Raw genomic sequence first — 144,179 nt, 5'->3', positions numbered from 1 at the left:
TTTTACTCCAAGCTGCTTAACGTTCCCTTTGCAGCCAGGCAGCCAGCTTAGCTGTCTGACTTGGCATCAGTTATCTCATTTGAGGGAACAGGCTCCTGAAAATGAGGTATTTGAGATGTTTATTCGCTACAGTTCTATGTATTTTCACTTGATGTCTTGAAGCTGAATTACTGTTGCTCAGTGGAAACGTGCAGCTCTGAGACCTGAACCTGACAGCTTGTTTGGGTGGTTGCACAGTCAGGGTCTTGGTTCATCAGATAAGGCTAACCTTATTTTCCCAGTGATCAGCTAAGCAAAAACTTCCAATCCACTGTGCTCAAGATACAGTATGTTCAGGATTGCAGTAAGGCATGCTCCATGGACAGGATGGTAATTCGGCACATCCCTGCTTTGTTTCCCTGGTCCGTGAAGGCTTCCTGCAGGGGCTCTCTGTGTTCTCCAATTTCACGAGGGACTGTCATGTTTTGTTCTTTTCTCCATTTTGTGCCTCTTTCTGAGAAGCATCCAGAGCTGGCTTCTGTTCTGCCCTACCCGGAATATATTAGTGACCTGTGGTTCCTGGAGAGTCCCAAAATAAAACCACAGGATTGTTTTTGGCTATTAAATGATCAAAATTATGATTGTTAACTGGTAGCACAACTGCTGTTGGTACTTTTTTTTTTTTTTTTTTTTTTAATTGCTTGATTGTTAATCAAGTTAGAACTCTGCCAGGATTGAATTTGGCCTAATGTTTTCACTAAGCCTCACAACTGACAGCAAAACACCACCAGTCAACACCTTAGTTTAGTCTGGAAAAATACTGCTAATAATGAGGGGAAAGGTGCTTCTGCGCAGCAGACAAAACCTACTTTAAAGTTTTCTGCGTGGACTGACTCACCAAGAGAGAAGAGCCCGTTTTACAGGGCAGAGAAGCGCTAGTTGTAGAGCAATGGCTAACTTGCGTGATTGATCGCATAGCTTGGGGACTCTCTCCTTGCTTGGCTGGGGTGTGTGGGGGCACTTTGGCCAAGAATTCTCACACAGTCAGATCTGAAATTCATTTTCTGCAAATGCTTATGTGTACAACTGGGGAAGCACACTGAATGTTTCTGCCCAGGCACCTCGAGTGCTTGCAGAAACCTACCACAAAGAAAGTGGTGAAGACTGACAGAGAGATGAACTGAACAAGCTTATTACAATATTACAGTATTCGTATTTTCCATTCAATTCTTACTATTGTAGCTGGCACTTGCATGAAAAGCACACAAGCAAGGAATACAGAAACAAAAAGTCACAAGTGATACAAGAGGAATCGGGTACTGATTGCTTCATTAAACAGTTCCCACATGCAAAAAGTTAAGGCTTACAATTTCACATGTCTAGCTACTGTTCTGTAATGTGTTATCCCTCATCAAATTGTGAAGTAATGAGAAAATGATATACTGACAGTTCCTATCATTATCTCATAACTCTCTTGGGCTTTATTGCTGGGCTGTTGCAGATTTACTGTGTCATCTTGGGCAAGTGATTTGAACTTGTGGTGCCTTGGTTTCCCCTGCTGTAAAATGAAGCCAACACCTACTGCACAGTGTAATTTGGCATTGGAAAGAAGCTTACAAAAGCAACTTGAGAGTCTTTGTTGAAACAGCCCACCTATAAAGTTGCAAAATATTATTCTGTGGAATTGTTTGTAAAAGATTGTATGAAAACCCAGTCTCGTTTCTTAGAGTCAGGACATGAGCCCAAGATCCTAGCCAACATCCATTGTTGTATGATGTTGTACATGAGTTACTGCTGAAAACCTGTCTGCTACCACAGTTTCCTGTACAGTCATGTCCATTAACAACTAGTTCATTAGCACAGTTCTCAGATATAGGTAGTATGAAACACATCTTGTACTTTTAATGTCTCTTGGTTCACTTTATATCACAGGAGAAGTAGAGGTGACATTTCCATCTGTCTCTCTGTCCCTCTGTCCATCCATCTGATTAATGTCGTTTTGGTGGGGGAGGGACTTGTTTCTGAACTCATTGGAAACTTTCACTCAAAACACATAAAAATTTTTGGAAAAGTGAAATGTTTCAGTTAGTTTTGAAATAGTTTTTTTTTTTTACTTTGAGAATTACTAAAATAAAACAATATCAAAATTTAGCACTCTGCAAGCAAAAACCTGCATTTTTGAGATATTTTTAAAAGGTTTCTTTGACCTAAATTGAAAGCAGTTTTTCTTACGCATACAGACAACAAACTGAAAAATCAAAAAGGCACACCAATCACTGTGAGGTGTTATGTGGTAAAAATGTACTTATACCTATGCCAAGGGAAAACAGTGCTTTTCAGAGGCTGAAAATAAAAGCTGACTCAAACTAGAACCTGAGATCCAAACACTGAATGCTTTTGAGGGCTTCTGAAATCCAAGCATTGGTACTGCAGACTTTTTAAAAATAAAGCACAACTATGTGAAATGTAAAAGCCAAGATTGTTTTTGACATTTGCCTGTCCATTTCTCACCCTTTTGTCCTTTGTTGCCTAATCCTTTTCTAATAACTATAGCTGATACTCACACAGTTGTTTCCTTCCCAGTGGAGTCTACAGAAGTTTAAAAATGTAGGACCTATTCTGTTGGTAGAAAATTCCCTCTGAACCTCTGTTATACTGGTGACAGAACTAATTCACTCAGCGGTCCTGTCTTCTGCTACATCAGCGGTGGTCAAAGTTTGGAACAGCTCGGAGTGGATGTGATGAAGGGCAAGATGATAGGTTTTGACATGTGCACCTGGAGAAATTACCACCCTGACTTTGAGAAATATCAATAGCAGAAATTATTAATTAGTACCATTTACAAGGTCATTATTTCACAGAATATTGTACTAAACTACTGAAAACACTACTATTTTAATTTGTAAAAAACCTACTATATTACTGAGGTTTTGAGAATTGAAGGGTTGATGCTTTTTCATTAAATGCTCTTTTATCAAATTATTTGGTGATTTTATGGATAGCTTTTTTTATGCTAGACCTTATCTGCAGCTTTTCATGTGTTTCAGTTTTAAATGGAGGATATGGGCTATCTTTCTTTCTTGTTATTTTTTTAAAAGTATAATTTAGTCATGATAAGGGAGTGAACATCTCAGGAAAGTTCTCTCACAGGGACGTAAAAGTAACACCCCATGCATTCTCTCAAGTGGTTTTTGGGGGGTTGAGCAATGGAAAAATGCCTTTGGAGACTTTGTTATAGTTTTGATCATTAAAAAGAGAATGGATATTTGATTCCTGAGTGGAAATGAGAAATGAAGGGACCAGTTCACCCCTCCCCAATGCTGCGACCCTGTAATGCCTGTGAAGCTGTTCAAAGGGGACAGCACACAGTAAAAATGGTTTTTGTGGAGTCTCATACTGCAAGTATGAGGAGTACAGCAGACATCATCGACTGCCTGTGGTCCTTCTGCCTTGCTCCCAACATGGTAATATGCTAAACATGGTGAGGGTGAATGAGGTGGAGATTGCACCAAGACAGTTTGCCTACTCCTTTGGATATAATCCTCCAGCAGTTTTAATTTATGCTTAACATGGGGCACAGCATTAGAGGGAATCATGGTGGTTTAGAATAAGGGAGGTGCCATGATGAGAGTCTGATAGAAAACTGGAACAAATCATGTGAAATTCTTTCAGCTCTTTGAGTTTAATGTGAAGCTATTATGGGTGAAACTGATGGCATTAAAACCCTTTCTACTTTCTTAGTTACAGAGCGGAGTGTTTACAACAAAGATTATAGACCATGGAAAATTGATTTGGGGAGCACTGACCTTGAATCACACTGTATTACTTCACTGAAATCATCATAGGACTATTAGAACTATCTTGAATGTGTGTGTTTTCAGTGCTGCAAAAGATGTAAAGAGGCTTTGCTTATTCCATAGAGAATTGTCAGGATAGATATGCTATACAGATAAATTTCCCCAGCTAATGCAGAACCAGCGTGTACACTGAAGAATGTTTTTGACAGCTTAAATTATGTAACTTGGAAGAACTAAGATACACCAACTGATGGACTCTCCTTTGGTGGTGTAGCATAAATCAGCTTTTACAGGGGGAGCTGTGCTGGGAGGAAGTGGGAGGTTTATTCCCACACACCCACACAGAAATTCCTGCTTTCCTGTAGCTATACTGGCTCCATTTTTAATTGCAGATCAAGACAAAGACTTAGCACTTTCACAATTAGCAGTTGTAAATAGACATGATGTAAGTACTAACTTTACTCACATAGAGTTCTATTTTATGCCTAATTTGCATGTGGAATTGCCTGTGGAATTGCATGTATAGGCTGAGAAGGTAAATGAACATGTGCTTTCTAAAATCCATGCCATAAGGTAAATTTTTCCTTCCCCTTCTTCCTTTGAATGAGAGTCCAAGCCCCTTCACTGTGACTTGAACAGGATGTATATGAGTCCTGCAGAGGTTAGCACCCAGTACTGCAGCTGGAGTGGATTGTTATAATGGCCAGGGATGCTATGCTCTGTATTGACTCTTCTGTCCTACAAAGGAGCTGCTAAAGCTAGAGAGGTTATGCCACTGCTCTGAGGGGGAAATGGGTGAACTCAGTCAGGATTTGAGGCAAATCCTTGCCCATTCTTTGGACATCATTGGCAATGTTGGATATGGCTGTTAAGTCTAATCATTTTTTTGCAGTTGTAGTTATTGTTGCTTTTAGAGATGAATTTGACTGGAGTTTTAGATCTCAACTTTCCCAGTTCGTTGAGGAATTCATAGTAAAGTGCTTTGGTCAGCCCATCACCATGAAGGGTGAAGAGCAGAGAACAAAATGGGACAATATGTTTAAATACAGGAGATGAAATATTGGATTCTTTGTCCATGTGATGCTCCACGACAAGAGAAATACTGTTGTTTAGTATGAAAGATAGCACTGATGAAGGATAACAGAATGATGCTGCATGGCAAGAGACTAATGTGGTCTTTGGGGAGTCTCCAAATACTTAGTACCATGGAAACAGAAATAGATGCATCAGGAGACTGTATGAGAGCTAGCAATGAGGGGTTTCAGAAAGACAATTAGGTGAAAGTCCAAACATTTGGAAAATTAAAGAAAGGAAAGAGACCTTCTTGAAGAATGAGGTCATTCCTGAGGAAACCTGATCAGAAGATACAAGAAGGCTACCTTATGTTCTGCCAAGAGCAGGTCTATTTCCAGACGTAATTGAGGTGGGGCTGCGCAACTGCTGGAATACAAGCGCATTTTGTGAATACTGCTCCTGTAGCCTTTCTGCTTCCTTGTAAATCTGCCCCTGGCAAGGAGGTGCAGTCTTTGGCTCCAGCTTAACAGCTGGGAACATGTGCGCAAGAACTGTAGTCACTACACAATTTCACTGAAGTCACTGGTGCTTGTAGATATAGGAACTTGCTTACCTACTTTTGATTGCAGTACCTGGGCCTGAGCTGGCAAATGTTTTTTTCTGTATCACTACTCTTGAAATCTGTTATTTCTCAATCTTTTGAAGATGTAAGGGCTTAGCTAGCAATATACATTTCTTGCTCGACAGGAGCATATAAAAATTTAATCGAAACCTCTTTGATCAAACTGATTGCTTGATCAGATTGTTTCCTGGGGAACTGATTTGGTGTAATAATCATAGTAAACGGAACTAACTCTTGCTTTACTTAAACAAGATTGTTCTGCCAGCAGATCTGCTCATTGGTGAGACACTTTGCTCAGTGTTCAAGGGCTGAGCTGCTGGAAGTTAGCTGGTGTGTAACCAGGTGTTGATTGGATATTGTAACCTCAAGTACATTTTTGATGAAAGAGAGAAGAAATGAAGATCAATGTATTTTTGGTCTTGTCTTTTGAGTAATCATGGCTTTCTCCTGCAACTTTTAGAAAACTAACCTCTGAAATGGAATATGTGAGGCCATAGATTCAGCAGAGACAAACAGTGAGTATGGGAGGCAGTGGAAGGTTAGAGCAGACAACCTGTGTTCTGTTTGCAGCTCAGATAGAGATTTTATGTCCATTCAAGAAATGTACATGCAACTTCCTGTGCCTCATACAATGGGGATAATAGTATTTCCTTTATTGAAAAATAGTGATCTGTAATCCTTGGATTGTATGCTATCACAGTTAAAAATATCGTGCATACACATTAACCTGTATAGCTCAGGTCCTCCCTTGTGATAAGGCATATACACTGCGCTGTATTTTGGATGGGCCAAGTCATCTGATACTCATTCAGCAAGGTATGGTTAGACATCCCCAGCCCAATTTCCTCTTGGTCAGAAGGGTAGGAAACCAGACAAGCAGGGGTTAAAGTAATGATGACCTTTGCAGCTGGACTCCAGCTGCTGGTCCCTGCTGCCAGTTGTATGAAGAAGGAAAAGGGGTGGGGAGAATTGCTGCAAGTTTGAAGGTGAGAAGCATTCTGTGTTGCAAAAATAGAAGGTCTCTGTACCCATTTGCCTCCTGAGAAGTACTTCATTTTCCTCCTTGCTCCTCAGGGAAGGAAGTACCCTTTCTAAACTCCAAGTTATCCTGGAAAAGACAGAGGCCATCCTCTATGATGAAAGTAAGCAGAGCAAGAACAGGGAGCCCACCCTGAGCAGAAGTGTCTGAACGTCCTTGTTGAGGACCCTGTGCCTGACATATCCCGGAATCAGCTCTAACTTCACAGTGCAAGCTAAAATGGGTGATCTTTATTCCATTTAAACTGCTATTTGCTTAAATGGAAGCTTTCGTTCTGTGGAGGATTGTGAGACTTCATCTGTAAATCTATTTTTGCAGATATATTTCTACAGAGGGTACAGAGAAAAGCTTAATTGATTAGTGTAAAGTCTAGGAATCATAGACTAAAAAATGCTCCTGAAATAATATCATTACCCATTTTTTCTGTCAAACCTTGTTTCCTTAGAGATTCAGAGGGCTGACAACCTCTTTTTAATGTGACATTTAGTTTTCACATCTCTACCCAAAGATCTGAGAACAGATTATATGTTCATTATAATTATGAGTCAGCCTTTACTGATGGTGACTCAAATATGCAACTCTGGCACCTGTTTCGTGTCTGTCTGGGTTTCGGATAGTGCTGATAGTGGCACGCAGAGCAAAGGTAAACATGAATGTGTTCCTTCCCAGAAGCTATTTGCTCAATGCATTGGATGATAATAAAAAACAAAAGCTGTTATAAAAAGGTGCTTACAAAATTGCAGCTGCAATAATGGAGCTTTGTGGGGGGGTATCTCATATCACTTGCTTCATAGAGGGAGCGGTCTTCACACTGTATGCCAGTGACTCTAAGATTATCACTTCCTTTGGCGTCACATTTTGGCCGTTTTACATATGTTCAGGGGGAAGGAGGAAGAAGAATTAAGTAAGCTAATTGTATTAACACTAGTGAGGCACCTTATGGATGAAAAGTGCTGTTTATGGGATCAATATTATTGTCATCAAGGGAAAAAATTACTGAAGTGAGCAAACTGTTCTGTATCTTCCCTAGCCATGCATGTGCAGCCATGTGAAGAGAGTGAAAATCAAGAAGCCACTCTACACTTGTAAATAAGGAGGTAAAAAGTGTTAAATCTATGTATAGAATACCATTTTTAATTTACCCAAATTATCTGCAAATGTAGGATGCACACTTGCAAATAACACCCTCAAAACTAGAATATGTAGATCAACCATCCCATGTATATTGTTGCCCAAAGTAACTAAATAGTGTGTGAAATCTCAGTCAGAAGCCAGCACTGTGTGAAATAGGCCTGCATACGTACATCTGTATGAAGTATGGTTACTGATGTACATATTTATGTGAAAAATAAGTTTAAGTGTAGGGAAATGCTCCTCACTGAATATTGCACTTGGTCCTGTCAGGTTAGAAAAGGCATGTTACCCCTTCTCAGAAAAAGCTGTAAAACGTAAGACCTGGCAATAGAGGATTACTATTTCCAAAAGAGTTAAAATTTCAGGAGATAAAGATTGAAACCAGTTCTTTCATAGGTGAGAGATCAGGAATGGTTGAAAGAAGGCCCAGGATGGGAGAAGTGTGAGATGTGAATCTGAGCCAATCCCCAGGGAAACCCCAAACAAAGATAAAGCTACAAAGGTTGTGCAGCTCTACGACCTGCAAATGCTGTCTGAGGGCAGGGGTGTGCATAGGGATGGAGTCCTAGCCACGCGGGTTAAGAATGGATCTACAGCTTAACAGCTTATGGGGGGAGGAAGGGAGGAGGAGGATTTAAGGATTTGATCTTGAGATAAACAGTTTTACTTTGTCTTTTCTGTCACCTCTGTCTTTATAAAACTTTACAACACATAGTATATTTTGGATTTTGTACACAAATGCTCTTATTTGCACTTACCTTACTATGACTTATATTAAATGCAATTCCAAAGCAAAGGTCTAACATCAAGACATACCCTACACGCATGAGTTGCAGTCTTAAAATCAGGATACTAGAATACTGTCACTGTGCCCAACAACTCAAAACCTTTCTGCAGGATATCCAAAAGCTCTCCAGTATATCTGTGGTGATCTACATGGGCCTGTTTATGTCCTATAATCATGTGTCCACACAGATGTGTTTTCTGGTGGCTAGCATTAATCGTGATAGATAAGGGATTTTATGATTGTAGTAGAATTGAGTAGGACTTGTGTTTGTTTGCTAGTTAGTATGAGTCAGTGTCTACTCCTGATAAGTCCAGTCAAAGTTGTAGTGTTTTGGTAACATGGGGGAAATACACAGTGGTTTTGTTTCTCCTGTTTATTTTGGGTGTAGACATATGGTCTATATACCATATGCATAAGCATAAAATACAATTTCAAGAAGAAGCATCCTCCTGGCAGGCAGAGCACAGTCACAGCAGAAACCTTTGGAAGAGAAAGGCATGCCTCTGCTTCTCCTAGGATGTATTTGCTTTGCTTCTTCAAGGGGCAGAAGATATCATCTTGTATTCCAATGTATTATTTAAGAATATTTTAATTTGGGAGAAATAACCCCCTGCATCAGTACAGGCTGGAGGCTGACTGGCTGGCAATTAGCTTTGCAGAAAAGGACCTGGAGGTCCTGGTGAACAAAAAGTTGACCACAGGTCAGCAGTTCACTTTTACAGCAAAGAAGGCCATGGGCTGCATTAGGAAGAGTATTGCCAGCAGGTTGAGGGAGGTGATCCTGCCCCTCTACTCAGCACTGGTGAGCACATCTGGAGTGCTGGATCCATGTCTAGGCTCCCCAGAACAGAGGAGGCATGCAGTGAGTCCAGCAAAAGGCTGCAAAGGTGATAAAGGGACTGGAGCATCTCTCATGTGGGGAGATGCTGAGAGAGTTGGGCTGAGACGCCTCGGGGGATCTTATCAATCTCTATAAATACTTGATGTGAGGGTGTAAAGACGACGGACACAGGCTTTTCTCAATGGTGCCCAATGACAGGACAAGAGGCAATGGAAAGAAACTGAAATACAGGAAATTCTACTTAAACATAAGGAAAAGCTTTTTTACTGTAAGAGTAATTGAACATTGGAACAGGTTGCCTAGAGAGGTCATGGAGTCTCCATTCTTGGAGATATTCAAAATCCAGCTAGACATGGTCTTGAGCAATCCACTGTAGGTGACCCTGCTTGAGTCAGAACAGTTGGACCAGATGATCTCTAGAGGTCTTCCAAGCTCAACCATTCTATGATTATGTGATTTTAGTCCAGGAAAAACTGATGCAGGACTGTGAAATGAAAACCATTTACAAGAAATTAGCTTATTTTAAAACCAGCTAGACAAATTATGATGGACCATGCAGGAATATGCACAAAGGCCATAAAGCATGTCGAAAAAATTATAAAATTGCATAGACAGAGAGGCATTGATAGTGGCAGGGGAAAGCCACAGTGAATCCAAAGTATTGCTAATTGTATGTGGCCTTACAGATGCTGTTGGGTCAGATTTATCCTTCGTTGGTCAGCCATGATGTGGGATACACAAAAGCATCTGCAGTTAACCTGGCTGGTTGTGGCAAAAGGAACTGGAATCAAAGCAGGCAATTTGGGGGTCTTAAGCTATTCTAAACCAGGAGAGAGAAAAGCAGATGCCCACCAAGAAGCCTTAAGAAAGCAGGTTCGAGAGGCAAGTGGAACTGTGGGAATGGGGACAAGGAGCCAGACAGGCCGAGTAGGACACATTGCAACAGAGGCAAATTAGCATCCAGCTTTGCAGGAGCAGCTCACCTGTTGCATCATCTGTATATAGGGAAGTGCATTACAAGGAAGGCTTCTGTCACGTTAATATCTCATGTCTTTCAAAAGGCTCCAAGTGATGGCATTACTCTACTGGTGAAAAGGGACAGGTCTAGCTATTTCCAGCCCTCTAAGTCCATAATGGGTATTACTTACAGAAGCTCCTTTTGTGAAAGGGACATTTCACCAGACAATCTAGGGCTTCAAGAAGCAAAAAGGTATGAGTATCATGGAAGGATATGTTAAATTTGTAACTATGCTAAGAAAATAATTGGTAATGAGAGAGCCATAAGAAACAATGCATTTTGCCTGAACAGGGGACAGGAAGGAAAGAAGACTAAGGTCAACCTACTTTTCTGAGAACAGATCCAGAGAGAAAAAGCCCTTGTCATTTCCCCCCCCCTCTGTGTCTAGCTCACAAGCCATAGAAACTTCCTAATAAACACAGTCAGACTTTCAGTCCAAGAGCACATCCTATTTCTTCAGACTATTTACAGAAGGGAAAGTGTTAGGCTGCAAAGACCTACTAGCTTTCATATTTCTCCCTACATTTACCTCCTATTTATTAACCCCATATATATTTCCCTAATTTATGTTTGAGGGAGACATTCAAACTTAATTCTCTCATTTCTGTTCTCTACCTTTCCTCCCCTTACCCTCCACCCAGCCACCAAATTATTGATCTTTAATTTATTCAGAGAGCATTTTCATCATTTCCCGTTGACTGGCCAGGTTCAGTCACTTTCTGGTCTTGACATCTGAAAAAACGCTACCCCCAAAAGACTTAGGCTACTCTTCTCCTTTCTTAGTAATGTGCTGACCTCAGTCTGAGGTGTGTCCTCCCTGAACCTGTAGATGTGTGAACTGATAACTGTACTTCATGCAACAAAAATCTGAGATCCATGCACCCAGACCCTGTTTGAAACTGCATCTCTGGCAGTCAGTCACCCTTGCTGACAGAGGAAGTAGGGTGAAGGAGCCCCACCTTCCTGTTTGAGAGAGACCTCTAGAAATAAACAATTGGTGTTTCTGCTGCATGGGCTGTTGGAGTGTTTTAAAAGCCTTTCCATGGACAGAAGGGTTTCAGAAGCAGTGGTGTGTTTTGCCCAGAAACAAAAATGAGAGGACAGAAAGTTCCTCATATTTTGGAGACCCCAGCAACTAATTAACAATAATGATGTGCTCCAGGTCATGTTCTTGACCACAGCTTAGCCCTCTGGGCAAGACCTAGGAAATCCAAGGGCACACAAGGCAGCTCATTGAGCTGCAGTATGCATACGTGGAAAACTGCCACTGAAGCCATCATTTTTTGTACTAAAATCATTTCAGCTTACTGAGAAAAACTTAATTCTTCCCATATACACATCAAGAAACAACTTGATCTCACCCACGAATATGCAAACAAGTGGATAAGTTATGCCAAGTATTTCTCCTTCTGACTGCCAAGTAAGAAAGGAAGATTGTTGCTGTGACTTCTATTTTTAAATACTTGGGAGGTGCTCCAATACTACAGCTAGGGGGACCGTATAATACCTAGACTCAATCTGAAAGAACTCCAACAGCAGTGCAAACACAAGCTGAAATAGCTGAGTGGAGAAATTCTTCATCTAAATGATGGTAGCAGAACCATACCTTTGGCTTTAAGTGAGTGCAACCTCCTCGAGCTTAGCTACCTTGCTGGTTGCAGGCAGGCTGAAAATATCCTAACCGCTTTCCCACAACTTTGTTGTGTATGAAACCCAGCCCATTAAAACACAGCCCAAACCTTGCCCAGTTGTCCCCCTCCTTACTCTGTTCTATTTTGGGCTGTGGCTAGGTGTCATGTCTTTGGAAAGATGCTGGAAGAAAAGCCCTGTTGTTCTGGGTGGGAGGTGTGTTACATGACATGCTGCACGAAGGATGTGTGCTGGGAAGGGTGGATGTGCAGAAATCATTAGTAGGGTGTGTACAGCGCAGAGTGGGAAACCCAGCCATGGGGCGAAGGAGCTGGGAAGGGGAGGGCAATGGTGGAAGAGAGCAGGAGAAGCATGTGTGGAGGGACAGGGACCAAGACTTCTCCCTTACAGCTGTTGATTTGGCCCTGCTGTGACATGAAATAGTACCTTCAATAGACCTTAGTAATCTGATGCAAATATTTGGTGGGTTTACTGATATTAAACAAAGGGACTTTTATAAGCTAACTTGTAATTGGAGCTGATTCAAGGATAATAAATGATTCAGTGATAATAATTGAAGTTAGTGGCAGTGACTGGGCTTACAAAAGTCACTGCTGGATGTAAAACACCTCAAAACAAAGTCAATGTCATCCTTTGGGGTGCTTAAGAGGATGGGAGTTGCACTTAACCACTGACTTGATCTCCCTATTAGAGCTAGGTCTTCAGGGCTGAATGAGCTGAACTGAATGCAGACCCCGTGGTAAGTCTTTCAAACCACCTCTCTGTTTCCTTAAAATTTTGCATGGCTTGGATCAACTTGGTATTTAATTCAATAGCTTCTTTAAAATGGTCTTGTACGGCTAGTTCTGTTGCAGAAGGCTCCTCAGGTCTGGCCCAGTTAGTGTCCTAAAAAGCTTCCTGGTCTGTGTTGAGAGCGGGTGGTGTGAACCAGCTTTATACCAAACCTGGATATACCTAACATCAAGAAACCTCCAATTACTCTTTTAGGACAACTTTTTGCCTTGCTGGTATAACACAAAGAGATTAGCACTAGAAGCCAGAGCTGAATTTGTCCCACTCTGTTAAAGTGAATATAAGTCACAGAAAGAAGGTTGTGCAGCAGAAGCAAACAGAGGGTGTAAGTTAAAGACCAGAAATGAATCTTCCTGTTTGCTTTGCCCGCTCCACACCTTCTCTGACCCCTGAACTTAGCTATACCTGTGGCTTAGCTCCTAGTCTCTCTGGAACCACTAATTTAAATCCTGGCAGGGTTGACTCAACCCCTCTGTAATTTTGAGGTTGAATGAAACTGTAAAACCAAAGATCTTGTGGCAAAGTGTTTGCTCCAGTATCTTTGGCCAAAATTGTCCTAATGCTTTTTGTACGTGGCATGCTGAGCTGATTGTTGCCCTCTCATTGGCTCTTGATTTTTCTAATGTATTGATTGCATTAACTACTTGAGTGCTTCGGTATTACTGAATTAGTCACATGTTTTGAAGGAGATAGTGTATATGTTTACTACAGTCATCTTCAACGAGTGCTAATTGATGCAATTCTGTTGCCGTTTCTGGAATTATGATGATTTGTATGAGCTGCTCATTAAACATTAGCATCAAAATTCACAACAGTGCCTTGATTTCAGCATTTAAAGATTATTAGCTAAAATGGATTATTTTCTCTTGAATATGAAACAGGCCTGTGGGAAATTTGAAAAGGATAAATCTGAAATATTTTTCATTATCTGTCCAGTTGAAAGCAGGTTGTTTTTTTGTTTTGTTTTGTTTTTCTGTAAAGAAAAAATATAGGTGTCAAAATGTGACCCAACCCATGCTTTTTAAAACTCTCTCTTTAACTTTCTAAACTTAAAGACAACCTTATGTGTTTTTCTTTTTTAAAATAAAATATTGCTAAAAATATTCTCCTGACCTGAAAGCTTTGACTGCCAAGATTCAAGCCTTCAAGCATGCTTTTATAGCCAAGTTACAAATCCATGAAAAATAGATTTATCGTCTAAGTATGAATTAACTTGAAGATCTCTAAGCCAAGATCCACATAATTCCTTTATGTTTCAGGATGAAATTTCTGTTGTCTCCCCTCTTCCCTCCCAACTGTTATAAATGCTGTCTATAAAAGCTAGGTATAGAGACAAATACTTTTCAAAAATAACTCAGGTTGTTAAAAGATAAAGCTCTCTAACATAAAAACACTCAAAGGAACATATAATTCATTTCTTTTCTCCAAAGGTCTTCCATGCTCTAAATGAAATAATGACAAGTAGCTCATGATATTGCCAAATACGGTTGTGACTAAGTGGACTTCTGAGCAATTGCAGCAGAAGCAGTATTCAGCTTGTAGCTCAGGAGTCCATTTAATTACTGTTATGCAAATAAAATTCCAGCCCCATAGGACAAAGATTTCACTTTCTAGGTCTGTGGGACTCCTGGTGGGAACACCAACATCACTTTTCTGATTTTCTCCTCAGGTGGGTCCTGGCTGTATACCATAGTCTGAGACCTCTTGAATTTTGTTGGTTTTCCTGCACATAAAGCTATCCTTGCAGGAAGTACCTTGTATGCTCTGTGTAAATCTAGCTTACGTATGACTTTGACTTCAAAATCCACCAAAGTCATAAAAAAATCAGCTTTTTGCATGGATAGATAGCTCACACAGTTCTTGGACTGCCCCAGCCCCCCTGCACCCACTGCCCAGAGCCTACTGCAACAGTTGCATTCAAGTCTGTTGCTGAAGTCCCCAAAGTCCAAGTGGGATCCACCAGCAATAAGCGCAGAGTTTAGAAGTGGCTATCATAGTTCTAATTGTAAAAAGAGGAGAAAGATAAAGTTAATTGGTAGGGTGGTAGGGTTAGGTAGTCCTTTTTGCATATATGACCCCTCACTAGATCCTAGTCCTTGCTGGGAAAGGCTGGGAGGGAGTATGCCCTGGGCAATTACAATCCCAGCATCCCATCTTGTCTCAGAGCCCTCCTGCATTCGCAGACCAGTGCTCTAATCCATCAGTTAGGTTTTGACACACCTAACAGCTCCTGTCACACTGAGGTCAGTCCTCCTAGTCCTCCTCCTCTACCACTGCAGACCCCTTAAGTCCTTCTGGTTCCTGGTTCCTCATCCTCCCTGCCAGAATCCTCCTTCTTCCACAGCTCTTCTCCCATCAGCACACTCCACTCCTTCCAAAGCCCAACCCCCTTCCCAGGAATTCACCCCAGAAGTCCCCACCTCTCCCTGCCAATGCACTGCTGCTATACACTTGGATCCTCCAGTTCTGTCTGCTGAAGCACTGCTGCCTCTCATACTGGCTCTTGTTGCCTGCTACCTGCTGCTGTTATACTACTGCCTGCCAGGCTCAGCCCTAAATGCCAAAACCATCCATGGTCCTGCTCTTGTGGGAATTTCACAAAACTTGGCTCAGCTTGCAGTTTGTACAGGTCTGCCCAGACAGAGCTCTGAGAGAAGAAAACAACATCTCAGAGAAAAACTGGATCTGTGGTAGCTCTCCTCAACAGCCTTGTTTGTTTGTTGGGAACAGCTTTTTGGAGCAGTGAAAGCTGTATTTGTCAATTTTTTTCCACCACAATGGCTGCGGCCTAAAACTGTTTATATTTTAAGTATTTCCATAGCAACATCTTGCCAGCATTATTTTTGCTAAAAAGCTGTATTTTATCTGTAGTATTACAGTAAAGTCTATAAAATATCACTCATGGAAGGCATTTTAAAATGCTTGTGAAAAAAGAGAAATCAGGGAAGATCACATTTTATACAGCTGGATAATGGTTGGTAGCACAAAGGAGATAACAGACAAAATAGATTTTTAATGTAAAACTGCTCAAGGATTGAGTAAGCAATTCAAGAGTGAAATTAGAGTGGGAATAACTATCTCCCCAAAGGAGATAGTGCAGATCATTATTCCAAGCTATTTTTCTATGTAGATATGTCCATGTGGTCTTAGAACAGGCTACTTTGGAAATGGATCAACTTAAACCACAAAAAGGCACTTTTAGTACAGAATAAGAGTGTCCACGTGGGCAATTAAGCCACAATAACTAAATTCACGCCCTGGCCTGTGTCACAATAGCTTCCCCAAAAAGCAATGCCCAATTTTTGCAAGCTAACTGCAGTTGGGGACAGAGACCGGAAGGACTCCCAGGATGGAGAGGTTGTTAGTGGTAGTTGCAGGCTAAAAGAGCTTGAAGTGACGGAAGAGGAAATGACTCAGGCTAAGAGAGGAAAATCATCTGATGGCACTGTTTATTAAAGGAGGTGGAGGAAAAAAACTCATAACATCATCAGGTCAGTGCAAAATCTTTTCAAAGTATCAACTTGCTAGTATGAATTACATATCAGTAAATCAGAGGTTCCTGTATTTGGAGCATAGATAGACAACAGCCGCAATCTTTTTTCCCCAGCCTTCCCTCCCTTTTCCTCCTCTTCCACCCACTCTTTTCCTTGTCTGCAAACTTTGGAGGTTCTGAGAAACCGAAACATGGATCTTGCCTCCCCCCCCATTAGAGTTTGCAGAAGGAAATATCTGCAAACAAGATGTTATAAAACCCATACTTAGCCATGTGCATCCTTCCTGTATAGTGATTCCTCAGTTGTGGAGTCAGTCTTCAAGTTATGCATTCTCTGTGTGTGTAGAATATAAAATTTGGAAATAAAAGGATAAACAACACAATTGTTATTACTTGTACCAATTTGTAAATGCACAACAATGGCATAACCATTTACATTAGCCTGAGACAATAAACTGAAAGAAGAAACACCTTTAAATGAACAAAGTCAGTTTTATGTCATTTGTAGACTCCCTTCATACTAAGAGATTTCAAAGCCACTGATGTACATTATGCACTGAGCAATTTTTCAATCACTTTTGATGAACGTAGTTGTGTCTGAAACAGAGCGCATTTTGACAGACTGTACATGTTTATGTTGTACAAACTTTGTAAAACACAGCAATTCAGAACCTGCAGCAAAAGTTTTCTTTTTCTTTTTCTCATCGAAACTAAATAGGCAGAGTGAATTTATTAGATGAAATTTAGACAGGATTTGGAGATTACCATTGCATCTTCTATGCTAAATAAAGGCTAGGAATAGGCTGGAAGGAGGATTTAGGTAAAAGGTATGGTGATTTTATGCAGGAGCCAGCTTCCTGCATAAAGGGGTGGAGGACGAATAAGGAGTTATTTATCGTTACCTATGGGGTAGGGCACCCAACTTTGTTGAACATGAGTTTGAAAATTATCCTACATGCATTAGACTTTGTAACACTGGCTTCTTTCCTCTACTTCTTTCTGAGCTACTTATTTGCCATAAATATGGAATGTTTAATTTATCCAAAGTTTTCTCTGCCTTTCATGCTTTCATGTTTTCATCACAAGTTTACTAGTGAAGGAGTATGTTTTGAAAAAGTGTATTTGCAAAAGACAATAGCATCTCTTAAGGGGTGAGGAGGGAGTCCTGACATGACTTCATTAAATGCCACACAAAGTATTTCAAAAATTTGTGAAAACTAGTTCTTGAAATGCTGCTAAAGAAAAGATACATTCCTATCCTGCCCCCACATTGCTACAATTCTGCTTTGCTATGTTTAAACTTTGTAGCTTATGCATTGTGTAGGATGTGAGTACCTCAGCTTAAAATTTGAAAAATCAATTAATAAAATTCCTTTTCTCTTTTATAGAACAGCTTGCTTGAATGAAAATACATGCCTGTTATTCTCTATAAAAATATCTCATTTCCACAATCTAATCCTCTACTTTCATTATAGCCAGATCTTCTCTGAAGATCTGCTTCTGCCATAGCACAATAGTTAGTTAGACACACGTGTTTCAGGAGACTCGCAGCAATTAAAAAAGAGTTGTTATTCATTTCATTACAAAGTGAAGCCTTGATTCTTGTTTCACTACAGCTGTGTATGCTGCTGTGCACATATACTATCAACTGCAAGACTAAATAAAATTTATTTCTATTACTATAGGTGGAACACATCTAGATGTATGTGCACGTGTCTGTATATAGACACATCCGATCTGAAATTACGGGAAAAACAGCACTGACTTTGCTAGGCTTTATGTTAAGATCTGTCTCTGCAATAATGATTCTTTCTCCCTAATGTGTTGCTGGGCAGGAACTATGTTTGTCCTTGTTTGAACAGTCTTGCACAATCAGGCTTTTGAATAAGATTTTACTTTCTGATTACTGCAAGTTAATGTATGTGATTGATACAAGTTTATTACTCACCTAGCCAGTCTTTATCTTGTTTCTCTTTAAAACAAAGAAACAGTGGAACAGAATAGGCTCAAACTCAGCTGAATTGTATTTCTGTAATAGCTACAAAGGCATATAAAGCTACAAAGTTCAGATGCTAACATGGATTTATATTTTCCAAAAGTAAAGTTAATTTTAACCCAATTGGGTTTTCTTCAAAATAAAATTAAAAACAAAACAAAACAAACAAGCAAAACCCCCAGACCCAGAAAATCATTGGCTTAAGCATCATAGAAAAATGAAACTCCATACTGATTTCTCTTCCATAGCTCAGGGAAACTTAGATTTGTACTTCTTCTAAGGACTTATCTTGGTCAAAAGGAAAGCCTTGATAAGACTGTAAGAGTGATGTAACATGACACCGGTTCCACAAAAGCAGGAGCTGGAGAAATATCAGGGTGACATGCAGACTAAAGAAGAAAAAAAATCAAAAGATTTGTGAAGGCAAGTCAGAAATTACTCTTTCATTTAGGACTCTATGTGGCAAGGGGGAATTTTCATCTCAAAGAGCGCTATTGAGAAAAATAGCAAGCTAAGCTCATTCCCTGCTGCCTTCTGTCAGTCTGACTATAGGCTCTCAAAAACTTTGAAATCATAAGATCTTCTAGCTTTAAGATGATACAGCAAGAATGAAATGGAAGAGTAGAAGGCAAAAAAGGATGAAAGTTGCATAGCATGTTTTAGCTGTTAAGGAAGTGTGAATTAAGTGACCTAAATTAATAGGGGTGTTTTTTGGTTTGTTTTTATAATAGGAAATACGAGAGAAAAAGCAAGTGAGAGGAGAGAAAATTTTACTGCCTTCATTATTGCCCATCCCCCAGAAATCTCTTTGTTCTATTTTTCACAACCACAAGCCCTAAATAAACATCAGCATCCTCACTAATTATGTATGTCAAGGTGCTCTGAGAACTGCCTGAAGGCCAAATATATTCCATGGTGTCCTGAAGCCTCTGTTCCACCGTCCCTCCCTCCCCATAATTGTAGGGTGAGGGCAGGGGTAACAGTCTTCAGGGGCTTATTTTTGGCGAATTACACCATTTGTACAATGACACGTTGCAGTCCTATATCATCTTCCATTCACAGATCTCAAGCAGATATGTAAGTTTTACCAGCAGAGATGCTTTAAAGGGGTTTCAGTGGAATTCTTCAAGTCAGTAAGTGATATTCCTTGCATATGAGGAATTGTTCTTTACAAAAAGCAGAACTATGCTGATGTATGTCTTTGTCTTCTTGATAGATAGAAAATAAATCTGTCAGCTCATATGCTTCCACTGATCTATTGCTCTTTGCCTTTCACATCAACAGGCTTTCACTCTCCCCCCCTGCTCCATCCACACTCCCTGACGAAGCAGGTTGCTCTTCTCTCTTAGAGTTGTTGCTTGCATTGGTAGCAGTGGTGGCAGGTGAACCTCCGTGACAAATGCTGGGCAAAGAACAGAAGAAATACGTGTCCTACAGAGATGTATCAGCCTCAGCAGCTTTATCTCTTCATACTGCAAAGCTTAAATCACTATGCAGCATGAAGACAGATTTAGTAGCCCTAGCAGGTGACTCTTTTATAGGCATGTAAAAACTCAAAGCCAGGCTATGGGCTGGCTGCAGAAAGGACTGGCTGAGCTTTGTTCTGTGCTATGCCAGGGGTCAGGCTGGCTTCCATCTGCAAATGCGGAGTCCATGCCACAGTGGTCGTATTGCTCGTGCCTATCGCCAGCTTATTGGATTACTGATTACAGAGGGCCGCTTACCCACACACAAGACCTACTGGGACCAGATAGCATAAATGAATCATGATTGTCCCTTTCAGGCTGGCCAGGGAATGTGAATAACCACTCCCTTTCCACAATGGCTCACGTGTATACAGTCCCCCAGAAATGTCTTGCCCTTTTAAACAGATGTGGAAACTTAAAGGCTGTATGGAGCCTGAGACACCCGTAATGCCAGCACACTTAGGAGCATTCGTCCTGTGTGTCTTCTTAGTTCTTATGAACAGGGCCTTCAAACCCACAGAACCTGCAATACAGCTGTAAAAGCTCATCCAAATAGAGCAGGGTGGTTCTAACAAGAAAAAGAAAACATCTAAGGGCTTAATTAACTCTTTGGCCATATCCTCTGTAAAACTGCACAATCTCTGTTCCCTAAACACTAGTTAAGTAACCAGAGACTGTCTTCCAATTAGGCCAAGCAAAGCATAAGCTCACACAGTGAAGTTCATGTTAGAAATACATACGCTACGTCTACACAGACACTTTAGCCTGGCCATCAGCTCTCCAAATCGTTTTAACAGTACTTACATCCAAATGGAAAAAAAGCTCCAAACTGCATGTTAAATGACATTCCCAAGCGTGCCTGTGGGGCTTTTCTAGCTCACCAAATGTGAGACTCAGCAGGCCCGTGTCCTCCCTTTGGACACAGTAAGACTCAAATCTAGCATGAGCACTGCTGGTGCTCGGTTCCTGCAGACCAGCAAAAACATGCTGCTGCCCATGGGAGCAAAGGCTCCCTGCTCCTGGCAAAGTCTCAGCCTTCCCAAGAAGCAAGGTGCAGACTTGAACTACCTTCCTCGTGTCAGATACTGTCCCCTGGTTCCCACCGCACAGGGACTCACTCCTGTGCATGCTCTTGTCTGCACGGGTGGCGATACCTCCCAGATGCTGCTGTACTCAGAACTCAGTGGGAACTGTGTGAGTCAGGAGCCCTGGCTCTTACTGAAGTAAGATCTTGCCTCCATGAGTAGCAGGAACTGAGCAGCAGGAACGCCTGCCATCTGGACAGACTTAAGACACGGCCAGAAGTATGGTTTGGCCACAGCTCCATCATGCTCAATCTCAGGCCAAATCAGTGTGAGAATGCAGTGATTTAGGAATTGATGGCACACCAAGCCCAGAGTGACACACACTGCTTCCTTGACTTTTCATCCTTCCACCTATGTAGAGAAGCTCCACTGACAAGTAACTGTTCTGGCTATGCACATTCTCTCTGAGCTACATGATTTAAGTGCTGTTCACAAGTAGTTACTTAGATGACTTTTCAAAGTCAGAATATGAATCAGCAATTCAAAGGACAAATTTGGGATGGAGATGGGCCTTTTGGCAGGAGGACAATGGAAAGAACTGTTACATTAACATCTGACAGGCAAACTGTGTGTTTGTAAAGCTGATTCCCCCAACCTAAGTCTTATAAAAACTTTGAGAATGTTTGTGTCCCTTAGCACATCTCCTCGGAAACTAACTTGACCTATTTACTGCACTTCCTCCACAAAATGTATGTTTATAAAGGGCAGATTTTTCAGGAAAGTCTGAACAAAATCTGACAAGTAATAAAAGCAACTGATTAGGAAAATTTCATTTCCCCCACTCACTCTGATATTAACAAAATTCTGACATACAATATTATTATTATTAGGGTCTAGTTCTGATCTCACTTATGGTAGGGTCATTGCCAAGTAGCCTCTTTGACTTCAGAATCCTTACTTTAGTTTATACAATCAGATTCTGATGTAAAATGTTGCATAAAAAATCTAGCATACTAATCCCTATCTTCAGTTTCTTGTTTATAAAGTTCTTGACTGCAGTGAGATAGCAAAATGTAATTTAATGGATGTGTAATGTTATGGATCACAATGCCTTTTCAGTAGCTTTTTTTTCTCCTCTGTTCTTTATCTGTACTTATGCAATATTTTGGAAGACACATTCCTCCAAATGTGGCCTGGCCATGAAGACCTCTTTAGGGATAATATCTTTTTAGAATTACTGTACCATGTCAGTTTAAAAAACTTACAGTGCAGAACTTCTATAGGAATTGAGAAAAGGGGAAGACTGTCTTGTCTGTTCTCCTGATCAACCAAATCTCTATCTTCATGGTAGAGTTTGCTTAATATAAACTCTGCTGATTTGTCTAGTCTAATTTTAAATGATTTGTACAATAACACTTCAGTATCAGATAAAAAAGCAGTAATTTCCAGGGATAAATATTTGGAAATGTCTTTTCCATTTTTAACAGCAATTAGAAAAAAGGAGGATTTTATAAACTAATTAATTACTTGATCATGTCCTTCTTGCTTTATTTGGGAAGCAGTTCCTAGAAGCTTGATTTCTCTCACTCATGACCACTTGTGTAACTACAGGACAACATGTCTGAAGTAACTGGCAGCACCTCAGTATAAAATCAGCATATCTGGATGCTGAACCAAGCATAATGAAGCTACCTTTCTAAGAAAAGCCAGCAGCCGTCCTCAGCTAAAATATTTCTGCCTTTCCACCAAGCAGCAGTAGATTGTGATGCCTTGTAGGTCAGGTTTCCTCTCCAGAGCAGGATACAGAGGTGCTGACTTGGGTATTTCCTTAGGGTGATGTGTCTATTTAAAGAGTGTACAGACACTTGCTGATTACCACAAGGGTGGTTATAAACAGCATGCAGTCAATTCCCTTTGCAGAAACACCACAGCCTTGTCCCAAGAAACAGATGCTTTGGTATCCTTTTTTCTCAGGGCTTGCACAAAATCCAGAGGCAGCTCTGGGCACATCCAACACCCCTTTCCTTCCTCAGTCCTTGCCTTTGAGGGAGGAAACCCTTTGCCCAGAGCTCTGACCCTATGGTGTAGAAAAGCAGCTAGATCATTTATATCTGTGCACTTTTATATCTGTGCTCTGTTACACAAAGGAAGCTCAGAAAGGTCTAAATACCCAAAGAAAAGAACTTCAGCCCACAGAGTATCCTTAACAATTTTGTGCACGTGGTTACTGCTTAGGATTTTTTACTTTTCTGTGAAGAATTTTATTATGGGTGTGATACATCATGTGCAAGCCATTAACTCCTTTCACCAGAGTGATATATTTTCTAAAAACAATAGCACTCTTTATAAAAGCACTTAAAAATAGCATTTTAGTGCAAAAGGTTATCCAACGCCTTTCTACTGTGGAGTACGTCAGCAACTCTTTGACAATCTGCAGTGCATGTCAGTGATTTATTTGCAAAATTCCTAGAGAGTAGGGGCAATCTGCATAGAAGTCTTGATGCTTCAAATTCAGTGATGTGTAATAAAAAATTTAACAGCTGATAATGCAAACATATTGAGGAGGCTGAGAAGAATATACTTTCTCTCTGCAAAGCTGGTAAATGTTGGGAACTAAGGACAAGCAAATGTAAATCAGTATTGTAAAGCACAAATTTTATTTGCGTGCAGTCAGGGATGAATTTACTAGGATGGTGGGAAAACAGGAAGAGGTTCATGCTCATTGACACCTCATTGGGGATGGGGGCTGCTACGTGCCTGCACAGCCCCCCTACAGAGCATAGCTGGATCTGATCCTAGGACAAATCCCTGGTTTTACCCTGATGCCGGACACTGACATAACAGGAGTTTGGTAATGCGGACTCTCCCCAGGGGCTCAAATCACCAGCTAATGTGAATCAGCATTGCCGTATTGCCTGCTATTGATTCAGGACATGAACTGTTTCCAACAAGTTTACCCTAGCTGGCAGATTTACACTAGCTGAAAATCTGGCTCCAAGCAGACTGTGAGGGAATTTCCTTGACTTTTCTCCCCCTTCCCTTTAGAAATAAATTACTGCTGCGTGTTTTCCATTTTGCTATAAGCTTTCTATCCAATGACCCAAACACTCCAAAATAAACACGTACGTTTCCTTCCTTGGTACTCTGTGTCAGGATCCATTTAGCTGCCTCTGCAACAGAAAGTGATCCTAAAAATCCCACAGTTGTGATTAAACAGAAATTTCTTTTATTTTTAAAAACATCTCTGAATACACGTTACAACTAAACAATACTTACAGTGTTAATTCACATTCTTGCAAAGATTTCAGGGTGCTACTGGACACTGCCAACTGCTGTTAGACAAATTCCGCTATAGCTTATTCTAATTCAAGTCTGGATTAAAAGTGGCCGTTCTATCAATTCTGAATTTGTAAGTTGATAAATGTACAGGACAACCTTCTAAAATGAAATGGAAAGAAAACTGAATCACACTGCAGGAAAATAGGAACTGTGATATTGACTGTGGTGACCTTTTCTTATAGTGAAATTCTAGCATTGGAGTGTGTGTGTATGTGTGTGAGGGAAACAGGTAACCAGATTGGTGTAGATATATATTACTTCTTTCTATCTTTATTTATTTATTGTTGTTTCAATGATAGTGGTAACATCCAAAGGCCTAAAGAGAGATCAAAGAAATACTCTGCAGGTTGTTGTAAAATGTTTATATTATCATACGGAAGGTATTAGGGCTGGCTGTAGGCATAGACATGGAGCAGCAGACTAGGATGGTGAGGGAAGGGGCAGGAACAGTGCTACCCCACTGTTTCTTTTGCCTGTGCCCACGACAACTCTTGGAAAGCCAGGCTGGCTGCTGCTGTGCTGGGGCTGAGTTTGGGTCATATGGAGCAATGGTGACTAATACGGCTGCAGCTGGCCATACTCAGGAGTAGCAACCACTGTCTCTAACTGGGTATACCAATATCACTCCACTCAAGCTACATTCCCCTATGCTATCTGAGGGTCTGGCCACAGGGTTCATCCTGAAAAGTTTACAGTCTGACTTCAGGCATCTTGAGGAGTGAGTACAACACTCTAAATTGAATCTTGCTTTTCAGTTCACAGAATAATCTGTTCAAAGTAGACATGAGCTCTGTTTTAAGTGCCCCAGGATTGGGAACTTGGATGCATGCTTGCATCTCTCCCTGGATAAAACCTGCCATTCTGATTTAGTGTACGTGTATATGCACCTGGACTGCACAGACTTTGGCACTGGTATATATGAATGCCAACGTTACAGGGCACGGGGAGTCCAGACCCCATCATTTGGGCAGTCCAACCATACAGATCAACGGGCTGTAATTTAGCCTATTTGACAGCAGTGAATTGAAAATCACTATCATGTCATACATGCTGTAGCAAAATATGGAGGCTTGTTGATTGAACAGCCAGCCCCACATTTTGCCCAGAAGAGGTTACATAAAGGTGGGGCCAGTGCACTTCCTGTTGTTTGGTCTTGGCATGTCCCAGCAGAGGTTACTGCAGCCTGATGCTAACCAAGTTTCAACCAGCAAACAGCTGCCTCTGGTAGCCCTGATCTTGAGGCAGGAATTTGCCACACCAGAACTTTCTCTGTGAAAATGGTGATTTCAAGTTACATTTCCTCCCTGTCTTTCTCTTGCTTCCCCAGTAACTTGGGCTCCAAAACTGCCAGCCAATTCCTGCGAGCTGACAGTGAGCCCGGATGCCCTAGCTTTCTGGGCAACTGCCTGAGAGGTCTGTGGACCACTTGGCTCCTGCACTTCCAGCCTTCACCGAAGCTTTCTGCATGGGCTGTCGTGCCCCCCAGGACCTCCTGCTATCTGCCTTTTTGGGTTGTCTAGCTTCCTGAGTGACTAGGTCTCCCAGACTGGTTCGTATCCCTGAAATAGTTGACTCTGAAGGCAGAGCAGTTCATGATCAGGGCTGCCTTGGGATACTGCTTCTAGGTCCCTGGGGGAGTGGGGAGTTGTGGCAATGTATCCTGTCCAAGAAAAATCTGAAATGTTACTGCTGCTGGAATGCTCTTCGTTTCTTTAAAAAATGTAAATTCTTCATTTATTGTCCTGAGCTCTAGCAACACACTTAGTTCACAGGTCTAGGGAAAATAGGCAAAAGATTGTTGGGGTGGAAAAAGGGACCTAGTTTCCAAAGTGCTGACAACATTTTGATATTTTTTTTTCCTAAAGTAAAAAGTCTGCAGCAAAAGAGTAGCTGCCTTGGAAAGAAAAAGTTTCATTCTTTTTCTTTTTATGCAACATTTTAATATTTTTCCATGTGTTTCTGATTATCTGAGGGTGATGTATAGTTTTACCAAACTCCAGAGAAATAAAACTCCTGGTTGCTGGAGATGAGTTATATCTCAAAGGCTTTAATAATACCAAGAGACATGAGTGGAGGCCTGTGATGCTGAAGTGTAGGCAATGCTAATGTGAAAACCTAGGCACAAGCAAGTGATAGAGCTTCCAGTGACCGAGAGCAAGATTGAACTCCAGGGCATGTCAAAAGGCAAAGTTAATTCAGTCTTTCACTTAGGTATTGCTTCCAGCTGTGCTCAACCACACACATAGCTGTCTCACCCACTGCTGTGGTGTTTCTAAGAAGGACTGATCTAGATGAAACCAAAGGTTTTGGTCAAGATAAAGGCCTCTGCTGTGAGACCATAGGAACTGCTCAGGCACTAATTATTCTCCACAGTTCTCCCCATTTGAACAGAGAGATGCAACATTTACTAGGAGAGCACCACTGAGCTGTTGACCCTAGCACAATGCAAAGAGCACGAGCTGTAGCAAAACAGAAGAACTAGCAGTACACACAGATGTCATCTGCCATACAGAGGATTCAGGAATTTGGCTATGGCTTTCATGTAGCAACTCACTCCCCTGTGCCACCCACCTGAATTAACACTGTTATTTTAACTGTAATGTGTCTCTACTTTGGGTCTCCAGCATTGTGACCTCTTTGCTGTTTGCCAGCAGGCTGATGAGCACAATAGGTTCTAGCATGATTCCACCCACTACACACACCTGCAATGCAGTATTGCCATTTTTCCTCAACTACCTGATTTCTCCTAGCAGATACAGTTGAGGGACAATTCACAGGTCAATGTTCAGTGCCTGGCACATGGAGTCACAAGAGTAAAAGGAAGAAAATGCACAGGAGACAGAGGTAAGAGCCACTTGTGAGAAGTGTTGGATGCAAGAGCCACTCTGTGACTGATCTGATCTGGGGCTACATCCATCCATTGCAATTTTCCTTGGTATTTGCCTGAGGGATAGATGTCTGGCACATCTCAGAATTACGTTTTGCTGCAGTGGACTCAGCTGCACTGTGAGTGGGTGGCAGGGAACCCTCAGGCTGCTCTCTCATGTTGCCTGAGGTAGGAGACATCTACTTACTTGAGTCCTTTGTCCTAGCTTTTTGTTTGTTTGTTTGTTTGTACCCTGCAGGCACCAGTGCAATGGGATGGTGAACCTCTGCTGCATCTAAAGCTTGCCTTTTCTCCCTGAAAAATATTCTTCAGTTCCTTGAGAGAACCTGCAGTATTGAATAACAGAATTTAAGTACCTAATTGTTCGATTTAAAGAGGCAATTTGGACACCCTACTGATCTTCCAAACATTTCTGGGCCTAATCTGAATGAATCCCATTAACTTCAATGGGCTTTGGCTGATTTCCTATATACACAAAACTTGAAAAATTATGCTTTAAAAGAAATACTAAACTAGGAACTCTTAACAATTCTTTTTGTATTTTAATTTAGTTGTTGTATGCTGATAATATAATTAGAGAGATGTTATGTTAATTAATGCCAGATGACATTGGTGGGATGGCAAAAGCATCTAGCTTTCTAAAGAATACTTCAGAGCTGAACTGTTCCTCCACCCCATTCTTTTGGTAGAGAAAATTATTCACAATAAAAAGTCAAGAGACAGCTGAATTAAGCCAAATGTCAAACCATTAACGAATACCAGTAATATGCTGTATCCTAGTATGGTACTTTCAAGCCAAATCTACTGTTATTGCAGAAAAATATATTAAATTAACCATGTTTCCTTAGAGTCTACACATAAATAAATAAATAAATAAATAAATAAAATGAGGGGGAGAGAGAGATTTAAATGGCCTTGTGCTAGTCTTCTGCAACCTAGCTGCCATTCAAGCTAAACGAGCAGAACCTTGCTTTGTACTTTATATGGCTGAGCATGCGAAAGTTAATTTTAAGTTTAAGGTCTGTGGATTTCTTGGGGTCCCTCACCTAATTTTACAAGGATTTGCAGAAGGAGACGTGGAAAAGAATGCACTCGTAAGGTGTGAGTCCGTATATGCTATGTGAGTTCATATATTCTAGACTTCAATCTGTACATGTAAAATTACTAAAGAGAGCACCAAAGGAAATTTGATGGGAGACAAAAATTAAAAACACATGAAAAGTAGAGCCTTGATTTTAACATAAAATAACTTTTAAAACTGCATCTATCAATGTACCTGTACATAGAAATGTTTCTGTGTTTAAGTTCACTGCATTCTGCCCAACATGAAGTTCATTACCATCTCTCTCGTGTAGATCCTGCCTTGACTAGAGTTAGTGAATTAAAAGTCTGGGAGGTAAGGCTGTGTTCTGGTGTGTCAGTAGGTACAAATTTGTAAGGGCATTTACACCCCTCCAGACAAGACTTTTAAAAAGAAGTTCTTCTGTAGGTAGTTTTATCAATGATATGGCAGCATAGCTAAGTCTGCAGGACCTTCTTAAAAGTTTTAAAAATTTTCTTGGGAGGAGATAAGGAAAATATAGCAACTGAAGGCTGATATATCCCAAGTGCCAAAGATACTTCATGCTGCCATTTGCTCATGGGTGACATACGGGACCTTATACTAGAGCAAAACACACACTCAATATGAACTCACACAGCCAGGTCAAATGTGTTCAAAAAACTTTGTCATGTAAACAATTTATATCTGCAGGCTTTATGCTGAATCTGGCACAAAATGTCATAATCCTAGCCTAAAAGCATGAAAAAAACATTAATTTGGTAATTATTGTGGCCTCTGGCTAAATGAACTGAACTACAGTTGTGTGCTCATGCCTGGCCAGGACCATATATATGTATGTATATACATGGTGTATACATATACCCATGTATAAATGGCGATTATCTGACAAAGCATACCTCACAACAGGTAGTAATAGTTGCGGACCCTTGGCTATGTGTGTGTGACAGAAAAATTCTCTTTGCTAATATCTTAAATTAATGGCATGCAATCTTTAAACCGTACAAACCCACTTCTCCCCCTGTAGTAATTCTCTGTTGACTTTGCATCTGATTTGCATGGAGTTAAATGCCAGGAAAAGCACCAGGAAAATGAACTCAACTCCTGTCTCGGCTTGTTAACAAACAGTGAGATTTCTCTGTCTGACTATCTTGAGGCTAAAGCTGTGTATCACCTTTCCACCACCACCACCACCCTGGTTTCCTGACAGTCAGGTGGTAAAAGCTCATATATTCTGAAATTTAAAATGCCTTTGACTTTATTGTATGAACTTTAGAACTAGACAAGTCTGAGTAGGTGAGTATGGCTGACGGGATTATACCTGCATTTGGGTGTAGTGCTTGATAGTGTAAGTGAAGCATCTTGTCAGAATAAGAAGCTCTGACTGGTGATTTGTCCTGAGAGCCTTCAAAGATCAGTATCCATGAATGATCCAGATAACCCAGCCTGGAATATTTTAATGCAAATGTGAAGAGGCCTTTGAATTGATGAATATGCTTTAACTTAATAGAATTATTTAGCTCTAGTGCACTGAAGTGCTTTGGGATTTGAGTAAGTGCATCTCTTTTGCCTGTGTTCAGAATTCTCTGCAAATTGGGCTGAGGAAACAATCACTAAAAAGAAGTGAGTAACACACAGGAAACACCAGCAAAGTCTAGGAGGTTTTACATCACTTGTGCTGACTTTTCAACAGCTTTCATATCAATGCAGTGTATATATAGGTTGGTACTTAATATATTTTGATCAGCTCTTTTGTGTCTACTTCTTTTCAAACCACTTTATCCAGAAGGTATTTCTTCTAAGAGAAATTTAGTTAAATGGCAAGTTCATAATAACAGACATCTAGAAAAAAAATCTATGGTCAACAAAAAATCAAGCAGCTTTGTATTCCACCTTTTCTGGAATCCCAACAATTCATTTTCCCCTCTCTTTGCAAAATTATGGTTTTTGTATTTCATTGAGATGAATACAAAATACGGAGATTCAAGCTGTAATCAAGACCTAAAGCTTTCACCAAAAAGGATCTACCCAAGTCTCTCTCTGCATACTTTTCTGATTCCAACTGTGAATGTGTGACAGCTTCTACCCATAAAAAGTTCTGTAGATCAGAGCAAACCATCAAAGCTGTTTGTGGAAGTATGTGGTACTATGTGCAGAACTGGGCAAGCTTTCCTGTTAAACAGGCATTTTCCCATTACGTTATGATGAACCACAACACTTCAAATAGTTTTCCTAGGGGAGCATAACACAAAAGTGAGATCCTGCTATCCTAAAATAGCTGATCAGAGCATTTACCTCAGCTACTGAACATCCACATTCAAATCCTTTCTTTGCCTGTTTCACACCACAGATTGGAATGCGGGTTTCCCACATCCCAGGCTTGTGGTTTTACCACCAGGCTACTTGTTCTTTGAAAGTGGGGCTTTCTTCTAGTTTTGACATCTGCTCATGTGAGATAGCCCACGTTATAAACAATCTGCATCATGCAGTTTTAGCTCTAGCTTGTAAGATGATTTCGTATGTTACAGTTGCATGTATTTTTGTGACTATTTTTTATTAAGGCTTACAAAAAACAATCTAGTAAGAGCATTTAACACAAAAAAAAATGAGGTCACCAACACTCAAATCACTGGGAGAGGGGAAAAGGGGTTCATGACAATATATAGCCTCATATAGTATACGAGAATTCTTATACAAGCTCAGTGACTTCTGTCACTGATTTCAACAACAGAAAAGACTGGCTTCAAGAATACAAGCAAAACAGCTCATTTGATCTTTCCTAGATTCTGTTTGAAGAGGCAACATCTTCACATAGCTGCTCAAAGACATGTTTGTTTTCTACCTGAGTCTTAATACCTGAACATCAGGGAGTAGCACTGAACAGCAGCACAAGGTCTTTGATTAATTGCATGTATAAACATAGGAACGCAGCTTCCAAATTAGATGGCGTTGTCCCAAAGGGTTAAAGCCTTACACGCTCAGATGGATGCTGCCCAGAAGTGCAGAGCCTTGGATGCACACTGAGAATGAAACAAACTGAAAGTTCTGTTGCACACAATTATGGAGAACAAAGCTCCAGCCTTTTAAATTAAAATTCTTGAACACCAGATGTGTACACACAATGTATTTATTTTTGACCTTCCAATTTAAGGGGGAATCCAGAATTGGCCAAATTAATCCCTGGCGTAATCCAGCCGACATCACTGGAGTTACCCTAGGAATGGCTTGAATGTGCTATGTCTTGGACACAATGACATAAATGCTTCAAAAAATTCTTATCACTTTGGATATAACACAAGCTTAGGAATGACCTACGCAGTAGATCTAATTAGATCAATTAGCAGGAATTAAGTTTTTGGCCTTTTAATGAGAAAGTAGGCTTCACTGTACAGTTTTCAACTTGCCTCTAAAAATACGTTTATTAACTGTTGTACAGGGCATTCTAGTAATTAATAAAAGACTTGCATTTAAATTAAAGTTAATACCGAAATTACTAAACCTTCAATAGGCATTCAAGCTTTACAGTAATTCTGTACTTCTGCTTTTGTGACCTTTTCTTGACCCAATAAGGATAAAAACGTTTTCTTGTTTACACAGCAAGCTGCTTACGCTCCACCTTGCCGAACAGAGCCTCCTGATTAGAAACCGGTATAAAGCCTTCCGGGGGCACGTAAGCCCCTTTTCCTACATGCCTTGCGCCCGGAGCCATACGGCAGCCGGTGCCTTCGGGCTGAGGGCCGCGGCAGAACCAGGACCTTGGCCGTCGGGCCGGGCCGCAGCAAGCACAGAAATTACACTTAATTCCCCCGCTACCAATTTAATCCCTGGTGTAACCTAGTCCCCCGCTACCCGATGCCTTCAGCCCCCACGGCCGCGCCGGGCACCGCCGCCCGCGCGAGTAACCGTTGCCTCCCGCGCCAGCGACCGTTGCCACGCCCCACCCGCGCCCGCGCGCGCGCGCCCGCCCGGCCGCCCCGCCCCGCCTGAGTCAGTGGGCGGGGAGCTCCCCCTTCTTCCCCTCCCTCGGCTACCGCAGGGGCGGGGGAGCGCGGAGCGCATCGATCGCGTCCATCCGCCCACTCGGCGCTCGGCTCCCTCGGCAGCTCCAGCCCCAGCCCTCCCCGTCCCCCGCCATTTCAGACCGGGACGGAGAGGGACGCGGAGCGGCCGCCGCGGCGGGGGCGGGCAGGGGCACACCGGCGTGCTCCCGCGGCCCGCGCAGCGCCAGGCAGGTACCACCTTCCCCCCTCCCTGCTCAGCTGCCCCGCTCCCTCCCTCCCTCCCCACACGCCTCGCCCTCCACCGAGGTGGGGCAGGGGGCGGCGGCGGCGGCGGCGGCAGCAGCGGCTTCCCGGAGCCGCGCTCCCCTCCGCGGCTGGTGATGCCCGCCCCGGCGGGACCCCCCTCCTTCCCCCCGCCAGCGCCGCCCCGCCCCGCCGAGGGGGCAGAGCCGGGCGGGGGCCTCCGCGGCGCCTGTCCCGCTGCTGCCACCGCGGGGGCTGCGCCCTGCGCCGCTTCCCCCTCCCGCCGGCATCGCCGCCGCCCCGCGTCCCCCCCCCCCCCTCCCCCAGCCTTCCCCCGCGCCGTCTCCTGCCGCCGCCGCCGCCGTCCTTCCCCGCGGCGCGGGCGGCGGCTCCGCGGCGGGACAGGTGGCCAACGCCCTCCGGGAGCCCCGGCACCGTGCTGAGTCAACCTCCCTCCCCCACTGAAAAAAAAAAAACAAAAAAAAAAACAAAAAAAAACAAACCATAAAAACCTCCGTCTTGCTCCTTCTCCTTCCCCCCCCCCTCCCCCCCCCCCCCCAAATCCTGAAAATCCCGTCACGGCGGCACGGGGAAAGTTTCGGCCGCCCGGCCGCGCCGCCTCGCTCCTGCGGGGAGCCGCGAGGCGGCCCCGCCCGGGCAGGGGGCGGGCGGCAGCGGCCCCGCCGCCCCCGGGGGCCGGGCCGGAAAGGGGGCGGCGGCGGCGGCGGCGGGGGGGCGCCGAGAGGTGAGCCCGCGCGCGCCCCTCCCGTGCCCCCCCCCTGCCCCCAGCACGCGTGTTCCCGTCCGTGGGGCGGCCACGGGAAACGGCCCGGAGGGATGCTCGGTCCTCCTCGGTCTTGACAAAAAAAAAAAAAAAAAAAAAATCAGGGAAGTCCTCCGGAATGCTTGGAACTTCAGCAGGAAACCGAGCGGGAAATGAAACCTGTGTTCTGCAGAAAATGCTCTTCAGCCTCTCTCAGAAATCCGTAAAGCGGGCACTTTAGGTTTTTAAGCAGTTTCTGTAATCGCTGCCTTTCAGCTTCGTGATTGCACCACGCTTACTTAGAATTTAGTTTGAGAAGTAGCATCCCCTCTTATCTTTTGAGTGCGTATGTGTGTGTGTGCTTTTGGGAGGAGGAGAATCGCTTTTCCTGTAATAGTAAGCAAATATGATAGTGAATGAAAATGCGCTAACGGCATCCTCATTTGTCGTAGCTTGACCCTTTCTGCTTAATGTTGGTTTCTTTGTCATCAGGTCTGCTAAAAAATGACAGAATATAAGCTTGTTGTTGTTGGAGCTGGTGGTGTAGGCAAGAGTGCCTTGACGATACAGCTAATTCAAAATCACTTTGTGGATGAATATGACCCTACAATAGAGGTAAACAGCTTCATCTTACACTTTTTTTTTAATGATCAGAAGTTATCAGTAAATAATGGTGATTGATCACCTTTAGACAATTACTGCAGAAATATTGTAGGAAACATCGTACCATTCATTGTGCCAGTATTAGCAAATGAGAGTATTTTCAATTTGGCGATGGGACAACAGCTGCAATAAATACTTAACAATTTTGATCAGTTAAAATGTGATGTTAGTTGCCACGTCTTAATGGGCAGTTTGAATACATGTTTTTATAAATGTTTGTAACAAAGTATTTGTCAAGGTTATTTAAAAATGCCTGTCAAAACTGATTTTGCATGCAACCTAGAAATGTCTTAAATCTTTTTGATCTCAAGGAGAAGCTGTAGTCCTGAAATGTACCTGTTAAGCTTTCTCAGCTTTTATCATTAGGATCTGTTTCGTGTGTTCTGGAATGCTATGGTGAATGAGACAAAATCTGGAGCTTGATTTCCCCCCCCCCTTTCCTTTTTAACATGCCAGTGTGTGTTGCGGAATATCTAGAAAAACTTTACAAGGTAACTATAGTGGATTCTTTGAAATACAGGATACTGTTCCTCAAAACATGAAACTACATTTAAGCTTCAAAAGTTATGTTATTTAAAAGGTTTTTTTTTTATGGCAGGGAAGCTTTGCCTTTTAAATACAAGAAAAATACTAATATAGTCTGAAATCTCCTGTGGATCATTTGATTTAATAATCTCAGACTCTGTATAAAAGGAGAAATGACACTATAATTTACCCAAGATTTTTATGTTCCCAGTACTGAAGCTTTGTAGCTTATGACTTCATTTATATGTTTATACAATGAGACTTCCAAGCTCACTTGAAGGAATCACAGAGGTTTAAATCTAGTCTTAAGTGGTGACTCAGGGAATGGCTATGCAGTTTGTTTTCAGGTAGGCATAAGTAAAAGGAGTCTGTGCTCTGAAATGGTAGGAAGCTGTGTTACTTTAGAGAAGCAGAGACCTGCATTACTATGCCCCAGTGAGAGCTATGTTGGCTTGAGTTTGGGATTACCTTAATGTAGCAGTGTCATCTTGTCTGCTTGCAGAATGGCCAGGTAATCTCGTGTATGCTTGTGGAAAATTGTGTGAACAGAGCCTTAGAGAGAGGGGGGATGTTTGACTTGCACTAGGAGAACAGCTCTTTTATTAATTAAGATATATGAGGTTTTAAAAACAACAATCCAAAACACACTTAAACTCATTGAGAGGAACAGACAGAACATGATTTTCCTTGTCCTTGTAAAAGGAACCTTGGGGGATATTGGCTTTTGTAATATCTGTTCATAATCATCTGTGCAGGTTTCTGTTTGATGAGAAGTGTAAATACACTTTAAAGTGTAAGTACTATAGATGTTCTATGTTACAAGTTGCTGTGTAATGCCAGAATTGTGTAAATGACTTAGGAACGTGTGGATTTAAATACCAGTATTGCTAAATCCCTTAAGGTATTTTGATAATCAACAAGATGATTTTTTTTGAGGAATACCAAATACCTTTTAAGTATGTTCATGTTCATAAAATGAAAATATAGTTCCTTAGGAAAAGAATCTAAAATCCCTGAACTGTGGCTTTTATTTGGTGATGTACAGGATGACTGTAACAATGTGGTGTGATCCAGAATCAATATGTTCTTCTGAAAGAAAGAAACCTTTAGCCTAATAGATTTTACATGTATCAACAGCTTGTTTACTGCAACAATATTATTCTTCTGTAAGCATTATTATTACTTGTGTGAGTACTTGTCTGAGTACTAGTTATAATTTTTTGTCTCATAATTTACGAGACCTTGAGGATGGAGACCATGTCTTCTTATACATGAGATAGCAGTACTGTTGAATAATCATACAGCTAAACTTGCTTGTGAGAGCTGTCTGTCATTCTGAGTGGCAGAGAGATCTCGGAGAAGAGCTTATAATTGGGTTAAAATGTTTCAGACTTTGGCTGGGCAGAATTCCATTTAGTCCAGAAGGGTTGCTTGATTGTATTTTCTGTATAGATAGCTGCATTTCTGGTGGTAGGTACTGATCAAAGAACAACAGCAGTAGTGATTTTTGTGCAGTAGGAGGAAATAAAGCTAAAATTGCTTTGTTTAGTAAATAATAACAAATAAGATGGTTCAATAGTGTCATTACTATTATTTTTTTCACTACTATGTTTTTTATTGTCATATGGCTGTTGCCAAAATCCTAATTTTTCCCCAGTGAAATAATCAAGCTAAATATTTTGGGGTAGATAGGGGAAAGAAGAAAGAGTTCAGTGTTTGTTATGTATAGTGGAGTCCTTAAATAACATAGTTATATCTTGTTAATTACAGGAAAGATTTTTTTTTTTTTTTTTTTTTTTGGAATAAGTTCAACATTTCTGAATTTTTGTGTTGTAAAGACAAGATGCAATTAAAGAAAGCAAAAAATATAGTAGTTACCTGGATCATTCTGTAGAATGACACGTGCTGTAGCACTATTGGTGTTGAATTTTCCTGTGCAATAGGATTAATGATTCAACAGATAGTGTATCCTTTTGGAAAACTTCAAGTCTTGGGGCCCATTTGTGAGAATTTTCTATTTGAAAACTTATATTTTTCATCAGCTGTTATGCTTAAATATAACCAATGTATGTTTGGATGGCTGCTGTCATTTAAAAGTAATGCCTTGTATATGTATGGTGATTTTATATATCATTTGAAATGAATCTCCAAGCACAGATTTATAGCTAAGCAATTTAAGTGGTATATTTTAAGTGAAATGTGTGTAGACTAACCTTTGTAAATCTGATCTAATAACTAGAACAGTTGGATTAGTGCCCTCTACTGGTCAAATGTTTGTTAAATCTTTATTTGCTGTGTCCTGGGGGAATAACATTTACTTTCCCCCCTCCCCCCTCTGTACTTTAGCATATTAAGTACTAACTTATGGGTCATACTTTAAATGTCTTTTGGAAAAAGAACAGCCTTCCTAGTTGGCTGTCAGAAGGTGCTTCCAATAGGATTAGCAAAATCCGTTAAGTGATTTAGGAATACAGGTATTTAAGTCTATATCTTCTTTAATGATCTGTGCACCTGTTAAACTTCCACCAATATTTAGTAGTAGCTTACTCTTAGTAAGTATGATATTTTAATATTATATCACTGGTATAGTGGATCCTTCCACAAATAATAACAAAACTTCTGATTCCTCTCTTTGGATGGGATTTATTAAACAATGATTTTTTTAGATGAATTCCACATGTAGTGTATAGCTGAGATTTGCTGTCACACTTTCTTATCAGTGCTTGTTGTGAACAGGTGGAAGTAGTACTCTTAGCATAATTCCTGCCGATTTTTATGGCTTGTGAAAGGCCAATAAAGGCAAGTTAAGTGATTAATGAAATTAAAGCTTTTTGTTGTAAATTTGCTGGATCTGTATTAAGGGCAGTATTACAAGTTCATATTTGGAATCATGTAACTACTTTGAAATTGATTTCTATTTTGCATTTTGTTTTTACTTAGTAGTCTTACACTGGGTGTTTCTGCATTGCCATATCTTCCTGTGTGCAGCTATTGGATTTTTGTAAATTCATGAGAAGTTGGATTTTCATTGTTAAAGAGGAATCTGGTCTTGTAGGATTCTGCAATTGCATTTTAAGCAAAAGTACTGTTGTGGCATAACTTGATTTGGACTTTTCTTTAGAGTACATACTACATTCCCTGTTGCAGGACTTTATAATTTCTACAGTGTGTAAACACCAAATTATCTTGGGTATGGATGCACTGGTATTCACCAAGTTACTTGGGGTGGAGATCCCAGTAGCCTAAGCTTTACTGTAACGATTCGTGTTTCTTTTTACTGTGACAAATGTGATTTCAGGTTTGACTTTGTTTCTTTGTCATTTTTCTTCTGTGAAATGTTTGTTCTTTCAGTAGCTTGGAAGGAAATCATAATCTTATATTTTCCTTCACAGGCTTTCTTTTCCTTCCACTTCAAATTTTCTCTCTAGTTAGTGACAAAATTTTCTTTCCAGATGTGGGCACAAGGATCACAAGGCCTTCCTTGCACTTGCACCTGTGCTGTGCTTTATGCTGCTATGTCTTTGCTACTGTGAAAGCTAGCACTTCTTGCAAGAGGAATCTTTTTTTAAAAAAAATTCTTTGCACATTACTTGGAGCTTTTGTTCTAAAGTAGCAGGTCAAATTGCAAGAGGAAAAAAATGAACATTTTTTTTCTTTTTAATAAGCCTAGTAAAATATTAGAAGTTATACTAGTGCTTCACTGTGAATGCTGATAAAGATAATCATAGGACAGGGGAGATCTGCTGTTGAATTTATTAAGGAAATTGGAATGAACATGTGCAGTATTCTTTTTTTCCTTAAGGTTAATGTTCTGTCTCATTGCTTAATACATATTGAAGCTTGTGTGTTTCTCAGCTGTATCAATATTTAAACAAAGCTAATATATTTCTGAAGTTAGCTGCTTTTTGCTTGGACACTGAATTTGCACTTTAGCAAGCAAGTATTTCCAAAATTGCATGAGACTGAAATCTTTATATTAAAACTAAATAGTCAATGTTATTTTACTTGATATTAGTAAATGATGTCCAGGTTCGAGATAAATGTGAGATTAGCATTTGTTTGCTTAAAACAACAACAACAACAACAAAAACCCAGATGATTCTACAGAATATCTTCCACTTCTTTTTAGTGCAGGCAAGAGGAAAGAGGAGAGAGACTTCTAAAAATATAAATTCATAAAGTGAAAAGAAGTAGGTGTACAGTGCCTTAAAATGTGTGCATTTTTGAATTCATCTCAAAGTTGGCTAGAATTGCAGCTTTGTTAACTCCCCTGTAGCTTAGGTTTGGTTTTGTATAGTATTAAAAAGATCCTGTTTATATAACAAGAAGAGAAGCAATATTATGTTAATCTCTTGGTATTACCTTTCAGATCCTTTAACCAGATTGAAACATTTCTTTTGAAACATTTAATTTGTTACAAGTACTGCCTACTGATAAAAATAATTCATAGCATTACTCAGCGACATGTTTTTTTTAAGTTTATTGACACAGTTCTAATTGGAATATGTAGATGTTTATGGAAACAATAGTTTTGTACAGAAAAGTAATGTTCTCTGTTCTATTATTGCTCAAACTATGTGCTTACAGATGTCTAACATCAAAAAGAGTTGTAAATATGCATTAAGATTTGGCTGCTTGGGATTTTTTGCAGATCTCAGCTACTTGACTCACTGGCATGAAAACTTTGAATTGATAATATTGAAAAAAAATTTTCCTACATTGCTGAAACCATTAGGGCTTTTATCTGATTTACTCTGCACTTTGTGTTGGTATCTGCCTTGCCTGAAAAGCTTGTCAGTATGTAACTTTGAACTTAAAATACATCAGCTAAGCTTTGGTAACTTACTAATAAAAGTTGTTATATGTACCTACTTAAGCATAGAAAATGGATTTCCTTTTCAAAAGACTGAAGATTTTTTTTACTTCCATTTTAACTATATGGATTTTTTTGGAGGTGTTGACTTACTTGATGATGTTTTCTATTGTATTATTTTGTACATGGCTGTGGCATAATGCTTTCTGAAACATCCATAGAATGAAAATCAAACTTTATTTTTTAAAAATGTTTTGGTAAATTAAGCAAGCTTAAAGCAAGTTAAACCTTTTAAAATGAGGGTTACAGGTTTCTTCAACTATTACATTATCAGAGACAAAGGGAGTCATTTCTGATCTGGATCAGTTTGCACTCTTCCCCTTCTGAGCACATTAAAAAAGTCCCCTTTTTATGCTTTAAAAAAAGTAGTGATATCCATTGACGATTCAGAATCCAAATAAGGGAACATTCTTCCAGGTCTCTTTCCATTTAGAGATTATCATATAAGTGTAAATATGGGCCACTAATGTGTTTTATACTGTTGTTTCCCCATCTGTAAAATTAGATTTTAATACTTGAGTGTTTTGAGTCATGCTCAATTACTAATAAACAACTTTAATATCTTCTGAGTGTTGAAAACCTTACTTGTTTGTGTTTAACCTAGGTATATATATATATTTTTTTTCTTCTCTTAGGATTCCTACAGGAAGCAAGTAGTAATTGATGGAGAAACTTGTCTCTTGGATATTCTTGATACAGCAGGTCAAGAAGAATACAGTGCAATGAGGGATCAATATATGAGAACTGGGGAAGGCTTTCTGTGTGTATTTGCTATAAACAATACAAAGTCTTTCGAAGATATTCACCATTATAGGTGTGTACTCTTTAAAAAGAAAAGTCTGCTAAATCTCAAATTAGGTGGATAGGTTTGTTTCCTTGCTCTTATACCAGATAATGAATTTATCTGTTATGAAATAGCATTTAAAGGGAAGATTGCAGGTTATCAATATTCCAGGTTACTTTTGCAATTGTAGGTCTGTAACTATGAGTAATCTGAAAATCTGCTGCTATTTCATTCTCAAGCTAGGCAGCCAAAGTATCTGTAAGCTCTTCTATTATGAATTAGTTTGAATTTGCATTGAATTTGCTGCCTTAGTAATTGGTATTATGATTGAGTATGAGGCATCAGTAGAAAGATTTATATCTGAGCCTCTTTGGTTTACTCTGGCATTGACCAGTGTTACATGAAAAACATGTTTTCATGTAATGACATCAGGACCTATGGCTGTTTAGCCTTATGAGCGTTGTTGATAGATATACTTACTGCAGAACATCAGTTTCATTTTTTAGATAGAATGTTAAATCTGATGGTGACAGGACCAATCACTTTCATTTTTTTTTGGAGGCTTCTAATAGTATAAGTGCAGTAAATTAGCATTGCATAAGGAATGATTTTAGAATGTCTTAGTTTCATTTTGTTTCATTGTCTTAAAATCTACCATATAAACTATTAATACTGGTTAAGTAAAGTCTGTCTTTTCTTTCTTTAGGGAACAAATAAAAAGAGTTAAAGACTCTGAAGATGTCCCAATGGTGCTAGTAGGAAACAAATGTGATTTGCCTTCCAGAACAGTAGATACAAAACAAGCTCAGGATTTAGCAAGAAGTTACGGAATTCCTTTCATTGAAACATCAGCAAAGACAAGACAGGTAAAGCTCAAAACTTAATTAGATACAAAAATAGAACTCTCACCTGAATGCTCATAATGTTAGATCATTTGAGATATTGACAACTGCTTGATCATATTAATGAATATATTTCTCCAGAGGAGACTTTCTTGTGATGTCTTGTTTTTCTGTCAACTGACTTGACAAGTGATACTTGTATATTAAGGGGTGATTTGCTTCGGTTGCTTAAACTTAAAGAATAACACCTGGGCTGCTGTTACTCTCCAGGGTCTGACAGTTGAATTCTTGACATTTTGATGGGTTTTATATTAATATAAGTATTATATCAAAAGTATTTCTACTAAAAGAAGTGAAATGCTTTCTTTTCTTCAGCACGAGGATTAAGTAGTCAAACAACTAAATAGTTTTGTGTACTTGAAGTCTTTTCCTTAATAACAAAAGGAGGGCTTTTTTTACTTCAGCATTGCGTTAACATTGGTGGGAATTGCTTGATGCTCCTTTTTTAGCTAAGCAATTGACTGTAAGTCTTTTGAAATTACAGAATTAATTGCTTTTAGAAACTGATGCTCTTTCAAGTCTTGAGTGTACACACTGGCTTATTGTATCCCACTGGCATAGGTCAAAGAGGCAAATGCTGGGGCCATTTCAGTGCTTCTGACATGGTTTGTTGACATGAAGATGCACATAGTGGTATATATCTGTGCATTCAGGAAAGGATACAGATAAAGATGAGACTGGTTATGTACTTTTGGAAGAAAATATTCTTTTTGAAAAATGCTCCTTTGTTTGAAAGGGTAAAAATAGATGAGGCCTGAGTGGCTGAATATCTCATACTCTGTGTTTAGTAATTGTTGCATGCAAGTTATAAACAAGGAAGTAGGCTTGCAGAAAAAGGCATATAAAGGCAGAATACTGGAATTTGAGTAATCCCATGTAACTGCTGAGTAAATTCAACTGCATTACTTGGCAGAATTTCTCAGTAAACAGTACATATGTTATTTATGGATATAAGAAATGAATATTTTATTAGTGCAAAATTGCTATATGTACCCAAGTTTCTGACAAGTTTAAACCTGATGAACTGATTAATACAACTTTACCAAAGAATCAAAGAAATTCTAACCTCTAGCAATAAGAGAGAGCCTGTAAACATATGCCAAGTAGGATCAAAAAACTTTCAGAATCACATAACTTCAGGGAGGGAGAATAAATTAGGGCACAGGACTTTTTTGGAGATTGTGGCATGTAAATGAACTGGGTAATTACTGTTCTTGTTTGGAAGGTCCTGTATTTGAATGTATTATTGAGATTTTGGGATAAAAATAGAAGACCGCTAAAATTAGATTTGGAGTTTGAAATACAAATTCTCTATTAACATTTAGATTTTACTCTGTTTAGTCTGTTATAGACAGTGTCTGGCTTTGAGGAAATGTTCCTCCTATATAGCTGCTTTTAATGAAAGTATGTTTATACAACTGCGTATTTTCAAAGATCTTTCTTTTCCTCTTAACCTGCATTTTACTCCTACAAGTAGCCACACCATAACTTGCCTAATACAAAATTGCATGCTGAAAAATCATCGCTCTTTTCTAGTATTATAGTCTTCATTTGCCTCAAGTGATCCTTTTAAGAGAGGTCATAACTCTAGTATAAGCTTCTTCATCTTCTGTCCAGATATGACTCTTTGGGAACTAAGGCAGAGATTTGTACTTGCTTTAGAAGGCAGCGAATTAGTCATATATATATATATGTATATACAGACAGATCAGTTCACATGTTTTTTTTAATCTATAATGTTATATTTCTGGAGGTGCCAATTAAAACATTATAGAGGGGATCTGACTGCTGACTTTTGTTTTTGTTTTCAAAGCTGAGCCTTAATACCCTTTTGCAGATAAGGAGCTATGTGGATTTTAAAAGAAATGAAAATACATACTATAGTCTCTTCTGAGAACGTTGGCTCAGCTTTCAGCCATTAGCAATGTTTTCTGATTCTTTCACAGTACTGTTGAGGTATATATTGGTTTATGAAACTGGTTCATATGATGCTGTTTTATTAAAATACTGTTGAGAAGATGGAAGGGAATTGGATACAGAACCTGATCTTTAATTATAGCAACATCATTTAAATATTGTCATGTGTGTGTAATTTCAGTAACACTGACATATATGAAAATATATGCATTCATACCTACTCCCAAAGTAACTTTTTTTTAACTGGGAGAGTCAAACCATTTTGTAGGCCAGATGTAGCCCATAAACTATACTTATATAGGGCAGAACTCAGTGCTTGGTTTAAAGAAAACTTCCTGGCCCTCTCTGGTTATACAAAGAACTTTCAAGTATGAAAAATGTAGCTGGTGGTCTGCTAAATTCTGGAATCCATAGAGAGCCTGATGTAAATATTCAGAAATAAGAGTTGCCTTCTTCCTGCCTGCACCTGCCATCATACTGGCACATCAGTGCTAAGGCCCTGTTGAAGATGCTTTGGCATACCCTCTGTCTTAGTACTGTATTGCCTTCCCCTTTACTTTTGCTAGAGCTCAGAGAGTAAAAGTTTTTTCTGGGGAAAGAGATAGGTGGAATGAAGAGGCAGTGGGGCTGTCCACCTATTCTTTCTGGATTTCTAAGACTTTTCTTTTTGTTTTGTTTTAAATGGCAGCATTGTGTGCTCATGCAAAAATCTTGTATCAGTTCCAACTAACTTAACTAAAATTTAAGTTTGTTAAAAACTGGTAGATAAGGTCAAAATAGGAAAGGGGAGAACACTGAAATGAAATATAGCAATAATTCATTCTAAAAGTGAGTGTATTTGTTCTTATTCTGATTGGCAATAAGGAAGTAAATTTTAATGCAAAAAAAGTTGTGCCTTAACCCAAGTGCTCATGTGAATTTTGTACCAAATCATTGTGTGCCTAGAGTAACGCATTAGCTTAGTGGACTCTATGGCTTAGGTACAAGGCTATAGGTTATGATTTTTTAAAAATTAGACTGACTGAAATGAATATAATGTAATTTATGAAAAATACTAATAATACTATTTATAACTATATGGCATGTTGCATCACTTTTACTCAGCCTTTCACAATCCATATTCAGAAGGGTGTGAATGTCTTTTATTCTGACAGCTGTTTTCACTTTCCTGTGTCTGATACAATCTTTGTATTCAAATTCTTCCTTATCCACATGAGAATAAAGCTCAGAGTAATATCATTGAGGGGGAAAACTTTACCACCCTCACCTTGCGAAGGCCAGATCTTGTAATTGTTACTGTGCTTCTATTTGTATACAGTTTATACAAGGAGAAGCTCTAGGACTGAAACCCAAATGTGTTTTGACTATAGAATTTTGTTTTAGTTGGGGTGTTCTCTAATGTGTCTCAACTGCCCTGTTAGTGCTGAAATCAAAGGAAGAGCAGATGTGCAGAAATTTTAAGAGTAGTAATGGTTTTCCCAAAGACTTAGGGGTCACTGTTGAGAATAAATACTTAAACACAATTGTAAAGTCTTTAATGAAGAAATTGATCTAACTTGCAAGGATGCCATTAAAGTATTATGCTTATTTCAGCTGTGTATACAATTGGTTTAGGCCCCAAACTTGTGATGAAAATCAGTTGAAATAAGTTGAAAACCATTGCCAGCCTTGATTAAGTAACTGGTGCGCTATTTGTAGGATTCTATTCCTACATCTTGATTAAGATTTAAGAAATGAATGACGTAAATTAAACAGTTTTCCTGAGCCAGCTTGGTATTTTTAGGGCTTTGTGTCAGATCTGTTTAATGATATTGAAAGTATTTCACACTAAGTCGTTTTTATTGCAGGTCATGTGTACAGCTGTGTCTGAAGGTTGCCTAACGCTTTCCATTTTAAAACCTTGTTTTCAATTACAAATAATTTTGACAGATGTTGCAATGTGAGCTGAGGTATTTCATGTCAGTTGTTTGTTGGAAGGTAGAACTTTTCCAAAAAAGGCAAGTTCTTCCCAAGGACAAGGCTAGCTACAGCAAAAAAAATTTGTTTTTATAATATTGAAACAAAACTCTGGCGTCCAACTTGCATGGTGAATGACTCCATAATCATGACAAAAACAATTTTGTTATTTATGTAACATAAAGATAAATACCTGCAGCAAAAAAAAAAGCATACATACACACAGCAGGGGTGAAATTAAGGTAGCACTACAGCTTTAATTCTGGAAGTTCCTGAGTGCTTACTTTGTAACTTTAATTTTGTGTAATATATAAGATGAATTTACTAATATTAGTTTAGTATTTAACCTTCTTAAGGATTAGTGTTCTTTTTACTCATATACACCTGGGTAATTTTGATTTTTGTCTAATAAGTTAGTTCTAGGAGATTGACTGTAATGGTGGACAGAACATTTTCAAGATGTTAAGGCTAACTTTTTAAAATTTCTTTTAAGCACTATTTACAGAAGCAGAACATATGAAAATCCTTGTTTATGCTTTGGTCTATATTGAAATAGCTTTTCTTTGTAAATAGTCATATTTTAAATTAATGCTTCTTCTAGAAGCCAAGAGCACATCGAAAACATTGCCTCAAGGTCAGGTGTTTTTCAGACTTCTAAAGTAGAATAGTAGTTTAGATTTTGAAATTTTTAATAGCTGATGAAGGATGTTTTTACTTTCCAGTTCTGACAACTAAAAGATACGGTTGATCATATTTTAGATAACTGAATTAGGCTCATGTAGGGAAAAAATATTGAAAACTAAAAAGAAATTGGTATTGAAATGACTTATTAATGATATAAGACTATGGTACCTGGCTATTTAAAAATGTTACTTTGTTCTAACAAATTTAGCAAATGTATCTTTTTGTACAGAATTCTTTTCAGAATAATTTCTTTCAACAGGGTTCATAAGTTTTATGTTCTTGGTGGTGGCTGTAGTAGCAACCTCTTTTCCCCCTGTGTCTGTCTCTCTCTTGTTCGCTCTCTCTCTGCATTGCTAAAGCAAATCACAGCTCCTGTTGGTGATGGGGAAGTTGGCAATAAACTTTGAATGAAGAATTGTTATCTAATTACTTATGTGAAAATTCTGTAATCAAATTATGCATTTCTACTGCAGAACAGTAGATTGGCAAATATGTTGATTCTTGTACAGCTTGTGCTTTGGCACATAGCAACTGATCAACGTTTACTCTTTTTCTCTATAGGGGTAAGTTTCCTCGTCATCCAGAAAAACATGAAAGTATGAGCTTTACTTTTTTCCCCCCTTTTTTTAATGGCCTTGTGTACGTTTTGCAAGCCTTCATACCTGAAATGTAAGACTTGTCACCTCACACTACATCCTCAGAAGGCACATTGTATGTTACAGAGAAATATAACACAAGAAATAAAATCTAATTCATTTAATCTTTGAGATCAAATGGCTGTAGTTCAGAGGGAATCCTTTGATAAACAAGGGTGTGTTAAGAATGAGTTTTAAAACATGGTAGCCCATGGCATAAATCAAGCAAAGTGTCCTAGTAACCGAACCAATAAATGTTAGCTATTTTTGTTGTTAGGTTCCTAACATGAAGATGAACTTTAGAGACAATTTACAGAAAATTTGCCCCCCAAAAGCCCAGATTGTACATTTGATAATATTAAAGTTTTATTTATATATTTATTTATTTATACATAGAAGGTTTAAACAGTCATACTGTTTTCCTTGACCTCCAGTCAATTCCGCTTTTATTTCCAAATAATGTTAGTGTTAAATTAACAAACCTGTTTTGGATCTGACTGGGGAGACAAGTAATTAACAGGAAGGCAAAGAAGAAATTTTGCTAATGCCTTCAAAAGCTGCAGCTAACCATGTACCTTGCTCCTGCAAGAGCATCCCCACAGATTTATCTAATTTTTTTCCTGAGTTTATCCATGGATGTAATGAGTTTAAAACAACTTAAAGCTGATGCTGTACCTTTTTTGTCTTATATTCACAAAACATATCTTCTGTCTTCATTTTTTTTTTTTCTTTTAATGCTTAAGGTATAGTCTCTCCAAGTGGCCTAAACATCACAGCTTCAAAAAGGGGAGGAGTGAGATCAGAGAGAGTAAAGAATATAGCTTTGTGTCAGCCCATAAATACTTGACTAGCTCTCCTTAACTGGAGAAAAATTTGAGCTGCAAAACATCACAGACTGTGTTTCTACTTAAGTGGTAGAACTTCACAAACTGTTTTGTGCTCCTTAAGTGTTGTTAAAGGACACTAGCACTTGTTTGAGTCTGGCCCAGAGAGAGTAGTTAAGTGTTTTGTATGTTGATAGGAACTAAGCTCTAAACTGTGATCAATAATGAACTTGTTGCTTTTTCTACATGTAAAAGTAACTTCTATAAATACATTAGAGTAATGCAGTATAATTACTTTTGAAAATTACTCTGAAATATAATACACTGAAGAGAGGTTTCTTAAAAATACTTTACAATGAATTGTCCTAAATGTATTTTTCTTAGAAGCACATATTTCTGTGTTACTTCTTACAACACTACCTGATACAGACTTTTTTATAAGTTTGTTATACAGATTTTGCAAAGGAGGCACACCTTGCTTATTTAAAGAGCGGAACATAGAAAGGCTTACTTTACTTTCCCTGTCCAAGCAATAACAGGATCTCAGTTTGGCTAAGAAATGAAAACAAGTGGCTAATTGTGTATGTTTCTATATACACCCCTAGTTACCAATCTAGTAAGGTGTAGTGCCTGTACAATACATTCATGCCTATAAAAGTCTATGAAAAGATTCAGAAGTGCAGGCTGTATTACTTTCTGCAACGTATGTAATGGAAAAAATTGTTCTTATATTTTATCCAAGTGTTACCTTTCATAGAAGGAAAGGAAAAAAAGAGAACCTGAGTAGCAATATTCATAGAACTTGGTCATCCATAACTTTTTTTGGGTGTGTCTCAGTTGCTTGCATTAAGTATTTATCAAGCAAAAAATGTGCAAGCTCAGCATTATAAATATATAACTGAAAGGAAAAAAAATAATCACTTGAAAAAATTGAGTACTGGAATAAACCTCAAAATTTACCTTAAATACAAAACTGAATTTATGTAAGAAAGAAATTAAATCAGCTGAGAAGGCAGGTCCTGCAGCTTACTCCATGACATCTTTGAGAGTTTTCTTCCAGTTTTTTGAATTGTTCTAACAGACAGGATCTTTGTTTTTTATCTCTGAACTCAGTATAGACACAGCCTCTCTCTTGACTACATGGAGATCCATGTACTTCCCTCAAGTAAAGCTCATAGTTTCAGTGTTTCTTTTTTTCCCCTGCCATGGCTGTCCCAATACATCACAGCTGTTAATGAAAGCAGTTTTTAAGGAGTTGTGTTTTACAATGCAGAGAGTGGAGGATGCTTTTTATACATTGGTGCGAGAGATTCGACAGTACAGAGTGAAAAAAATCAGCAAAGAAGAAAAGACTCCAGGGTGCGTGAAAATTAAAAAATGCCTTGTAATGTAACAGGGTAAGTTTTGTAATGTAATAGTGTAAGTTTCATAATTTAATAGGGTAAGTTTTACAAATCACTTGCCAAATAAAGCTGATTGACAGTGTCTTGCAAATCAGGTATTTTATGGTTAACCAATTACATAATTAAAAATTAAAACCAATCAAATTTCAGTACACTAGTCCTGAATAACTACTACTAGCAAACACCTAAGTTGCATAGTAATACGTATCTGCTTTATTTTATTGTTTTTTTGACAAATAGATTAACAGGAAGTCTACTGCATATAAAGTTCTACATCTGTGAAATGGAGATTAAGAGGAAAAAGTTTAATATAGATATGTTGCACATACTGTTGAAGTGAAGTCCAGCATAACAGTTAATATCTGGGTAACAGCAGGAATATATGATTTCTTAATTCTCAAGTGTTTTCTCATGCCATGTCACCCCCCTCACTCCCCAAAACATTTCATTGCATCATTTCTAGATATACGTTAGGGTTCACTCACTCTTTCACATGCTCAAGCTCCCTTTTTGTCACTGTATCTCCATGAGTGATACAAATCTGGACAAAACGGAAGGGTTTATTTTTTATAAGGCTTTATGAAGAAGAAAAAAGAAATAGTAAAATTACAAAAAATAAGACAGCCAGAGAGTCACAAACAACCTTTTGTATCAATGTATTCCACTGTAAGAATAAAAGAGAGGGAGAGAAGAAATGAAGAAACTGTGACATAGAAGTCACTTCCAGTGCTTTTTGAACAAACCATCAAAATAGCTTCTTAAATATATCATTATCCTATTAATTCTTGACCTCTGACTGCAACAGTGGAGGAAGTGGGTTGTTGCTCTTTATATGCTTGTTGAGGAGGAGGATCTGGGATTTCCCATTGTGTTTTTTTAAAAAAAAAAAAAAGTCTGTTTTTTAAGAGGTTTTTTTCTTGCTCATTTTAGAACATCTTGCGTATCTCACCACAGTGTTCTATCCAGATACTTTCTTTTTTTAAGTCCCAAGTTTTCCTAAAATTAAAACAGCAGCATCTTGACAAGATCCCTTTTGATGAGTGATATGAATTAAATAGGCTTATTCAATTTCCTGTGTCCTCCTGAAAACGCACTTTGCCATTTCTTGCTGTCTTACTAGACCTTACTAATACAGCCATGATGTGAAGTATCTTATTTTTATGTGACAGTTTAAAGTGTTGCTACTCATTTTCTTATTTCTTCCTTGTTAACGGTTTGAGCATGTTCATTGAGCCCTTCTTCCTACGGGAAAGCATTTTCTTTTGCCCTTAGTAAATAACTTTGTATTTCCTAGACTGACTCTGATAGCAGGGAGTGAGGGTAGCGTTCATTTGTATACCTCAAAGCAGGCTGAAGATTTTCTTTCTGTCCTGCTAGGAGTTTAAAGGTTCTGAATTCTGTCTGCCTTTCTTTCCTGTGGACTTGCTTGGGAAAAGGTGAATGGCATGGTGGGAATGACCTTTTCATTTTATTTTTTTGTGGAAACATCTTTTCAGTAGCTCAGCCAAGGTACACACTCTCTCAACCCACTTCCCAGAGAAATACTACTTTCTCTTATTTTTCCCAGATCACGGGAAAGGTTTTTCGTCAACATTAGATAGTATTTCTTTTTCCCTTCTTTTTCTATTCAGAAAACAGTCTTGGATATAAGCCTCTGTCTAGAACTTCAAGAGTGTCTGCTCAGGACAGAAAATACTTGTCTTCAAACAAAAGCAAATTCTGCATAAATACCTTTAAGTTATAAATAGGAGGTTAAGCTGGAGAAAGCATATTCAAAAATTCTTGTCGTGTAGTAGTAGTTTGATAATTATTCAGTGATTCTAGTGGCATGAGAAATCTAGCTTTTAAAAGAATCTGGCTTGTCTTAGTTTTCATTCAGTAAGAAGACATGTATTCTAGGTGAATCTAATGTATAGCAGATGAGCTAAGAGCAGCACCTAAAGATGCAAGTGTGTGATATGTGAAACTTCAGAAATACTCATTATTATTGTTTTTTTCCCTTTCTTGTTGAGGGTAATTGCATTTGATGGTTAAAAGTGTTTTGCTATTTCTTGGAATATTCAGTTTATCTTTTTGCTCCTAATGGGATGCCTTCTTAGTTATGTTAACTTTTCACAAGGTAACTGAAAACTGGCTACCCAGACTACCATTAACTGCTGATGCTTTCCAAGAGGTTAACTCCTTTTGCTGTTATGCTGTAAAGCAGAAAGTACTTAACACACTTTGCTCATTTTGTCACTTCCAAACAGCAAGACAAAATATGAAACTAAAATATATAAATTACTAAGACTCAATGTAGAATCCTTACAGGATCTTTTTCTAGAAAGCATTAAAGTTTTTATGTAAAAAACAAAACAAAACAAAAAAAAAACTTAGTGCCCCAAAGAAAAATTGTAGCCAGGAGGAGGCTGTTCCTTGTTGAATGAACAACATCAGAGTTGTTCTTTTCTTTTTCTTTCTTTATTTTCTTTTCTCTTTTTTTTTTTTTTTTTTTTTTTTTCCATTCACTCTGTGTTCCTTACTTGCCCTTTGGAAAGACAGCTGTCCAGAACAAGGTATGTCCTGTAGGCAGAAACCTGCTCTCAAGCACTGCCTTTCAGATTAAATGCACCTTTACTGAGGTACTAGGCACGTGCAGTGATGAGTTTCCAATCCCAAGTCTCAGTTTAAAGCACATGTTCAGCACATTTGATGTTTTCCAAAAGTTTGTGCACAGTATCTCCATTACTATAGAGAGGAAGGACAGCTGCATGAAGGCCCTTGTTACTGAAAAGTAACTAGAAAGGTTGACTGCCTTTGATCTTACAGCACTGAAGGCCTAGAGGGATCTACTGTAAACAAAGCACCTTTTCCATTCAACTCCACTACCTCTATTCTAATTGCATTTTTAAAATTTAATTCACTTAATGAAAAGTGAAAGATCTCAATTTATTTTGAGCTCTCCAGTCCTAACTTACAAATGTTCTAAACTTAGTTTTGTATGTCATGTTATATTATTCATTACCTAGGTTAGAGAGAAATTATGGCAGAACCAAAACTAGTAAATACATAGTTCCATCGTTTTAAAGGCTTGATCTACAAATGTGAAAATAAAAAAATGAAAGCTAAATCATTCCCTAGTATTTTGCAACATACAGTATATTTATTTTTGTTCCTTAGTAGGTACAATAAAAACTTCAACTATAAATGTGAAGTCCTATTTGTTTAAAGGCCCATCATATTTTCTGAATATTATTTTATACAAGTTATTTCTTCTGTATGTATTTTAAAAACAGTTTAATGAAGGAGGAATGCTCGTTTGAACACTTTAATTGCAATTTTTTAGTGTCACACTTGAAAATGCTGCTGAAAGCCAACGACTGTAATGAAATTTTTCTAATTCATCTTAATAATGGATAATGAGTGAGAAGTACTGAAAGGCAGTTTTGCAAGGAAATGTGAGCAGTCTTGTGGGAGAATATTGCTCAGTTCTGTTTTTTTATATATACCATTTCTGCGTTCTAAGAACAAAATTGCTTCTCTGCATGCTGTGATTGATTCTTAATACTTTCCTCCTAGTTCGCTGAGATGACTACTGCAGTAGGTGCACTTTAAACCATCACTATTTCTAGATAGATCATTTCCCTGTGTAAACATGTTTACTTTATGCATTAATGCTGCAGTTATAGGTAAAATGCATTAGCTCTCTGAAAAATAGTAATAAGTATTTCTAATTCTTAAAAAGACTCATGGTGAATATGACCTTTTTCAGAAACAAGAGTACTCTTCCATAAAGCATGATACATCATTTTTATTTTGAATAGTAATATTTTAAAATGTAAAATAACTTATTTGCAAGTATATTTTGTATATTATGAAACCTTGCAAAAATGTAATATTAATATTGGGAGATAACATAGACTGCCAAAGACTTCAACCGAACATCAATAATTTGTAAACTTGTTTATGCAATTGGAATGTGAAAATTTTTAGTAAGTTAACATTATACTGAGAAAACTACTTACTTTCTATGGAGAGCTATCTAACACCTCGCTGTTATTCAAGCTGTCTGTGTTAAGCCATCACCATTTGGTGATTGACCAAAACAGTAATGAATGAAGTTTGGTGATTGTGGTGGTGGTGGTGGTGTTTTTCTGCTTTTTATAGCGCTCCATTTGTATGCTTCAGTAGGTACAAGTGTAAAAAGAGTGTTGATTTTTATTGCCAGCTTGAAGTCAAACTCTCTAGCTGACAAAAGGTAGGAAGCTGCCTCTTAGTTGTAGAGCTAAATTTCCAGACTCAGTTCTACAGTGGTGCAGTTTGCTAATGTGATGCATTAAAATTACACATCTATTTCTGATATGTATAAAAGACAACATAAGGAGAAAGGCAGTGAAGAGTAAAGGACCTTTTTCATCTCTAGCCAAATGATTATTATTAATTTTTTTAACTGTCCATTCTCAAGCTATTAAATGTAAAGTGCTAGCTGACAACATGCAAACTTGTTTGGTATTTGGAACAACCTGAAAGCTAGGAAATTGTTCCACATAAATGGGTCATTACAAAATATACCTTAATAACATTGTGCTTGATCATGATTCATGTTAGGTTATTAGATACGTTGGCTTTAGATATGTTTTGACTGGAGTCAGTTTTTGTCAGGTACAATTTTCCTCCAAAAGTGAAAACTACTCAGTATGAAGACACATAAGCTTTTGTTCCTGTAGTGCAACTACTGGAACTGTGGAGTTTTAAGTAATTGTAGATTATATATGTCATAGGTAATATAATCATTTGCCTCTGATCATGTAAGTTGACTAGAATGATTTATTAAATACTAATTTATCATTGCAATACAAATTGTTTGGATTGTTCATTTAGAGATCTACAAAACTGGTGTAATTAGTAAATCAGTGTGTCTGAGAAATGAATCTGTAGATTCATCATAACTATCTCTTTGCTTGTGAATTCTTGCTACGTAAATATCTGTATTTTTATAACCGCTATATAGATTAGTATGGCATAAACAAAGCTAACAATGAACTTTGTTCTGAAATCCAGTATTAGCAATACATATACTTGTATTCTAAATATATGGTATCTTTACTTCCCTAGTTTGTGACATGTGCCCCCTTCTAAATGGAGGAGAGGCCACTACAATAGATTTCTTTCCTTCCCACATTATTAATGGAATATGACATACATGGTTATCTGTGATCAACCCAAGAGAAATAAGTCACCTGGAGGCTCCTAATTGCTGAGAAAAAGGGCAGGCAGATAGGTGCCCTTCTTGGAGAACAAGGCACTTGGAGGAGACTCTACAAAGTCAGCAAAGAGCAGTGTTAAATGGTCCTGGCAGGCAGCAAAACAGACTCCTGGTTGAACACAATTCACCTAATCTAGTCAGGAAAAAACAGATTTTCCCCCACTGGGCACATAGGTCTTGTTAGTGTGATCTCAATATGTTCATGTACATTTTTTTTCAGGGTGTTGATGATGCCTTCTATACATTAGTTCGAGAAATCAGAAAACACAAAGAGAAGATGAGCAAAGATGGTAAAAAGAAGAAAAAGAAGACAAAGACAAAGTGTATAATTATGTAAATACAATTTATCCTTATTCTTAAGACGTACTTAAGTAATTTTTGTACATTACACTAAATTATTAGCATTTGTTTTAGCATTACTTTACTTTCTGCTTCATGATCCTGTTAGCTTTACCTGAATGCTTGTTTTAAATGACAGTGGAAACTTCATTCCTCTTAAGTGCCAGTATTTCAGTGTTCGTTCTTGAACTACTAGCAATGCCTGTGAAAAAACAAAACAAAACAAAAACCTGAGAACTCTCTTAGGACTCTTTGGTGCATGCACAGTTGCTAACTTCCTATTTTTCTTACCAGTTGTGAATTTCTGTTCTGTGTGCAAACAAAACAATGAATTGATACTCTCTACATTCAAATATGCCCTTTAATATTTTTAGTTTTTAAATCTGGTTGAGAAAATGGGCTAGTTAGCAAAAGAGATTCAAACTTTGACTTTGTTATTTCAGACTTTCTTTCACTATAGACTGATGATATAGAGAGACCAGAAGCCTTTATAGTCTTCCTGTAGTTTTTGCTTCTAGGCATCTAGTCTTGTAGCATTTCAGATCAACTTTAATGAATGTAAAGATGTAACTTTCACAAAAATGTTCACTGCAATTTGTCACAGTCACTTCTTAAATACTATATTTTTTCTATAAAAAAAGAAAAAATAAAAAAAGACAATAATGCACATCTGGCAATGGAAAAAGTAAAAGTTCTAATTAGGTTGATTTGCTATTGTTAATGCATTGCTTTAAGACTTTCACTAACGTTTTCTGTCTGAAGACCACAGTGAAATCCTGGCTCTCCTGACTCCCCAGTAGCAAACCTTCAAGTAGTTCAGGAGGTACAGGATTTCATTCTTAGTGTCTCTAATAAATACTAGAACGCCTTAACAGATAAGTTAATTCAATTTAATTCAAGTTATTTCTTAGGTTAATCCATACATGGATCCAGAATTTATCATAAGAACTAAATCAGAATATTACTAAACTATATAGCTCAGTAAAATCATTTACCCCCCACCCTCCCCCGAGGGTGGCATTATATATTTCCAGATGCCCATTTTGTGTAAAACAGGAGGAATTTTAAATTCTGGTAGCCTCAAATCACTGAATGAATGAGCTTGAATTTAGCTGCTTCATGCAATTAAATTGGAAATTCACTATGCCATAAAAAGTTGTGGAATTTGCACAAACATTCAGCATAGATCATGGTTTCCAGAGTCAATGTTGTTTGTGTGATGTTTGTGAAATACTAGTTTTGTTGCACAGATTAAATAGTTGGTGAGTGGCATTCCAGTGTCTAGAGTGTCATGAAGCTAGACCAAGATTTCAATGTTGTCTTTCTCTGTATTTTTTTTTTTCTTGTGACTTTTGTTTCCTGATTGGAATTAATGCAGATTTTTTGCAGAAGCTTTCATTTTTGGTACTGCAGTAAACTAGTTACTCTGCACCAAAAAATAAGAGCCAGTAACTCCAGTGTTACCAAATCTTGTTGTCTTATTGTAAATGCTGCAGTATTTGATTGTTTTAGTTAGGGCCTCAGTTCCTGAAGGTACACTTCTTATTAGCACCTAGCTCAGATAGGTGCAAAGTAAAATTTGAAAATGTGACTCCAGTGTACCCTGAGAGATAAAACACAAGAAGTTGAAGTAGCCATAGTTCAGGACACTGGACTGGTAAAGTTTTGGTTTGGAATAGGGAGTAGCAGTAATGCCCTAATCCAAGATATTCCTAAACCCTTACATCTAAATTATGTTCCAAGTCTTACGCAGTAGAATCTTCATATACCAGTGTAACTTAGACTATTTATGTGATGTCAAAGGTGCAACTGCATAAGAAAAGTATTCTTTTGCTTCTATAGAAAAAAAACAGCAGTGACTCTTAGCTGCAAAGCTGGCAGGGGAATCAATAAGTATACTGTCTGGATTGCTGCATGTTCTTTTAATTTCTTCATGGCTGGGAGAATTTAGCAAATGGATGCCTTTTCCTGCTCTCCTCCACCCCCAAAAAGTCCCCACCAAAACACAAATCCTCTTACAGCTTGGATGTGAAAGATATTCTTTAGATTACAAAACACTCTGAAAGATGGTGATAGCAGAACCTAACATTGTATCATAAGGACCAATAAGGAACAGGAACAAATCCTTAACGTCACAAAATATTTTACAACTTCTAAGGTTAAAACATTTTGGAGATAGTTGGTTATTTGCATATTATAGACACTTTCTTGATGTATATGAACAGTGTAGCAAAAGTGGATAGTATACCTCGAACAAACAAAGTAATATTAAGATTTGTGATTTTTGGTAACTGAGTCACACTGCATGTAAAATTAGGGCCAGTATGAAACCTTTTAGGCTAATTTAATTAAACTTTTAGGAAAAAATTTTAATGGTAATGTTTTAATCATCAGATGTGGATGCATATAGCTCTAATATAAAGCTATATATAAAAGCTTTTTCAGTAAATGTGATACCAATCACCAGTCTAATTAGTACAAAATCTATTTAGACTAGTCCTTATTGACTTTCTGAAATTATACATCCTTGCCACTGTTGTGCAGTTTTGTCTTAATATTTGTAGAGATTTGGTGAAGCATGTTGGATTGCAGCTTGCACAAGTCGATTTCATAATTCTTCTGTCTGTCCCTACTTGAAATGCTTTTAAAGAACATACCTGGATGCTATCTTTTCTGATAGTAACTACTAAATGAACATGTGGATCACATACCACATTAAGACATTAAGTTGCCATGTGTCAGGGAATAACACCTTCTTACAGTAGCTTTATGTAACTCTGGTAAACAACTTTGTCATTGTTTTTCTCAAAACTGAAGTTTAATTCTCATGACCAGTTTCACTGCCCTAAAATTTTTGCTAACTTAAAAGTTTTGCAGTATAAAATTTGTTACAATAACAGGATTTCTGTAATGGGTACAGATAATGGATACATAATCTTCCACTCTTATCAGTACAATGAAGCAATACAATTACCTTCGAAGACCATCAAACAGTAAACAAATCGTTTTGTGTGAAGTTTACATAAAGCTACATAGATGGTAAAATCTTTCCTAACATAAGAATTCTTTATTCCACTGTCTTGTGTTTTCATGTTGAAAATACTTCTGCTTTTTCCTCTTGAGTGCCAACTTCTTACTAGAACAATTTCTTAATGTAATATGTTTACCTGGAATGTATTTTAACTATTTTTGTATAGTGTAAACTGAAACATGCACATTTTGTACATTGTGCTTTATTTGATGTGGAACATATGCAGTGTGATCCAGTTTTTCCATCAGTTGGTTGCGTGACCTAGGAATGTTGGTCATACCAGACATTAAGTTAAAATTAAGAAGACCACTGTTTGTTTTTAAAAATTTTAATGTTTTTAGGAGTATGTGCTGTGAGGTGATCTGGAATTTGTCATTTTTTTGTCAAACTGTACTGCTCCTATTTATTGTAATGTAATAAAAAGTTATTGTGAGTTTCTGTTCCTCTTGGTGTTTCTAAGCAGTTTAGTGCCCATCTCTGGAAGGGAGTATTCCATGAATTGTATGTGTTTGGCAATTGTTCTCAATTTATTTCTTGCACTTCTCATTGCTCATACAGCTGTTGTCTTTACCAACTGGTCTTGCCTTCCTCTTAGAGGGTTGCAGTATTTTGATGAAATGCTTTGTAATAGTGACCCACTTCTAGTCTGTGCTATTTGCATTCTGCACACTGCTATGAGTAGAGCTTCATTTCAGGTAAGGTTTTTATTTCACGTTCGCAGGTACCTGCTGCGTGGGCTGTACCACAGTCTTATTCCTGAATTAATGGACTAACAGCTCATATTCATGCCTCAGCAGTCATATTTTCAGTTGTCCCATAACAGACCTGATTTGGTCTTGTCTACAAGCTAAAATAGCCTGAATAGCTATTCTGCATTCATTCTCCATCTGCACAGTAGTTTTCTTCTATAAAGCTGTAAGCTTCCAGAAAATACAAAAGATGCTCTTTAGTACTCAGTGTGTCCTCATAGAAACTACTGTGAAATTGTTACTGCTCTATTAAGTAACTTAAGATTTTCCTGAGGGAAAAAGATTTTTTTTTAAAAAGGCATTCTTAGTTATTAAGAAGGCAGAGATAAGTTTTGTATGCAGAAGTATTCATTTATTCAGAATTGGGTTAAACTGCAACATATTGGAGAGTAGTTAATAAGCTCATGATGTGGATGGACTGTTTTTCAGATCAGTGTGGTGCTAGAAACTAAAGCACATAATTCATCTAAAAGTAGCTTACTATCAAATTTGCCCTTCTTTTTGATATTATTCTGGAATTTACACATGTAAAGTTTTTGCTATTGCCAGCAGTTCTACTGAGTTGATTACTTACGTGTATTTCAAAGGTTCCAGTGTCACTTAATTTCATGGGGAAAAAAATACAGTAAGTGTACAGAATATCGGTTATGGCACAAGTTGATGCTTGTGGAGCCACGGTTGTCAAAGAGTTAGCTGTGGAGTAACAGCCATGGTCGAAGTTCTGCTTGCCCACGAGAAGGATCATGTTTTATATGTCTGCAGCAGTAGTTACGAAACATCAGAAATTGGGAGTAGCGGGAATTGCCTTTAGGGTCTAAGATGTTACTGCTTTATTTCATCTTCTTCCTGATCCTGCGGTGTCTTTTTGATAGAATAGGACAGTGTCTCAGCCAAGATGACTCATATATTAAGCAGATACAGTCAAAATCTTTAAGAACATAATTTTGAGAAAATGCTCATTTATGGCGGAAAACAATCATTAAACCTAAAGACTTTCAAAAATTAGTCTTCTATTTAAGAGAAATGTAGCAACTTGAATTATCATTAAAACATACAGCTCTTCAGGTAAATATAAGAAGTTACTTGTTCAGCATCTACCTTGAAGTGAAACAGAACAGAATCATATTACCACCACTTCCTATAAAAGTGTTTTCATTTATCAGGTTACAGTTCAAGAGGGATGGTAAGAGTTGAGAAAAGTCTGTAATCCATATAATAGAAAACCTAACTCCTAAATCCTTCAAGCAATCCCTTAAGGGATGGTAAAGCCCTAATTTGCAAACTGTAAGTATTTTATATGGGTTGGAAGCACATGCTTTTCATTGCTTTTAAAGTTACAGCTCTTTTATTGGTTTATTCTTACTGATTTGTATCATCAGATGCAGTCAGTAACACCAATTACTTATTGTCATCCTCATAGTAGCGCCGTTTCATAGCTCTGTATTTTCTGAGATAGTACAAAGCCTCCAACTCTTTCATAACAAATTCTCCTCGTGCAATCAGTTGCTTAATTTTTTCAGGATCTTTCACATCTTTATTTTTTAGGAAAGCTGCTTTCAAACGGCTTCTAAAGTAGTCTGCTCCTTTGGGATACTCCCTTCCAAGGTACAGCAGCTTGAAGAAGAAGAAAAAATTTTTTTAGACTGAGTTCATAGCAAAAGGCTCTTATCTAGTTAAGGAAAGTGCTAGTGGCAGTTAAGACACTTACATTTTTGTAAAGATTCAACACTTCACCTCTTAGAGAATTGGCCATTCTCATATGTCATTGAACTCTTTATTCTTGTGTGATTTTTTTACCTAAAGAATAATCATTTTGATATTAGTCTTCTATGGGAGTTGGTAAATCTCAGCCTAATCTTCTATAGTAATTACAGTTTCTAGCCAGACTTCTTTATCTCATTGTTATTGTTTGCTTTCCTTTTTTTTTTTTTTTTTTTTTTTTTTGTTCCTACTTCGTGTTGTTCCCTTTGGCTTTTTTTTTTTTTTTTTTTTTTTAATTTTTGCTTCCAGTTTTTATTCCATCCTGCCCTTTGCCTTCATCTCAAACACAAAATCAGAAACCTCCCAAACCTTCCAACTGCTGCAGTATTTGTTTACCTTCACATTGTTTATCTGCGGCTTTCTTACCTATTTACTGTCTGCTGGCCTGGCATCTTATTTACCTTTGGTCTGTGCTGAAGAAGTAAGATTTATATATATATATTTTATATATATATATATATATATATACACACACGCACACACACATATAAACAAACATACCTATCTAAATTGTATGAATTCCTACAACTTCTGCTTTCATAAGTTTTTTTTTTTTTTTTTTTTGAAATCGTCTACAGGCGTTTATAAATTAAGACTGCTGTCTACTGGAAAAACAGCTGTGAGACTGTCTTAGTAGCAGTAAACAAATGCGTTAAGTATTAAACGATTTTTAAAACTATCGTTTTGAGAAACACGAGCAAGGCGGACGGGGGCGTCACCCCCGGTTCCTGTAAACGGCCCCGCCCGGCCGCGGCCTCGTAACGTTTACTTGGCCGCGGCTCTCCGGGCAGCCCGCTGCCGTCTCCACCTCCTCCACCCCCGCACCCACCCCCACCCCCATCCCCGTGCGGGGCGCCCCCCCCCACCCGGGTCCCGGGAGCGGTACCGGGCGGCGGTGCCAAGGTCAGTACCTCACCAGCTCCGCGACGTGCCGTAAACCCTCCCCGCTAGCGCGCTTTACGGCAATGCCGTAACGGGAAGCACCGCTGTACCCCTCGTGGCCCCGCCCCGAAAGGTCAGCGGCCGGTCACGGAGGTGGCCGGTGGCCGCAGGCGATTGGCGGCCGCGAGCACGTGGTGCGTGTGCAGCGCGGGGAGGGGGGGGCGGGGCTGGTCGCCCGGGCAACGCGGCGCCGCCATGGTGAGAGCGCGACGAGGCACGGGGGGTCGGGCGGCGCTGAGCGTCCTCGCCGCTGCCGCCGGGGAGGCCGCCTCGGCCTCCGCGCTTAGGGCTGCCGAGAGGCCGCGGGGGAAACCGCTGCGGGTCGGACAGGCCCGCGGAGATTGTTTCGGGGGTTGTTGGGGAGGGTGGGGAAGCGTCGACCGTTAACGGCCGCCCGCGGCCGACGGGCCTGCTGAGCGCGGCCTCGTGGCAACGGCTCCTGCCCTCCCCGGCAGCAGGGCGCCGCCTCCGGCTGTGCCCCCGGTCACGCGGGGGCTGCGAGGAGCCCGCGGTCGCATATATGGCGACTGGTGTGTATGTAGCCTCGAGGTTTTGAGCTCTTGGTGAGAGAGGTGAGAGCAGAGGAAATAGTCACATTGATTAGGTGACCAAATGGATAACATTCCGACTAAAATATGCTGCTGAAATGCCAATATATGAAGGGAAAAAAAAAAGATTTAAGGCCTTAAATCAACTAGCTCTAAAAGACAGGTTGCCTTTTCTACAGTCCCCTGATCTAGTTGCTAATGATACAATTTGTCACAGTGACTGTTAAGCCAGAACTTCATCTTGGATTTTACTAAAACATTGTCTCTTGGCAGAGTCATTCTACTGCAACAAACATTTGTTTATTCCCTTGGAAAGGCTGTCTTCTTTCTCCCTGTTCTCCTTTCCATCCCACTTAGAATATTCTAATGTGGATAATCACACTGAAAAGGTGCTATTTTACATGGCAATTGTAGAGATTGCACAGAAAAAGTAATTGTTTGTTAAACCAAATAAGGGAGCAAGTGTCAGATGTTTGACTTTCTAGAACCTGCTCTTATTTCTTGTAATCGTTTTGAGGAGTCCCCTTATTCTGTATTGTACTTCATGTATAGAGTTTCTCCATGAAAGAATCAGTGGTGTTTCTTTGTTATTAAAGTCATTGTATGATATAATTTAATGTTTTTAAGACCAGCACACCATATCAACCATTCAGAAAACATGGAAAGCACATCTTTTAATATTGAAGTTACTGCTGTTACCAATTTTTGGTATTTAATTTTACCTTTATTCACAGAACTGTTATTTTTTTCTAATTATTTGTTTATAATCTATATCTTGCTCTCTTTCCCTTTTTTTTTCCCTGAACTTTTAGGGTCCAAAAAAGAAAAAGAAGGTAGGTAGGTAGCTATATGTTCTAGTTCAGCTACAACAATCTGGAGCTTGTAATGTTCATTTAGATAGCTTGGCAAGACAATTCTGTTATTTTGGGAATTATATGGATAAAATTACACAAAGTTTCATGCAAGAATTACAGAAAGTAGCATTCCTTTTGGACTTAAAATCTACAGAACAATATGTCACAAAGGTGTTGTGACACCTTATTGCATGCATATGTGTTTTTTATAGAGGAAAAAGGCTGTTTTTCTTTTTTTTTTAATATTTCTTCAGAGCTGCTTAGTCAATCAAATTTGAAAGAGGGACAGATGTCACCAAGGCATTAAGTTTGAGTTGCATTTGTGCAGGATTACTGATGAAAAGGTGGCAGAGCTCAGCCACTGTGTGATTTGCTTGGCAATAGAGATCTGGGCAATGAGCCAACATTCTCGCTTTGAGCAACAGACTGGCCACAGGATGTGATGGGGTGGGGCGAAAAAGAACCTAAGTCCATAGACTTCGCTGGTTATACTGTCCATGGATGAGTTGTTCTTAATTCTACTGATAATGGTTTAAACTGTCTATTCCCTCCAAATTATTTAAGTGTATTCCTTGTGGAATTGTGCAGGTTTGTCAGTAATATGTGAAGTCATAAGATGTTGAAAAGAAGTTGACTAACTAGTGATTATAAGTAACTGAAACAAACTGATCTTTCATTTCCACTGGAAGAAAAGTAACCCAAGATATTTAGTTTTTTTCAACTAAAAGGAACTGATCCTTCCCTGAAACTTTTAATGGCAAAATTAAATGTTTTAAGTTCCCTGTAAATCAGAGTGCTTATAACACTATTTACCAAATTATTAGTAATAATCAGGTAGGATGGGAGAGAAGACTTTGTAATACCATCTTGTTCATTTGAAGTGTTTGGACTTAAGTTCTCTTTTGTTTTACCTCTCCCTTTCAGCCATATCGGACCTCTTTCTTTATTGCCTTATTTATACCTTTGCAAGAAGAGTACTGTGTTACTCTGCTGATTTGGTAGCATTTTGTACCCATTTCTCTGACAAAGACGAAGATAGGATTTCTAATAAACATCTTTGATCCTTAGTTCTCACTTACATAGTAATACTATCCAGTTACTCACTTCACGATACTTTGGAGAGTACACATACAGTTTTAGGCATTTTTATCTTACCTGACTCAACCATTGTCTCTCACAAGTGGTCTTTTGGGGAATTAGGCTCCTAACTTCATTTGATTAAATCTTCCAGAACTGTGCCAACATAAAAACCATACACCTCCCCTATGCACATCCCCCTCTCCTTGCAGTCCACCTGGGAATTTTCCTTTTTTGCTGGAGAGGAAAAAGTGATGGGCCATCAGCAAATATTTCCAAATCCCAAGCTGTTCAAGACTGTTGAAGATGATTTGGCCCCAAATGCACAGCTCCAGCTAACAAATTTTTATGTGCATTTTCAGTGAGCAAGCTATGAAAGCTATGAATTACAAGACAAAAATAAGTGTTCTGTTTTGGTTAGTCTGCTATCTGATAATAAATTATGCGTGTTACTTACCTTGTCTTTTATTATATAAATGTGTACCCAGACTGCTTCCCTTCATGCAAAAGAATTGATTAGGAAGATAATTTCTGAGAAACCTAAAGTTAAAATACAGTTAATCTTGAGCAAGTCATAAGCTTTGAAAAGCAGTTAGCACTCACTTGAACAGTTAGCTGCCATGCAGTTAGTTTTCCTTACTGCCATTAAATCCTATTTGTCAGTTGTTTTGTGAACTCAGACGCTTCTGAATAGTGGGTTTGCATATGTCTTAAAATGCATTTCCTAGTATTTTCTCAAATGTTTGAAGTTGGGCCGTCAACTTCTCTAGCGGAACCCCTGGATTGAAGCCCATCACTTTCTACATTTCTGTATTAAAGTGAGAGACTTAATATTTTTCAAATTGTGGGCATGTGGAGGAATATATAGCATAGAATAGTATGTTAATTCTAAGAACATGTATTGAATCATGAAAATGAGAACAAGATTGAGCCTGTGATGTGTATTGCCTTTTCTGAAGGCTTTGTTGACTGTATAGGGAGCCTAAACTCTTAATTCAGGAATGAGATTAGAAGTTCAGAGTTACAGAGTGTAAATATATCCCAAAATGCATTGAAGTAATGCTGATATTTGTTTATTTTAACTTACTACCAACATCAAGGCCAGTGGCAAAAAGAAACTTAGCAAAGCTGAACGACTGAGATTACAGAAAGAAGAAGAAGAAAGGAAGCTGAAAGAGGAAGGTACTGTGTACTTCATTTACAGGGAATGTAATTGCACAGAATTGCTAATTTTACTGGAATGGAAAGAATGCAACCTCCCAAACTACGTATGTGCTTGTATCTACATTCTGTTTCACTTAAGAAATACAAATGATTCATCCCTCTTCTCTTCAGTGGACCAAATTCTGTGTTGCAACAGCGCCACACATCTCACTTTCCTTTAGGAATGTGGGATGAGGATGTTTGGAAGATTTAGAATTTTTCTCTCTCTCATACGTTTACCTTTTAAAATATTCCCAACAGGTAGAAATACAATGCTTTGAACTTTTTCTCTCCCCTCGAGCCTAGTTATTGGTAAACAAGAGAAGTAAACAAGAGAAATCTCCGACAAGGAATTTTTGCAGAGAAGACCAATAGAATATTTTTATTGTCAGTATGCTACTTCATTAGGGGCAGGACCATGGATTTGTGGATTTTAGTACTGTGATTCAAATTAATTGGACTCGTTTGGAAGCTTTCTGGGCAATGAAAGATGTTTGTGGTGTGCGTTACTGCAGTTATTTTGCTATTACAACTAATAACAAAATAATTTGTCTGTTTTTATTAAGCAAAATATGATTACGCTATTGATATGTTTCCCAATCTTCAGAGGAAGCCCGACTGCAGGCTCAGCAAGAGGAAGCAGCAAGACTTGAAAAGGAGAGACTTGAACGAGAACAGAGGGAAAGGCTTGAGGCAAAAGTTAGTTCACACTCAACTTAATAATTATTGAAAGATTCTAATCCTTCTGTTTTAAAACTTGTGATGAGATCTGTAAAACTTTAGTAATTTAGTGTGAGAATGATAAGGAATTGCCTCCTGTCCTCAGTGTTGTTGGGAAGAAAGTGTAGGAAACTTTCCAACATTGCTTAGTTAAAATTAATCATGAAAAATCTATCCAAGCCACTGAAAGCTGCTCTTGTATGAGCTCTCACAAAATGAGAAGGTAGTAAGTTGAATTAATAATTAAATAAGGCACAATCCATGTAAAGAGAAATGGCACTGAAATTTTTTCTAAGCCAATATTTGGCTGAGTATTGCTTTGTTTTAGAAAGACTCACAGAGATGAACATCTTGCCTGTTTTTGATACCTAAGGGGTGTTAGGCGAGATGTATTAATTTTTTGTCTGTGCTTGTATATATGTGTATATTCAAATTTGGATGTTTATAAATATGAGCAGACTGGAATTCAGGACAAAATCTGATAGGTAATACTTAATTTTTTGTGTGTGTGTTTTTTTTCTCCCAGAAAGAGGTAAATGGCAAAAATTTTGCTTTTCTGTAGTTATTATCTCACAAAAGGTCACTCCTGCTTGTGCTTCTTTTTCTTCACATAGTATTTTTCCCCTAGAAAGAAAAGAGGAATTTTAAATCATAGAATTAGAAGGGAAAAATAATGTCTCTCACAGTTTCTTCCAACATATACTTACATTTTTGTTCAGCTCTGAATAGAGGTAGTTCCTTGGTGATTAAATGGAAACTGTTCAAATGAGAGGATAACAATCATATGATGCATTGTTTATCATATGACTCAGCAATTATTGTGATGACTATAATATATTGCTAACTCTTGCAACCTTCTGAATTAAATGTAAAAATAAAAATTTTAGTATTTGGGTTACTTAAATGATAACCCATTCAGATATCTCAAATACTTTTATTTGATATAATTGCAGGAAATAAACCAGAATTTTAATTCCTGTCTTTGATGTATGCATTTTTAATAGGATCAAGAGCGAAGGGAGTCTGAACTTGTCGAACTTTGTTCACTAGAAGAGAAGTTTGTGTCTGCAGAACAATGGAGAACAGATTATAGAGCATATGCAAAGGTAAACTTGTTTGCCAGATCTGCCCAGTTTCATAAGGTTAGATAATGAAGAGACTTTAGGCTATGTCTCTATTACTGGATCCAGGAATGCTTCGTTTCTTGAGTTTAGGTTTGTGTGATGACTGTATTTGAAGTCCTCTCTCAAGGTAGGACTTGAACATGCACATTTTCTTCTATGCGCTATACTTTGACTTCTATGGAAAAGAAACTCAGCCATGTCAGCCAGAAAGGGGCCTAATACGAAGAAGATAGGTACCTAGGCTCGATGATCAAAGTATTAGAACCCTACAGCTTATCCCAGCAGTGAAGTATAATTGTAGTTTCAGGTGTTCTGGTATTTTTCCTTTCTTATTTATTTATTTATTTTAGTTAGTTCTAATTTAAAATATTTCAAGGGAAAAATAAACCTCTATCATGGCTTTAAAATATTTTTATGGAATTTGAACCAACAGGCCACATTTGTTCCAGTGATTCGTGAATATCATTTGAAGAGAGAATGGCCATACTTTTGGAAGGAAACAGCAGAAAGCTGAGTCATATATTAATACTAGAAATTTATGAAAATGCAGCTAAGAGTTAATGTCAGTAATTTATTTTGACATACATGGAGTTTGTATTATCACCCAATAATACTGTACACCTATAAAGTTAAATAATAAGGTATGGAAAAGCACTAGTAGCACATTTTGCTCTTACAATTCTGTCTTGTAGAAACATTGTTCGGTGGCTGTCTGATAATGATATTTGGTTAACTTGGTTCCAAATAAGGTTAAATATACTTGTAGACACAAGTATATTTAGTATGTACTTGTAGACACAAGATTTTTCCCTTTTGTCTTGTATATCACTTAATCGCTTGCAAAGCTACCGCAGGACAAATTTAGTATCATAGGATAAATCATTTTGGAACCGACTTTTGAAATGCATCTAGTTAAAAACTCCTACTCAAATTAACGAGAACTCTAAAGCTGGATTGAGTTGCTCAGTTGGGTTTTAAAATTCTCTAAGGATACAGATACCACAGTATCTGTGGGCAACCTTGTTTGACTGCTTTACCAGTAATTTTCTTTTTTTATATTCAATTGGAATTCCCCTTGTAACAGCTTGTGACCATTGCCCCTTTTTCCTTACGCGTTACCCTTGTGCACCTCTGAGAAAACTTTGCCCCCGCCCTCTCTGTAACCCCTCCGTAAGTAGGGGTAGATTGCAGTTCGCTCCTCCCTTAGCCTTTTCGTCCCCAGGCTGACGAAGCGAGCTCGCTCGGCCTTTCCTCGTACGACGTGCTCCAGTCTCCTAACTGTCTCAGTGGCCTTCCCCTGGACTCTCCCACTCCCCACTCTATCTCGTGTGTTGAGAGGCCCAAAACTGGACACAGTACTCCAGGTGTGGCCTCATGAGGGCTGTGTGGAGGGAATGGTGGTTTCCTTTCACTTGTCCCGTTACGCTTTTGCTTTTGTAGCCCAGTGCTGTTAGCCTTCGCAGCCACAAGGGTGCACTGCAATAACTTCACAATCACAAGTCATGATACATTTGCATTATTTTTAATACCTTTTTTTAGTTGATGACAAGCTCTGACTTTATTACCTTTCTCAACAAGAGACTCTGGCAGTCGTTTTGAAAGAGTACAGTTGGTGTTTAGGGATGTTTCTGAAAAGTATTCCTTAGAATGGGAAAGATAAGAAATTTGGGGTTTGAAAAGTAATGACACAGTATAACCATTATTTTAAAAATCAGTCTTCACTTATAATGCAGATAAATTTATGAAAAATACTAGCATTTACATTAATCTGTTAAGAATGTTTAGGGTGAAGAAAAGGTATATTAGCATGTGATAAGTTTCAGAATTAATTTCTAATTAATTTAAATTCTGATTAACAGATACATATTTTTATGGGATTTACCCTTTTTCTTAAAGAACAAATGCTGTCATTTTTAAGGATATGCTTTCCTAATGAAGAAATTGAATCTCTATTTTAAGCACAAAGATCTAAATAGAAAGAAATTTTGACTGGATGTTTTTGTTACTGAAGATTGATCAATCTTTTTTACAGGAGTTTTCAGTCCACTGAGCACTTAGTTACCTATTGTTACTCCTTTTGAAGTCAGTGGAAATTGTTGTAGAAGTGGCTAGGAATACAGTTACACAAGAGTTACGCTTTAAAAAAGCCCATTTTACTTACACTGTGACATAATCTTCAGTAACATTGTTTTATTAACCTTCACAGTATACAGAGAGGCAAGATTTTGTTATTATCATATTACATGAATGAAAAAATTATAGTTTATAAGCTGATCCAGTGAACCAAAATGAGGCTTGCGCATAGAGTCAGGTGGGTTTAACCTGTAGTTGTCGACTTTATTTACGTTAAATATGTCCAATAATTGATTTGGAAATAAAATGGAAAAAACAATGATTATTCTGTCCTTTTCACATTCTCACTAGAGGTTTCTGCAACAGCTGTTGCTGCTAAGGATGAGGAAATTGCCTGCAGAGGAAAGAGGAACAAACATGTTCGGTTAGAAATCTCTTCAGCAACTGTATTGTCAATGGAAGAATTTTCAGTTTTGCTGTCAGTATCAATTTTGTTGGCATATCTAAATTTGCTGGCAGCTTGGGAACCACCTGCCTCTTCCGCCTGCACCAGTTCCTCATTTCTGTTCTCTGTCATTTATTCTTTCACCCCCTCATTTGTGTCAAATACTGTATTAGGTATTTTTTGAAGACATGCAAGTTCTACCTAGGAGAACAGAAACCACTGATAGACTGAGTAAGAATAAGCAGCAAGTGTTAGGTGGACAGAAGTATCTTAACACATTGGTATGAAAGTAAGGTGGTTTTATCTGGCTTAAGTATCACTAATAAGCCATGTGATGTAACAGTACTGTTTAGATGCAGGTGAATGTTTGTATTGCTGTATTTCTCTTTCAGAATCCTTTCATTTCTTTTATTAATAATGCTTATTTGTACCACATGTCCCTATCTACCTATCTTTTGAACTTTTTCTGTAGTGGGAGCATTACATTGGTTGTGATGGAAATCCTGACCCAACTGTGCTACAGGAAATAAATACTTTCATGAGCTTATGGCGTGAAGATCAAAAGAAAGACATTCAGTTTGTGATGGAGAAGGGAAAAGAAGTGCTAAATGTAAGTGTTAAAATGGCATTCCTCAGTTTAAGGTCACCAAACTTACCATTAATATCCTATTTATTTATTTTTATTATTTTTTTTTGTTTACAGGCAAATGACTGAATTTGGCCATGATGTTCAATGGTCAGTTGTATTTCCTCAATTTTCCCCTTTTGTCTTACAGGTTCATTGTTAGATATAAAGAAGAATACTATTGACTTTAAATATGCAGTGCTTTTAAGGGTATATGTGTACATTGAACATTGCATATGTACATGAACATGACATACGCAATGTTTCCACACTTGGCTTAATGCAAAATCTTGTATTCCAACATCCATCTTCCTTGCTATCTATGTTTTAAAAAGTCTTGACCCTGAGCATAGGGGCTTAGTGAACAGAAGCCTCATAGTGCATCGTCTACATCCCGTAAAGTGCAATGTAAGAGCAGGAATTCCCAAAACGTAATCCAAATCCCAAAACTGCTAATGGTTTGTGAGGCAATTGTAAACAATTTGTAGCTGGTGTGTAAGTATAGGACTTTATTTTCATTTATGATAATCCTATAGTGTTATTCAGAAAGTTAAGTGGTGGCTTGTAGAAACTGGGGCTGAAATTTGCGTGCATAATACAAGTTTTGGTGGGCGGCTGTGGTTCTCGGTGTTAGACTTCCCATCTTGCAGTACTTGCTGGGTGCTCTATTGCAATTTCCATCTTGAGCATACTGCTGTTTCCTGAGCCAGCAGGGAATATGCTATCTCCCCGCAAAACATTTTAGTAGCTAACTTCTCTGTTTCTCTTTTACACTGCAGCCCAACCACAAAGCCTAGTAATTGCTCACTCCCTTTCCTTCTTGCTACCCTTCTCCCTGCTATCATTTCTTTCCCTGCAATGCACACTTATTCCCCCTCCTCCATCTGTCCCCTCCAACCCTGAAGCAGTCACAGCTGCTTCCTGTTCTGTAAATGTATACTACCTTGCCCCGTATGGTCAACAGGGCATTATAATACTTGTCATTGTATAAGATAGACATTTTTGTTTCACTCCTGTCGAAAATGCAAGATGACGTCAAAAAGTATTAAAGATTGTCTGTACTCTCTTAGTCTGAAACACTTGAGCTTTTCCCTCCTGCTCTACAAATGTTTTGGAGAAAACTATTAAGTATTCAGAACTGTGAGATCATGTATCTCAGCAGATTCTAGTTGATGGAGACCTCCTCACTATTGAGGCAGACCATGTTAAAAATGAAATGTAAAAACAGTGATAATGCTGCTTATAATTTTGCTGCTGCTTTGCACACTTTAATGGGCAGTAGCACTGCAAGTCCATGGGCTGAAAGTAAGGGCAGTCTGGCATGTCTGAAAGGGAGGCATAAAATATAATCTAACTCTTCCTCTTTTCAGCATCATCACAGTTCTGCAAGTCTGGGAGAGCATGGAGTAAAGAGATGGCAAACAATTTGTCTTTGCAGTGGTATCTCTCCTTTTCTCTGTAAAACCAGCATTTCTCATACACATTGATCTTCAGACTTCATTTTAAAAATCCTGTTTAATGCTGTTCTGTGAACTGTTTACCGGGGTCTCAGAGAGCACAAATTGTCCATAGCCCTCCATCGTAAACTCTGTTGGCTGACTTCTTAGAATTTTTCTGATGGTTTCTTCACTTTCTGTGAGGGTTAATCTTTATTTAACTTCCCTTTCCCTCGAAGTTATGTCTATGTTTTGTACTTATGGTAGCAGAAAGGTGTTTCAAATATAGGAGTATTTTAATATTTTCCTTAATAATTTGGTGGTCAGCCTGAAGTAGTAGTTTTAAAAGTTTAGTGAACTGTTTCATCTACTGTCATCTTCATTTTGAAAGCCAAGAAGACGTTTTAAAATGCTAATTTCCCAATCATTTTATTGTTATCATTCAGCCACTTTGAAACCATAAACTTTGCCATAAAGAGACTTAAACTCATTTTTTCTTCTCTTACGGATGATAGACACTGACTTCCTATGGCAATTACTCTGTTAAGTAACATGTTGCTGCATTTCTGGTATGTTTTCTGAGATTTTTCATAGTAGCAGTTACAATACATAACAGTAACAAGTGTGATCTGTTTGCTCTCTTATGGCTGATATTAGTTTCTGATGGTTGTCACTGAGTAAAACAGGTCAGTTAATATTTTCACAATATAGTGACAACTCTGGAGCAATAAAAAGCAATCTGTATAGGTAATGTGAGGCAAATTTGTCCATTCTGTGCAACATCTATTAACAGTAATAGGTGTAATTTGTAGATAAGAAGTGAATAATAATAAAAATCTTATCAAGGGAGTTGAACTTGGGTTTAATAGGCAATACACCAATAAATACAATGGTAATGAAAGACTTTTAGTAATAGATAAATGTCAAGAATTTTTGGCCAGTCAGATATTCTTTAATTCTACACAAGCATTTAGATGTTAGATATTATCATTTAATGGAGAGCAATGTTATCACAGAGTTCCAAACTTCACATTAAGGATTGTTCTGAGAATTAAAATGTAACTGCTGCATGTCTCACTGTTAGATTTTTTTAAAAAAGATATTTCATATTTGAGATTATTACTATGGAAAAAATGTTTCAAAAATAAGATTGTAGAAATAGCTTTTCATTAAAACTAATTTTTGACTAAAGCTTTCTTCATATGACCAGCTGGTCCAGTCAGTGGTTTGTGTTCTAAGCTAAAATTCCACAGCCCCTAGGTTAATGAATGAAGGAACTGGACTAGAGGAATAAAGGCAAACTTTCTCCTAGAATTTCCACTGTTTTGAATGATCGACTGTCTAGCTTTGATAATGCTGCCTTAGTACAATTTATAATGCTGTAGAAAGATTTGCTCTAACCAATGTATGTTTAGATACAAAAGAAGCAAATTTGCCTTGGTTTTATAACAGAACACACGGTATATTAGGGATGGCATCAAAACAGAAGTACATTTTGTCATATATATCTTCCAGTTAATTGAGAAGTTGCAGCTTCTTTTATTGGACACACCACCAAATGAGATAACGGAAAAAGAAATAGTTCAGTACCAGGAAACAATTTTGGACTTGCAGAATCTTCTTCATCAAAAGTACAATGGAGCAACAGAACATCTGCTAAAAGTAAGTAAAATTTACAACTTTAAGTTCCAATGTAAGCAATGTATACAAGTCAGCTAGAAGTATTTTGTTACAGTGGTTGTTTTTGTTTATTTTTTATGTTCTCACAGGGATTAGTATTTGAGTTTCCAGATGATGTATACAACAGATTCCAGACTGGTATTTCTTCAATACTTCTGTAAATCTTAGCTTGCATCCCAGTTAAAATTCCCATCATAAAGCATTTAATATCCAATTACTGACAATTTTTGTGAGATCTGAAGAGGTTAGAAGTAAGGGTACCCTTGTGAAATTTCTTCTCTATTTCCCCTCTGTGATTTAATTTAGAAGATACTTGATTATACAGAAAATTGCAAGTGCACAAAGCAAGTTCTAAGGCTACCTTGTGTAAATTTTTTATATGAGTTCATACGATTAATTTCTTAAAAAGTTAAAGTCTTGGCAAAACAATGACGAATATTTAAACAAGAAAATTAAAACATACTTAGGAATAGGTTTTCTGTATTGCATATATAGATAGTGATCTTGCTTCCTGTTTTAAACATCATTTTTAGTGTGTAATCATACAAGTACATATGCTTAGCAAAAGAATATTGCTGGAGGAAACAAAAAAAGAAAGTATAAGAGGATTAGTGAAAAATTTGTATGTTGAAAGTCCCATGAGCCAGCAGTGTGCCCTTGTAACCAAGAAGGCCAATGGTCTCCTGGGGTGCATCAGGAAGAGTGTTGCCAGCAGGTGGAGGGAGGTGATCCTGCCCCTCTACTCAGCCCTGGGGAGGCCTCATCTCGAGTACTGTGTCCAATTCTGGGCTGCCCAGTACAAGAGAGACATGGAGCTACTGGAGAGAGTCCAGCGTAGGGCTACGAAGATGATCAGAGGGCTGGAGTATCTTTCTTATGAGGAACAGCTGTGAGAGTTGGGCTTGTGTAGCCTGGGGAAGAGAAGACTGATGGGGGATCTTTTCAATGTCTATAAGTACCTTAAGAAGGGAAGTGTCAGGGGAATGGCCTGGATTCTTTTCAGTTGTCCCATGCGACCGGACAAGAGGCAATGGGCACAAACTGAGACACAGGCAGTTCCGCCTGAATGTGAGGGGGAATTTCTTCCCTGTGAGAGTGACGGAGCCCTGGACCAGGTTGCTCAGAGAGGTTATGGAGTCTCCTTCTCTGGAGATCTTCAAGGCCCGCCTGGATGCAACCCTGTCTAACATGCTCTAGGTGACCCTGCTTGAGCAGCGGTGTTGGACTAGATGATCTCCGGAGGTCCCTTCCAACCTCAGCCATTCTGTGATTCTGTGAAAAACCTTCTGTAAATTAAGAAGTGTTACACACTCCATTGTCTTTAGTGAGTCTAGATCAAACTTCTAATGCAACTGTCATCTAACAAGTTTTATACTGACAAAATGTAATCTGTGCAGTGACTGTAGCATAGGAGTACTACTTTGCTCAGTAAGCCCTTGATTTTGCTTCTGCTGAGAAGTATTCTTGAAGGCAAATGATTAAGGAAGATAAGCAGTACCATGAAGATGACAGTGAAAGACCCTGTATTTGGCAGTATTTTGACTGACAGAATTGATGCTATCCAAGGAAGGAAAAAGAACATTAAGTTACAACAAATAGATTTGAATTTGTAACTGTCATGTTTTAGCACATAAATGCTACATATCTGACCTTGATCTGGTGTATTTTTATTCCTATATGTGTTTTTGATTTATTTTGGAGTAAATTTAAGTAAATGAAAACAATGTAAATAAGAAAGAAATTTGATTTAATCAGCAGATTCTTTCTTTTTTTGTAGACAGATAGTATGTCTGAAGATTCCAGCAGTGGAAATATGCAGGTGGTCATAAAGGATAAAAATGTTACACTCTGTATTTGGGCAAATCTGAAGAAGAATATAAGGTACAGCATACTAAAACTCTTATTTGAAGTGATGTCTAGCTTTGTCTATCTGGTTAAAGTAATACCAAACATCAGTTTCTGGTAAACTTTTTAATATTGAATATTATTTATTCTACAGGCTCAAACATAGATTTCACAGTGCCTTCTTGCTGAGGAAGGTACTGGTTCTATCAGAGTTTCATTTTAAAGGAGATGGAGTGTTTTATAGATGTATGTGTATGGAGAGATGTGTAACTATAGCTCTATATAGCTATACCTATATAGATATAGCTCTTTAAAATGCTACAGTAGAATGTTGTTATTGACAGAACAACTTTTAAAGTCTAGTTAAAGAGCAAAAGAGTAAAACTTGTACAGAGAATTGAAATTCCTTTGAAAACAAATTTTTTTGCTGATGCATTAAAATAATTTCTAAGCTATTAGAGTTTTTTGCAAGTGCTGAATGGTGCTTTGTGCTTATTCCTCTGTTAAGAAAAAGATTCTACAAGCCTGAGATGCAAATATCTTCAAGATTTGATTTTGAATCTAGAATTATTGATTGAATTGCCCTTTAACTGATTTTTTAGTAAAATTTTGAGCAGATTTTCTATTCCCAAATATGAGGAATAAAGCAGTAAGGGGTCCTCAGTAAAATCCTTTTCTGGTTTTGGTAAGGGAAAATTTCCTTCTCATAAGCTTTGCTATGGTAGCTATAAGGTTGGATTTGAGGACTGTCAGACTGACCTGCAACATGTACCCTTTTGGTGAAGTGTTACAGCCTTTCGGTCAGCTTAGGGAAGTAGCTATAGTTTATACTCCAGAATTTAGAAAACAATTATGCTTTAGTATTAGATTTTTAAAACTGTGACCATCTGAATCATCCAGAAGAATCAGAAAATAAGTATTATGCAAATAATTTTGATTTTGGTTAGGTGGGAATTGCAATGAGCAAGTAAAGAAGGAGGATTAAGTATTTACTCTGACAGATCATAAAATCATAGAATCAGTAAGGTTGGAAGGGACCTCCGGAGATCATCTAGTCCAAACCCCTTGCTCAAGCAGGGTCACCTAGAGCATGTTAGACAGGGTTGCGTCCAGGCGGGCCTTGAAGATCTCCAGAGAAGGAGACTCCACAACCTCTCTGAGCAACCTGGTCCAGGGCTCCGTCACTCTCACAGTGAAGAAATTCCCTCTCACGGTCAGGCGGAACTGCCTGTGCTTCAATTTCTGCCCATTGCCTCTTGTCCTGCCGCATGGGACAACTGAAAGGAGTTTGTCTCCGTCCCCTTGACACCCCTCCCTTCAGGTACTTGTACACGTTGATAAGATCCCCCCTCAGTCTTTTCTTCCCCAGGCTGAAGAGGCCCAGCTCTCGCAGCCGTTCCTCATAGGGCAGATGCTCCAGCCCTCTGATCATCTTCGTAGCCCTACGCTGGACTCTCTCCAGTAGCTCCATGTCTCTCTTGTACTGGGCAGCCCAGAACTGGACACAGTACTCGAGATGAGGCCTCCCCAGGGCTGAGTAGAGGGGCAGGATCACCTCCCTCCACCTGCTGGCAACACTCTTCCTGATGCACCCCGGGAGACCATTGGCCTTCTTGGTTACAAGGGCACATTGCTGGCTCATGGTCAACTTGTCATCCAGCAGCACTCCCAGGTCCTTCTCTGCAGAGCTGCTCTCCAGCAGGTCAGCCCCCAGCCTGTACTGTTACATAGGGTTATTCCTTCCTAGGTGCAGGACCCTGCACTTGCCCTTGTTGAGGTGAGACTGACCGGCCTGTAGTTGCCTGGGTCCTCCTTCCTGCCCTTCTTGAAGATGAGTGACTCTGGCTTTCTTCCAGTCCTCAGGCACCTCTCCAGTTCTCCAGGACCTGTCAAAGATGATGGAGAGCAGGTTGGCTCCCTCAGTACCCATGGGTGCATCCTATCTGGGCCCATGGATTTGTGGATGTCTAGCCTGCCCTGAAGGTCTCTAATCCTTTCCTCCTCGACCAAAGGAAAGTCTTCCCTTCTCTGGACTTTCTCCCTCACGTCCAGGCTGCAGGATTCCTGAGGGCTGCGCTTAGCAATGAAGACTGAAGCAAAGAAGGCATTCAGTAATTCTGCCTTCTCTGCATCCCTTGTCACCAGGGCCCCTACCCCATTCAGTAGCGGGCCCACATTTTCCCTAGTCTTCCTCTTGCTACTGATGTATTTGAAGAAGCCCTTCCTGTTCTCCTTGACATCCCTTGCCAGACTCAATGCCAACTGGGCCTTAGCCTTCCTCGCTGCATCTCTACATACTCTGACTGCTTCTCCCAGGTAGCCTGTCCCCTCTTCTACATTCTGTGTACTTTCTTCTTCTGTTTGAATTTGGCCAGGAGCTCCTTGCTCATCCATGCAGGTCTCCTGCCCCTTTTGCTGCACTTCTTACTCATAGAGATGCACCACTCTTGAGCTTGGAGAAAGTGATGTTTGAATAGTAGCCAGCTCTCCTGAACCCCCCTTCCTTCTAGGGCCTTAACCCATGAGACTCCACCAATTAGGTCCTGAAGTCCAGGGTTGCAATCCTGCTTGTTGCCTTAGTGCTTTCCTGCCAGCTACTGAACTCCACCATCTCATGGTCACTGCAGCCAAGGCTGCCCCCAACCTTCACATCTCTAACCAGTCCCTCTCTGTTGGTAAGGACAGGGTCCAGCAGGACACCTTTCCTTGTAGGCTTCTCCACCATTTGCAACAAGAAGTTATCATCAATGTATTGCAGGAGCCTCCTGGACTGTCTGTGCCTTGCTGTGTAGTCCGTCCAGCAGACGTCAGGGTGGTTGAAGTTCCCCAAGAGAATCAGACCTCCAGCTGTCTATAGAAGGCCTCATCAACTTCCTGTTCAGGTGGCCTGTAGTAGACACTCCCAACAGTGTCCCCCATGTTAGCCTGCCCTTTGATCTTTACCCATAAGCTCTCAACTGACTCCTCTTCCTCCACCCCTAGGCAGAGCTCGATGCATTCCAGTTGCTCTCTCACATAAAGAGCAACTCCACCGCCTCGCCTTCCTGGCCTGTCTCTCCTAAAAAGCACATATCCATCCATGGCAGCATTCCAGTCATGAGAGCTATAAATGAAAGAACCTAACTTCACAAATTAGATACTTGATTTGATACAAGGTTGATCTCTCTTAGCTTGTCTCCTACATTGTCACAGTGATTGGTGGATGTGTAATATATTATCAGAATTACTTTTATGTCTATGTATCTCTTTGGGTTTTGTGTGGGAGATGCTGAGATTCATGTAGTGCAGGTAACTACTCACTTTTTACCTATGTAGAGTTTTGTCCATTGAATATATCTGTTCTACCGTAAGTATGCTATGTAGAACAGCTGACATCTGATTTTTACCTCACTCTCTCCCTAGCTGGGACCATTACATTTTTGTAGCTCTTTATCCCTGTAATGCATTTACAGTTTTTCTGGAGAAGCTTAATGACTGCTGTCAATACAGGACATGAAGGAAGTGTATGGTGACCACTAACTTTTTTTTCTTCAACTCTGTTTCTGAAACTATGCTGCATGGCAAAAGTGAATTTAGGTGATGCTTAATGTGGAAGAGCAATTTGAATACTCATTAAGAATATGGTACACACATAAAAATAAGTCATGCTAATTTTACTGGAGAAGTAATTTATTAAACGATTATTTACAGGTTCAAAAATCATGTGTTTTGTGATGTGCAGCATGGATTTGATCTTCCTAAGTCACTGGCTGTGATCAGTGTTGCTGTTCGCATATTTCACACTCATTACGATCATGTATCTCCACTTTGGCTACAGTGTCAATGTGCACCAAAGTTGAAAACCTTAGATAGCAAAGACATAACTGTGGATTCAGAAGAGAATGTAGAAGAAGCAGAAGAGGAGGAACAGAAGGCCAAAGAAGAGCCGAGTGCACCCACTGAAGAAGTAACGCATTCTGATGAGATAAAGGTAGGGAAAAAAAAACATCGCAGAAGCATCTTCTGTAATGCTATTACTCGAGGCTCTGTTGCAGAGTTAAAAGTTCTAAACGTGTTCTGTGCCTAAGAGTTCTTCAAGCTTTTCAGGTAAGTCCTCATCTTTGTAATGATGTGCCATAAACCTTCACAGAGAGGGGAAAGAGGAATGATCAAAGACTGTCATACAAAGGGTATTAAGGGAAGTTTTGATAAGATACTGTATTTGGCACGAGGATTAGTCATCATTTTGTTAGACTGGGATCTAGCCGTGAGGAACATTGGATGCTGTTGTAAGAAATTTCTATAAATACATGTCAGGGTAAATAAGTTCTGCTTCTAAGAAATTGATAGTCTCATAAAATCATTGCAGGAGTCTGATATTAGAAAAACTTATGGAGTCTAAAATAGGATTTAGTGTGTTCAGAACATCTTCATTTTGATATTTAGTTACTCAGTTTCTGTATGTTGAAGCTTTTGCCAGCAGAGGGCTTTCAAAGTACAGTTTCTGGCTGTATGATTCTCTTATTCTGGCTGCTTTAATGGAATATGTTGGCTTTGGGTATCAGGAGGGTTGTTTGTTTGGATTGTTTTGGTTTGGGTCTTTTACTTTTCATATCTCTGACCTGCAGATAAATGACTCGGGTTCTGTATCTAAAATTTATTCACGAATAACTGTAAACCGTCATGTATTATACCTTCTTAACATGTTTGCAGCGGTGCTCTGTGTCCTCCTCCTTTTCAGCCCCCAACACCTTTGCAGTGAATAAATTCTTGAAGTCCTTTTTTACTTTATTCCTGTTTCCTCTTTTGGGTGACAGAATTTGTCTTTTAGCACTTTTCCCTTAAATTTTTCAGACTTGCTTCAAGCTCAACATTTTGCTCTTCCTCCTTTTGTTTTCCAGGTCTTACTCTTCTTTTCTCCATCAATCTTTGTGATTTTCCTGGTCCCTCTCAGACTCCACTTCTCTCAGCTATTGCAGTCACTTGTTCTGTCTGATTCTGCCTTGAGTTCCCCCACATGTGTGTGTAAACACTTCCTTTCCCCTCAACTTCTGTCCTGTTTCAAGAGCTGCGCATCCTTCCTACTTGCCTGCTGACATACACAGAACACAGGAGGCGCCTTTCCCTAGATTCACGTGCAGGGATCACATGCAGAAATGCCATTCTTCTACTGCTGTGCTTGCAGAGGAGTCTGTTATGACAGAGATCTCTTCATATCTGGGTTGCAAATTTGCCTAGAAATCTAGGGCAATGTTTTGAAAATAATTTCATTGTGACTCTGAATTCAGTCTGGACTTAAGTTTTCTTTGTGTCACTCTTCTAGCTACAAGCATAAACCTACCCTTTGTGCTCACTCACCACTAAAATGGTTTTAAATACTTGTATGGTGCTTTGGAATGGAATTTGCTGTGAAAATGTTACTGTATGTTTATCTCCATGTACTTATCTAGTTCTAAAGCTGATGACTTAGCCAGCTAAATGATTTCTCTGCAGATTTAACCTTGATAGTCCTATACTAAAACCTTAACCCTGTAGTAAGATCTGTGCAAATGTTGTTGCAGGGATGGAACTGTACTGTTTTTCCTTGGGCTTGGCTTTGAAGGAGGTGCTACCCTTTTTAAAAAAGAATTGTGTCTGTCTCTGTCTAGTGAAAATACATCTTTTGCTTTTTATATAGAATGCTAGCTCATTCCAAGAAAATACCAATAGCATAGCTGATATAAGTGAGAAGACAGAAGAGGAAAATGAGAAGAAATCAGAAATCCTTGACATATCACAAGGTATTTGTTTAGTTTTTATGTGCAGCATTGCAAAACGAATTTTAAATGTGTTGTTTTACTTAGAGAAATATTGTTATATGAATGGAACAAAGATTATAAATATACTAGTGTCATGATAACACTTCAGTTTCATCAGCATTTCTATTAGTAATTATTACAAGAGGAGGTAGAGAAAAAGAATAGATAAGAAGATGGATTTTGTCCCTGCAGTCTGAGTGTTTAAGGGTATTTGAGACAGACAATCTTTATAAATCCACCAGTCTATTTGGTGAGAGTGACTTTTCTATAAGGTAATGAATCAAGTGTGCATAATACTGTGTACTCAGGTACTGTAGGTATTACTGAGTTTTCCTTAAATGTGTGCTTAAAGAAAGATACATACTGAAGTACTTTGTTAAAAGAAGCTCTCCTCCCAATAGCCAAAACTGTTTATTTAGCCTGCATAAGTTACAGATTTCTTCAGTATTGAGGTGCCTTTTGATTCATAAGCTTATGAATTTTCTTTTTGCACTGTCTTAAATAAAATGACTGCAAATTATTCAGCATAGATTGGCTGAACTGTACAGCATCACACTTGTTTTAAAAGTACTACTACTACTGAGCACAATCCCAGTAACCAAATCCTCAGACTACTACCTAAACAAGGTAGTTTTCTGGAGTGTATATAAAGGATTTAAGCATTATTCAGTGGCATTTGCTATTTTATTTATTTCTGTAAGACTGAATATCCCTACTCTAGTACTAAGTGTGTACTCAGAAATATAATAGTTATACCTGTATGTCTTCAAGCCTACCTTCATAAGGAAAGTCAGCTTATGAAATCATGCTGTGGCTGGCATGCTGATAGTTTGCAAATCCACTCAACCAAATTTCAAAATGGAGTTTAAAAGTTTCCACAAATTCAGTGAAAACAGGTAGCCACATAGAAGAGAAAAAAGAAGAGCAAAATCGGGAATGCAAGAACAGGGAAAACAACAGGAACTACTGCAGCTTCTCCTCTGAATTTAACTTTGTTGAATCAATGTTAAAAGATTAATTTTACTTGGGAGGGCATATAGGGTTGTTTTTTTCTGGGGGGGTAAAACATTTAATTTTTTTTTAATTGTTATCATCTTAAAAAGCAAGTTCAAGTGCACACTACCACCATGACTGGTAATAAAATGTTTTCTACTTTCTTTAAATCTTCTGCTGTAAATAACTGCAAAAGGAGCTTATGCTGTAGTGTGAATACAGTAGAGTAAAAATTCTGCATAATGCTAATAAATGCAAATAATCTGGTATTAATATAAAATTAACAATACTCATTTTTAAAGAACTTGAAGATAACTTGCATAGATATTTGTAATTTGTTCAGATCATCTCACTTCTTAAAATGTAATTTTTATAACATTTATAGTAGCTGTTATTACATTATTGAACTCTTTTTGGTGCTTGTAAAAATAACTTGCTTTCTTTTTCTGTAACATCTAGTAAAATGTTTTATGTGTTTGCTTATTTATTTGTTTTTAAGAAAACATTTTTAGGTGTTCTGTCCATGGCATTTGTGCCTTCTAAAAATGTTTCAGTTAATTGAGTAAAACTTAAGTGTATACAAGTTGGGGTGTGTGTTTAATATATATAAAATCTCTCTCTTTATAAAAATATACATTTAATATCTATATATTACACATATATAAATAGTATTACAAATTATCTTTGTTATCTGAAAATATTGTTTCACACATTAAACCCCTTTTGCTCTTAAATATTATCTGTCTTTCACCTTCCGCATGTAGCCTGTGTTTGTCTTATGTCTTTTTATTTGCCTCATTATTTCTTTTTATGCCAGTATAGCTTTACTGGCCCTGGCTAGGATATGGTCTTGTGTACTTGTGAAATTATTCTACAATTACTGATAGACTCATTTTTGTCAATATAATGCTGAAGCTGTAAGATGTATTTTGAAAAATTGCAAAGTTAGAGCAGAAATTAATCTTTTGAAAACCTCAGTACCAAAACAAGAAATGTTTTTTTTCACTGTCCATCTATCATTTTTTGCCATTTCTGATTGTTAAAAGGTTTTGGAACACCAATAGGTGGTGCTGAAATACTACAGAATGCGAAGCCCTTCAGGGGCAGGCTTTCTGTGCAAATGCAAAAAATACTAGAGGTACGAAATTTCAGTGTGTCAGTTTAAGCACTGAGTTAACAACGCGTGTTGTTATTTAGTTCAGATTCCAGTGATGCAGGAAGAGACCAGTGAAAAAGAAGAGGAGATAACTGATGAGAATATTGTCGATTTGCGACAGTTTGTACCAGTGGGTGGTGTGTACCATATTGACGTGTTGCAGCTCCCACCTCGGGCCAAAGAAATCAAGAACTGGAGTATGGTGGAGGTAAATGAGTAAGAACGTTACACTGTGTGCAGTCTTCCTCCCAGTCACCCCAAATAATAGCTGTTTGGAGGTGTGTCACAGTAGTGCTACTCAGTGCACACGTGTGCTGATGCCTTAAGCAATGAACTGACATACTTGAGTTTTCAGATCACGCTTTTTCAGCTACATTTGCCAATTTTCAGAGCAGTCAGAGGCAAACAAGTCAGCGTGCACTCAAGAGAGGTCTGTGCTTGATGGGTGCTCATCAGCACTGCCAGCACAGTTATCTTAAACTGGTGTACTGGAAAATGCTCTTGAAGTTGACTGCTGGAGTACTGGCTGAGAGAGAAGGTCTTACTTTTCCTGTGTGAAGGATACACTTGGAGGAGGATAGTAGCACAGTTATTTTCAGTTCAGTTCCTGGCTCTGCAAGATACTTGTGGCCTAAAGCCATCATGCCTTAGTTTTCCCTCTTGTGCAGCATTGTGAGCCTCGTGCAGCATTAACCTACATCACACCTACAAACCAAGAAAGCAGGACTGCAATCAGACTGAGAGGCATGGGGTCATCGTTCCTAGCTGGGCACACAAATCTGCAGTACCAGTTGTACATGACCATTCCTTTTGATGCCGTGTGCACAAACTGGAGCAATAACTTCATTTTCCTCTCAGGTGCTCTTAGATGTTTGGAGACTTGGGATCTATTCATTGGCTTACTGGGGCCACTGCAGGATGTAAAGAGTTCAAAGGCCCATTTTCAGTCACCTGCATTTAGACTCCCACATTGTATATCCCATGAAGGCAGTGTGTATTGCAACAGACCTTGCACCAGTTTCTGTATCAGGATGAGTTTCACTTTAATGTTTGTTTGTTAAAAGCCAAGTAGGATGCACTGAGAGCTTTGGAGGAAAGCGCCAAAGGAATGTAGGGAAGACAAAACATTTGTTGGAAATATGTGATGTTAGCAAACCATTAATACTAGCAGTCTTAAAATGTTAATATGCATTTTAGGAAACTCCACAGCTGACTAGGTTATTGCATCTTCTACTTAAAATGTTTTAGCTGTTCTCTTTCTGTCCTGTCAAAGGTACTTGATGTTGGATTGGAAGCTTATCCATATCCCCCCAAATCAGAAGAGACCGAAGATGCCAGGCATTCACCGATAGGGCTCACGCTTAGGCTTCCTGATGATGTGATATATTTTGAAGACCCTGTAATAGCCCGATGGGATCCTGCAGGTACCAGCTTAGACTATAACGTTATACTAAATTTGAGTAATGGAATTTTAACCCAAGTTTGACTACTTCCAGACTCTAGCTGTAAAGATAGGAGTCAAGTCAAGGCCCAGAAATAGTTTGGGGACCTCAGTGTTATTTGATTTTGTTTGTTTTGTTTCTGCCTTTCATTTTTAATAATGGACTGCTTGGGACTTCTTAAGGTTGATGGAAAAACACTACACTTAAATCAGGCAGCTGTACACTTGTATATCACAAAACAAGTTCTGCTAGACTGAGCCAATATAAAGTCTATTTTGAGCCAAATTAACTGCTATGGGTGCAGGTATTAAGTAAATTAAAATATTGAAAAACAAATATGATTTTTCTAGTTATGTTATATTCATGAAACAGTAGTACATAGGAAATTTGATGTTTGCAATTACAATTGTAAATAAGCTTGCAGACTGTGGGGTAGCAAGTCAGAAATGACTATTATATTAGCATTTGTAGTGCTTTTGAGCTTGAAAAGCTTTCAGTGTCAAAATTAGCCAAATCATGTATTTAAACTGTTTACAGTAGTTATAATATTTAATTGTAAAATGGGGTAAGGGGAAAGTTCCTTAAATGAATGCTTTTAGTTTTTTGCCTGTTATTTTTCATAACTATTTTTTTAACTTAAAGTATCATACTATTTTTTTTCCCCGGCACAAGCAGGAGCTTTAAGAATATATCTTTTTTCCTTTGCTTCCCTTTTATGAAGGCCAGCAGTGGCGAACAGATGGTATCGGCAACATAATGTACAAAACAGAAGAGGGGAAAGTTACTTTTGAGATGGATACTTTTTATACCATAGCACTTTTCCAGGATGCTCATCTCAACATGCCTTATCAGGCATGGGAATTGCGTCCTACTGCTACAGATGAATTATTACTTATAGTTACTACAGCCTTTGCAGAGGTTCAGATACAAGTTAAGGTACTATACATGATTTGTTTATATAAAATTTGTACTTTTTATTTTGCCATAAAGCTATCTTAATGTCCTTTATTAAGGATATGAGATGCTTCTACAGGTGATTTGAATCTCAGTGGCTCTATTGATAATTAGAGAAGATCTCTTCACTTCCAAGCATGTAAGAAACAGTATTGGTGATTTAGTTCTTTTCTGTGTGTGTGTGTGTGTGTGTGTGTGTGTGTGTGTGTGTGTGTGTGTGTGTTTTTCTTCCTTAAAAAAAAAAAAAAAAAAAAAAAAAAAAAAAAAAAAAAAAAAAAGCTTCTGCAGTGTTCTGCAAAACTCTGTACAATTGTAACTCACTATGATTAAAATTCAGTATGGTTGTAAGTGTAGGCTAGCACACCAATGCCATCTCTGAAATCCTACAATGAAGTAGCTTTCCACAAGATAGATGGACAAAAGTTTACAGACCATGCTAGTAGATGATGAATGCAATATCTAGAATAGGAAAGAAGCAAAAAATGTTTGAGGCCTGAAGTGGAAAATAGCTTTCATCAGTTAGTTACGTTCATTGCTTTGTACAACAGGATCATCAGTGTATGTTGTCTTCAGTAACAGTAGAAGAGAAAGATGTACTTTCCCATTTGACAGGAAAATGGATGACTCCAGTTCACCTAAAAGTAGTTTTGAAAAAGGCTGGTATAAATATTTTCCCAGGAGAATATTCTCACAAGTTTGTCTGTGTGAACAAAAAGGTGAGTATAATGTTCCCCCCCCCTTCTCTTCCAGTAGAGGTAGTACTCTATTATTAAGCAAGATCTGTTGTGCAGAATCATATGTTGTGCCAGCCAACAAGTGGTTTCCAGTTAAAGCAAGCTTTCTCCTACAATTTTTGTAATGCAGAAAATTGGAGTGAATACTGCATATTTTCTAACTTATACTTTTGCAATACAGGCTCCCCTAGCTGAAATTAAGGCATATCAACAGATGTCACTGCTTGCATCTGCTTTTGCTTTCAGCTGGAGCAAATGGAATCTGGAATCGGGTGAAGAGCAAGTAGTGCTTAAGGTTAGTTAAATTAGTCTAAATCCACAAAAGAAACTAACTTTAGTCAGTTATAAAAAGAACAGAGTCATTCTCCTCAGAGCCTGACCTACATACTCACTGCAGTAGTTTTAAGATTTAGAGTTGACTGCTTTAGTGTAACATGCTGTGTTCGGTAAAACCTCAGTCTGCCTCTCCACTGCTTATGAACTCCTGTTCCTGTTGTGAGGAACAAGAATTTGAGCTCAAATAGGACACAGATCTCAGTAACAAAGATGCTTGCCAAGTTGCTAACACGTATAATTGACAGGTCAGCAAATGAGGCTTTAGCTAGTGCTGGGGTGACAAACCTAGATGCTGATTTTTCATTAAGTAGCCTGTTTTAGAGGCCTTTTGAATAGCAATTAGATCACCAGCTTTCCTAATTAATGTCTAGAAGTTTCTTCATGGCAACATCAGTGTTTTCATTTGTTCCCCACTGCAAGGAAGGGAATAAACACAACAAGTAAAGGTCACCTGTTTCCATCCATGAACTAAAAAGCATGTGGGTAAAAGTTCTCTTACCTATCACTGATAGTAATTATTAAAAAAGCAATCACTAAAGTAGTTAAAAGAAAAAACACTTCAAATGTGTTCACAGATGCAGAGCATTCCATACTGTTAATTTTGAGAAACTCTCCCATGCTCTAAAGTTAAATGCATACAGCATACAAATATTTAACCTAATATTTAATCTCAGAAGCAAAGACTATAGCCTAAATAATGTCTATTGCACACAGCTACTCTCTCTACAGCAGTCAGGAGTATCAAGAAAGCTGGAGTGACCAAGCTTTGTATGGTCAGAGGCAAACTAGACCAAAGATTTTCATGCTGATGAAGTACTAGTCCATGTGACTTTGGATAGAGTATTCACATTGTTTTAGGAGCCCAAGAGCAGCACCTTATTTTATCTGTTATACTCACAGGAAGACTTACAGAGAAAATAAATTCTAAAAATAGACAATTGCTGTCAGTATCATAGGCTGCATCTTACAGCCCATTTTTTTCTGCAATAGGTAAGTGAGCATCTTAAAGCAGATCCTGTTGAAGATGAAGACTGGTCACTTTACATGTTTAATGGTCAGAGAGCACAGAGGCTTAAAATCACTGAAGCTAGTGAAGCTTTTTCAGAAGAGCTAGAAGATCACTCTGAATTTCATTCCACTCTCTACCATATGCTTAAAGACTTTTCCAGCAATGAAGCAATTGATAAAGTAAAAAAAGCTGGCTTCCTGTTTACTGATACTGTATATCAGCTGCTCCTTGTTACCAGAGTATTAACTTACTCTTAAACACACTCTTAAATACTGCATGTGTTCCTTTAAAACTTTATTATCAAAAGCTTTCAATAAAGTTACACTTCAAGTCTTTGATCCTTTCTTATTCAAGTCATTGAGATGGCCTTAAGCACTGAACTGCAAACATTCTGGTTTTTTTGTTAAAACAAACCCCTCTATTATGTCATCGCTAGACCACTTAGGCATTTCCAACACAGCTAGCAATAACTGAGACTAACTGGATAATTCAAAGCTTGAATGGGATCAAGACTCTTCTAGGCATTTGGAAGATAATTAATTTGTCAAAAAGGAGGATGAAAAATAAGTATTTCTCAATTTCAAGTCATGCTTCAGAAAAAAAAAATCCTTAAATCCTTAAATACACTATCTCAGCTTCTTATACAGTCAGCTTGAACTCAGAAGTGCAGTTTTACATACAAACTCAGAACCTTTGTTATACTGGTGGTGGTCCTTTGTGTTGGAGTCCTGTATATGGCCACAACAGTTGCTGTAGTGAAGTCCAGGAGTCCCCAGTTCCTACAGGTGCTGCATCTGCTGGTCTTTGAAGAGAGAGCCCCGTGAGGAAGCTTGTGAGAGCAGCAAGTAGGACCAGGATGGAAACAGAAACCCAGAGAGTTTTGTTAGCATTGCCAAAGGAAGTCTTGAGATGAGAAGCCCATGATGACACCAAGTTGCACCTACAAAGAGAAGTTAGTCATTGGTTGGTTCAGTTTTTCTTGAAAACTTGGGGGTGGGGGGAGGGGGAGAAGATAAAAGAAAACCCACAAATGCTGTCTTGCAGATCATGAAAGAACTTATCTTGCTTGTAAGAAGCACTGAAGGTGCTGGTCTTAAGTTTCATTGCATCTTTCCTCAACTGAGCATCCGTATCTCAGACCTCCCATGAAATTAGGTACTTCCACCCTTTGTCCAAAAGCAGGAAGAACTGATACTAGTTCTTGCTCTCTCTTCACTGTTTTACATGCTAGATGTAGTTTCATCTTCCCTTTGATCAGAAGGGCTCAAAATACAGGTTTAGAGTTGGATATTCATATAGAATAAACAGTTTCTCTGCAGGGAAAGCATGGCCTACTTCTTTCCGTAATGCAGGAGTTAAGTGTAGGTGCTTCCAAAGGATGCTTCTTTAAGACAGCACTGTTCCTTGACTTGAGAGGCAGAGAAATTAGTTGGAACAGTCTAGAGTTAGTCGTAATGGCTACCTGACCTTCAATTCATGTGCAAAGCTTAACAGCAGCTTTGGCAGACTTTATAGGTCCCTGATCATTTTACAGGACTACATCTTAGTATGACCTAGTAAGTCTAGCTATTATGGGCATCACAGATTAGAGCTATCATTGGACCACTAGGCTCCCCTTTATCTCACTGACTAGTAATTAATGTCTGTTCAGGTCCTCTCTGGCTCCTGAGATTAATCAAGAATGAGTAATTTATTTGGTTGTTAGTATCAACTTTAAAGGTGCAACTTTGCTTCCTCTTCCTGTGTCAACCAGCCACTGTTTTAACTGGTAAAAATGTGTATGGGAAGACTTACGCTGATTCTAGGTTCCATTTTGATGAAGATTTCGCTCTTTCAGAGGTACTCTCTTTCCTTGCTTTCTCTTCTTGTTCTTCAGGAGGTGATTCTGACTCCTTGTTTCTGAAAGTAATTATCAAAAGTTCCAAGACTTTTCCATCAAGCATTAAATTTGACGGAGTACACAATAATGTGACTTCATAGCCCTGATCAAATAGTTCACAATTAGCAGTTGTTAAAAACAAAACAAAAACAAACAACAACAACAAAAAGAAAAACCCAAATCCTACCACTCCCCCCCCCTTGGAAATCTAATTTTTTTGAACTTACTTTGTTTCAAAGTGTTCGTCTTCATACTCTGCCCAGGAGTATGTGCTAATGAATCGCTGTAGCGAAGGACGCTTCTCATTTTGCCTTGCTCCTAGTCGTCCCCTGCCACGTTTTAACAAGTTTACCTTAATTTCATATCAGATACTTGGCAGGAAATAAGAAATTCAGTAATAGCCTACATATTTAGATAGGCTTTGGACAAATACATTTCGGAGTTGTTTACCTGAAATTAGGTTTGCTTAAAAAAAAGATGTCTATCAGTGCCAGTTGTCTTTTTTTTTTTTGGGGGGGGGGGGGGAATTTTAATTGGACTGGAAGACGGTCTGAGTGAGTGAGTGTCACCTCTTTTAAAGAGAAAAACTATAACATTTAGTCACCAAGATTTTACCTACTGAAGAATGTAAAATTAATGAGAAAGGTATGGCCTAAATATTATTATACCTCAAGATACTTCATAAGCTGCTTAATACAGACATAGTTTGAGCTGAAAAAATATTTAATCCTCTTCAAAGACAAAGCTAAGCAACTTTACCAACTGCTTGATCTCCTGTTGAACTTGTCACTCCTTTCATCTCCATCAGTTTCATTTAGCTGGGCCTGAAGGAGGAGTTTAAACACACTTATTACATCTGCATTTTCACATTTAAACCCAGCCAGTTTTGAGAAAGTAGAGTGCCTCACCATTTGGGACCCCTTACTTACCAGTGGCAACCCAGTATCTGCATTCCCAGCACTCCTAGGTAATGTTGCAAGGCTAACTCTTCTCAGGGATGAGGTTGGCTATGCAAATAAGAGGCATTACTGGCTCTATTAGGGAATGACTCACATTCCCTAATCACATAAAATAACTCTGTTTTTATACAAACTATTTAAAAAGTAGCTCTTAGGCCTAATTTCAAGAAGTGACACAAAGAATTAAAGCCATAAACACAGCTCAAACCACACTATTTAAAGCAATATCTTTTCAAAGTAACAATTTTTTTCCCTCCTTCCTAACAATCTGAAGCGAGTCTGGATACACAATTTCCAGAAAATGCCAAAATTAAAGCATGCGTCTGAATTCACTGAACAGTGCTCACAGGAGTTTCTGTAGTCGGTCTGAACTGTTCTCACCTATTTTCAGCTCACTGTGCTGAACTCTTTCTGAAACATCAGAGAGAACCACATATGAACAATATTTCTTAACCACTACATGAAAGCATAACCATTTTGGCTTCTTCATTTTGGATACTTCAGCTATTGTAAGCAGAACCATATGCAGTTCTCTGCTGGGGGTGGTAGTGAAAATATATGCTCATGATTGATGAGATCAGCCTGTATTTATGGGGAAAAAAAAAAAAAAAAAAAAAAAAACACACACACCCATCAAATCAAGCACATACCACAGAGCTCCAGGGCATGACAAGGCAAAAAAAAAAAAAAAAAAAAAAAAGTACAAAATTAAAGAACGCACTTAAAAGTTTATGTTAACCTGTAGGACCATACCTTGAAGTTAAGAGAATTTGGTAGCTTTTTATTTGTAGATTCATCTGTGAAGAGATCAAACATGAGAAATTGAAAGGAATGAAAATTGAAAGCAGTGAGCTTTCCTTGCAATTAAAGGTCTGATTTTTTGCAGTATCTGTTTAAATGGAAAAGTGCAAAGTACTCTGAGTACTCAAAAATTTCAGAGAAAAGCTTATTTCATTAATTGAGTTGATAATATTCATGTGTCAGTATACATCTTCTGCAAAGATTAATTTCTGTTGATATCATTAGGTATATTCTACTATCATCAAGTCAACATTTTGCTGTAGGCTAATCTCTTATGGACAGTTGCAGCTTGTAGCCAAAAAGGAAAGGATAGCATGTGATTCAGAACACTCCTGAGAGGATATTACTGGTGTGTCTGTAAGATTGCTCTTTCTGTTTTTAAAGTGCATGTCTTGTTCTACAGAAGAATCTAATGCTTTTTCTGGCAAAGCCCACTAGCTCACAGCATTAAACAGAGGGTACAGCAGTCAGCTTTTCAGATAAATAGTAAAATTCAGAGTATTTGCACTTAAGGAGCCTGTGATTCCTGTCTTGAAAAGGGGGCAGGAGGCATCTCTAAGAACAATTCAGAGGAATCGAAATTCAGATACCTAGAAATAGCTAGCTAGAAATCTGCAATGTGGGAAAGTGCTTGAATTTGCTGCTCCTAAGGAGTAAGGTTGTCACACATGCTGCACTCTCTAAAAACCAGACCTCTACTGCTGGTTTATGATATTTTTCTTTTTCTCCCCCACCCACAGATTCTTGACAGTTTACATACAAGTCTAATTTCAGAGATTGTTTCTAGTACTATTAGTATTTTACTGATTTTTCCTCTGTTTCTAGGAAAGGAGATAGAGCAGTTGTATAACCCATCCCATGCATGACACCGAGTTTCAGTTAGGCAAGGGTCTATCTGGCAAACCCTAGAAGGGGAGAAGGCTAAGCAGCTCTTCCTAGTTACCTCGTTCTCCAAGAGAACTAAATGATCGTTCATTCTGGAGCAGGACCTGTTTCAGCTCTTCAAGTTCTGCATGTTCTTTTGTGTACATGCGCTTCAAGTTTTCCACGTGTTGAATCATTACTTCCACAGCCTTGCTGACACGGCTCTCCTAGCAGAGTAAGTGCAACACAGCAGTATGAAAAAAAGAAGAGCAACTCTTTGAGGAACTGAATCATGTTTAGATTTTGACAGTTTCTTTCCCCAGACAATTTATCTATCTTACATCATGATGCTATAATAGCCTCATTTTTGTCCACCCCTTCAAAGGCTTTACTGCAACCTCTCTCTCAACACATGCCCAGGTTACAAAGGTCTTTGCCTTTGACCAGTAATTCCCCTTATTCTAGCAGAGATTGCAATTTTCATTTTCCAAGCCTTTGCAAACTCTCATCGTCTCATTCTGTCATCTACAATTTCGGCTGCCACCACACACTTGCCAGTGTTGCCGAGCCATATTTTCACATTACTGTTCTGCGTTACACATCATGTTACAGTTGCGCATCATGAAACATAAAAAGACCTGCCCAAACATTAGTATATTTAGATTATTAGCTTGGGGGGTGGAGGAGAACAAAGCAGACCAGAACAAAGCCCGTAATTCCTTGCCTGTGGAAGGCATTATCATTAATACATTAAAATTGCTGTTACTGCATTGCTTTTTTGTGCTGTCTACTGCGTACATTCCTCTCCTGCAAAGATCTTTCATGAGGACCATATTTTTGTGATGGGGTTTTGAACTATGCTGATGCAATGTAGTCCTATCCTGCTACTAGGAATCCCAGGGGCACTGTGAGAGTAACAGCACAAGCAGTGATCTGAAAAGAAAAAGACAGGACTATACTGTACTGGTCAGTCTGTGTTATGCACTCAGATCCCCAAATCTAATTCTGGAATCAGAGGTCTAGCAACAGGCCCTATTACCGTTTTGCATCTAGAAGCCTTTAACTTGTCTGGAATACGTTTACGTGGAAGTGGTTACCTGATTAATAGCTCCTAACATCTCTGCTCTGCTGGCAACACGGGCTGCATACTGGCTAAGGAACTGCAAGCTTTTCTGCAACTTCTTAATAATCTCCTGAGCTTGGTTATCTTCTTCACACAAAGGAACTAAAGCCTAGACAAAAACATAACAATCTGAGCAAAGAAGGAAAGGTGAACCCAAATGATGCTAAGGCGTTTCTGCCAGGCCTCACACAGTCACAGGATCAGCATCCAATGTCCTCAGTCACTGACTTGATACAGACCTCCAGTGGACAGAGACTTCAGTTTATGTAACATAATAAAAAACAACTGAAGACACAGGTTCTTTCCAGACATCTATGCAATACAAAAATTCGCCACTGCCTAGACATACAATATGTTTGGATGAAGAAGGCTACCCTTAAAATATGTGAGAAGGATTTAGTGTTTGAAGCATGTCATTTAGAAACTTAGTTCAGACTTACTTATGATAAAAAAGAAAACCTAAAACCAAAGTTTTATCAAAAAAACACTGACAACCATTCATTCCATCCACCGTATTAGTCACAGCCAGCACTAACCTCTAGCAGCTTTAAGCCATTTGTAATTTCCTTTTTCAAATTTTCTTCAGCCAAATCTCGGGATCTTTCTTCAAGTCTCACTCTCTTGTCCAAGGTAAACAAGTCACACTTAAAACCTAAAGACAACCTCAGAAATTCAGCCTGTTGTAGGAAAGGAAGAGATTTCAGAATGGACCAAGTGCTACAGAAGTCTATTAAGTAGATTTGTATACTATTAGGAATATATTCCATGAATGCAGTTACAGGAGATATGGAGGAGAAAGCAAATATGGCCTGTATCTCTAGTAGCAGACTTTACACCCCAAAGCCATTATTTTTGCCAGTCCTCCCACCTGTGGTGATGAGGGAACTGTCTGAAGCCAGAACAGGTAATCTCCTGGCAGCATGCAGCATGCCATCTGTGTTCTTAGACAAAATCATTTTAAATCAGCACATTCTGCCTAGGAGGAGGTCATAACTATGCTCCTTCACATTTGAAGGCAAATTTTTCTGTAGTGACAGATATTTCAGTCATTTTTATAGATTTCCATTTCTATCTGTCTTATCCCTTCAGAAATTTCAATTGAATATCGGCAGGTTATCATTTATGCCAACAGGGCTCTGAAAGACGGATTTTAGAAGCCAGTTTACAGAAATCCATTAAGTTCAAGCTATTCAACATCAGTCCTCTCTACAGAGAAAGATATTAATCAGGATTTATTTACAAGATCTTTCTATTGTTCAAAGTGTTTAGCAATACAAGCAGCTGAGACTTACCTCCACCTCTTTCTCATTAGGAGAGTCACTGTAGGAGAAGGAGGAACAGTTATGTAACAGACTGTAGCTTTAAATTATACATTATACATGCAGGTGATCATTGAAAGTTAAACACACTTACGGATCATTTTGCTTTGTTTTATCTCCTTTAATGCCACCTGCACTGGGTGAGCTCCCTGAAAAGAAGAGGAAAAAGAAAAGTTTTGTTTTCTTAGTTTTTGTCTGAAAAAACACTGAACAGTTTGGGGGAAAAAAAAAAAAATAAAGAAATATCTATGAAGCCCTAACTGAAGCCACTTAAGATTTCCTGGGTTAAGCTCTTGCCAGTAAAAAGAATTTATATACCTTGGAGTACATTAGGGCTAAAGCAGCAGTAAGACTGACTGTGTCACTTAAATAAAGCTTCAGAAGTTAATTGTTATTTGGCTTCAACTGCCAGCTAATTAGTTCAGCAACAATTACAGGTTTTAGTTTAAGATCTTAGCCCACAGGTTCAGGTTGTCTGAACTTCCTACATCACTAGCTTTTACTGAACTCCAAAGGCAAGAGGTGCAGTGGCTCCAAGAATGAAGATGTCCAAGTGTAGTTCGGTAAAAATATCTCCCCTGCTTGTTTCATCTCATTATCCCACACTCTAGCTAGCAGGAAGAAAGCTAGAGTGTAAAAACTTTGGGGAGGACAAGCATGCCAGTACTCAGTTTCAGATATCTTAACTCCTCAGCAGCTCCTAAGAAATTCTCCCTCCTATCTGGAGGAGGATGGAGCTGGTTAGATTAGTATCTGTAGGAGTTGGAGAAGCAGATTTTTGCATGATAACATCTCAGCATTCCCTTCCTCTGCTCTTCACCCATTTTGATTTCTGACTGCAACTACAATCTCCCTCGCCCCCAAATAAAACCCACATAAACCACCACACACACACACACTGCAATAATTAATGTGTCCAAATAGCTCTCTAGACCGCTTTACACAGCCCTTGATACAGGTGACAAAGGCATACGCTCCAAGGAATTATGCAAATGTGTTCAGCCAGAGCCTCCTACCTTTCCTACTGGGAACCACAGCTAATGCTTCCTCACTTTGCTCTTTATTGGTTTCTTTTTCCTGGTCCATCTCCTGAAGGCACATCAGAGAGTAGTTATACCAAGGGAACAGACACAGAAAGCACAGGAGGGCCCTCTTCCCTCCTGCAGTGTTGTTCTTTGACACTGCTCTAGTAAAGGAATTAGATGTTTTGGTGTCACCAGCACTCTTACCAGGTCTTGCTTTAAAACATTTTGAGATGTTTTGTGTTCTTCCATCACAGGGTAGAATTCTTGCTGCTTGGTCAGATTCTCAGTTCCTGAGAAGAAACATTCCAGAAACCAAACATAATGATAAAAACAAAACAAAAAAGCCTCCAACCAATACCCAGTGTACTAGCCATTGACCAAGAGGTCTAAAAGAAGTTGCAGCAATTACCAAGAGAGGACGTTAAGGAGGAGAGGCAGCAGCAAAGAACACCATAAAGGTATAAAGGAAGAAGTATGTCACTTATCAAGCCAAAATATTGTATTATCAATAAGAAGCGTTACATATCTAAAGTGAGAATGTTCAGCCTAGCTGTAGTTGCTCTAGTTGAATTGCAAATATAGTATCACTGTAATATTTACAATTCAGTAGCTCAACTACAGCCAGAACTGGATCAATAAATTGATCACTTAGATGAACAAATTTCCACGCTTTTGCTACCAGCAGGGTTTTTTCTTTGTTTAAGAGACAGTTTACAACTAATTGGTTTTTTTGACTTCTAGAAGGACATCAATATATGAAGTAAAAATTTCCATGCACAAACCAACAGGAGAAATGAATGTTTATAATTCTCATTGAATGCCCCCAGCATGAAAAGAGTCAAAAAAAACCAGATGCTACTACAGCTACTGTTACAAAGGAGCTCCAAGTATAACAAAGTTTTGAAAAGCATGTGGTTGCAATGCTTGAAGAGAGGCTTGAAACATGTTCCAACACTTGCATTGTCCATTTAGTACATTAAAAAGAACTACTAGGGTGCTAACAGAGCCAACAAAAGAACTCTTCACGGAGAAGTGGTAATGAACGGATAAGTTCAGTAACTGATGGTGCCAGCTCAAATGCAACACAAACTTTGAAGTATGAAAATTTACAAAAACTTTAAAGCAGAGAAAAAATAACCTCCAGAAAGACAGTTATTTAAAAAGAAAGAGAAAAATATTTCAGAAAAAATGAAAAATCTCCAAGAGTCACATTAATTTTGCCTGTAGCAACAACTCTGGTAGCTATTTTAAAAACCTTCTAGATGTTCTAAAAAGGTATATTTATTTATATAGTCACATGCACATGAATGAAGGTCAAAGAAATGGCAACAAGAGGGGAAAAACAAGGTTTTAGATTAGAAGTACTACTTTTTTTTTCTTTCATCTTTTATATTAATAGTACCCTTTTCCTAGTGCTCCCTTTTGCTGCTGCTGATCTTGCTGCTATTGCAACAGTCCCACCTATATGACCTGGATTCTAAGCACCCCGAGAAGGCGTTGTATGGTACTATTAAAAACCACAAATGTAGATTCATCCATAACTCCATTTTAATACTAATACTAGAAACACTTCTTATTTGGTTGCATACAACAGGGAGCAGGATCTCAGACTTCAAAGCTATTTGGAGCCATTCTGGTCTGTTTTGCATATCTGTTTCCTCCCTGCCAAGGGCACCCACAGCACATATGAAAATTAACTGCAGAGGCAAATTAGTAGAAAGAAAATATATTTAAGTCAGGGGACTGAATTAGACTTCAGGAAGATTAGTACTAAAGAAAGAAACAAAAACAAAGTGATGACAAAAATTTTATATTTAGGTAAAGGTTAAAAAGCTGGTTACGAACAAGCATTCTTGCATATACTGTACTGCATACTCAGATCAGCTTTTTAAAAATAGCTCAAATACACTCCAGTTTAGTTTTGCTTTCAATTTTTCAATGAAAGAGAAGCACCATCAAATCTAGTAAGAATAATTTTCCTGGCTGTGTATGGCCATTGGGAAAGACGTAAGTATTCACAAAAGAGTCCGTCCTCATCTCCCCTCCTGGCCCATCCCAGCTTCTCACGTTCTGAGCATCAATTTTTAAAGAGAAAAGGGAAATGTTATTTAGTCCAATTACCTGTCACCAAACTTCTCAAAACCCATGACAACATTCTTTCTCCTCCCAAAATTGTCTGAAGTTTACTGCTGGCACAATGTTCAACTAGCAAGCATCACAGCTTCACTAAGTTATTTCATGTCTACCTTTGGCAGTGTTGCAGGCCATCAGCCTCCTGCAAGCAGGCAGAGCCTTATCCCAGCTCACGAATTTCAAAGTTTGGGTAGGCCTGGGAGCACTTGCAGGCCCAAGTATTTACAACAGTAGAAATTCAAGAGTTGTTATTGTCTTTCTTATTTAACTTCCTCACTGAAAGATGTGTTGGAAGCCAGTGTTTCCTCATTGTATGAATGCCTATGTGGCTGCAGCAGTCACTGCACCTGATATAGTATCAGCTAGACTCTTACCACTATTTTTCTCCATTGCTACAGAAATTGGCACGTCTTCCTCTTTTGCATGCAAGCACTCAGGTGATTTTTCCTCCATAAGAGGACAGCCTATAACATGAGGCAACAGAAAGAGCACTTACTGGCAAGGAAATGACCCGAGGGTATCTATTTCAAGGCTTTCAGCACAAAGTTCACAGATCTTTGTGCCCCAGTCTAAGGGCTTACCTTCTACTGCTGTGATGCTTTCTGAAAAGGATGCAAGAACAGCTTCTTGGGGTGATGTTGAGTGATCACTGCCAAAACAAAGTTCTTTTTCAGTTACTCACATGAATGACATAATCTAGGTAGAAGCTTTTCAAAACTTCACAAAACCTGACCTGGACAGGATCGGACTGGCTGGTATTAATGGCTCTGCACTGTCCACCTTAAAGAAAAGGGAAGAGAGTTAGTATGAGGGAAAAGGTTGCTTTGTGAGCAGAAAATGTGTATGTCAAGGTTTTAGTAATTCCTTCAACTGTACCTGAATGTTTCAGAGAAAAACTGAAATGGTAATGGACTGCAGATTCATCTGTTAGTCTATAACCACCAGTACACATAAGATGTAGCTTAACATGATACCATCACCTAAGTGATAGCAGAATAGATACCACTTAGGAGTGATAATTGTTTCAGCAGAAATTCTGTATTTTTAAATATGGTATTTCTGAGAAATTTTGGTTCCTAACTTCATGTTCCGTTTCTAACGCACGTCTTCAAAAGACAAAATATGAGTTACCACACCATCTTTCTATCCTAATGCTCTCCATCAAGGTAAATTTGCATTTTTAACCTGTTTTCAAGGTCTTGAACTACACCAGGTGGGGTACAGAGATTCACACAGCTATACTGTGTGAATGACTCATTTTGGTAGTTAAAAACATTACCGTTAATGGCTTTGACTGAACATGATTTGTTCACACAAGAAGCTTGCATTTTATGTTGTAAATTCTAGTGTTCACCTTTGGAGGACACTCATTTTTAGTATTACATATAGCAATCACCTAGCCAGTTCAAAGGGCTTCAGGCCTTCAGGATTTCAATGTTTAAAGGCTTATAAGTAGTTCTGCTTGTGTTTTTACCTGCGACATTACAGTTTTGGACCTGACAAACTCTTCTTCAGTATATTAATATGGTGAGAGGGAAACATTCATTCTTCCTCCTTATCCCCAGATAATTACCGTTTACTTATTTCAGTGACAGATTCTCTCTTTATAACGTCCAGCGATTACTTCTGTACTCACTGGTAGTGAGCATTAATTACAACGTGAAATGGAGGTTTAAAGGCTAAGTTGGTACAGACTTGTTATGAAGAACATCACCCGCAGCTGAAAAGGAGAAGGACGTTGAACCCTGTCTTCAAACAGGGAAAGTCTGGGCCTAACTAACTTTGAGTGCCTTTCAGCATAGCAGGTGTCCAAGACCACTATCCCGGGGAGAAGAGGAAGGGCACAAAACATCACCCCTCCCTCCATCCCCCCCAAAAGCCCCAAATCACATCAGTTTGTTAGTGAGTGATCAGCTACGTTCCGGTACACCGTGTCCTCAGAGAATCTAGAAAAGAGGCATTTATGCAGTGAAAAACAGGCTACTCTACAAAGCAGAAAAGCAGGTAACCAATGCACTGGACACATTGAAGAGCCCTGCCTGTCCACAGCATCAACAAGCACTTTCTCTTTCCTTCTCCCCACCCCATCAGAGGTCAGCTGTACTCACTGAACCTTGCACCAACCAGCCGGATGTTTCCTCTAATGCAAATCCAGGCTATTTTTATTCTTATTTGAATTCTCTGTTAAGCTGGAGGAAGTACAGCATTGCATTTGTTCTGCTCTGCTCAGACCATTAGGACTAAAGGAATATCAAGGAAGGAAAGAAGGAAAGACAAGTAGCATATAGGAATGAAAGCAAACTAGAATAGAAGAAATATGCTTCCCCCCCCCCCCAAGCCTCACACAACCCAAAGCTGAACAAAGCAACAGGTATTATTCTACACACTCTCTCCTTCTGCAGTAATGAAAGCATCAGTAATTTCTGTTTGCAATAAAGGAAAATCTTCAATCCAGTTTTTAAAACTCCATACTAGCTATTACCATTGTGAACTTCCTGCTGAATTGCAGGACGTATGCTTAAAAAGAAAAGCAATCCATGCTCTAGATTTGCTAGCGAAACTTAATTTCAGAGGGTCCATTCTCCTAGTAAAAGGATTGTATCAGTTAAGTTCCCTGCAGCAGAATCCTAATCACTCTTCCCCTCCATCCCTTGGATTAGTGGATCCTTGGATCATTTCACTGTCCTCTGCACAGAGAAATTCTGACAAGAATCTTGTACAACTTCCCCCAAACAAGCATTAATATTTTGAAGATCTGGCATGTGATTTTTAGATTATGGCTTAACTTTCACAGTTCTAAATTAAAACAAACAAAAAAACTAATATTTAGCTGGCTGTCACAAGAACTCCCTTATTTAATAGCCCTATAACTCCTACAGTGAAAATGCTTTGATGAAATAACTAGTTACTTACATGCTGAAGGGCTCAGTCTGATCAAACGCATCTGCGACCATAGTGTGATTAAAAAGCCTAGGGAGACTTTTCCTATTAAACAAGGATATTCAAATTTTGCTGCACATCAGTTTTTAGACTAGATACTGGACACAGTCCGTTTGCCTTCTCTTTAGAAAAAAGCTTTAATATTTTCACTTTCACCTCCACAATATTCACATGAAGGCATTATAGAAGGGGTGAAGAAAAAAAATCAAAAAAGGAAAAGGACATTTCCAAGCCCACCTGAAATTACAGAAAGCTTCAGAATGGTTAAGCATGGACATTTCAAAGAACTTTTCAGAGCAGTCATTTTCCAGAGCACTGGATAAAACAAGAGCCTTTGAGACTGTCCTTTTTAAGGCAACTTAAGCAGCAGTGCAAGCAAACAGTTCCTCATCTGCTCTACCCTTTACTGAGCAGTACTCTGTAACCACATGCAGTCCCCATTACTCTTACTTTTTACCCTCACTGCACTTCCTGCCTTGATTTACCACTAAGACTGGGTGGCCGCTGCAGTTACAGGTGACACATCAGCCAGGGTAGGCCTGAGGCACCTGCTCATCGGCGTTGGAAAGGTTATTTCCAGGTTCACGGAAGCCACTGACCCATAGTCTCCTATCATCTCCAGCAACACCAGTACAGGAGTTTGTAATGCCAGTTCAAAACATGCCTGAGTGGCCAGGTGAGGACGCTGCATTTCTACCGTGAACACTGGTGCTGAGTGCAGAGCAGGACTAAGCAGTGGCTTGGCCAGCTGTTGTCATGTGCCAGCTGACCAACAGCTCATCTCTAGAAGGGATGCCAGTAGACGTGGGATCCAATCCAGCAGTGGACACACCAGGTGAGGGAAGGTCTTTCATACTGCAGAGGTAGGTTTTTTTGTTTTGCTTTGTTCCTCCCCCCCCAGCTGTTACGTAAAAGCCATAAGAGAGAACACACAGAAAGACAGCATTCACACGTAAAACATACTGTGGTTTCTTACAGATGGGTAGAAAGAGCGAAGTCACTCAGATTTCCCCAGCAGAGCTGATTATTACTGCAGAAGCAGCACTGACTCAAACCTTGAAACCATGTTTAAAATATTCTTTAGCTAATAGCTCCTAGCAAGAAGCATGACCCAGACAGACATAAACATCAAGATGCTTGGGTCTGCAACTGCAGTGTTCCTGGAATGTGCCCAAAAGGAAGGGGTTGCCCCATATAAGACAAAGTATCACAGCACCTTGCTGACTGACACCTGCTCCATTCACCCGGAAGCAGTGGCAATTTATAGTTCCTCAAAATCTGGTTCTTTGTAAGGCACTAAACACAAACTCACTCAAAACCACGTCTGGAGCGTTAGACAGCACTCACCTCAGCAAGTGAAGAGTCCATCATTGTAATGGAAACAGGAAGATCTGCACCAGTACAGTTACCAGCAGAGCATATTTTCCACCTGGCAATACATACTTTATTTGCATATTGCCCAAACAACACTGAAATATATTGCCTATTTTCCTTAAGCATGTAACAACTGAATTCACCATTATTTATATAGTCAGACAGCTGGTCTCCCAGAGAAATAGAAGTTCATCACAATCCCTCCTCCCTCAAACAGCAAGAGCCAACACCAATCCTTCTCCCAACCTCCTCCAAGCTGTGCAGCTCTACAGAAGGAAAAAAAAGAAAGAAAAAAAAAAAGTAGCAAAAGCTTCAAGAGCTGCCAAGAATTTACTTCACGCTGCCTGCTTCCGCCTCTTCAGTAATATCCTCATCTTTCTAAGTACTCACCTACAATAATTAGAGATTGAAATGTTTAAGATTGAGAGATTCCTATTTGAAAAGTTTTAAAAAGCAGCCCAATAGGCAGGATTTCAGCATTCCTGTCCTAAACTCTGCAAAAAACTGACCACTTAAATCCAATCAGATTTTGGCTCCTAAATGTAAATTCAATTTTTTGAGTTAAATACTGAAAATGGTCACAAGAATGCCTACCTTATGCCTCAGTCTCCCGCAAGAAATCAGAGCGCCATATTCGGCAGGTGATTGCACTAAGAGTGTCACCAAAAGGTTCTCACATTAATCTTGTGAGATACAGATTCCTTAAGAAACAAAGTGTTATCCAGAAATACCACTAGCTGACGACTCGATTTCCTAAAAGCAATGCCTTAGCGCTGAACTTAGCACATACAGGGGATGCATCTTTCCTCTGGAACATGCTATATCACATGACTTCTGTCCTTCACCCCAAAAGAGGTTATTTTGCCATCTTACTTCCACTCAGTTGATGTCACATCCAGAGTAGACCCATGTCCCAGACTGCAATTCTCAGATGTGCAGCTGCCAGAGCTCCGCTTACAGTGGGGATGCCAGATGGGCACAAGAGACTTATTTGGACATGAGGGTTCCAAGGTCAGAGCATCTGTTAAGAGATACAAGTATGAAGAATGTTGGTCATAGGTGAACTTAGATGAAGTATTTTGAGTTTTTGCCTGCAAGTCTAAAATAATCAAGAAACAAACCATCATAATACTGATTTATAATCAGGCAGCTCTATCATGGTAAGAGCGAGCTTGGTGAGGTGTTCATCTGTTCTAATCTATTTTATAAATAGTCTTTAGCACAGGGCTGAGGATATCATCAGCTTATAGAAACTTCTGTCTGTGGCAACTTTGGTGTTGAAATTGTTCTATATGGCAGAGGAGGGCAGAATAATTTATTAAGGTCATTTTTGTAGCGGTGTTTTGTTGGTGCAAGCCATAAACACCTACTTTATTTGTGGCTGAAATGTAACATTACGGCAAGCTATAACCATCCTCCCAGTCTGTGCATTGAAACAGCCATTCTGAAGTAGCAGAGCATTCTTTTAAAGAGCATGTGCATTTAAGCAACATCATCTTTGATTTTCTCCAGTTTAGTGTAAAATTACATTTGAGAATTTTATAGTTTCTCTGTTCTCAGACACTACCCATGTTGTCCTAGCTTATTGCTGGAGGAAACTATCTACCTACAAATTCTTAAGTTTGTTCTTCATTTCTGTGGTCCTACAAGCCAGATGAATCAATGGTTGTTTTTAGTATAACTGGTAATTTTTAGAGAGATGCAGGAAAGTCTGAACAGCTTATGAAAGCAGGAGATAGATGAACAAATACAATGAGTTCAGTCTTGGGAGCTGTGCTATCTGTTCAAGTTTTTACCAGGATTGACCTCAGCTCAATTAGTGAAGTGGCATGACATCTCTCGCTGTCTTACTGTGCAAGTTTACAGGCTGAATGGCAATAATATAGGCCTGTTAACTCAGACTGGCAAGTGTCTTGTCAGGAAAATAGCTGGATATATGATTTACACCAGAAGTTCTTAATCTTTTGGGGACTGCTGGTTGACTGACAGGGAAGTCTCATGAATCACATGTGAAAATAAAGTCAAAAAAGTTTTTCACACTGTCTGGATTCTCACTTAAGCTTGAGCAGAGGCTCTCTTGATGAAGAGCACCATGTGAAAGCGATTTCTATTACAATTCATTTCAATATCCTGCATTTAGTGCCAATAAGACTGTTCTAGACCATCAAGCAACTCTTACTATATTTCATAAGAGACAGAAAAATAGTCATTACCACCAAGTCTTACCTAATAAAGGTGTAAGGCACCAGCATGAAATATCTGCAGGCAGCAATCTGAGAGATTCAGTGCACAAACTGGGTCCCTCAGTCCACAGTTTTTTAGAATAGTAGAGCTGCTATTTAAAAAAAAGTGGAGAGCAATGATACTTTTCAGTCATGTTTAATACATTAATACCCAGAGACCAACAAGGTTCCTCCTCCAACAGCTGCATCTGCATAACATTAACAGTTATACAAATACATCATCTGTTGTATTTTTCCCAGAAAAAAAACTCATATCCCTTAATAGGCAGAACAGATACAGAAAAAGGTAGAATAATCCAAATCTTAACATGACATTTGTAGCAGACACGTTGGTTCCAGCTAGGTAAGAGGGGGAAAATAGGTGAGACAGGCAGGGCAGGAGACGGGAGTGGGGTATTCTCTCTTCTGGTTACAGTAATCTTACAGTAATCTGGCTACAGCAGTCAGACGGAGGTGGAGATCATTCACCCAGTGTCTGGCCCCTGCCACACAAGCCATGTGTCCCTCAGCAGACATAGTAGGGCAGCTCCAACTTGAGCTCTGCCACATGGCGAGAAGATGCTGCCTGGCTCTCCCCCATCACCCAAGACACACATAATTTATTCGTTGTTTAGCAGTGAAGAGACTTCATCTGAAGATGGCTAGAAGGAACTCCTAAAGCAACACTTACTCAGCTGCATTTGACCATATGTAGTGTGAATAATGAAAAATGGAAGAAAAGTAGGAAGATGTAGCCCTATCTGCAGCCTCTGATCCTTCTCAAAAGGCAATTTATCAAGCTCTTGTGTTTTGTCACAGTGATTAGCTTTGCACTAAGCTTTAAATATACCTCTGCTTGCATGTCAATATATGCATTTCTCAAATAGATTTGTTGAATGTTTAAGACTGGCAGAGTTTCTGGCAAGGAAAGTTATTTGCTCCAGGTCATGACCCTGACATCTCCCCTTCCCCCTCTCTCCTCTCCCCCCCCCCCCCCAATCAAGCAAATAAGCATAAACAGGAATGTCACATTTTAGCAGATTCAGCAGTGGTCAGAGCAAACACACACTTACCTTCCCTTTTACAGGCTCGGTTGATGTGGGCAGCAGCCTATAATCAGATTCTTCATCTACAGTACTCTGTTGCAATAGAGAAACAAATTAAGGAAAGCAGTCATAAATGAAAAGAGCCGAGAGAGAGAGAACACTGTACTACTGGTTATGTACAAAACGGAATTTTATCTTTCTAAGCTACCAAGAGAACTGTGCCAGTTGTTTCCCTTTGCTAATTTTAGCCTTTAGTTCTGCAGACCTTCATGCAAAAGTACAAGTTTTATTCGCATGCATCTGGTGCACAGTTTTGATTCTGCTCCTCTGATGCCCTGTTATGACCTAGGATACACTGCAGGATCTTGCATTTGTCTCTATAAATACCTTGTTGTTCTATGTTAAATCCAGACTGTTCAGTCCCTGAGATAGTAGTATTCCTCAATAAAGGTGTGTGTGTGTGGGGGGAAGTCTTCCAACCATATCTTTCCTCTCCACCTCTTTCCAAAGAGGAAAGAAAAATCTTTTCTAGAAGCAAAATCTTCCAGAGGTTTATAATTTTCAACATATTTCCACAGAAGCACAAAGGTAATAACTATCTTACTGCCTATTCCAATACTTAGATATTAATAAAATTTTATTACAAAGTGTTTCATTGTTATTTTCAACAATGTTGAACAATATTGTTATTTTCAATTTTTCGCAGAAGGGAAGGCTAATTATGAGGGACAAATCAAACACACACATCAGAGAAAACTTCCCTTGCTCCCAAGTTAAGGGATCACAAACAATTATTTACAGTGAAGCCTGACACTGCATCTTTGGCTGTGAGCTCCCGTCTGCTTTTTGCAGAAGACCAAAGGAAGACAACAGTTATGTGCAAATCAGCATGCACAGTCCACTCTGCCTCCACAGTAATATACGTGTCAGAAAAGAAGAAACGAGATGCTACAGAATTGCTTGCAGCTCATCTTGGCTGCAAGTGTCCTTCCACCACAGCACCTCCTGTGCAATGCTATTTTCTTCTCCCACCAGACAAGCTTCATACCTGACGTTGCAATCCAGAGAGTTGCTCTTTAAGCAGTTCTTTCCTCAGTGCATTAACAGTTGCTATGAAGAGACATTCACAAATCTGAAAGGGCTCCTTATAACTTGGTAACAAGCAGCTAGATATTACAGTGTCTTTAAACATCACTACTGCCTATCACAAAAAATTTTTGCCCTGGATTAGTTACCTACAAGAGTTTTTACAGGAAACAGTTTTGAAAGTGTATCTTATTTTGCAAGTTGCACCATACAGGAAACACTGGATACTTTTCCTCCCTGTGGTTACATCTCTCTTATTTTGCTATGAAGGAGAGAAAGCTTCCCTATCTAAGTATCAAGGTACAGCAGTTCCTTATGGAAATGGAGGATTCTATTACAACTTTTTGAAAGAAGAATATTTTTCTCTCCAGTTTGATATCCTGTTATGAAGTTTTAAGGCAGATGAGCTTTATTTTATACTTTGAACCTAGAAGCATTCTTTGTTAAAGTTGGACAACATAAGGGCCTGCCTGTTGTGGCTTCTAGCCTGACACAAGCCTTATTGCAGCATGTGCCTCACACCTAACATTTTTTACTGCTATAGGAAGGGTTGGGAAGAGGACATTTCATTAATGCTGTTACTCAGTGCAAAAGCCAGAACAAAAATCCAACCCTCAATGGCTTATTCAGCTTTCAGTGGATTAAGACTGTAGCAATCACTAGCAAGTCACGATCAGACATCTGAAAGGTAGGATGAGCTGTGCCAGGTGACTTTAGTTGAGCAACACCTTTCTTGGCCATCAGGTTCCCTGATTTCTCAGCTGTTATCATGAGGGTGGGGAGGGGAACCTAGGGGAACAGGATGAAAGAAAACAAACAAAAAAAAAAAAAAAAAAAAAAAAATCCAGACAAACCAGCCCCCAGGCTCTAGTCAGAAAAGACCTGGCTGGTTTTCCCTGGAGAAAAAAAAAGGAAAAAGGAGAAGGAGAGGGGGAGGGAAAAAAAAAAAAAAAAAGGCATTTTGCCTACCAAGAACAGCAGCACACATTGCCTTGAAAAATGCAGCCTTGAGGCCAAATGCTCAGTGGGCATAATCAGTCAAAACAGTTTCCGCTCAACAACAGACACTCCAGACTTTGGAAAAGAAAAAGCCACATATGCTAGAATCAAACAATTGCATTCTTTAATTGTCCAAGCTTTTGGTGATAAGAAACAGGTAAGTAGTATGAAATTTCAATGCTTCCTTGCACTCATGCATACACAGGCATTACAGTGGTACAATGGATTTCTACCAGAGAGATCAGCCTGACACCCCACAGTTATTCAGGAGTACATAGCAAACAAACAGCAAGCAGAAGGCAGGAAGCCCAGGGAAGAAGGGAAACTGGCAGGAGTGAGATGGGCTATTCAGATGCAGGAACAGTCTCTCCAGTGAGGAAGTGCCACCTATGGAGTCATTAATCCTTCCTCCTCCTACTGCGGACAATGTTAGGAGGCTTTACAGGTTTGATCCAGCCTAACTCCCACTCAGCAGGATCCCATCTGATTCAGAGCCCAGATGCCACAGTTGCAGACCTCTTAAAAACTTCTACAGAGCATTTTACCACAGGGTGACTTGAAGGTCAGTCCTGTTCCCCCTTGCCACAGTTAAACAACAAAGGATTTGTCTATTCAAAAGTAAATAAATATATGCTGGCACGTGCCAATAGTTACTCACTTTTCTGCTCTTCCATCTTTTCCTGAAGTAACTGGCAAGTGCTCGTTAAAGCTGTATTCATATCCTTGAGTTTTTGCTGCTCAGAAATGGCTTCCTCTAACCTGAATTTCAAGGATGCAGCTTCTTCACAGACAGAATAAAATGCCTCAACTTGCTCCTTTGCCTAAGCATAAAACAGAATTTAAGAAAAGGAAAAGTCAGCCTGGCTAGCATAAGGAGCCTCTATAGTTCATGTAAGTGAAACCAAAGTGCATCTGTTCTCTCTCAGGAAGTGATAAAGCTCCCTCTGAACTTCTGCATTTTCACATTGGGGTGGACTCTGTATGGGAGCTATTTTTGGCTTTCTTTCTTTTCTTTCTTTTTTCTTTTTTTTCTTTTTTTTCCTAAGCCACCACAAATATGCAATGCTGCCTCTTTCATCAGCAAACTGTTGTCACCACCCCCTCAAATTTTACTTCCTCTGCTGGTTCCATTTTTGCAATGAGGCACTCCATTCTGAACATGCGATTTCCTTTCCCAAGAGCAGCAATGCATTGTGTGTAGCTTTTTGCATCTGCTCGCCCCCCCCAGCCTTAAAAAAAAAAAAAAAGAAAGAAAGAAAAAAAAATAGAAGGAACTAGATGGTCCCTTACCTGTTTGTTGGCATCTTCGAGCTGCTTTTTAGCTTTTTCTAGATCTAAACCAAGAGCTTCTGCCTGGCCAGCAGCTTCTTCGTGCAACTGTTTGACAGTTTCTATCTCACGTTGTCTGCAGGGTGCGAGAGCACAAACCACAACCGTTACTGACATTTTAGAACAGGCATGCCTAGGAGATGGCACACACACCAATTGTTGAGACATGCATGAAGAACCATATTCAGCTGTTACATATCACAGCTCCCCAGAATCCAGCACTAGGAAATATTTTTTTTTCCCTTGCCAATCACAATTTAGCCTGGTAGGCAGGCAAGGCCTTCTCACAGTGGCTCTGCAAGTAGGAAGGGAATGGAAGGTTTCCGTGCTTTCTCTTTGACTGAACAGTGCAAGGGCTGTGCTGGTCCCAGCCAGCTGGGTATCATAGTTGAAAGGTTGCTCTTGCCCTCAAAGGGCAAGAGCTTAGTAGATCAAACTTTAGCAACAGTCAGATGATCATTTTGGCTCGTTATTTTGGAAAGTTAATGATAAGATATCAAGTCAACCAGTCTAGTAAAAATACCCTGTAGCTATTGCTGCAAGTACACAGCTTCACATGGTTAATCTCTCAGCAGCATAGAGAGTATTTTACTTGACAAGCACTTGACAAGCAAGCAGATACCACATACAGAACTCATGCTAAAGATGATTGATAGCTTTCAAGCAATTCCTTGTTTTTACACACGACAGAAACCCTTTCCTTGTTTATTTTCTAACTTAACCTTCATATGAATTCCTTCCTGTCACCACAACAAGCAGTGGCGATCCAGGACAACAGCTTTAAGAAACAAGCTATCAGTATTTTTATCAGCTCTTTTCTGAATAAAGGAAGCAGAGATGGAAGGCTGACAGCAGGCTTATTAGCCACAAAAGCAGAAAAAGATAGGCACAGGAGCAGTATGACTGCTCAGCATCAGCTCTCAGGGATGCCAAGCCCTAGGAAGCTGCTCATATCCTCACCCCAGGTAAAGACATATATGCAGATATAAATATTTGGCAAAGGATGGTAGAAGAATAACGCTATGGATAAGCCTGGCTTGTACAAAAACAGCAAGTTCAGATTAATGGTTCCGCCAGAGCCAGTTTGCCTAGCTCCTTACCTGAATGTCTGAGGAGATAGAGAAGGGAGGGAGGAAAGGCAGAAGTTTAAGTCTGTTTGCTTTTAGTGACATATTTATAAAGTCAAAATGCATAATAGGAATCACATGGTAATAAACCGAAATTTAAAACTATATTTTCATATTTAATGAGATGACCCACTGAAGTCATGCCATTAAGAAGCTAAGATAGTACATTGGCTTGAACTAGCAAACATCTCCAAAAGCAAGGATGCTTGCAGGCCTATATTTTAGAGGTCTCTGGTTTCACATGCAACTAGCAGTTTAACAGTTGCACCTGTCAGATAAGTAGGGAGGGTTTTTTTTGTTGTTGTTTTATTTTTTTTTTCTTTTTAACTGCTTAGTTTGTGGTCTCCCTGGTGTTTCTAAGAGACATCTCCAATATCATACGTTACTACATACACAAATCTTAACTCCCACGCAATGTAGTGTTATACTAAAAGCAGATGTGGGCCCCAAGACAGCAGATAATTTTCTTTGAGAAGCGAAGTCTTCAGAATTCAGTGATCTTTGCTCTTCAAGCCATTAAAAGCAAAGAGCTTTGATGAGGTACCTGGAAGAGAGCTCTTTCCTCAAGAGAAGTTGCTCCGTCTTTGTTCGCCTCAGGTTGCCTGCCATTCTAATAAAATCCTTATCTAGGGATTCTTTGCATTTTTCTAAGAGACGAAGTTTCTGGACCCAAAGCTCTCTTTTTTCTTCTAGCTCTTGCTTGAGAATCTGTGAAGTTTTGAAATTGAATTGCAACATAGTTAGATCACAGAACTAGGCACAGGGCAGAGCAGAGCCAGTTACATGACGAGAATTTCCTAGCTCCATCCTTTAGTATAGCCATCCACACCTGACGCTACCTATAGCAAAACGCTGTAACGAAGGTGGTGGACCCAACAGTATTTTGCAAATCTACTTGCACAGCCTTTGGTTGGGGGAAGGGCAGGAGAGAAAGGGAGGGAGATGAGGAAATGTACTGTTTGATAAGAAAGATCTTACAGAGGAGAAACAAGGTTTTGTTTCACACAGAACAGTATTTTGTTCAATTTAATAGGTTAGTGAAACTACCTAAGCTTTATACCCATACCCTTCTAACTCCTGACCCTGTCTGGATGCAGGGAGAGACAGGCCAGATTCCTGCCAAGCATTGCTACTTTTTAAAGTTAAATGGAGCAATATGTAACAGTTATCATATTCAAAACTTAAGTCTTGTGTACACTGGTTTGATTTGACAAGCAGTTTCCACTTTTTTTTTTTTCTTTTTTTTTTTCCTCCAAAAAAGTGGCTTCCAAATCAGAAGCCATTCCCAGTCTTTCTTTCCAGGGAAAAGCTAGGGAATGTAGACAGTCCTCTTCCTGTTTGTCCCTTGTGAAACAAACATACTTAACAAATGTTTATAGTAAGTAGGTACTAAAAAGACAGCCAAAGACATAGCACACAAAGGATTCTTTACAACTTGCCCCAGAAAGCCTCCAACACAAGTTGCCCAGATATGGTAACAAAAATTTATTTCAGAAGGTGAAATTTCTAATAATGCTCAACTTGCAGGAAGCCCTAAAACTGTCAGTTTAAAATTCTATGATCCTTTTCCTCAAAGTGCGCCTCTAAGTCCATTGGCACTGATGTGAGTTTGGAATTACAGAGGTGATGGTGGGGAAGATGAAAAACCCATGCTTCAGTTGCTTTCCTGCATATCTAGCAGATGAAATGTACCCAAAAGCGACTCCAGCAACAAAGATTTTCAGTTTCCCCCCTACAAAAACAGAGGTAAAAGGGGAAGATCGGAAAAACGAAGTCTTCGGAAACAAAGGACGCAGTGTTACTTAAAAGTGACTTGCAGCACGCAGCACTGAGAAAGAGGAATCCAGTTATCTTTCTCTGATCTTGTTCAACTGAACAAGCAGTTTGGAGAGCTCAGCTTTTAATAAGCACTTAAGAGTGAAAGAGATGGGCAGGTAGGAAAAAGGTTCAAATTTCTAGGATATTTCACTAGTTCAGAGGGGGAAAACCTCTCTCCTACAGATATGGACCACCTTACCAGTTTGCAAGTTCTCACCCAACGCTGTTTGTTAGCTAGGCACAGAGAAGGGCAGCGTGTTAAGTATCACATTACAAAAGGTATCCGAGCAATTCCTTTAGATAGGTTTACTGCAGTGTCATTGGATGTGAACACGTGCAAATGCCTGCATCCTGAAGATCAGTTTCTCAGCTAGAACAAGCAACCCTTGCTGTTAGCAATGGTATAGTTTTGAGAGATAAGCAGTACAGGCTTATCAGGGCACATGCGCATTGTGGCAAATTCATGTCTTCCAACAGGAGAAGAGTGAGAAAGTCATTGCTCTCACCCTTTATATATACACTTAAGTACACACACAAAGACATACTTAAAGTTTACTGCATATAATATAGAATATGGTTTTAAATACACTTAAACATACTAAAACCCAGCAAAAATTGTCCAATGTATATTGCACAGGAATCTGAGGAGGATAAAAAAAGTGTTCAGGCTTCCAGTGACAGAGTAAGGTTTGAGATTTAAGTTTTTTGTAGAAAATGCATTAAAAAAAAAAAAAAGAGAGTGAAAGAAGCTACTCTGATTCAGCTTTTTTAATTTACTGTTCAGCTCTGTACACTGTGTTTTCCATATACCTGTCTTGTTCCAGCTAGGTGAAGACAATACATTAAATCACCTTCTGTCCCCAAGGGTTCCAGTAGCACGTGGCCTTTGATTTTTAAATCATTTTGTTCATCCTTATTAGCCTCTACTAGTTCAGTTGTTTATTGCATTACTGTCTAGGATCCAGAACATGATTTAATTGCCAGCATGAACTCTAACACCCATACCAAAAGTATGTAGCTTCACATGTTTAAAGGGAACAACATCTCAGCATGGACGGTGAATTAACAAGTATCTTTTGGCCATAAAAACTTTGAAGGAGGAAACTTTTAAGACTGAAAGGTTGCGAGCACAAGCCAGCAGTTTCCTAGATTCTATCCAGAGTCATTCTGGGGTGAAGAGGCCAAGAAATTCTTGCACCTTTTCAAGGGGAAGTTTTCATGATTTACACTAAAACAAACAACCCCCCACCCCACCCCAACATAACCAGGCGTTTGCTGCAATACTCCAGTGATTGCCTCTGCCTGCCCAAGAAGAATGAAGAGTCAACTGCAATATTTTTCAAAATAAGAGGAAAAGAAAATTAATACTCTGCTTAAAAAGCAGACAGCTTACAGCAGTGTGTGCTATGGCATCTTCTGCTATTACGCAAATGGGATGAATTTGGGTTTGAGACTATTAAGGTTTCTAAAGACAGTGTTAATTTACAGTGCAGTAGAGTTTTCCATAGTAGTATTCCTAAAAGCAGATTAGTAGGAAGGAACAAGTTAGAGAAAAGTTACCCCCAACAAGACAAGCATTTAAGAAACTGCTGTTGCACAGGAGGGGAGGGACAAGAGCAAGAGGTGAGTCTTGTCCACAGACTGCTGCTGCTACTGCATACAGAAGTTATTCTTGCCACACAGATACTTTGAGCTCAAGTCTTAATTCTCAAGCTTCACAAGAGATATGAGGAATATTAGAAATATTATAAAAGATTAAATTGTAAAATATGTATCTGTAGAAACCTTTCATGAGGAGTGTCCACTAGAAGCAGAATACTGCCTTTCCAAAGAAACCAAACTCTGATGGTTATAAAGCATCCTTCCTCCTCATCACAATGGTGAAACCATCCACTACTTACTCACAGTTTTAAATAATAATAAAAAAAGCTTTATAACTCACACAGCATAGTGTTGCCATCTACTACTTATACTGCTTGCTTCATTTATCCTTTCCTTTGAGCCTAATTTTAACAAAGTGATATTTTGTACAAGATAAGTCAGGAAAAGCACAGCATTCAGGTGAAAAGCTGTCATTTCTCTACTTCCCCTGAACGCACTTACAACAGAAGATACTTATTTCTGTCCTCATAGTCATATCTGACCCCAAGTGGTCTGTTGTGACCTCAAATAGTACATATAGCATGCAACAGTAAGACACACACCTCACATTTTCGGCACAGGCCCATTATTTCACAGAATAGAGTCAGAGAAATAGAATTACTTACTCCAAGCTTTCTCTCCCAAGCCTGCTGTATGTTCACATCAGGATCTTCCACCCATTGTAAAGAAGCCATGACAAGCTCCTCTGGTTCAGTGGCTTCTTCTTGCTGGGGGGGGGGGTGGGGGGTGGGAAAAAAAAAAAAAAAAAAAAAAAACTGTAGCATTTCAAGTACTAGCCTGGTGTAAAGATGCCTGGGTTACACAGAGGGAGTGATAGCATTAAAGTAGGCACCAAGTGACCCTGGTAGAGTATGTATATCCCTGAAAAAAAGATAAGCTATTCTCATTTTTTCAAAATGAGAAAAGCTGATCAAATAATCTTGGAAAAGATTTAATTAAAAGCCTGATGAAAAGAACATAGCCTTATTCACATATGATATGCTACTGACCAGATTTTGTATAATAGCTTTAAATTTTTCTCCTGCGTGTTCAGGTCCTTGAAGTAAGAACAGCACTTCACGGTCCAGTGTTTCATCCAGACATGTCCATTCAGTCTTGGTAAGCTTTGGAAAGAGAAGAGAGTCAGTTAGGTTATTTTGACATCTCTTTACTACAGAACTGCATCAGTGACATTTAGATTTCTTTGAAGAATCCCTGCATTGTATTTACCAGAAGGTCAGAGCTACTGAAAACTTGAAGCTTGTAAAGACTTTTGAAAAGTATCATACCACGAGGATTAAAAAAAGAAACAAATAAACAACAACAAAAAAAACCCCTCCAAAACAACCTCCCCCCTCCAAAAAGGACAAGCCAAGCCGCTAAATGATCTGATATAAGTTTTCATGTCAGAAGCAAGCAAGTAGTAGTCAAAAATCCGCTAACTTTATTCAGAAGCGGTAATACCAAGAGAAGCCCATATTTGCTTTCCAGGTAAAGGTGGAATCTTGCTTCTCGCTAGAGCATTTGAGAATTTGAGAAGTAACAGCTATTATTGCAATACAGACTGCTGTGCAAACTGCAGTAGGAGACTGTGTAGTGCTTTTGAAATAGAGCTGCCTGGCCGTTTTTTTCCCCTGATTTCTGGGCCTGTATTTTCAGTCCTTTAGTAGATTTTTTTTATTCTAAGTACTACCTCTTCTTTGCAAGTATTGTACAAGCACACCAAATACTAAAGCAAGTAGCAGCATGCCAACTTGATTCTTACAAGAAAAGGCACTGCAAAAGGCACTGCAATAAGTTTTCTTTGTCACCAGCTCTGCTGAACATTTTGCATCTGAAGGGAAGACAACAATATAAGGAAAGACAGAACAAGACTCCATGAAGTATTTTAGGAAAGTAGCCATGCAGGAGTAAGATATAAAAAAAACTGAAACCAAAACCACCCTACAAAAGTAGTTGTTTATCAATAGTTCCCTACTGAAATACTGAGAAGTTAGGAGAATAGTAAATCAGAGACCAAAGTTCCATTGCTCAGTGAAGTGTGTCTGAAGTGATCAAAAACACAGGCCCTAAAGGGAGCCAAGCCACCTGCCAGGTGTCTCCTGTGTCACCTGCAGGACACTACAACTACAAACTAACAGGCTCAGTTGCAGCACTAAATTTTGTCAACTTGTGCCTGGGCTTAGCAGTGTCTGTCCTTATCTCTTTTGAGTAGCTATCCAGAGATCACAGGAGAAAAAAAAAAAAAAAAAAAAAAAAAAAAAAGGACATGACTGGAAGAGACCAGAGTTTCCATTACTCCTGCTGAGGTGCAAGGTAATGCTACCTATAGAGAGACACTTATCAGAGTTTCTGAAGAATAGATTAGATGACAGAGACTCAGCCACCCTCTGAGGGAGATTAGTCTAGTGGTTAGTTGCCTCTTTTACTGGATTAGGCTCAAGAAAAAAAGCAACTTCTCCTCCTGCAACTAGAAATAATTGTGTCCACTGCAGGCAGCACAAAAAAAGTAGAACATTACTTCTGTAACAGCCTTTTACATATTTGAGATATTTGAAGATTCTCATCTCTCCTATCTGTCTGTTCTTCTGTCAGCTAAATGACTCCAGCTCTCTCAGCTATATTTTGTAGGTCATATTTTTTAAGATGTTTTATGTGCTTTTCTCTGGACCATGTCCAGCGTGCACAGAACAATATTGTAATCTTCACATTCTACAACTGCCATTCTAGGACAAAAGGATCCAGATCCCAAGGTTATCTAACAGTCTTCAGGGAATGAGCTTTATTCTTCATTTACTGTTGCGAGAGAACTGAGATAATATTCTGTAAGATTTGATTCATACCTCAGAAGATTGAGCAAGTTCCAGCTCACAGTGCAGTGAGTTTGTTCCTTCAGCAATACTGCTGTTAAGTTTATACATCAATGGGAAGCTCAGACCATTTCTAAAAGAAGTTGAAAACAATAAAGAAAAAAAAGCAGAAAAATACATCAGCCTTTTTTTGCCTTTTGATTAATTGTGTTTTCCGGGACTTGCTCAAAATACTCACGAGATCAGCTCCTGCTGCATGTGTTGCATGTTCTCCAGTAGCTTATTTTTTTCTGCTCGCAAAGTCTAAAACATACATCAGACCTTGTTAGAGAGTTAGTTTCTGTGCAGAATAAGCAGAGGATATGCATGTCTTCCTCTCACAGAATCACAAGCTAAATTCAGTCCTATACCTCTATTATTGAGGAACATTCCGCAATGGTTGACTTCAGTTCTTTGATGTCTTGCTCCTTCTGCAAAGGTTATGGAAGAAAAAAAAAAAAAAAAAAGAAAGAAAAAAAAAAAGGAAAAAAAAAGCCCCCCCACATACACACATTTAAAGCGCATAAGCTAATTTATGACGACTAAGATGCTTTGTAGCTACTATACTATACTACTATAGTCAATCCTACACCACAATAGTAAGTTGTGCATTTGAGGTTTGAGCAGCAATTCATTTGCTGGCACTTTGGCAGCTTTGTTTTCGGCTGGTGGGGGGTGAGGGGAGATGGGAAGAAAGGTGCAGAAAATGAGAAGGGGAAAGCACATTTTTAGCATGAAGTGTAACCACATAAGATAAAAATAGTTGCAAATTTGAAGTAATATAGAGTCAATTGTCTCACATATTGACTAAAAGAAAGCACTTGGAAGACGTTTTCTTATGTAACTCCTGGAATTAAGGGGACAGGACAATTCTTCCTAGATGCTGTGTTTTATCTTTCACTCTCTGAGGTTCTGTACCAGCAGTAGCAGATTAAACTAGACAGAAGAACTTCAGTTTTGGCAGAAATTCTGGACTGTATCCTGTCTGGCATGAGTTTTAATGCTAAATGACCCCAAAAATAAATTGCACTGTTTTCCTGAACAACTTTACTTTCATAAGTTTTCATGATTATAGGCACAGAAGATAGGGGCCTGCAGATAGAACATCATCTAACAGAAAGGTTGATAGAGAGCATTTCACACCTCACAGTAAGACTGAGGAACTAGTAGAAGTAATAGCTTTCTTCGCTCTGCAAAATAGCGATCATGTTAAGCCATCACGGTAGAAGTTACTGCACAGACAACCAGGACATTCCTCAGAGAAAATATGAGCCTACAGTAGGAGCTCTTGCTCTCTTCCCTTTTATGACTTCTTCCACCTCTTCCTCTTCAAGAATATTTGAGGTTTTTGAAAAAGGTGAAATACCCAGAAAAATATTAGGCAGTAGTAAGGTCATAGAGCAAAGTTCCAACTTTTCCCTGGCAAAGGTGAATGACCTCTGGTGCTGAAGATTAACAGAATAAAGACAAGTACAAGGAGTTTTGAGTGCTTTCCATCCTTATGCATCTTTTGCAGTTTTGGGCCAAGAAAAGAAGGGTTATCACATTAATTTCCAGTGTCAGTCTTATCCATCAAGATCTATGGAAGTTATTTAAGCTTACGAGTAAACCCTGACCCTAATGCCAACAAGCAAGATCAGTTTTCCAGACCAGTTCATTCAAAATTATGCAAACTAGTTGCTTTCACCTACAAGCACATGCAATGTAGCAGATTGTAAATCAAAATTCCCATCTAGTCAGTAGGCTTGATGACCCTTTCTTTAAAGAGGCCAGAGAAATTTGGAATCATTCAAGGAGGAGAAATTGCAATTTACTCAAAAATATTAATTCCTTTGTACTCTGAGGCTACTTCTGGCAAAATCTGTAAAAAATGTCAGCTACAATATTTATCAGGATTGGATTGAATTACACTGAAGTTTGGTTATCTTGTCACTGTCAAATTCAAGCTGCAGTCACTGTTAGGCTCTCTACAAAAGTGATATATTTCACCAGCTGAGTTAGAGCATCTTCTGCTAAACACAAACTTCATTAGCTCTTGCATTATTCATGAGACTGGAGAATGCAAAAGTCTACAGTTGAAAACAACATCAGAAATGTACCTAGGAAAAGCTTAAGTAATTGCATCTCAGTATTGAGAAAGGTTAGATTTGTGTTTCTGTGCGATTCTGGATCACCATGTCTAGTCAGACACAAATAGTAAGCAACCTAACTGAAGGACATGATGCGTGTGTGGGGAAAACACCAAAAAAACCCTTTTACAGGTATAGTTTTCTATCAGTCTTTTAAGGAACTAATCTTTAGAAGTTTCTATGCATTTTTCTGAACTCTACAGGTTTGTTATAGTTGGTACTTTTTTTTGGGGGGGGGAGGGGTGGGGAGGGGGTGGAAGCAAAATCCTGACACCCTTAATTATGTTGACTCACACCCAGTTCCTCAAGTAGATCTCGCCTACTTTGAAGCCATTTATAGGATCAGGTTCTGTCATGTAAGAACATCAGAAAAAAACCAGCACCACAGTACCAGCTGCATTGCTTTTCAGCGAAGTGTCCCTTATTCAGTAGTGTCAGATAAGACAATAATAAAATAAAGCAACTAACCTGGACCAGGCTTGCCTCTTTATTCATCACAGTGCTTTCATAGATGTGTGCTTGGATCTGAAGAGTGAAGAAATTAAAAAGTCTTCTAGTCATCTGCATGTACAGTGGTAGAAGTCTGTTCCTTTATCTTACTCGGAAGGGAAAAAGGGCATCATGATCCCTTGTTTTGAAAGGTCAGCTTATTTTCTGAATACCTTGCATACATGCTTCAGAGTTAAAATCATGCACCCAGTTAAAAGTGAAAGAAGAGTTTCAGTTCCAACAGCCATATTTGTCTTTTCTATCTAGGCTTATGGTTTCAGCAACAGCAGCCAAAGTGTTATTTTCTAATATATTTCTTGAAGTTGTAGGGAAAATATTTCCTAAAAATGTAATATAGAGGGAAGAATGAAAGTTGGATTGCTTATATTAGCTTGGTTTCTAGGCTCCAGATATCAATTTTCCTAATCAAAGCCATCATGTTGGTTAAGCTACGATCACACTCTTGTTCTTCAGTACAGACTAGTTCAGGGTTGTCTACCTAACAGAGGTGGAATTTCCCCTCTGGTGGACCCAAGTAAATCGCAAGCTGTTTTTTTTTTCCCTCCTAAAATTAAAATGCTTACTTGAAGCTCTGCTGCAGTTTTAGACAACTCCAAAATCTTCTTTTGAAGTCCATCAATGTCCAGGCTGTTCCTAATATTCTGAACAAGATAATAGTGTATTTAGGCACAGATATTGACAGCTTCTTGTAGAAGAAACTAAGAATAATGACAATTCACCCCTAAAGCAGTGCCAGCATTTATGTACAAACAGAAAGTAGGACAAGAAAGTTTTGTTTTTATACTTTTCAAAGCTAAGGTCTGATGCTGTAAAGGTTGGCACTGCCACAGCCTCAGGGCTGTCTCACAAATGCTTTGGACAAGAAGAATTGTATGATAATTTTTATGTGGTGGCATTTATGAATGTGCAGTTTTCTCTAGGTGACCCTGCTTGAGTGGGGGGTTGGACTATATGATCTCCAGAGGCCCCTTCCAACCTCAACCATTCTATTATTCTACAATACACATTTTCATATCCAAGCAACTCCTCAAAGTCAGAGACAGAAAGTAGGAACTTGCAGGATAACATGAGCTCCATCTTAAGGCATATCTCCACTGGAAACAAGCTTTTGGTTGAAAAGTAATATTTTAAGCACGGGATTAACTCAGTAACACCAGCATCTCCAACAGAATTCTAAGGAGTCCATTTTCTATTCAGGTGAACAGAACTTTTCCCATTGAAATGATTTCTCCCTCAGTTTTCATTTCTTCAGTCCACTGGTTGAATTAAGTAAACAAAACAAAGAACAAAACTACTCCCTCCCACACACAATTAGATCTGGAAAACTAAAGGAAAGCTTTTAGATCTGCAGTAGAAGAACTATTTTTTAGAAGTATACAGCTGATCAATAGCAATTCAGATTTGTGAGTTTGTGTTTTTTTTTTTTTTTTTTTTTTTTTTAGAAAGGCTAATCATGAATATGGTAAGCATGCAATAAGCAATGATTACGATACTATATGATAACAGATTCAAGATTCTGTTACATACTAGTTTCATTAGCAGTATTTCCTCCAAGACTCCTAGCTCAGTACTAATGGATTGATCTGAATGGAGAAGCCCCCATCCAGCTATCACATTTCTTTGGAGTTAAAGTTCTATACAGAACTCCTCGTTTGGTTCTTAGAGAAGGGAAATGGAAACCTCAACTAAAAAGACAAAAGTATTAGATGAAGACTGTTTCCATACAGAGTATATAGACAGAGCTATGTTAACTAGAAATATCTGGAGTTTGTCTACTGAGCTTTGAAGGGAGTATGGGGGAAAGCTATTTTGTTTCTGTCCCTCTCATCCCCCTCAATGTCCAATCCTTGCTTGCCAATCAAATGGAAAGGCTGAAGTACAGTGGAACTTCAGATATAAAGTTTCATGACAAGTTGTTCTCATAAAACATTTTGTTAACCTAATTAGCAGCTCAGACTTCAAAAAAAAAAAAAAAAATCACACAAACTTTTCATTTCTTAATTGTGAGCTTTTAGCTAGACAGGGACATGTATTTGCAAAGCAGTGATTTATTTTACCTCTTCCTGAAGAGATGTCATTTTGATCACAAGAGACTGATTTTCTTTTTCCTTGTAAATTAAAAAGAGAGAGAGATCAGTCATCATGTTTGAAAAGCAACAATTCTTAAGACATCTGCACAAATAATACTTCTAACATCTTTTTTTCTATCATGTCAAGTTCAACATTTAAAGCCAAACTAATCCAAAAAGCAAAAGAGTGCAAACACATTCAGGTCCCAGTATGAAGTTGTAGTGGTCCCTTTTTATTGTGTTAGAGAGCACAGCAGAATGAGGAGTGCTGTGACTGGTGCAGCTCATGAACCCTTACTGATACTACACTTGCTAAATTCAAGGTTGACTTTAAAACTTCAAATCTGAGCAAAACTCAAACCACTAGAAGATTGGAGGAATGTATTTAAGATTAAAGTATGCATGGCTAGCAATGTTCATATCTGAGTCAGGGCAGCTTTGGAAAGCCTATATGCCACACTATGCTATTTCTGTCAGACCAAATAATAATAATAAAATAATGATATTCCCACATAGTGTCTCCATAGCTTGGGAAACAGTGAGCAACTTGTAAGCAGAGCTATGAAACTTCCTAGTATTAACTCCTCATCTCCTGCCACCCTCAATCTCCTTCTTTTATGCACAAAACTCCTGTAGTGATTTGTGTAATCAAAGACAAAAAAAAATTGTACATGCACTGGAACAGGTTAGCAAGAAAATCCTGTGTTCTTACTCTCTAGGGAAAAAGGTTTCTCTGTTGTTGTTGTTGTGTTTGTTTTAATATCCATGATCAATAGTGCACAGAGGCATGGAACACCAGTATACAGCTATGACAAGTAGATACAATCAGCGCGAACAAGGCGTGTGGCAACAGCGCAAACCTGTTCTTCTGAGAGCTTGTGTTCAGCTGTCTAGCAACACCTGCTAAAGCTGCAGCCACAACATCAGTGTTGTTATCACACTACTTAACACATGTTACAGTCACATTGGCTTTGCTACCTAGGCATCTAGGGTACAATTCAGATATTTTCATGTAGTAGCTTGCACCTTCTTAGACACTCCAAAGTATGCTGCCTGACTTCCAGCTGTCAGTCCAGAATGAACAGGTTTCCAATAGGTCTTTGTCATATCCACTAGCCCATGTGGATCTCTCCAATAGCCTGGGATATTTCAAAACAAATTTCTTTCTCTGGGCATCTGAACTGAGCCTCCTGTCTTCTTTGCTCTGCAAAGGCCACGTGCAACCTCAGACTCCTAGCAGGACATCACAACTTCAAAATAGATGAGGCTTGATCTCACCAGTGTGAAAGTTGTCATCTTTAAGTTTAATTATATGCAAGATGATTAAAAGTGCCAGTCTACTGTGACTACACTGTAACTGATAATAATTTGAAGAGATTTCTGTGAAAAAACTAATTGCATCACATTAAAAAAAAATATATTTTCAAACTAATTACACTTCAAATTCACTTTACAAACCTCAATATTTACCAGGTACTGCTGTTTTTTTATGGGTTGATTGGTCATATCACTATTATAGCAAAGTGCAAGAAGTTGTACAACTTAAGCTAAGAAGTAAGATCACCTACTAGCTGTTTATTCTGACACAGAATCTCCTGTCTCTTTTCTTCAGAGAAGTTCAGGTTGTTTCTTGCTTCTTCCAGTTCTTCTTCCAGCAACTTGACTTTCAGAACAGAGTGCTGGATACTATGGGGAGGGAAAGGAATCCAGGGAAACCATAACAAGTTACTGTTGGTCATTAGATAGGCTCAAAATACAAGAACAGTATTTTCAGAAGTCTTCAGGGACTCGTTCTTTGGCACAGGGACTCAACAGAAGAGCAATAATCAAGTCCATCATCTTTGTGTGGAAAGAAGAGCTCATGGACTTCATGGAGTCCCTAGCAAAGATAACACCTATCAAATCCTTTCACTTTGTACTTACCTAACAATTATGTGTTTAATGGTTAAATATATCTGGTTGCCCAAACACACACACAGAACTTTACTGTACTTTATTGTTAATAGTTATGGAAGTCATTTCAGTTCAGTTTTCAGAAATCAGCTCTGCGTCATTTTATCGTTATCCTCATCTGATACCCCAAGTCTCTGCATGTTTTCCCAATGCAGCAAGACTTTTGTTACTGCTAGCTCTACACAGAGCTGAGACCACAGGGTCTGACACACATGCACATGTCCCACATTAAGACAGGAGTTTTTCTGCCCAGCTAGCCTCCCCTGAATAGACTAGGAATGGTTTGACAGTTGACAAAACTCCATCACATTTGAATTATTTGGGTCAGATAAGAACTATGAACTCACTGTAAAAATAGTTGTGCACTCATGGCATTGATGAGTACACAACTCATCAAGCTGCAACCATACTAAGCCATATATGCAGACAATTCACTCCAGTTCCTCAAGGGACTAGCAAAATAGCTCTTACATGCTCATTTTCCCACTGCTTGGCAAAGAGTGTTTGACCTAGGACTGGAACCTTTCCAGTGTTTAGCTGTTCTCTTGTTATATTAGGCCTCCCTCTTTGGCTTTAGTTGGATTCAGCTTTACCCTAGGAATTGTTTATGTGCACCCACAGAGCCTTAGGCAGCAAGAACCAGACTTTTGAACCAGTCAAATGACTTCTTTTTTTAAATAACCAAGAGGTACAGAGCAGATGGTCTGGCCACAGCATTAAGTCATGAAACTTGCTGCCCAAAGTACTAGTGAGGCTAGAAAAATAAAGCAAGATTAGCCTGCTCCATAGAAGATAGGTCAGTCCACGACCATTACACAGACCAGGTGCACCAAGGTCTCCCACCTTTTTATTTGTTGATGTAGATCCTCATTATCTACCATTAACTTATTGTTGGCCTCATCCACAGCTTCCAGTGTCAGCTTCAATTTGTTGTTTTCTTCCTGAAGCTTCTGGTTGTTGTACTGCAGGTCTGCGACACAGGTTATCAAATCAGAAGTCTCCCTGTTTCAGTAGCAAAGCCAGAAAAGATAAAAATAGGTGATCACTTCTAACTTAGGCTTTTAAAAATCTTGGTGTCATGTTGCTTTGACAAGAGTGGTAAGCAGATAGCTTACACATGACTGGTAACGCCACGAGGCAAGCATCAAGGTTGAATGACTACAAGACAATACCTTAAGCCTTTGTTAATCTCCTCTTAGGCTATCATCAATACAATAAATTAGCTCCAAAAGTCCTGGATCCCTTCTCTTCCCCCTGAACCACTCCTTACCTACACTCTCAGCTAAAACAACAATTAACCTTTCTGAAATTCTTAGAAATGAGAGGAAAGCTTCAGAAGGAAGATCATTGACTATGTATAAAACATGAAAGTTATCTTTGAAATTTCTGGTGCCCTTAAAGGCTTTGCTATTACCAAATCCAAAATCATAGCCAAGATTATAAAAAGAAATGACCAAACAAAATTAAGAACCAGAAATTCAGGAGACAGTGTCTTCTATTTTCAGATACCTAAGAAACTGGGGGAAGAAGGGCAGGGAGAATACTTAAAGAGGAAAAGAAACCAAGAACAAAACTCCGACCATAGTGAATTAACAAGACAAATCAACACAGAATGACCAAGTAAGGTCATTCTTACCATCAGTAAGGTAAGTTATCAGCATGTTTTTACTGCTGAGCAGACGCTGTGAGGAAGAACTTGATAGCATCAAGAGTTGGTGCACATTGAGGTCAACAACAGAAACCCTGCCAAGATAGTTTTCTGAAATAATTACTCAACAGCAATTCCCAGAATAACAAAAGCTAGAAGTACTAACATCTGAGAAAGCACTACTTGAGTATACTCACATGTCTCCTTTAGATGCATCACCCCCAAAGGCCTCCAAGCTTCCCGATGTAACATTCATTGGGACAGACATCCTCTTTGCTGAAAGAAATTTTTCTGGCTATAGTTTAAGAAAGTGGAGTTTTTGCCTCAATAAAACCAGAACAAAAATAATCTGCACCTTCAGAGATATTTTTATGTACTTTAAATTCCAGATCTTCCACGCTTGCTGTTGGTTCCTCTGTAGCATCATCTCCCCTGAAAGAAAGCAAGCAAGAAGGTTCATAAAACTAGTATGGTATTGGATTACCTACAAACTTTTTGTATTGAAAAGCTCACAGTCAAAAAATATACTGTGATCAAAATGTCTTGATGCCATCTTTGTTGGAAACGTAAGCCACAAGAATGGTTTCTGCTCTCTTGCTTTGATAGAAACTTTTATGAGATAGATTGATAAAAAGCTATTACCATTTTCTCTTACAGTCTTCAATCCACTCTTTCATGATGGCATGATATGTTTCCAGGTCTATAGAGACGTCTCTTTGATCTGGGTCAAGCATGTGGCACAGCTCTTCAAGGCCACTGTCTTCCGATCCCCGACTAGTTGTATGTCTCAGGTAATCAACAATTTTGGAAACAGCTACTTTTCCTAGGATAGATATAGGTGTCTAAGCACCAGATTTTGAAGTCTAGCAGGACACCAAGAAAATAAACTATGAAAAAGCATGCTACTGATCTGCACTATGGCATATTCAATTGCCTTGTAGACAAGCAAATGATCACTGAAGTTCTAGTGTGATTTGGAATAATTTAGAGCTTTTATTTGTTTTTTTGTTTTTATTTTTTTCCCTAATGTGAGAGAGTGAAAGTCTAGTACATTTGTTTTATTGAATTCATTTTTTTTTTAAAAAAAATACCTCATTTGCTATGCTACTACTTTCAGGCCTCTCATCATAAGATGAAGGCAAACCCTTTGACTGACAGTTTCTTATTCTAGACAGTTATACACCTCCTCCCCTCCTTAATAAAAACAGACAAACAAAACAAAAACACTCGCAGATTTAGTCATATTTGATGGGGGAACTTGGAAGAGTAATCTCTTGTTCTGAAGTCTCCTGACTTCAGATTTTTTTAAAACAGGAAAATGCCTAAAAGAAATGAACAATCGTTTCTAACAAGGCTGATAGGAAGAAGCGTGATACTTCTCTACTTTCTCTTCACTAGAATAGAGTGAAGATCAGGTGGAGGAAAGGGGTAGGGAAAAAGAGGCAGGCACCATGCAAAAGAGATACAAAGCTTTACTTAGTATCTGCCACATGTACAGCTGACGAGCTATGGTAGCTACTCAGTCTAAGGATATCACAGATTGCCACCTCTCAAACCATAACACGATCCGAGCCTTGCAAATGCATCAAGAGGAAAAAGAACAATAAAAAGCCACTGGCAAACCTGTATGCTCTATGTCACATGCACAGAAGATAGTAGTCAGTAAGTCTTCTTCACAGATCAAGCTTACTTCATACATATCATCAGCTTTGTACCCCAGGGACTGTTTCCATCCTATGGAGATTAAGTTTGTTACTGTCCAGTAACAGTAAGTTTGTTACTTTATTCATTCAGAGCAACTTTCACACATCACTGCTTCTTACAACAGTATCTTTTGCCTAATAGCACAAGTGGGCATGGTCTACTAACATCTATGTATCATTCAAGCAGTAAGAACACAAAACAGAACTTTTACTGCTAAATATTGCAAGGAACTGTCTGTAGTTGGAACCTCAGAGTTTGGGAACTGGTATATGCATCTACTTCTACACATAGATGGCTGGAAATACTGAACATTCTTCTGCATAAAGTAAACATTATATAAACAGAATTGTGAGAAGCCAGCTCTCTCTTCCCTCCCCCTAAGATAAGTTGGGGAAAAATAATTATAATCAGATTAAATATTTTAGAAAACAATTAAAAAAAAAAAAAAGCATTCAAACACCAGAAAACCCCAAACTCACATACCTTTCTACATTAAAAAAGTAAAAACAACTAAAAAATACCCAAAACACACACTCCTCTTAAAAACAGGAATTGTCAAATTTGAAAATGTGTTTTGACTCAGGTCTTTACTGTCTCACTTTCTAAACTGGCATAAAAATGTTCAGGAAAAGATTGAGGTTCTACACAGCTCTTTTTGCAGTCTGATTAGATTGAAGTGATTCCAAAACATACTGCAATTACTTTTAAGTAGTAAGTAAGTACTTAAGTAGTAAGTAGTAGTACTTACTAGTAGTAAGTACTACTAGTAAGTAGTAGAAGTAAGTATTCAGCCATGTAGGCTGAATATTCTGAAGTTTGTTGTTTGGATTGAGAGGTTATTATTTCCAATATTTTACCTCTTTCATCCAAAGATAGTCTTTTCGGCACAGGAGACTGGATTACAGCACTTTCTGACTTTTTATCAGATATCAAAAAATGTAAGTTTGGACTTGATGTAAGGTATTTCTGTTCATGAGGCACATCTTTATATTCAATACTTGATAAAACACACAACTGGTTCTGGGCACTAGCCTCTCTGGTTCTGAAGAGGGATGGAGAACTGTTCTCAATCTGGCATATTGGCATCCATGGCTTGCTGGTCTTCTCTTCACTTTTAATGATTGAATAGGTAGTATTCACAGAACAGCAGTCAGAAATACGCCTGAAACAAGGTGACAGCATCTGCAAGTCTGGAGAGAAGACACTGTCAATACTGGGACTTATGAAATGTGAAGTAGTATTATTATGGCTTCTGAAAGTTCTTTTCTTTAGTATTTCTTCTAGATTTTTTTTGATATTACACTGTGGACTGTCAAAGTTCCGGGACTGAAATTTTGGTATCTGCAAAGCAGGATTAGAGACTTGGTCCATCATTTGGATAGATTTGATCTTTCTGCAAATACTATCCACTGGATTATGATGCCGTTTGTTAGCTCCATGTTCTGAAGACATTATCAACTTCTTTCTCTTGCAAAGTGCCTGACAGGAACAGAGAGAAGACAAGATTCAGGAAGAGTAGCATAAGTGCATTCTTTGTACTAATTTGTCTGTTCAGTGGACAATTTAGAACTTCAGTATCAAGTTATTTGGAAAAAAAAAAAAAGAAAAAACTGCAGAACTCCTGTACCAGTTGACTAACTTCTTAGATTAAAAGAAGTGCTAAGCAGCATTACCCAGCCCAACTTACCTCAAATTATTAAAAAAAAAAAAAAAAAAAAAAAAAAAAAAAAAAGCTAAAAACTGCACGTGTGTGTATAGGTTATTACTTTCAGTCACATTTGTACCATACACTTCCTTACCTAATCCTATGACTTTATGTCCAACAGCAACAATTGCCCAGATATTTGCCCAAGTTACTTTCTATAGCTCTAGACATTATCAGTTTCTGGTCTCATCCCATGGCCTCCCAGCTACACAAGTCAGTTTAAGAACTGCAGCTTTCCTGATATCATCCTGTGACAGGTTTCAGAAGCTAAGGCTTAAATGAAGCTTGCTTTCAGAGAGTATTAGGCTGTCATTCTTGGCTGCTCTTTGTGGGTACCAAGGAAGAGTAAATACAAGAGTTTTAGCACTTCAGTGAGCCTACAAAAGCTGTCTTTCGTTTTACTAATTAACTCAACTACAGCCATCACTGACTATGTTACCAAATAGGCAGTTTCCCCAAAACACACCCTACAAGGTGCTTTGGTTCCATTTGTATTTTTATTATCTATTCTTAAAGTGATATTTATAATAGATGTTTTGAATAAGGTGTATGAGTGACTAAGTCATGGGAGATGGATTTTGCAAAGAGAAAACCCTAGTCTCAGGCAAGATACCCACCACTATCCTACATATTGCAACCTTTTCCCCCTGAACTGAATAGTCATGAGCTTTCATCTCACACTTTCCTACTACAGACTTCACTCACAGCTCCTAACCCAGAAGAGAGCATCTGGTGGAACATCAGCACTCAGAAACACTATCCACCAAACAATGTATTCCTGTGAATGTGTTTAAATCAGAACACAGTTACATGACAGGCATCAGCAACTTGTTTTTTCCCTATAATTATAAAGATTCAGACATGATGGAAACAAGCAATACAACAACTCATAAATTAGCTATGCATTTAGAACATTAGCTAAATTTATCGGGTGCATAACCTTCTTTTGTATCTATAGCTATGATAAAGTTCCCCAAAACAGATTTGAAGCCATAGTTTGCATTTGATATTAAAGTTACGTACCTACCTTCCAATAGTCTATCACTTTCAGCTCATTAGCTTTATTAAAATAGGGAGCAGGGGAACAGTTAAAAGCACAGTGTGCATTAACTGTTTTTTCCCCAAGTTAGTGGCAGCAACAGTCCTCAGAGCCTGTAAGCTAAAGATTTACCTATACCCAGCATAACTCTCAGAACAGTAATATCACAGACCAACCTTCTGTTAGGAATAAAGGGAGAGGAAAAATAAATAACAGAGTTCCTAAGGCAGTGTTTGTGAGAGGGGGTGAGGTTTGTGAGTGAGGTGGTTGCCTACAGGGGCAGAATACTTGCAGCCATGACCCAGAAGGGATTTCCCCCTGCACAGTACGAAGACCAGCATGCCCCCAGAAGGATATAGACTTCACTGAACTGTGTCTTTTTTAACCAAGAGATTGCACACATCAGGAAGCAAAGCGAACAAACCTCCCCTATGCTCAGAAGTTAGCACCTTGTTTTCCTTTTAGATAGGATAAGTTTTTCTAAAACCAGCAACAACAGCGTGCGTCACTAGCATTTAACACAAAAGTCACTCGCTTGTATAATCTCATAACACAGAGGAAAATCACATGTAATAAATACATGTAATAAATTAACAGATAATAAATACTCTATATAAATAACGTTTTACTTAAATTACCTTAACATGCTTTCTGCATGCCAGAAGCTCAGAGTAGATATCTTTGAGTTTATTTTTTCTGCCATTGCTTTATAAGTAGTAACATTCATCTTGATGAACATAACCTTAGTCACAGGAATAGTTTTGAAAAAAAAATAGTAAAAATACAAATACATTTTTTCTTTAAAAAAAGAAGTAACTGCTGTTCTTATTATGTCTGATTTAAAAGATTTACTCCAGGAAGCAAACACCACAAAGTAGAAGATGTTTCCTACACTAGAGCTTCAGAATGTCTTTGTAAGAGGAAAAAAAAAAAAACACACACTATAGTTAGAATTAAGTATGTTCTTTAAGTACATGTGGTATTTCCAGCATACACAAGCAAACAAACTTTAAACAAAATTGATCCTTTTAGCTATACAATCTTTTTAAATGTTACTTATGATTCCTCATTAAAAACCACACTAAGAACTTATACTTACAACAGCAAAACAGCATACAGAAAAATGCCTTCTATTCCTCTCTTATAGAGACAGCACAGGAAAACTAAAGCTGTTTTAGCTGTTTCTTTGAGGAATGCTAGCAAAATGGATTTCAGGACTCAAATTAGCAGAGGGCTCATTTGCTGGAAAATCAGCTTTACAAGGTACACCTGTTGCTGCCTGCCACTCAGCTCACAGGCTAAAAGGTGCAATAAGATGCAAATCAAGCATCAGTCTCCAACCTTCTAGCCCTTCTTTTCTTTCTTCTGTCTTACAGCTTCTAAATGAATTTACTGGAAATTCAATGCATCCTTCAGAACAGGTGGAATCACAATGTCATGTAACTATTAGGCCACGCTTTTTGTGTTACTTTATTCGGCTTTCAGGAAGTATTTGTATTTTACTGTAGGAACATGATTCAATGATATGGGGGATTTGGTAGGCTGAAATTCCCACCCTACTCTTTTGCTTGGTGTGCAGTTTAGATGTGATTCAGGGCCCATATCTGCTGATCTACATCGTGTTTTTCCTAGAGCTTCACTGGGGGCTGAGAGGGAAAAGCTTTGCTAGACCTGGTTGCAGTGATTTCTAACATACTTCTGGAACATAGCTATCAATTCTGAAATGTCTGTCAGTTCTGATAACCTGGTGCATCAGATGTCCTATTTACAGGTGAATAAATAGCTCTATCTAGAACCAAGCTTTGTTTCAAACAGCAGTATCTGTTGTTTCAGCAGTATAACACAGAAAATGTTCTTATACTAGTAAGATTCCTGTTTTCTGCATGCTAGGACTAAAATACCTGTTATTTAAGGGTAAAGTGTTCTTCGTGTACAGGATACATGGGCAATATATCATTTTCAGTTTGGCAAGCGTGAAGGAAGAAGAATTCCTAAGTCACTTAATTTCTCTTGAAAAATTTCCCTGAGATTACCAGTTTGGCCTTTAACATCATCTTCCTCTATATAAGTTATACATTTTGTACATAAATATGTGTATTTATATATGTGTATTTACACATAAATATTAGGATCTCCCCTCCCCTGCATGCATATGCATGCATAAGGGCAATAACTCAAAGAATCTGTACATTTTACAGACTGTGCTTGCACAAGTTGGGCACGTTATCTCTCAAGTAAATGGAACAGGCTGCTTCAGTCCCTGACACCTAATTGTCCAATTATCACTGAGTTGTTTAGTTTAACTTGCCTTTTTCCTTACCCACAGTTCTGTCCGCTGTTTACAATGAAATGCCGGCATCCAGCTGCTCAGCAACAGTATGTATTTCTTGCTAGCTCCATGGGTGAGACTGTGTGTCAGACGTACTACTCAGCCAAGACGAGATGACTACATGCATAATGTTTAGCGTAGTTTGTAGCCCTCTAGGTAACCTCCTGACAAAGACGAAAATCCTCTTTGCCAAGTTCAGAGGGTAGAAGAAAAGGTCGGGTGACTCTTTGGCCTTTGGTGTTTCTGTCACTACAGAAAGGTAAGCTCTGTGAGGTATGTTCAATAGCATCTGCTTTTCTGAAAAGCTGTACAGCTTCTGCTAACGTGTATTGTAAATACCTCTACTCAGCAGGTCAGCTCTTTTTTCTAGCCCAAAAGTTGGAGAAAACTGTTTTCCAGATCTGCTTTTTAGCTGGACTCTTTTTCCTAGTGTCTACCTCAGACTTTTCCATTATTGGAAAAAAAAAAAAAAAAAAAAAAAAAAAAAAAAAAAAAAAAAGGTGTACCTGTCTATAGTTTCAGAAGCAATATCTCTGTGATGTTTACAATTTTAAAATATTTGTTGATTTCTGTTATTTCCTGATGCTTTTAAACATCCATTACCTCATAATATTTTAAACTTCTACTTAACAGATATATACTTTTTGTCACACATTCATTTCTACTCTTGAAACTTCTCCTCTTCTACCAGTACACTTCTGAGAACACTAGCGCCTGGACCTGAATGTAGCAGTGATAATACTGTAGTCCTCAAGTAAGGCTGTTACCTCTTTTGTGCCAGTACCTAGAAAGATGGCTTTTGTATAGCTTGTCCTGCACCTCATGTAGTTTTTAGCACAGTTCTTTTCATGAAGTTTGTGGAAAAGAAGAAAAATAGTTCTAGTGACTATGCAGCAGCTCTAGGATCAAGCCTGTGGACATTATGGTGCTGAGTGTGCAATGGAATATTTAGATAAGTTTGGGCCACCTTCTAATGACGCACCTGGTTTACGTCACAGACTACCTCTTACCTTCAGAGCTGTACTGTGAAAATACTGCTGCCCAGAGAAATTAGGCTCTATTCTGAAAAAAAATGCTGAAAAACATGTTCGTTCGCGTGACATTTTAGACTTCTTACGTGTCAATCGATGAAAGATAAGATTTGCACAGTAAACAATTGGATGAGGTTTTAAAAGGTGAATATGGAACTTGGACACAAAGTTCCTGCCAGTTTGAGTGGGATGAATGTGGTTAAAGTCCACAGTCAGCTTTGAAAGATCACAGGAACATAAAAACAGGACTGAAAAAAGATGTCCAGAGGTCATCTAGTTAGTTGCTCTGTCCCAGGGCAGGATTATTTTGCCAAGTAGCCCTAAAATGGATTTAGCTAATCTGTTCACTGAGCTTTTCAGTGATGAAGGATCTATAGCCTTAATATAGCGCTGTTCACCCTCAGAAAGCTTGCCTTACTGTCTAACTTAAATTCCCTTACTGCAAGTCAAACCCAATATTCTTTGTTTGCAATTTCCTGTTTTGCAGACTTAGCCACAATAGTTCTCAATTTTTAAGACATTATGATTAGCCTGGATCGCAGTTACTGTGTCATCTGCTGTTCAGATGACAAACAGAAGTGAGATCTATTTCTCAGAGAGTTAACAGAGTAACAGGAAAGCACAAAGGAAATGAGTATAAGCGCAAGAGACAATGGTCATGGTAACAGGAGATTTGTATCCTGACACCATCAGAATACCCTATTTGTTGATACATCTGCTGGCCACCTACACACAGCAGATACACCATTACTCAAGAGCAAGCAATGGGTCACTGGTATCAAACCAGCAGTTTAAAAATAGATAGGCACAATAATCGTAACCTAAATTTTTAGGGAAAGATTGGGGAAAATACACAGTCATGACACACCTCAGCAATGTGTGTTCAACCCTGTTAGGTAAAGCTTCACCACAAAAAAACCTCTTCCACCCATCTCAGCACTGATCTCCAGTCATAGCAACTGGCTTTTATCATTTACACTGTCAGAATAAGCAGTCATTGCCCTTTAGATCATCTTTAAGGATAAGCGTAAGTTATGTTCTTTCTAATAAGGGGTCATGCTGCTACAGAGAGTTTCACTCTACTTCCCTCACTTAGGATATTGATTACATGCCAAACCTACTTCCTCATTTATGTGAATCAGCTGAGAAATGGCAGGACTGACAACGAGTGTTTCATGTAGACCTCATCAACCTGAAGTGCTATAGTCTTTTAGTGTGTTATGATCCATAACCCAATTATAGGCTACTTCATTTTTCAAGGTTACAGGCTTATATATGCCCACATACACATGATCTTTGTGAATGCAGACACCTTCAGTAAATGTTTTTACTACCCAAACTGTTGCCCCTATTGTTGTTTTGCTGTTTGCAAAGAAATTATGTCCCATATAGTACCCTTTAAGTGGCTGGGAAAAATAAGATGGCCACCTTTTATAGCATCAAGGCAAGAACAAGCTATGAAGGGAGAAGAAATGTCATTTAAATTTTAATCGCTAAAGTAGGATTGATAAACCTGGAGCCCATTCCTTGTTTTCCACACAGACTTCTTAGTATATTTGCATGGAGGGGTTTTAGAATATGTATTTTTTAAAACAACTCAGCAACTTAGAATCACCAGTCACAATAAAAGTAAATGGACTTAGGGCCCTAAGTCACAAAGGCACTGAGAATTTAAGGAGAAGACTTTCTTCTTTAGTCTGTGCCTTATTTTCTTACTTTTTGAGTAAGGATTATGAAGTTCCTAATATTAGACCATTGTGGAAATTTGGTTTGGTACTGGATTCACGCGGTGTTGTCTGTGAAGTGCTGGCTGTCTAGGCTCTGTCTGTAGCCAATGAAGAGAGACAGACATCTCTAGAGGGGAAGTCAGTCCTTCCCTCTTACAATAGGATACTGTCTGGCCAGAGGGTGCACTCTTTGAAGTCCTATTTTCCTTGATTGTAGGAGGGATTTCGTTCATAAACATAAGCATCTGGTTACATTTCATGTGCCATAGAGATCCTGTCTGCTCTCCAACTGCTTCTCCACAAAGTCTTGGGTCTCTTGCAGACCCTGTGTCATAACTGATCATCCCACATTTTTGTCTCAGGTGTCTGGAAGGTATTTAAGCAATGTAGCCTTTCTCTCGATACTAGTTGAAACTAGGCACCAAGCTTGTGGACTGTTGAGACACCTGAGGTTTTTGGAGTAAAATAATTTTAACTAATCTAGAGGATGTTGTCCTGGCCCTGCATTTTCCTTGTACTAATGGTCACCTAATCCCACAATTAGCCAGTCCAAGTTTTGATGCATCCTACTCAGCTCCCTGCTGTCCTCTGAGTAGCCTCAGACAAGCACCAGTCTGTACAAAGATGAGAGTGAGACTCTGGCAACACAGCCAGATTTGGAAGACAGAGTGGGACCCCAGCAACATCAGCTTAGAGTAACTAGATGTTATTTGCAAAATGGTCAAAGGAAAAAAAAGAAAAAAAGAAATGCTGAGGTTGTCTTTCTAATAGTGTGGTAAAAATACAAACCTTTCTCCATGCTTTTTCTTCTCCTCCCTTCTCCCCAATTCCAGCAGAAGGGGCTGAGCTGGTTCTTTTCATCATTTAGTTTGTGTTAACTTATCTCATTCCATTTTTGGACTTATGGCAGTGGCAGGAGAGCCAGGGTCTATATTCAGTTCCAAACACGTTCGGGTTGTTTTACCATATGAAGAACCATTGTGAGGACGAAGTATTTTAGAGTGAGTAGTAGTGAAGGTAAAGGGTTAATTTTCACAGACTCCGTTGTGGGTTTTGATTCTCACTCTGTAGTTCATGCAGAAAGAGTGACTCTGAAGTCACCACAAAAAGGAATAGGTGAAGAGCTCTATCTTTAGTAAGGCTCTGCTTGTTCAACATCTGGATGCAACGTGTAACTGCCTCCAAAGGCTAAGGATTAACCACCATGATGTTCTGTCAGAAAATGAGAATGACAGGGGAAGTGTAAACTTCACATTGAAGAAGATGCAAGGAGATTCCCTTCTGGTAGCTAAAAGTGAACTATGGCAGCATCTTTTTAAAGGATAGAGGTTCAATGGCAGCATAACGAGAGCTACATGAGGCCGAAACATAACTCCCCTCTGATTTCCTGCATCCATGCCAGAGCTAATGCCATTTTTTTTGTTGTATACCCAATTTTGCCTGGCATTAGCATATAATCAAGCAATATCCCCCCATCAGCAACTGCATTCTCAGTAATAGTGTGCTTCAAACTGGTCCCTACAGAGACATTATGTCAGATGAAAAGCCTATAATAAACCTTAACACTGCATACTCCTCATGTTTGTCACACTTATGTGCTGAGCTGTATTTCTGTTACACCATAGGCTGATCCTACCTGCGAGGCTGCTGCTGTAAATTTTCTATTAGTCAATCTTTTTTTAATCAGCCAATTTCTAGCTCTCTGTTTGCATTTCTTCCCCTTTTGCTTCCCTCTCCAATTTTACTAAGGATAAAATGAAGGAATAGAGATAAAAACCCTAGATACAGAACCATCAAGGCTAGGTATTGAGAATGACTTGTCCTTTGCCTGTGGACCAAAACCACTATCCATAACTATGATGAATCCAAGAATGACTTAGAAGTAGCTTATGAAAATGGCTTCTCTGATTCCTGCTTCCTGCCTTTTTTTGTCTACTGCTCCACTGCCTGACCTATTTAAGCCCAGGATGTAGGCTTTTACTCCAACCAATCCATGAGACAACAAAGTGTTTCTCACTATTAATATTTTTTTAATTCAGCTTTGTATTTTCACTTGTATGTAAGAAAACTACGGGCAAAAAACTATCAGAGAAGCAAATGAGACTTCATCCTCTACATGTATACTAGAAGTAACCTCAAGCTAGGGACACTGTACAAGTCACCTTCTTCTCCCATGTTGGGATGCTAAATCTGAAGAGTAACTTACTAACTTTTTGAGCTGTCACAGTGGATGGTAAGCTGATATATGTTCAATTATCCTAGGTAAGAACTCATCATCCATATTAATATCTGCTTCTGACTGTAGTTATTGATCATCTGGCAAGAAGATGACGTTGTATTGCAGTCACACTGGGAGAAGCCTCAGGGTTGATGCTGATATATTCAGAAGGTATTCACCTGGTTAATGGTGTGCATATTCAAGTGTGTTCACCCTTCAATCACTTCTCTGATTTCTTGCAAGACTACGAGTTTCCCTCAGGACTCATCAGACCTCCATCTACAGGGCTGACGAGATCCCTTCAGATTCCTCCGCCCTGCCACAGGAGGGGAGGGGATCTTCACTCCGAAGATTTAAAAAGGGATCCCCAAACCACCAGGAGATATTGTAATACTCTATCTCAAGTAAGAAGACTTCAGATTTGCAGCTGAACTAAGTATGAAGGTGAGTGAGACTCTTCTGATGTACTGGAAACATTCTGGTTTGCAATTCATGCTTTTTCACATGAGTGTAATATTTTAGGACCTGTAGAAGAGTTTAATAATTTTAACTTAAAAATAATTAGAGAGAAGTGTAAACTAGTTATTTTCAGTATGCTCAAAACCACTGCATTAGAAAAAAAACAATTAATAGCACAATCTGCTCTCAAAAACAGGATGAAATAAACCACTGTGAATCATAATAGTTAGATACTCTTTGTTGCCCATCACAGTTATTAATGCATGAGTAGCAAGATGGTCCGTGTGAAGGAGGAGAGATGCAATTTGTACATAGAGGATTCATGCTCAAAGCATTCATTTGCATGTGCTGTATCTGTGAACAAACTTCAAGAATCTAACAATCATATCCCGTGACATGCGTGTAATCATGGTTGATGCAAATAGGATACTAAGTTTAAAAACTTTCTTTTCCTGAGGAGATAGTGATCTGCTCTTATGGGTCGCTTGCTTGAAATGGCAAGTCTCTTAAATTTGCTTATTGTCTCGTCTCTATCATTCATGGTTTGATAAAATCAAGATACATGTCATATCCTCTCCTCCCCTAGGTTTGTGTATTATGCTCATTTCTGCAGGATCTAGTGGTGTTGTAAATAGGAGCACAAAAGTGCTTCTCAACCACAGCTCTCACCTATATGGAGCCTTTATTATAATATGAATGAAATGAATAAAATAGGTCTGATTCAAAATTCATCCTCTTATCAGTTGACTGTGAACTGAAGCTGAAGTAGTCACTGAACTAGAGGAATTTTGGTAGCAAGATGGGGAGAAGCGAGGGGCTGGAAATATCTTCACATTTAGATTTGAAGTTGAGAAGATCTACAGAAATAAAAGCTTTTTCATGTATCTTGTGGTTTTTTGTCATGTGCAGGGACTGCGTAAACTGACAGCATCTGTGATGGCCCTGTTCCTTGCAGCATCCTTCATATCTTTCTCCTGGAGTGCTCCTCAGGTAAACAGCTCACTCAGACTGAATGTGAAGCATTCACGAAACCCACAGGTTGGTGCCGTTTAAGTATTTGTACTTGTTAATAATGGCATGCATGGCTAATTTGTCTTTTTTCTTTTTTGGCGAAAAGGCTCATTTCCAAAGGAGAAACTGGACACCTCAAGCTATGCTCTATTTAAAGGGTGCACGTAAGTCCCAAGCTCTTTCAGTTTTGAGGAGATAATGTTCTCTACCACTAGATTATTCCTGACCTGCTGTGCTCCACACAAGTAGAAAATATCTGAGGATGTTATGGTGGTAAATATTCAGAGGCTTGCAGAGACATACAAATTGTTATTTCTTGATTTTGAAATAGTGGCATTGCTGGTATTATTACTATTTTTTAAAGAAACAAAATTGAAGAAAACAACTGTTGGGAGAAGAAAAGCAAAACAAAAAGTACTTAAAATGTATAGAGTTGGAGTGTAAAGTAAAACCTATTGGAAAACAGTTTCCTCACCTGAAATGATCTTAAAAAGGGTTTAAGATACACCAGATATATTTATCATTCCTCATTCTCACCTAAGCTTTATTCAAACACCTTCTCAAGCAAGTAGAATACATGTTCCTGTTGCAAGCATCCTGCATTATACTTGGTATTCAGATCACTTCTTAGAAGAGCTTAGATGTCAGGGTTATGAATATCATGGTGTTAAGGTTGTGCAAATAATTTTTGAATTTGCATTCTTAGTTCAGAGTTAAAGGAGCATTAGATACAAAAATAAGATTTAGATCCAAAGAAAGGACTTGTTTGCTGAGACAAAAATACAAAATTTAACAGAAATAATTTTTAAAATAATTCTATTGTAAATTTTTAGTTCAAATTTAAAACTATCAGGCAGGGAAATATATTAAGAAAGCAAAAAGCTTGAAGAATAGCTTCTTTCAAATGAAAAAAGAGAAAAAATAAATCTTACAATCCTGAGAGAAAGCTCACAATCCTGAGAGAAAAAGGAGACAATAAAAATAATAACAACATGAATTAGATCTAGGGCCCAAACAACCATAAGTGTAACTGGATGGATTTCTAGTGATGTTAATAAAATTATTTCTACTGCTAACAACAAATAATTTATCACTTTTTTTGTATTGTCTGATTCTTCCGACTGAATAATACTCTATTTCTTTTACATCAATCTTATTGATGAACCGGAAGTAGTCTTTTTTTATATAGTTCTTTTTCATTTTTAAATAGACATATTGCTTTAAAAGCTATTCATTTATAGACCAGCAAAAAGATGATAGGAGGGACTTGACTGTACGGTAGTCAAAGAAAGAGGAAGCAAAAGACAGTAAATTTCTCCATATCTACAGCTCCTGTAGCAAGTTAATATGAGAATGAGAAAAGCTGAAACCCCAGTTCTATGGAATAAAGTGTATTCCAGTTCAGGATGGGCTATTGTTGATTTGGAAAGTCCCCAGAAGGATGGAGATACACATCTCATTTTATGTTTGTATAAGAATTACTCTAATTTTGTTTTGTTTTGTTTTTGAAAATACTGATTGTGGGAATTACTACAGGTTTGGAGGCTGTTTTTATCCTTTTCCCACTGTTTTTGTAGAGGGACGTCGATTCATCTCAGATGAGAGCCAGCAAAAGGATCTGTATGATAGAATGCAGCTTGGTAAGTGAACATGCACAGGTACATGTAACACATCAATCTTTCTTAGATTAGGAGAGAAATCTGTGAAAACAGAAAGGTTTTCTTTTTTACTGTATTTATATTCACAGAATTATTTAAACTACCTTATGTTATTCCTTCATTCCAAAAAGTACATGACTATGTATCTGATTTTCCTCTCTTGTGTACCACTGTGACTTCCCTGATGTAAGAGATGATGTTGCATATTGACTTGGATGGAAGTGATTGGATTATCAGTCCCTTTGCATTTCTCTCTCTGCTAGAAAAAATAAAATCAAATTATTAATTTTGCTCAACTGACAAATGACCAAGGTAGACTACATTGATCAGTTCTAGACAATGTTTCTGTAGGAAACGTAACCTTGCAGCAAAATAAGAAATACATGGAAAAATAAAGTAGGAAGAACATTTGCATTAGGCATTTATTGGGCTGGTTCTCAGCAGCAATTGTTACAATGTGAAGGAGACAACAATTTTTCCCCTCTCTTTGGCTCTCTAGTAAAGACAAAAAAGCAAAGAGCAAAATGAAGAATTGCCATCAAACACTAACTGTGTGTCTCTGATTTTGTGATTCTAGAAACACGCAGCCAAAACACAAATCCTTTATCTCTTCCTGAAGCTGCAGCCCTATTTCTTAGTTCCTTACAGAAAGCAAAAGAAGAAGGTAAATGCATGTTTTGTTTTACTCTGAGCTTTCAAAAGAGGTTTTCACTATTTCACTTGCTAACACTTTCATCCAGTTTAAAGATCCAGTTTAAAATCCGACAGTATTCCCTGTATTGTACTGGAGTGTACATTTAGGCAGACTAGAGCATGCTGCTCAAAACTGATGGTAAGTAAGCTTTTATATATTCTGCTTTTCATTTGCTTTTCAGATTTTTATTGATTTAGACTCAAGGGAATGCCTATTTTGAATTGAATTTTCCAAAACAAAACTTTTCTATTGGAGCTCCATTTTCTACAGAATATTATTTATTTATGAGATTTTCGTTTTTATGTTGGGTCTTTTATCCTGGTAGAAGGGCATAAAAAAATCCTAAAAAGTGCCAGCACAGGAACTGTGGGCTTCACATCTGTCTCCTGAGAACTCTGTCTCTGGCACAGCTGACAGGGTATCCAAATAAGATTTAGAGGTAGAGCCATGATGTGTTCTGAAAAAAGTAGTATTTAGTTATGTGTTTCCCAGCTTCTCAGAGATCTCATCAAACCCTTCCATTTCTGTCTCCTTACCATTTGCTTTTTCATGCTCCTGCTACGTATTTCAGCTTCTTGAATCAGAAGCTCAAAATATATGCCTCCCTTCCATAGCCTCTTCCAGGGAGATCCATCTCCTGCATTAAACCTAAAAGACTGGTGTTTCCCCACCTCCTTCATACATGTTGCACTCCCTTGGGCAAGGACCCCTGTCCTATGTTCCCCTTCTCCCTCACCCTGCTATAGCTCACTCTGTAGATGAGTTTCCTTCCAAATCTGTTATCCTGAACACCTCATCTGCTCACTGCATACCTACAGCTCTCCAGAATAGACCCTAAATATATGATGTCCTCCATTCCCTATGTCTTTCTACCCTTTATATCTTCAGTTACAGGATAGTTTTTTGCTTAAGCCCTACTCTGTTTGGAAATGCAGTTGAGAACAGGGAAGTTGTGAACGGTACATCACACACCGCTGTGAAGTGCTGTGCTATACTCTGATCCCTGGATGCTGAGGCAGTTGTGGTAGCTCATGCAAACGCAGAAATTTATCTAACTTATGATGCTTGTCTCTGATTTGAGGATAGGGAGAAACAGAAGCTCAGTACTTTTTGTCTTGGTTGTAAGTTTTTTCAGCCTCTTGGCCACTCTCCTCATGACAGGAAGAAATAGCTGTCTTGATTTAGCAAATGTGAAATAAAATTCAAGTAAAATATGAGGTAGTTTTGTACATTTCACATAGATGAGTAATTAAGGTAAGCCTGTTACTGCCTCTGATGTAACCAACTGTGTGTGGTAACAAGTGCTTTCCCATCACTGGGCTATCACCTGCCCTTAGTTATCTAATGTATACAACTTTCCTGAACTGGAGTGTGAGACATACCTCACAGAATTTACCCGGTATGTGTGCAGATGTGCTGAAACCACACTTTTCCATTTTCTAAAATCTCTGACTGTTCTTCACATAACACTGGGACTCTGTGCTCAGCTCTCTCTTCCTTGTCCAGGCAGTACTCTGCTAACCAAGAAATTCAGTGGCATTTTGACTAAGAAAGAATGGCAGAATTAACAATAAATTTTTTGCTTTGGACAAAATATATAAGAAGTTCTAAAGATAAACCAGTGTCATTTGTGTGTTAACAAAACGAGAAAATCCTCTGAAATTCAATACTCATAAATGTTAGTGGTATTTTCCTGCCTGCTGCTGCTACTCCAAAGAAGGAAATAGCCAGCAATAACTCCTTAAGAAAAAAGGTGACATATCCGAGACAGCTAAGCAAAACAGGGAGCTTGTTTGAAAAACGCTCTGTGGAATAACATTGCCTTCATTGCAGTAGGACATAACAAAACAGTTAAGTATGGATAAGCTGTGTACAATCAGCAGATCACTTTCAGATGATTTTAGAATACTTTTGATTAAAGCAAATGTCCAGATTAAAAAAAAAAAATACTTTTTTTCTTATGCATGAAAAACCTGTCTTGTACGGAAGTATGTCTCTGGACACGGTTTGTGTCTCTGCCCCTCAGCAAGTGCAAAACTTCCTGTACTGAAAATGAGAGAAGGCATGATCATTTCTACAGATGTCTGCACCCTCTACCTAGATAATCATGTAACAGTAGGCTTGTGCCTGAGGTTTATCTCTCTCCTGAAAACTTTGGGTGAATGGACTTTCCTTTATCTACAGCTTATTTTTCCCCGTTGTATCTTGTCTTGCAGTTGAAGAAGAAACCAGTGATCACATTGGATACTTGACACACAAACTATCAGACTGGTGAAATATTTCAAATTGCTTTAGCATTTGTATGCTGACATCATGTTTTGTGTGAATAGAATATTTCATTTCTTCCATCACCACTTAAGTTCCAAAAGAATGATGTGTACATTCATTTCCATACTTTGAAAGCAAACTGATTAAAAGTTATGAGTTCAGCTAAGAAATTATTTGCAAAGTTCCATCTTGTTTAGACTATTTATACATGTGCCACCCAAAATTTAAAATGTGCTGTAGCTGAGTGATTAAAATCATCTTTCCTGACAACTCTTTCATTAAAAGCAATTTTCAAAAGCCACTAGAAAGCCTTTTACCACTTTCCCCTAGCTCTACTTTAAAGCCTCTTTACTTCTGACATAGGTAGACTCTCCACCATCTCATGATTGGCCCTGTATTTTGTTGATAGTCCAAATAAGTCATTGAGATATTAAAAGAATCCTGCTGTTCTTGACAGCAAAGCAGGTGATTTCTTCTGGGGCAATCTGTCACCACAGAGAACAGGCAACAGTGCTTATTCAGACCTCAGTGTTGCCTCAGAGTTACTCACACTCTAAAATGTATACTCTAAACAATCCTACTGAACAACTCCCATCACATAGTGTGTGGATAGCTCTTACCAGGATCAGGGCTTCATTAATGACTGTGGTATACAGTTACTACTGTTGTCAGGAAATACAACAGTATTGTGGTGATGTACTGGTTATGAACTTAGCATCATGCATGACAACAGGAACATAGAATATTTGTTGTATCATTATTGTACTTTTTGTGGGTTTGGTTTTTGAGCTGCAAATTTGGAATTATACATAAATTGGTTAATTATCATTCCATGCTGATAAGGATATATTTAACATTATTTATGGAGTTGCGTAGTATTATTAGAAAGTCCTCTGTACTTCCCATGTAATTAAACAGTAGCCACATGACTCTTGTGTCCAAGTAACTATGTTTTATTTTTTAACCTTTAACCCTAATTGTGTTCTTGATCTTTCAATACTACTTTTCTCTGATCTTTCTCATGACACTGTTAATTAATTATACTAACTCACACTAAGTATAATGTAGCTTCTCCTCAACACAAAGGAACATAGCTGAAGTGACACAGGAATTAATTCCTACTACGAGGTCATAGGAACTTTCAGTTATTGTTTATATCAGTTCATGGATGAACATAACTGGAGAAATAGAAATGTCGTTGTTTGTTTGTTTGTTTTTAAGTGCTAGTATATTCATCAGTAGCAGTATATACTAAGTGGCTTATCACATTCGCTACGGACTTCATCTAAAGATCAAGGGTATCCACTGGAATCTTTTCATTCATTTAATTGCTCTTTGTTTCAAGCCTACTCTGAATGTTTCATGTGAATCTAAGTTGCTTTTCAGCATATTTTTCAGCATAACATAAAACACAAAGTCCCAAGACAGAGGCTTATACATCTTTTGAGTACCATGAAACTCATGTGCCTCTAAATGTCCCAGAGATATAAAAACTATACTAATTGCATTCTCCACTGCTTGATTTCTCAATATATTCATGTAAATCTAAGCTTACTAATTTAAACAATTCTTTAAAAATGTTATGAAACAGAATAAAAGTTCTGCCGTGGAAAGGTGGTGTTTGTAAAACCTTCACTATGGCAGACGATTGCTTGTATAACAGATAGTTGCTATCAAGCTTGTCAGATGTCAGTTAGAAATGTGTGGCATTCAAGTGAGACAACCTGTTATCTTGCATGATCTAAAAGCCATTCCCTCTAACGCTATAGGCTCAAAGGACAGAAACATTTTGCCATAGCTATATTGCCTCACTACTGACAACTAGTTCTAACATTCAAGATGGAACTAAAATAAGCTTAGAGACATGAGGCAGAGGTCGTTTTGGCCACTGCAGGTCCATTTCTGAGAAGAATGGGCACAGCATTAGTATTAGTCATATCTGGAAAGTTGTGCACTTTCTGTTGCTAGGTGGGTGCTCACAGCACAGGACTGTGTTGAAACTAATGCAGCTGAATTTCTGTGGGATGTCATGATAGCTCTCTATTCTTCCCAAAGAACTCAAACACCATAGGCGTATCTAAGAAAACCTGCAACCTGGACCATGCATGTTGTTCACTTGTTCAGTAAGAATAAGGGAAGCTGTCTTAAAGCAACCCTAGCAAAACTCTTCCATATTGCATATTGTCTGTTTTGTCTCAGTCACTTAGCATGACTTACAGTGCATATGTAGTGATCATGTCTTCATGCACTGCAGTGAAGCTGGATCTGCAATGATAATAAACAAATGTTCATCACCATGTGGCTACCATGTAATTTTAGGCAACAAAGGAAGGAAAGTGCTGGATCATTTTCAGAGGATATTAATTAATGCAATTTTGGTGATGGGGATTTAGTGCAATGGTGCAGTGAAGTCCAAACAGTAATGTCAATTTTCTTGAAATCACTATTTTTTTGAAAGAAAAAGCTTTCAATCAATGATGGTTTGAGGAAAAAGTTTTAACATTTTGAAACATAACAAATTCCTATTTTGATGTTAAAGTGTATTTTGTTTCAAAAAGGTAAATTATTTGCTTGGAAACACTTACAAAGGTCAAAATTGAAACAAAATATTGCTAAAGTATCAAAAAATCTGTTTTGACCTACCATATCCATTTTTGTCCTTCCAGGTTTTGGACCTTTTTCTTTTTTCAAGATTTTGATTTCTCACTATGTTTTAAAACAGGAACTTGTTTAAAATCTCTGTCCACACATCTTTTTGCTGTTTCATGTGCCTTTTAAATTTTGTTTTGTTGAGTCTCTCAGCCATTACATTCTTTAACTCTGCAAAGGAACTTTAATTGAGATAAATAATTCCAGGAAATAAACTACATTTTTGAATTGACAAAATGCAGTTATTCTCCACTTTGAAAACTGCATGAAGAAAAATATTTGCTATGTCTTTGCTTTCAGAATTTTCACATCAAAAAATAATTACCTGCTAATTGTTTTTAGTTATTTTAAAATAGTTAAACAATGACAATTCTTTTAAAATACAAATTAAGCTTTTGCCATAAAAATCTGAGTCTGTCCTCTGAGAATAGTTATTTTTCAGGAATCCAGGTATGCAGATACCTGGAGTAGCTTAAGAACGAAATTTGAATTTAAAAACTGATTTTAGGTGGCCAAAAATACAGATAGGCACCATCACCTTTTTTTTTAATGACCTCTAGTAACATCCATCTCATCTAATATCAGTTAAGCATTTGAAAGTTAGGTGACTAATCAAAGTTCACCATCCCTTTAG

At 38.6% G+C, this 144,179-nt stretch overlaps 5 protein-coding genes across 9 annotated transcripts; 3 read left to right on the top strand and 2 right to left on the bottom strand.

Annotated features, from left to right (window-relative positions):
- Positions 1 to 31,987: 31,987 nt before the first annotated feature.
- KRAS (KRAS proto-oncogene, GTPase) lies at positions 31,988 to 57,169 on the top strand. 2 transcript variants are annotated; one of them, XM_062591855.1, is made up of 5 exons: positions 31,988 to 32,167; positions 33,439 to 33,561; positions 39,643 to 39,821; positions 40,498 to 40,657; positions 53,578 to 57,169. In XM_062591855.1, the coding sequence occupies exons 2-5, from the start codon at positions 33,451 to 33,453 to the stop codon at positions 53,692 to 53,694; spliced, it is 567 nt and encodes a 188-aa protein (XP_062447839.1). In that variant the 5' UTR covers positions 31,988 to 32,167; positions 33,439 to 33,450; the 3' UTR covers positions 53,695 to 57,169. The 2 variants fall into 2 exon arrangements, with proteins under 2 accessions (XP_062447839.1, XP_062447831.1); XM_062591847.1 differs by having other exon boundaries at positions 31,989 to 32,171.
- Positions 53,682 to 60,215, bottom strand: ETFRF1 (electron transfer flavoprotein regulatory factor 1). 4 transcript variants are annotated; one of them, XM_062591886.1, is made up of 4 exons: positions 60,149 to 60,215; positions 59,185 to 59,273; positions 58,051 to 59,090; positions 53,682 to 53,898 (listed from the first exon to the last, which is right to left on the bottom strand). In XM_062591886.1, exons 2-3 carry the CDS (start codon positions 59,233 to 59,235, stop codon positions 58,875 to 58,877), a joined length of 267 nt encoding a protein of 88 aa, XP_062447870.1. In that variant the 5' UTR covers positions 59,236 to 59,273; positions 60,149 to 60,215; the 3' UTR covers positions 53,682 to 53,898; positions 58,051 to 58,874. The 4 variants fall into 4 exon arrangements, with proteins under 4 accessions (XP_062447870.1, XP_062447860.1, XP_062447877.1 ...); XM_062591876.1 differs by having other exon boundaries at positions 60,124 to 60,195; XM_062591893.1 differs by having other exon boundaries at positions 60,154 to 60,173.
- Positions 60,216 to 60,374: 159 nt separating this feature from the next.
- DNAI7 (dynein axonemal intermediate chain 7) lies at positions 60,375 to 86,519 on the top strand. The gene is given in 17 exon segments (XM_062568321.1): positions 60,375 to 60,500; positions 61,540 to 61,560; positions 63,670 to 63,745; positions 63,748 to 63,840; positions 64,469 to 64,560; positions 65,586 to 65,687; positions 68,696 to 68,833; positions 71,800 to 71,946; positions 73,742 to 73,845; positions 77,500 to 77,779; positions 79,466 to 79,568; positions 81,777 to 81,943; positions 83,009 to 83,159; positions 83,899 to 84,113; positions 84,680 to 84,847; positions 85,047 to 85,160; positions 86,192 to 86,519. Coding segments are annotated over 17 exon segments (2,373 nt in total). The 3' UTR covers positions 86,468 to 86,519.
- On the bottom strand, positions 86,476 to 126,209 carry IRAG2 (inositol 1,4,5-triphosphate receptor associated 2). The gene is made up of 39 exons (XM_062591907.1): positions 125,615 to 126,209; positions 124,677 to 124,787; positions 123,696 to 123,876; positions 123,409 to 123,485; positions 123,251 to 123,329; positions 122,249 to 122,407; positions 121,021 to 121,138; positions 119,441 to 119,491; positions 117,947 to 118,024; positions 117,342 to 117,398; positions 115,116 to 115,175; positions 114,944 to 115,008; positions 114,739 to 114,838; positions 112,888 to 113,019; positions 112,522 to 112,623; positions 108,981 to 109,144; positions 107,271 to 107,385; positions 106,639 to 106,801; positions 104,944 to 105,005; positions 103,923 to 103,988; positions 102,854 to 102,962; positions 101,501 to 101,648; positions 100,601 to 100,682; positions 97,047 to 97,093; positions 96,895 to 96,962; positions 96,656 to 96,777; positions 94,385 to 94,462; positions 94,172 to 94,244; positions 93,250 to 93,304; positions 93,129 to 93,156; positions 92,373 to 92,513; positions 91,811 to 91,945; positions 90,793 to 90,940; positions 89,802 to 89,845; positions 89,019 to 89,096; positions 88,849 to 88,913; positions 88,317 to 88,418; positions 88,005 to 88,109; positions 86,476 to 87,150 (listed from the first exon to the last, which is right to left on the bottom strand). The coding sequence occupies exons 1-39, from the start codon at positions 126,207 to 126,209 to the stop codon at positions 86,907 to 86,909; spliced, it is 4,407 nt and encodes a 1,468-aa protein (XP_062447891.1). The 3' UTR covers positions 86,476 to 86,906.
- Positions 126,210 to 135,185: 8,976 nt separating this feature from the next.
- On the top strand, positions 135,186 to 140,903 carry SPX (spexin hormone). Its single transcript, XM_062570636.1, has 6 exons — positions 135,186 to 135,250; positions 136,175 to 136,255; positions 136,383 to 136,440; positions 137,854 to 137,916; positions 138,512 to 138,598; positions 140,845 to 140,903. The coding sequence occupies exons 1-6, from the start codon at positions 135,245 to 135,247 to the stop codon at positions 140,901 to 140,903; spliced, it is 354 nt and encodes a 117-aa protein (XP_062426620.1). The 5' UTR covers positions 135,186 to 135,244.
- The last annotated feature ends 3,276 nt before the right edge of the window (positions 140,904 to 144,179 follow it).

The sequence above is a fragment of the Rhea pennata genome, chromosome 1 (genome assembly GCF_028389875.1).
Source record: "Rhea pennata isolate bPtePen1 chromosome 1, bPtePen1.pri, whole genome shotgun sequence".
In the NCBI taxonomy this organism is placed as follows: domain Eukaryota; kingdom Metazoa; phylum Chordata; class Aves; order Rheiformes; family Rheidae; genus Rhea; species Rhea pennata.
This window is presented reverse-complemented; position numbering and strand designations above follow the sequence as displayed.

What these genes read in the sequence shown, in the direction of transcription:
- KRAS (XM_062591855.1), top strand. Translation starts at nt 33,451, where the DNA reads ATGACAGAATATAAGCTTGTTGTTGTTGGAGCTGGTGGTGTAGGCAAG. An exon ending in AATATGACCCTACAATAGAG is followed by an intron (nt 33,562 to 39,642) that starts GTAAACAGCTTC and finishes TTCTTCTCTTAG; the next exon opens with GATTCCTACAGGAAGCAAGT. An exon ending in CATCAGCAAAGACAAGACAG is followed by an intron (nt 40,658 to 53,577) that starts GTAAAGCTCAAA and finishes ATTTTTTTTCAG; the next exon opens with GGTGTTGATGATGCCTTCTA.
- IRAG2 (XM_062591907.1), bottom strand. Translation starts at nt 126,209, where the DNA reads ATGTCTTCAGAACATGGAGCTAACAAACGGCATCATAATCCAGTGGAT. An exon ending in TGACATCTCTTCAGGAAGAG is followed by an intron (nt 118,025 to 119,440) that starts GTAAAATAAATC and finishes TATCTTGTTCAG; the next exon opens with AATATTAGGAACAGCCTGGA. An exon ending in AATGTTCCTCAATAATAGAG is followed by an intron (nt 115,009 to 115,115) that starts GTATAGGACTGA and finishes TGTATGTTTTAG; the next exon opens with ACTTTGCGAGCAGAAAAAAA.
- ETFRF1 (XM_062591886.1), bottom strand. Translation starts at nt 59,235, where the DNA reads ATGAGAATGGCCAATTCTCTAAGAGGTGAAGTGTTGAATCTTTACAAA. An exon ending in TGTTGAATCTTTACAAAAAT is followed by an intron (nt 59,091 to 59,184) that starts GTAAGTGTCTTA and finishes TTCTTCTTCAAG; the next exon opens with CTGCTGTACCTTGGAAGGGA.
- SPX (XM_062570636.1), top strand. An exon ending in TCTCCTGGAGTGCTCCTCAG is followed by an intron (nt 136,256 to 136,382) that starts GTAAACAGCTCA and finishes TTTGGCGAAAAG; the next exon opens with GCTCATTTCCAAAGGAGAAA. An exon ending in GTATGATAGAATGCAGCTTG is followed by an intron (nt 137,917 to 138,511) that starts GTAAGTGAACAT and finishes TTGTGATTCTAG; the next exon opens with AAACACGCAGCCAAAACACA.